At 35.5% G+C, this 144,179-nt stretch overlaps 1 protein-coding gene across 1 annotated transcript; it reads left to right on the top strand.

The window, feature by feature from the left end:
* Positions 1 to 69,653: 69,653 nt before the first annotated feature.
* Positions 69,654 to 124,335, top strand: XPO1 (exportin 1). The gene is made up of 25 exons (XM_074206866.1): positions 69,654 to 69,977; positions 72,865 to 72,996; positions 79,423 to 79,524; positions 83,167 to 83,239; positions 100,310 to 100,371; positions 101,038 to 101,082; positions 101,559 to 101,740; positions 102,745 to 102,793; positions 102,886 to 103,005; positions 103,706 to 103,834; positions 104,476 to 104,634; positions 106,761 to 106,958; positions 108,051 to 108,189; positions 108,729 to 108,910; positions 110,210 to 110,366; positions 110,478 to 110,641; positions 110,762 to 110,896; positions 112,613 to 112,796; positions 115,738 to 115,844; positions 117,679 to 117,873; positions 119,579 to 119,747; positions 120,824 to 120,958; positions 121,052 to 121,211; positions 121,295 to 121,391; positions 123,285 to 124,335. Exons 2-25 carry the CDS (start codon positions 72,871 to 72,873, stop codon positions 123,429 to 123,431), a joined length of 3,216 nt encoding a protein of 1,071 aa, XP_074062967.1. The 5' UTR covers positions 69,654 to 69,977; positions 72,865 to 72,870; the 3' UTR covers positions 123,432 to 124,335.
* The last annotated feature ends 19,844 nt before the right edge of the window (positions 124,336 to 144,179 follow it).

Raw genomic sequence — 144,179 nt, 5'->3', positions numbered from 1 at the left:
CCTTCCCCACACACATATACACACACACACACACACACACACACATACATACACATCACTTATTGAACATTTACCAGCATGTCCCTACATCTAAGTTATAACTGGAGGGCCGGTATGGGAGAGTGCACAAAGGGCTGGACTTGAGTCTATAAGATTTGGATTCAGATCCTACCTTTGACTTTAGCTAGCTATGTGACCATGCATAAATCATATCACTTCTATGAACCTCAGGCAACTCTCTGAGACTATCAATTAGTGATGGGTTTGGAGCAATGAGTGGATGAAGTTCCCACAGTGATAAAAATCACCTGCTTGCTGAGATCTTAAGTTTTAAATATAGAGAATACTGGAATACTGGGTCAGTGCCAAAGACCTAAAAAACAAGCAATCAGTGCAAACCTTCACAGGTTAATTCAGGAGCCAGATTCAGCCAGATTCAGCCAAGCCAGATGTTTGTCACACAGCAGTCTCAAGATGAGTCCTGCTGATTAAATACTAGATCCGGTGTTATAGGGCAGCTAGATGGTGTTTGGAGCAGTGGATAGAGTGGATAGAGCACTGCCTCTGGAGTCAAATCCAGCCTCAGACACTAGCTACTTACTGTGTGACCTTGGGCAAGTCACTTAACCCTGCCTAGCATCCAGGGCCATCTCCAGTTGTTCTGATTCATATCTGGCCACTGGACCCATATCTGGCCACTGGAGGAGAAAGTAAGGCTGATGACTTAGCACAGCTTCCCCTCACTCAAATCCAATTCATTCTTTTGTCATGGCATCACCTCCCTGAAGTCAGTTGTCTTCGAGAACAAAGGACAAACATCATCATCTGATCGACATCAGATCAATGTATCCTACTTTGGTTGTTCCTTGACATACAGCATTTCCATACTGAGTTATTTGTTTAGTAAAGGGATTATTAAGATAAAGACTTGGGAGAATCTGATCTATTGCAGTGAATCACCAACCTTTTGTCTAGAAACAAATGTGAAAAACAATGATGGTGCTTATTCCAGTTTAAAACACTTTTCCACAACTGAATGGATCAATTATTTCCCTTAAACTTGCCTTAGAGTTCCATCAATAGATAATGAAATTAGATGAATTAAAATAAACTCTGCCACCATCAATCAATTATGCTTTTGTGACATAAACCATTCTCCCAGAAGCTAAAGATGCCTTTTTGTGCTTTTTGTTCCTTTTTTCCCCAGGAGGTGACTAATGGGTTTTTTGGTTTTTGAGGGTTTCTTTTTTAAACTGATAGCTGAATTCCTTAAATCATAGCTCTAATCTGTTGATCAGCTTCTTGATCTAGTGTAGTGGAAGACCTTAACTGTTAGAATTGGAGGACCTGGGTTTAAGATTCAACTCTTCCACTCAATACTTGTGTGATCTAAAGTGACACATAACATTTCTAAACCTCTTTCTTCTAGGAATACCGAGCTCTTTTCAAGATTCATCTCAGTTGCCACCTCCTACATGGGTCTTTTTTCTGATCCCCTCTATGCCCAACAAATGCTTAGTGCTCTCCCCACCCTCAAAATTACTTTGTGTATATTGTATATTTGAGAGGCATCTTGGAGAGGGGTCAGAGAGCAGTCCTCGGTCCTGCCTCTGACTCATACTGTATGTGTGATCTTGGATTGGACCAGTTATTCATCTCATTGATTGTCAGACAACTCTTTTAAAACAGTAAGCTGCAGGGCGGCTAGGTGGCACAGTGGATAAAGCACCGGCCCTGGAGTCAGGAGTACCTGGGTTCAGATCTGGTCTCAGACACTTAATAATTACCTAGCTGTGTGGCCTTGGGCAAGCCACTTAACCCCATTTGCCTTACAAAAACCTAGAAAAAAAAAACAGTAAGCTGCAATGCCCTACATTAGATACAGGTAGTTTACACACCCAGGAGCTGCTTATATAAATGAAAATCACAGAACCAGGCCACATTATGCATTTACTTACCTGTGTACATGTTTGTTCCTTCCCCTTCCACTGTCCCCACCAGCAAATAAATATAAACCCCTTGAGGATAGGAGCTATTTAATTTTTGTCTTTGTTTCTAGAATGTGATAGAGGATAGTGATAAGGACTGGACCCATGAGTTCATGGGTATAGGGATCTCCTAAGTGAGGCAATTTCCTCTTCTAATGCAAGTCAGCACCTTCTCTGGAAATTTTTAGACATTGAAGTCTTAGAGCACTGAAAGGTTAAGGAATTGCCCAGGGTCCCAGAATTAATTGTCCAAGGCAGAACTTAAACCCAGTTCTTCCTGGTTCAAGGCTCCCAGCTCTCTATCTACTATACCATACTGTTTCCCTTGACATTTAACTAATTGAATGAATCTGTAAAATGAGGAGTTTGAAGTAGATGACCTCTATAGCTCTAATTGATAATCCTAGCTAAAATAAATCTTCTTAGAGCCAAGAAGAATTCAAAGCAAACAGTAGCTTCTGGAGTACTGGAATATCCAGATTCTTGGGAAACTAGTAGAATGTACCATATTTCCCCATGTATAAGACATTCCCATGTATAAGGCATCTTAATTTTGGGATCCAAAATTTGAAAAAAATGTATTACATAAAGTTATTGGACTCAAGTTTTATTCATCATTAAATTCAAGGACCTTCTGCTCATGATTTTCAGGCATCTTTTGGGCAAGTCTGGTGTGTGGACACATGCTTAGTCCATTCTGAAGCACCAATTGTGTTGAAATCAGTCACTTCTTTTTCATCACAATTCTTCTGGCCTCCTCCTGAACCATTTCTGTGCACACAGGAATTCCAATGGCCCCTTGCTCTTCCATCCACCAATTCCATTCCCTCTCGAGCCATTTGCTGACTTGCCTTTCATGGCCTTCTTCTGCTGCCACATTTTCAGTAGAGATTCTTCTTCCTTAGCCAGTCTTGAATTGTTTGCTCAGATGAAGAAGGATCAAACTGACATTCAGTAGCACGATTTCCATCACTTTTGCAAACTGAATCACTTTGAACTTGAATTCAGCACCTTAGGAAAATCTTTTCTGAGCCATTTCTGGGCACAACATGACAAAATCTAACCTAAGATACAGGTAACAAATGGGAAATGAGCGCAAAGATAACAAACACAAAAAGAGGAGGAAATGCAAGTAAAAAAAAATCCACAATGATCACAAAAACAACTGTGAAAAAGTGGGAAATGCAAGTTAAAAAATCTATAACCACTGTATAAGATGCTCTCAGTTTTTAGATTCCAATTTTTTTTTAAAAAGAGTTCATCTTATACATGGGGAAATATGGTAAGCTCTTTGAAAGCAGGCAAAGACTGGTATTCATTTTGTCTTTGTATACCTAATATCTTCTATCTCCTAGACACTTTTTTTTATTTTAGGTTTTTGCAAGGCAAATGGGGTTAAGCGGCTTGCCCAAGGCCACACAGCTAGGTATTATTAAGTGCCTGAGGCCGGATCTGAACTCAGGTACTCCTGACTCCAGGGCCCGTGCTCTATCCACTGCGCCGCCTAGCCACCCCTCCTAGACACTTATTAAATACTTGTTAAATTATATTAAATCTTATTGAAACAAACTCATATCAAGGGGGATTTTAGTTGTGCAGTCAGCAGACAATTTTTCATAAACTATAAAAGTATACTTATATACTATTATACAACACTAAATAAAAGGTAGATCTGACAATTAACTTCATGTGATCAGAGAAAATAAAGGTAGATGTCTTCATAAAACAAATAAGCCAGAAAATTATCATAATTTCTTTTCACTTGTGCCTTTATCCAAACCATATTTACGATCTAGTTAATCATAAAGAAATAATCTAAATATAATTGCAACCATATATATAACTCTACTTCTAACCATCTGGATTAGTTTTCAGCTCTTTTTTTTTGTTTTGTTTATTTCTTTCAATGTCTAAAAACACAAGTCCAAAAAGATCATTGTCCCAATTTGTTATAAAGCCTGAGGGCTAGGTCTTATGTAGGATGTGTTTTCCAGGTAGGTCAATATCTGTTTTCTTTGCCTCCAGAATATGATGGAGAGACTAAAGTTCAGTTAGCAAAAGTGACACTATAGTCAGAGGTATCAGTGGAGCATCCACAAATTATTACCATTGCTACCAGTAAGGGCATCCTGTTATGTTTCAACCACATTATCACTTGTTCCAACAACTGTTCCCCTAGTATTCTAGATACTTGAACCAGTCACTCTAGGGAGATGTAGTGAGTGTCTGTGTATGTATGTTATGTGTATGACAGAGTGAGAGAATTATTTGTAGGTTCTACAACCTTATCATAGAAATTTGATACTAAAAATTTTTTCCCATTTGACTGCTTTCCTTCTTATTCCTAGATGCATTAATTTTATTTGTTGTATAAGTTTTTCATTTTCATGTAATCAAATTATCTATTTTGCCTTTTGTGATTGTCACTGTCCTTCAGTTAAAAATATATCTCCCATGTATAGCTGTGAGAGGTATAGGATTTGCTTCTCTTCTAATTTTTTTTTTTTAGGTTTTCTTTTGCAAGGCAAATGGGTTAAGTGGCTTGCCCAAGGCCACACAGCTAGGTAATTATTAAGTGTCTGAGACCGGATTTGAACCCAGGTACTCCTGACTCCAGGGCCGGTGCTTTATCCACTATGCCACCTAGCTGCCCCTTCCCATAATACATTCTAAATGAATGTGACCTTAATATTAAAAAGCATATTATTTTAAAAAATTAGAAGAGCGGGGCGGCTAGGTGGCGTAGTGGATAAAGCACCGGCCCTGGAGTCAGGAGTACCTGGGTTCAGATCCGGTCTCAGACACTTAATAATTACCTAGCTGTGTGGCCTTGGGCAAGCCACTTAACCCATTTGCCTTGCAAAAAAAAAAAACTAAAAAAAAAAAAGAATGTATTATGGAATGTGGTATAAGAATTAGTAGCCTAAGACCAATTTTTGCCATGCTACTTTCCAGTTTTCTGAGTTTTTATCAAATCGAAAATTCTTTCCTAAGCAATTTATGTTTTATTGTTTATGAAACACTGGGTTACTGAATTCCATTGTTTCAGATTTTATCTTGTTTAAGTTGTTCCATTGACCTAGCAGTTTTTTAATGGATACCAGATTGTTATTTTTTGTTTGTTTGTTTTTTTAGGATATTTTTTGCAAGGCAGTGGGGTTAAGTGGCTTGCCCAAGGCCACACAGCTAGGTAATTATTAAGTGTCTGAGGTCGGATTTGAACTCAGGTACTCCTGACTCCAGGGCCGGTGCTCCACTGTGCCACCTAGCCACCCCTAATGCCAAATTGTTTTAATGAGTGCTACTTTGTAATATAGTATGAAATCTAGTAGTATTAGTCTCCCTTTTTCATTTCTCTTGATATTCTTTTATTTTTCCAAATGAATTTTGTTATAATTTTATCAATTCAATAAAGTATCCCATTGATAATTGCTATGTCATGAAAAGTATAAATTGACATTGGTAATATTGTTTTCATTATACCAAAAGAATACTCTAAGTTATTCTTTGTTTCTTTGAAGAGAACTTCATTATTGAATATATGTCTTTTATATGCTTTCATTAATTGATAAACAATTACTTTATATACTTTGTAGTTATTTCTAGTATTATTTTTTGGATTTTGTTATTATTATGCAGAAATGCTATTGACTTTGAGGATTAGTTTTGTAGATTTCAACTTTGTTGAAGCTATTAATTGTATCAATGAAGTGTATTTCCTCATTCCCAAAATTTTCGAAGTAAGCCATTTATTATACCAACAAATAGAAATGATTTTATCTACTCTATATATCTTTATGCCTTTAATATCTTTTTCTTCTCTTAATGATATTGCTAGCATTTCTAGCCCTATAACAAATAATAATAGGGGAAGTGGGTATCATTTATTCCTGTTTTTTGGAAATGTTCTAATGTATCTCTAGATATGAGCTTGCTTTTGGTTTTAGATACTTTTAATTATATTTTTTTTAAAAATATCATTCTATACTTTGTAGGACTTTTAGGACAAATGAGTATTGTTCTTTGTCAAAGATTTTTGGGTTTTTTTCCCACATTTGTTGAGATAATCATGTGGTTTGGAATGATTTTATTTTTTTTTTGAAAGGCAATGGGGTTAAGTACCTTGCTCAAGGCCACACAGCTAAGTAATTATTAAGTGTCTGAGGTTGGATTTGAACTCAGGTACTCCTGACTCCAGGGCCGGTGCTCTATCCACGGCACCACCTAGCCACCCCCTGTTTTTATTTTTAATATGATTATGTTGATTGTTTTTGTAACATTGACCCATCCTAGTGTCACTGGTATAAACTTAACTTGGTCATAATCAATGATTTCTTAAATGAATTGTTGTAGTCTATTTGACAGAATTTGATTGTAAAATTTTGCTTCAATATTTATTAATGACATTGATCTATATAATTGGCTTTCTGTGATTTAGCATTCCTAGATTTAGGAATCAAGTCTATATTTGTTCCATAAAAGGAAACTGATAAGATACTTTCTCAATTTTTGACAGTAATTTGTGATATATTGGTTCTTATTTTTTGATAAAATTTTGTGAATCCATTCAGTCCTTTTTCTGCCCCTTCAGTAGTTCCTTTACAGTTAGTTCTATTCTTTTTTGTGGTTGAATTGTTTTAAAAATGCTATTTTCTTTGATTTGTGTTTTTTATGTTTTTGAAGGTATGACTATTTCTTTTGTGTTGTCAGTTTTGTTAGCATGTAATACTATATAATAAGTTCTGTTTATTCTCTTTATTTCCTCTGGTTTTCTCATGATTTTTACTTTGTTCATTGGCTATTAACTTGATTTTTCTGCTCTATTCTTTTTAATCAAATTGTTAAAAAATTTATCAATTTTATTATTATTCTCAAAGAACTAGCTGCTAGTTTAATTTATCCTTTATTCAGCCTCTATGTTTTCCATTTTGTCTATTTCTCCTCTAATTTTTGATATCTCCTGTTTTATGATTATTAGGTTTGCTTAATTGTTGACTTTTAAATTTTTAGATACTTACTCTAAAATATTTATTAATCCTTTCTTTTACTATTTTTAATATATTTATGTTTATGGACATATGATTTTTCCACTGAAGACTACTTTTAGCTACATTTCAGTAATTTTGGAATATTGTTTCATCATTAATTTATTTTATATAATTATTGTTTTTATCATTTATTCTATTTGATTTATTCTAACTTATTCTAGAGCAATAATTATTTAATATTTCATTGTTAAGGATATTTGTTTTTTGTTTATGGTTCCTGAAATGAGTGTTTTTATTATGTTATTATCTATAATGGATACATTTCTTATTTCTTTCTTTTTATATTTTGTTTGCTAGATTTCTAGTCAACTTTTTTTAAAAGTTGCATGTGGTGCTAAGAAATACATACATTATTTAATAGTACTTTTTAATACATGCCAGAAGTCTTTTAGCTCTTTTTTTTCCTAGCAATTTGTTCCGTTCTGTAGTTTCCCTTTTGTTTCTATTATGTGTGTGCGTGTACATACATATACATACATACATATGGGCAACTAGATGGTACAATGGATAGAGCACTGGCCTTGGAGTCAAGAGGATTGGAGTTTGAATCTGGCCTCAGATACTTGATATTCACTAACTGTGTGATCTTGGACAAGTCACTTAACTCTGATTGCCTCACATCCAGTCTCCAGTCATCCTGGCCACAGGACCCAGATGGTTCTGGAGGAGAAAGTGAGACTGGTAACTCAGCACCGCATCCCCTCAGTTAAATCAAATTCATGTGTTTGTCATGGCATCACTTCACTGATATCATGACCTTCTTCAAGAATGAAGGACAAACCTTACATAAACACACATATATACATATATAGATATAGATATGTGTGTGTGTATGTGTGTGTGTGTGTGTGTGTGTGTGTGTGTGTAAAACTGAGAGAGGGGCACTGAGATTTCTTACCACTATTATTTTACTATGCCTCCTTGTCATTTATGAATTTTTTGCTATGATTCCTTTTCAGCATAATGTAGTTTCCTTCTTTATGACTTTTATGCTTTTAACCTTTGTTCTCACTTTATCTGAAAACATGATTGCAACATCTGATTTAAGGAATTCACCTGATGTGTAATATTTTTCCACCCTTCATTTTCATTCTGTTTATGTCTTTTTCTTTTTCTCATTTTGTTGCTATTGTTCATTCTTCATACTCAAAGAACAAAGTATGTTCATTCTAACATACTTATGTTAGGTCGGTGTATTTGACTGTGACTGATCAGTCCAATATGAGCTCAGAAGGTTGTATCTGAGGTCAGACACAAAGAGTCTGTTTGAACATTTGGGATAGAAAAATCTCTAGATTTGTGTATTTCACGTTTCCTTTGCACCACTGCTCATAGAGCATAGCACCTTCTTTGATGCTGGAGTACCATGCTGGGTGTCTCCTATGTTTCACAATCAATACTACAGTTCTTCAAAGAGACCTTGAGAGTATCTTTGTATCACTTCTTCTGACCTGCATGTGTGTGTTTGCTTTGGAGAGTTTTCTATTCTCTGTCTACATTTGGTCCATCAAAGTTGTGCTCTTTGCAGTAGAGTTTGAATGCTTTGCTAGTTTGGTTCAAGAGAGACTCTCAGTGTCTGTTACCTTATTTCCTCAGGCAATCTTCATAATCTTCCTAAGATAATTCAAATAGAAGTGATTCAATTTTCTGATATGGCACTGGTAAACTATCAAGATTTTATAATCATACAGCAATGAAATAAGCAAATGGCTCTGTACTTCAGTTTGATAGGCAGTCCAATAGTTCTTTCCTCCCATACTTTCTTTTGTAGCCTTCTAAGCACTGAGGTATCTTTGGCAATGTATGCATCAACCTCATCATCTGGGTAGATATCCGTGGAAAGTACAGTAGAGCCTTGAATTTAATTTGTTCCACGATTCTGTTCACCATATAACTTGTTCATATTGTAAAGCAAATTTTCCCATAGGAAATAATGTAAAGTCAGATGATCAGTACCACTTCCCAAAAAATATTCCCATAAAATAATTATTTATAATTTTAAGTAATTTCTTGTCCCTTAATGCACCCAAAATACAAATAGCAATGATTATTACACAATATAAACTGAAAATAAAACAAATTAATCTGTACTTTACCTTTGAGAAGAGTCATGGCTGGCATGAGGGAGATGAGAGGGAAGAGGAAGAAGGGTTATTGCTTGGAAGGAGAAACTCCTTCCATTGGGAACATCAGGAATTTCAACATCAGAAGTATTCTTTCTTATGCTACTTTTACTAAAAGTAAGGCTAACACTATCACCTTAACTTATTTTTCATTTTTTGACTCACTGATTATTTTTTCCTTATGTTTGCTTCTGAGTGAATCGGAGAGGGAGGCTTGAAACAAGTTGATCAATTAGGAGGTTATACGACAGTCCAGGTAAGAGGAATGAAGGCATGAGCAAAGGGGATGATTGTGATCAATGAGAAGGGACTTTCCATGGAGATAGTATTGAAGTAGACATGGACAATGTGGGTGGAGTGAGCTTCCTTTGACATATGAAAGCAAAAAACAAAACAAAACATTGCCCTAGTTGAATGTCATTCCTTTGCAAGCCATTCAAATCCAAATATGATATTCATATTGTGAATTTTTGTTTGTTCTGTAAGACATATTTGGTGAAAAATTTTTCCTCATCCAATGAAGCATGCATAAACCAGGTTCCTTGTAAACCCAGGTTATGCTGCCAAGGTAATTGAATTTATCCACAGAATTCAAAATTTCTCTATTTACTGTGACCACTGGTACCATGTACAGATGTTGTGGTGCTACGGTGGAGAACCTCTGCTTTCTTGGTGTTGATTGTCAGGTCAAAATTAGCAGAAACTTCAGAGATGATCCATACTCTGAGCATCTCAGTTTCAGAAATTGCAATGAACACACAATCATCTGTGAACAAAAAGTTCCACATCCAACTCTCTTCTCTACTTTAGTCTTGATTTGTAGCCTTTTCAAGTTGAATAATTTACCATCAGTGCAATAACTGACTTTGTTGCAGTTTTCATTTTTTTTGAAGGTGTCTGACAGCATTGCTGAAAATATCTTGCTAAAAAGTTGGAGAACAAACACACATTCCTGCTTCACTCCAAGGGAAAGCAGGGTGACTGGGAAAGCATGAAATATATAGTCCTTTATCCAGGTTTCAAGCTAGTGTGCCATGATGAAACTGGCAGACAATACTGATAAACTTCTCCAAGCAACCATGACAAATTTTGTCATGATCTTTCATAATCCTTCATGACTGACAGCACTAAAGTCCTTCTTCAGGTTGATGAACATTAGGTATAGACCTCTGTTCTGCTCCTGATATTTCTCCTGAAGTTGTTGAGCAGCAAATACTACACCAACCATTCTTGGCCCTTTCTAAAGCCACGCTGGCTCAGATAGATGCCTATCTTTCAGTTGAAAGATCATTTAATTAAAGATGTTCCTTGCAAGAATTTTGCCAGCAAAGATTAAGAGAAAACTACCTTCCTCCCTCCCCAAGATTGTCATAGGACCAACCTGTTTCCTTTTCCTTTTTAGAGATTGACAATAGAGGCATTCTTAATCTCCTGGGGAATAATCTCCTCTATTCATATAACCTGGAAGATTTCAGTCAGCTAAGGGACCCTTGTCTTTTTAAGTCTGTTGAGATGGAAGTGCTTTACCATATGAGAAGAGCCTAATGACATTCAATACCTCTTCCTCAGTTGTAAGTTTGGCTAGAGAGAGATTGACTTCAACCTGAGGAATATGGTCAGTGACTTCAGCATTGATTGATGACCATCTGTTGAGAACATGAAGGAAGTGTTCAGCTCATCTCTCCAAGACCATGTCTTTATCACTGATCAGTGTGACACCATCAATGCTGAATAGTTGAGATGTACCTAAAGTCTTTAATCCATAAATACTTTTCTGGCATTGTTGAAGCTCTTTGGATTGTTGCTTTCAATGTAAAACTACATCACATGCACATTCTTATGGAACCAAGAATTCTGAATCTCTCTAAGCTTCTCTTGCACTTTACTTCTGATGGAGTTAAATACAGCCTTCTTAGAGATGGTTGTATTATTGTTCTACTGAGGATTTTTGTTTAGTGGCTTTTAAATTTTCCACTCATTTTTGTCAAATCAATCCTTGATGTTTGTGAGTGTTCTGGTTCAGACGAGTAAAGGCAGGGCTGTACACCAAGTCTCCCAAAGCTGCCACTCTTCTTCTGCTCCACTGTTGCTAACTCTCCTGACTCAACTTTACTTCTAAGTCAGCAACAAATTATTCATGCATGAAGGAGCTCTCTCCTCTGTTGATGCTGAGTCTTCTGATAGTTGTCTTGCCTTGGGGCCACTGCTTTTGTTGAACAGGAATGTTTAACTTGGAGGGGATAAGTCTATGATTGGTTTACCACTCTGCCACACATCGCCTTAGTCATTCTCATATCCTGCCTATGTCTTTTCCTTATAATAACATATTCTACATTCATGGCATATGGTTGTGTTTAGGTAAACAAAAGACAGTGTTGGTGATGAGAAGGTTGTGAGAAGCATGTTTTCAGTACTAAGTGACTGCTGCTGATTTCTGCTCTGATCCTCCTAAGGATTCCTTGTCATGTCTGATAGTTTGTACCTACTCAAGCATTAAAGATACCTAGAATTACAAACTTGTTTTCTTTTGACATCTAGATGATGAGCATCAATAGTTCTTCATAAATTTTTCTTAAACTCATCAGAGTTCATTTTGGAGGGAATATATACACTAATGATGTGGCACTTTCCTGCAAGTGGAAGTTGCATTATCATAAGTCTGTCACTTACATACAGGTAAAAGCTTGCTGACTAGATTAGATCTGATTCTAAAACCTATGCTAGCTTATTAGTGCTTCTCATTACAGCAGCCACTCCAGAAAATTGTGTACCCAGCTCTGATTTTTGTAAGCTGACCGTTTACCAGACTTGTTTCACTCAGAGCTGCTGTTTGGATGTTATACCTGCTGAGTTCTCTTCAACAAGATCTGTTCATTTCTCAAATCTGCTGAATTTCATGTCCATGATTTTTTTTTGCATTCCACATACCAATGATAAGTGAAATAATCTTTGAAAAAAATTTCATACTCCCTTTGTGTTTGACTATAAGCTATTGTTGGGTGAAGCAGAAAATTTTTAGCCCCTCCTCATCTCAAGTGAGCAGTGCAGCACTTTAAAAAAAAAACTGCTCAGGAACCCAGAGGGCTTCTATATTGCACTGCTGCTTCAGTTCAGTGAAAAGATAACCCTATGACCTGAGCTACCTAAGTATAGGATTGTGACTATAACTCTAAGTGTATCCATACCTGTTTCTTTGTCACTCATTCACTGCCACAGGACTTCAAGGTAGGTAAAATAGTAAAATGGTAATATAGTAATAAAATAGTTAATGAAGGATGATATCTTCACTCATTAATTGGATTTAAGTGAGGCAGAGTTGCACAAAGTTGTCAATCTCACTATCTCTTTCAGAGTCATTGAAGTACAATGGCAAGATAAAAGTCAGAATGACTGGTGATGGCCAGGAGTGCAGTGGATCACCTTGGTATCTTTGATATCTGATCAAGTTCTAAGTGCTTCATAGTCCCTGCTTCCACCTCCTTCATGGCCATTGAAACCAAGTGTTCTTATCCATTAATACACATATTTAGATAGTTCTCTATCTCACTATCAGTTACCCTAAACCTGGTTTAGTCCATCTGCTAAAACATTTTGCTGGAGTGCGGCCACCATGCATGCTACAGCTTCTCAGAGTCACAGATGAGAATTGGGTGATAGGTGGACCCCAAAGGTAGATGAGGTATTGGAAAACCCTCATGCCAGAAGTGCTCTTCCTCCCTGAACATCCCATACATACCTTTTATTGCCACAGAGAGCATTTCTAGAACTATTTTATATAATATTGCTGACAATGAATATCCTTGTTTTACCCTTGATTTTATTAGAAAGAACTCTAGTATTTCTTCCTTATGAATATTGGAAATTTGGGGTTTTTAACAGTGCTGTCTTCTATATTAGAATTCTATTTATTTCTATGTTTTCTAGTCTTTTTTAAAAAAACACAAATGAGTACTGTATCCTCACCAAAAGTTTCTTTAATCTATTGATAAAACTATGTGTTTTAATTATTTTTATTAATAATGTCTATTGTGCTTATAGTTTTCTTAATGTTGAATCATCCATGAATTCCTAGTATAAATCTAGTCTGGTTGTAATGAATAACTTTAAAATATGTTGCTCTAACCTCTTTACTAAATTTTTTGTATCTATTTTCCTTAGAGGAATTGGTCTATAGATTTCTTTCTCTGTTTATTTGCTTCAAAGAAGGGATTCAATGAGAGGCATTATTTATATTTGCAAACAGTTTTTCTTTGAAATTTTTATTTTTTTAATTTATTTTTATTAAAGATATTATTTGAGTTTTACAATTTTCCCTCCATCTTACTTCCCTCCCCCACCCCACCCCCACAGAAAGCAATCTGTCAGTCTTTACTTTGTTTCCATGTTGTACCTTGATACAAATTGAGTGTGATGAGAGAGAAATCATATCCTTAAAGAAGAGACAAGAAGTCTAAGAGGTAATAAGATCAGACAATAAGATATCTGTATTTTTTTCTAAATTAAAAGGAATAGTCCTTGAACTTTGTTCAAACCCCACATCTCCTTATCTGGATACAAATGGCACTTTCCATCACAGACAGCCCCAAATTGTTCCTGATTGTTGCACTGATGGAATGAGTAAGTCCATCAAGTTTGATCATCATCCCCATGTTGCTGTTAGGGTATACAGTGTTTTTCTGGTTCTGCTCATCTCACTCAGCATCAGTTCATGCAAATCCCTCCAGGCTTCCCTGAATTCCCATCCCTCCTGGTTTCTAATAGAACAATAGTGTTCCATGACATACATATACGACAGTTTGCTAAGCCATTCCCCAACTGAAGGACATTTATTGATTTCTAATTCTTTGCCACCACAAACAGGGCTGCTATAAATATTTTTGTACAAGTGATGTTTTTACCCTTTTTCATCATCTCTTCAGGATATAGACCCAGTAGTGGTATTGCTGGGTCAAAGGGTATGCACATTTTGGTTGCCCTTTGGGCGTAGTTCCAAATAGCTCTCCAGAAAGGTTGGATGAGTTCATAGCTCCACCAACAGCGTAATAGTGTCCCAGATTTCCCACAACCCTTCCGACAATGATCATTATCCTTTCTGGTCATATTGGCCAATCTGAGAGGTGTGAGGTGGTACCTCAGAGAAGCTTTGATGTGCATTTCTCTAATAATTAATGATTTAGAGCAATTTTTCATATGGCTATGGATTGCTTTGATCTCATCTGTAAATCTCCTTTGCATATCCTTTGACCATTTGTCAATTGGGGAATGGCTTTTTGTTTTAAAAATATGACTCAGTTCTCTGTATATTTTAGAAATGAGTCCTTTGTCAGAATCATTAGTTGTAAAGATTGTTTCCCAATTTACTACATTTCTTTTGATCTTTTGATCTTGGTTACAGTGGTTTTATCTGTGCAAAAGATAATTTTTTAATTTAATGTAATCAAAATCATCTAATTAGTTTTTGGTGATGTTCTCCAACTCTTCCTTAGTCATAAACTGCCCCCTTTCCATAGATCTGACAGGTAAACTAATCCTTGATCTTCTAATTTGCTTATAGTATTGTTTTTTATGTCTAAGTCCTGTAACCATTTGGATCTTATCTTGGTAAAGGGTGTGAGGTGTTGGTCTAATCTAAATTTCTTCCATACTAACTTGCAGTTATCCCAGCAGTTTTTATCAAAGAGGAAGTTTTTATCCCAATAGCTGGACTCTTTGGGTTTAATCAAACTGCAGCTTACTATAATCATCTCCTTCTTTTACACCTAGTCTATTCCACTGGTCCACCACTCTATTTCTTAGCCAATACCAAACAGTTTTGATGACTGATGCTTTATAATATAATTAGATCACGTAGGGCTAAGCCACCTTCTTTTGCACTTTTTTTCATTAAGCTCCTGGCAATTCTTGACTTTTTATTTCTCCATATGAATTTACTTACAATTTTTTCTAACTCGCTAAAGTAATTTTTTGGAATTTTGATTGGTAGGGCACACTAAACAGTTTAGTTTTGGTAGAATTGTCATTTTTATTATATTAGCTCTACCTATCCATGAGCAGTTGATATTTGCCCAGTTATTTAAATCTGATTTAATTTGTGTGAGAAGTGTTTTATAATTGTTTTCAAAAAGGTTCTGAGTCTGTCTTGGCAAATAGACTCCCAAGTATTTTATATTGTCTGAAGTTACTTTGAATGGGATTTCTCTTTCTAGCTCTTCCTGCTGTATTTTGCTAGACATATATAGAAAAGTTGAGGATTTATGAGGGTTTATTTTATAACCTGCAACTTTGCAAAAATTGCTAATTGTTTCCAGTAGTTTTTTGGATGATTTCTTGGGATTCTCTAGGTAGACCATCTGTCATCTGCAAAGAGTGAGAGTTTTGTCTCTTCCTTCCCAATTCTAATTCCTTCAATTTCTTTTTCTTCTCCAATTGCTGAAGCCAACATTTCCAATACAATATTGAATAGTAGTGGTGATAATGGGCACCCTTGTTTAACCCCTGATCTTATTGGGAATGCCTCTAGCCTCTCCCCATTGAATATAATTCTTGTTGATGGTTTCAGATAGATACTGCTAATTATTCTACAGAACAGTCCATTTATCCCTACACTCTCTAGTGTTTTTAGTAGGAATGGATGCTGTATTTTGTCAAAAGCTTTTGCAGCATCTATTGATATGATCATATAATTTCTGATAGGTTTGTTGTTGATATAATTGAGTATTGTTTGAAATTTTTAATAGAATTTATCTATCCTTCTGGATTTGGGTTTTATAACTTTTGGAAATTTGTGGCTGGATACTTTCTTTTTCTAATATTAAGCTTTTAAATTTCTATTTGTCTAGGCATTTTATAATTTTTTGTAAATATAGCATTTGTATTATGAGTATTGCTTTGGAGATACTTAAAACAGATGCTATCCCAGAGTTCACCAGTTGGTGATGTATTTGAACTTTGATTTCTGAGATTGTGAAGAAGCAAAGTTAAAAAAAGCAGCTGTTCTTCCTGTTACCCTACAGATAAGGCAAGAAGGTCAAACAAGGTGCCTCAGCCTCTGGATACCAGCTCTTTTGCCCCTTCCTCTGTGCTTTGGTATGCAATAAGCCTCTGATATGAATGATCAAATGTTACTTTTCCTCCTCAAGAACTGATGGATCTACACTGGTGAGATTATAGGTGGTTAGAGAGAATTGCATTTCCCCTCACTTGCCTATTAAAGAGAAACTGGTTCACTGTTGTAGCTCCTTTAATCTGAAGCATAATTTCCTTTGGGAAAAAAAGTTGATCTCAAGGGAATAAGCTGATTCTACTTCTGCAGTTATCACTGCATACCACTGGTTCCTTTTATTCAAATGGACTATTATTCTCCCATTGCTCACTGTTATTTCCTTACTATTGTTTCTTTCCCCACTATATAAATAGATGGCAATATACACATATAACAGATAGTTATATGTGTGTGTGTGTACAATCATCTATATGAACATATAGATATATAAAGAAAATCTGGGGACTTCTAATCCTTTTTATGTGATTAATATTTTGATATGTGTAGAGATTTTTGGAGAAGGTTTGAATCTGTATAAAGGAAATAGCACCCCTGCTTCAACCTGAAATGCTGGGAAGAAGATAATTATTACATTCACACTGAGACAGTAACCCTAAGACAGTACAGAAGAATAAATAAACAGAAGAATCTATATATAATCAGAGAGAGATTGACAACACAAATAAAAATAATTTAGTAGAGATAAGTCCTTCAGGAAAAATGGAACTCAACATCTGGGAAAAGGTAATTTGTAGTGCCAGACTTACATGTAGGTCTTTTTCCATTAAATCCAACATGAGGGCTCTTACTCCCCTAGAAAAATAATGTACTATGACATAACTCCCTTATAATCTTTACTTAAGTATTCATCTGTTTACCCTTTTTAGCATGTTATTGGGCAAAATAACTTCAAATAATTTTTATTTCTACTTTCATGATTTTGTTATTTTTATTTTTAAATTTTGTTTTGATTTTCTTTTTTGATCAAATTGATTACTATTTTGTCAGTTTCATGAATCTTTTTTAAAAATTCCCAATTTTTTTATTTACTAATATCATACTTTTTTTAACTTTCATTTTTAGTTATCTTTTTTGTTCATCAAAATGCCAATTTTTGTGTTTGACGTTTTTTCCTTTGTTAGTCTTCTTAGTTAAATGGTTAATTCATTGATCTCATTTCTTCCTTTATTGATAAATAAATTTAGAGAAATAAATATTTCCTAAAGAACTACTTTGGCTACATCTCACAAAATTTTGGCATGTTGTCTTTATTGTTTTCTTTTACAAAAATCACATACTGTTTCTGAGATTTGTTCTTTGAACCATTAATTCTTTCAAATTATATTATTTTATCTCCATTTAATTATGAAATTAGTATTGAAGAAGGTTTTTAATAAAACCTCTGTTTTTCTACATTTAATTTTATGAAGTTTTTATACCTTAGCACAAGGTTAATTTTTGCAAAGGTGTTCAGAAAAGTTGAGATATGTTGTAATTTCAATTCAGTAATCAACAGATATCTATCATATCTATGTTTTCCAACTTTCAGTCAAATTCTTAACTTTCTAATTTTGATAGATTTGTCTAATTCTGAAAAAGTTACTATAAAGTCCCCCAATGTGTGTTGCTTTGTTGTCCATTTACTTCTTTAGCTCAATAAACTTTTTCTTTAAGTTCTTAGATACTGTCAATTAATTACATATATATTTTGTATCATGATTATTTCATTACCTATGGAGCTGGTAGGAGCATTCAAGTGAAGCTAATTTTTCCTTCAAAGGTATTGAAACCAATCATGACTTGATTGGTTCAGAGCACTAAAGATTCAAGTTGTTACCAAAACTACCTGACTGCCTAAGTGCATGAGCAATTTTAGACACTTACTGATACTTACCAGAGCATGATGATCATCTCAGGGAAGAGAGCTTTGCTTAGCTAAAGCAATTCTGGTTATCTTCAATGCTTATCTTTGTGGAATGTCTTTCTACTTTGTCTAAGTAAATATCCTTTTGTAAGTATTGAATGGCCTACCAGCATCTCATTTTGGACTATTATGGAACCTAAAAAAACTGGATTATCCCAAAATGATTGGCATAGTAGTGCAGGATTAAAACAAAATGATGTCATCAAAGTGGAAGATTGGTAGTACAAAAGATAGTGAGCCTAGATCGACCTTTGTACTTTTAGTGAAGCCTTTAGAGATGGTGGTTATTTCCTCTGAGATGCCTCACTACCCTCTAGGAGTTTAGAGGATATGTTACCTAAGGCTATTTAACAAGGAGAAACTGATATGAATATGCTCTGTATTCTTAAGAACTGTACCTTGAAAATTGTGGTCTTTTAAGTCAATTGTTTTTTGGACTTTTCAGAGAATTTAAGCTTCTTCCAAATTTCCCCTCCAGGTATATTTCTACATGACTAACTTCACCTTCAGAACAATGAGGAATTTAAGTTTGGGGGATTTAAAATTATTTTCTCATTAGGTCATGACACATACTAAAGAATAAAACTCATTCTCCTCTGGCCTGGACTAGATACTCTCTTGGGGTCATTATTACCTAACTGAATCAGAAGAGTCCTACTAAAAAAAGATTTTCCCCAGATTTAAGGAAATTATATGTAATGTGAGTCAAGTTAATTTCCTATGATCAGGCAAGGGTGTTGCATTAGTTAAAAGACTTTCTACTCTCTCTCTCCTGAATTCTGAAGCAGAGATATAGGCACCAGCAGCAGTGGCAAGAGTGGGCATTGGAGATGGCATTGACAGTGGCGAAAGGTAGGCCCTTTTATAACTCATTGCTTACTATTATCTGGAATAGACTGGACCTTTCACATCTCCCCCAATGTAACACCTGGTGGTCATTGTACAATCCTTCTCAGGAAGGGCTTGAAAGATCAAGAAGTGACATTTTGGGAAGCAGCTTGATATCTGGCAAGAAGGGAGAGATGAAAGTATCTGCCCAGACCTCACAGAAGGACATTTATCTAACCTAGATCTCTTGTTTTATAATCCTCCAATGAAGCTCCTAGGGAATGAGAGGTCCTGGCTGGTAGACCAGAGATCAATAAGTGATTGGTAATACAGGGAAATTCTCCCTGGTTTGTAATGAGGATGTGTAAATATACAAGAAAAAGTATTTATCATCTTTGTCATATCTTTAATGTTTCCTAGTGTTTCTCCAACTTATTATCTTTTTTACATTGAGAGACCCAAGTGAGAACTACAAAGGTTGGGCATTACCCATCAAAAAGACCTGATCACTTAGACTTTACCTTTACAAGGACTTTTCCTTCAGGAATGGTTACATTTTTGTTTATTTGTTTTATTTTGACTATGTTTCCATTTTAGTTTTTCTTTTTTCCTTTAGTGATACCTAAAACATGCTCCTAAAGTAGTGCTGACCAATGATAGACCTCAAGTCTAGATCTTAAGACTAGATCTTCCCACCGAGAAGTATAGTAGGAAAAAAGGCCTACCCCCTTATCTATATGAAAGTTATGCTTTTTTTTCTTCAAAGGTATTAAAATAATTTTTTAGACTTAATTGACTTAGGAGACTAAGCAGAAGCTCCAACAACATCATTTCCTGGTCACTAAGTACAAAACATCCAGATACTGTCTTATGCTTGTGGACATTTTCCTCATCATTATTAGTTTATTAAATAGAAAAAAAATCTGGGAGGTAGTAACTGGTAGGCATAGATTGAAGTCTTTAGCTCTTAGTGCCCTAGACAGTAATATTTTAATGAATCTGTATCAATGGAATTTCCAAACAATCAATAAACATTTATTTAGTAGCTACAATGTGCTAGATACTATACTAAGCACTGGGAGATACAAAAAGTGGCAAAGGACAGTCCCTGCCTTCAAGGAGTGCACAACTTAATTGAAAAAATATATACAAAATAAACTATATACAGGATAAATGGGAAACAATTAAAAGAGGGAAGGTACCGGAATTAAGAGAGATTGGGAAAGGATTCCTGTGAGGGTGGTATTTTAAAGAAAGTAGAGGAGGTCAATAGTTGAAGCACAGGGGCAGCTAGGTGGCTCAGTGGATAAAGCACCAGCCCTGGAGTCAGGAGTGCCTGGGTTCAAATCCAGTCTCAGACACTTAATAATTACCTAGCTGTATGGCCTTGGGCAAGCCATTTAACCCCATTTGCCTTGCAAAAAAAAAAAAATAGTTGAAGCACAATGAAAGTTTCCCACATTGATAAAAATAGGTCTGGACACATTCTGTGTGTCAAATGTAGAATTTTTGTTTCCACAAACTCAGTTTGCTTAATATCTTCAATGTTTCATTATTTCACAGTCGTGATTCTGCGTGCTCCCTCCCTCGCACAGATCTCAGCCCCACTGTCCTTGGAAGATAATCTTTATAAGCTGCTGTGACTGAAAAAATAAGTCACCCTGTGACCACCTGGTGATGAAGTTCTGTGAACTGAGCTTGGCTGATCCTTCAGCATCAGGTCCACAGAACTCATCCTCAAATTCTTGAGCACAGTGGGCCCACAGGAGCTGGTACTTCTGAGAAGACAAGAACTCAGAGTGGAGACTACCAACTTATATAATAACCTCGGACTTTTTTCCCATTTATTGTTGGAGAATAAAAATAAAATGAACACAACAGATCAGTATAGAAATAGACTTTCCTTTGACAAGGTTCTAGGGTGCTCATTCAAAGTCAAAGAAAATTGCAGCAACATTTCTTTCCTGAATAAGTGGTATTTCAGGTATCCCAAAGAAAGGTCTCCACTGCTATATAGAGCAAATGAGACTGATAATTCAGACCAAAATACATGTCATGCCTTTTTGTCTCTTTATTTCTTATCTTTCATAACAGCTAGAACTAGAAGAGACCCTGAAAATCATCTGGTCTAATAGTGTCTCTTTCTCTGTCCTTGTCTCTGTCTCTGTCTCTCTCTCCCTCTCCCTCTCTCTCTCTCTCTCCATCTCATTCTCTCCCCAGTTAAGGAAACTAGGCCCAGGAATGTTTCATAAGATTTGGAGCTGGAAAGTATTTTTGAGATTAGCTAGAATAATCTGTGGGTTTCAGATTACTGGAGAGCCAAGGAGTTATTTTAAAAGTTTTACCAATATATATATGTGTACCAAGAATTATCATTTTGTTCTTTGTTTAGTTCCACAAAATATGCAACATGATAATAAATAATGTCTTGTTCATGTATAGAGGTATGACCTTTTCAAGGTTCAATGGTAATGTTCTTCCAGGATCTAAAATAATTTGTGTATCATTACATATATTTTGGACTGACTTAAATGAACTAGACCCAGAATTGAAAAAGAGTAAAAAAATATAGGCCAGTTAGCCTTTGGTTTTTCTCCTATCTTTTTAATAGTTATATTCTTATAGAATGCATAATTAAGTTCTGGAGAATGGAAAGGAACTGTGGCATAGTAGACAGATGTTGATAACTGTAAGGAGTAAGAATAAATATGTTAACTTAGGATGAGCAACTCACTTTTTTAACTATTTTGTGGCTAAGTTGTTATGTAAGCTGTTTTTCTATAATAAAATTAAGCTCTTGTATAGTTTGGCAATGATGTGCATAGCCTCCAAATCAGTAGTCCCTTAAATTTGGTAAACAACTACTAATGATGTGTTACCCCCCCAAATAAAATTGATAAATAACTGATAGATATTTGCTAATGATGTCAGCTTTCCTTTCATCATAAGCTTAAATAACCAATCACTAATCAGAACTTAGATGTAACTTGTAAACACCCTTAGCAGGGACCATAAGAATCCACAGGAAGCCCCAGCTATCTATCAGCCTGCTCTTGGGTTCTGACTAGGACAGACTTCCAAGCATCAAGACCAATGCTGATTGACAAACTTGCCAGAATGCCATCTCAGAGGGAGTCACATGGTCTACAGTTGAGCAGAGAGGTAAATTTGTCATAAATCCTAATTATCAGACACTTACCAAAGTTTTTATGAATCATGTTGGTGGTTTGATCCTAGAGGATATGATGTTTATATTACTGAATATTCAATAAAATTTGATTGCTAGCATTGATGAATATATGTCTTTTTAACATACAATAAGCCTTAATAAGCATATAGAATGGTAAATCAGTTTGATGCATGTGCTGTGTTTCACTGTGTGACCTTGAATAAGTTACTTAATCTCTGTATCTCAAATAACTCACTAGACCTTATCTACTGAATTATAGGTGGGTTGCAGTCTATATTAGTGGAAGGAGTTCCAAAATCAGAAATTTCCCACGCTGAAGGAATCACAGATTCTTGTCATTTTCAGATATTCTTCTGATAATTCTATTGCATGGTCTCTGAAGAATTAAAGTTATGGGTCAGTCAATGGGCTAAGTATAGATACATGGTAGATTCCCCTAAAATGGTAACTTTGATATTCAACTAGTACTCTAGTGCCTTGCTTTCCCATGATTTATGAAAGTCTTTAGCATAACTGATAGGACATTTTCTTTAATGGAATGTCTGATCCAGTTCTCCTGCTCCATCCTGAATTGCCCCTGTCTCATCCTAAGTTGGGGACTTCTCCCTTCTTTGATTAGACAAGTTGGAGGTAGCTTTTCAGATCCCACTTTCTGATAGTCAAAAGCATAAAAATCCCAGTTCAGGACTCCATTGCGGGGGGTGGTTAGGCTATTTAGTCAGACCTCCATTCATGCCTGTGTAATCAGAAAGCTTAGAGAAATATCAATAAATGTGTAGGTTAATATAATTCTCTTTTGTTCTTTCCTAAGGTCAAATTCTGGAGGTTAACATTTTCCCTTAGAACAAACTCTGAAAGTTAACACATTTAATTTAATTATTACTCAGTCATATGACTCTTCTTCATCACACATATAGCAGAACACAAAGGAGGGCTTTATATGACACCATGAATCTTCATTTTCTACCACTTGCTATTAAAAAAAAGTATATAATAGACACATTTCTTTCAAAACTGTCCTATTTGTCTGTACTTCTTTCTGATTTTTTTCCTGTTTGCTTCTGAGAATTTTTAAAAAATGTTACCATTGCCCTCTCTTTTTCGGCAGCACTCTTGCCAATTTTCTCTTCCTCACCCTTAAATATCAAAAGAAAAAAGGAAAACACTTGTGACAAATCAACTTTGTCAATCAAATCAAAATGAATCTAAGGATGACATTTCTAGAAATATATATCTCTTTCTATTACCTTGCTGTCAATCCAATTTTTATTTTTTTATTTTATTTTATTTTATTTTAGGCAATGGGGTTAAGTGACTTGTCCATGGTCACACAGCTAGGCAATTATTAAGTGTCTGAGGCTGGATTTGAACTCAGGTCCTCTTGACTTCAAGGCTGGTACTCTATCCACTGTGCCACCTACTGCCCCCAATCCAATTTTTAAAAGTAGTTATTTTATCTGAGAAATACTCTTCAAAACATTATAAAAAGATAATAGCAGGAAAGGGGAATGAACTGTTTCTATCTGAACATCATAAAAACATAAGAACAAGATGATAATTCAAAGTAAGAAAAATAGTCCATGAAGAAATTAACATACACAAATTGCAAATATATGAGAGGAAAAGTGAATGAGAATGAATGGATAAACAAAAAATCCTGATGAGAACTTTGGCTGGAGGACTGAAAAAGTATTACTTTGATTGATAGGCATTAATTCATTTGAATATAATTAGTATCTATGCAAGTTTAATTGGTTGTATCTGTTGAATGCATGAACTGACATGAGTTATCATTGTCTGACCCCAGACTTGCAAATTTGCTTGAGGGCAGTTGATATCAATTAAAAAGAGGGCTATTAAAAACCAGTTGAAGAAAGAAACTCCCACTTTCTATTTTATAAAAATAAACTTCACTTGACTTTCCCTGTTGTTGCCACTCCCTAGCCTCCTCCAGCCTGCTCTATGAGTTTTCTCAGGAGAAATGTATTTAACCCTATTCCCTTCTTGTGTGCTCCAGGTCTCTGGGGCTGTGGGCAGGTCTTGGATCATGATCCCCTTGCCTTCATCAAAGATACTAGTTTTTGCTACTTTGGTAGGGTTCTTTATTTCAAGATGACATATCCATTAGTTTTTAGTTAAGTTTTTAATGTATCAGAGTGCTTTAACCAGTTGGTCTAGTACAAGCATAATGTGTTTTGATAATACTATCCCGACATAAACTAGAGCATATTGTTCCTGATTTATGTACTTTATTAGAGAGCCTTTTTGATTAGCTCCTGAGCCAGAAGTTGAAGTACATTCAAAAGGCCAAAGCTAGCCTTATATTTTCCTATTTCTTGCCAATTTCTTTTCAAGTGAGGAGGCAATAACTAAGTCATCTGTGAAGGAAGAGGCTTAAGGTTTTTATTTTCTCTTCAGAGCTATTCCAATGCTCCTGGCCTTGATCATGTGGCTTGAGAGTTAGTTCTGACTATTTTGTTTCTATTCTTTTTCTGGTAAAGGAGATTAGATATGGCTTCAACCTCTTGAGCTTCAAAACTTCAGGAGAGTAAGATACATTCCATGCCAGGATTTGTCAAGAATCAGATTAACAACCCCCTCCCTCACCCAGTCCATCTGCCATGCTACATTTGGATGTGAACTCAACTCAGTAGAGTGAATGTTGGAAAACTATTTTAAGTTTGAACTCACTCTCCCCACAGATGGAGGTAGAATAGAGGAGCATGTAGAGCACCCTCTCTCCTGGTGATACTTCATCTCTGAAGAAAGGAGGGAGGGTATATTTCATCCTGAAAGGTTCAAATGAGATAATATATATAAAGGTCTTAACATAGTGCCTGGCTCATGGCATCCTTTTTGTTTTTATTGATGCAGAATGGCAAAAATGATTGAGATACAGAGAGAGATTTCTCCATGGTCTACTGAGAGCTGCTAAAGTCATGAACTACATGAAAAGCAATACTGTATAGGTAGCCAGAGAAGCTATGGAGGTAAATACTGACATCTGGGGATAAACACCCTGGTATATCCAAAGATTGATAAAGCAAGGCTTCTTAGAGGTAGTTTGATCATTATAGGTAGCTTAATTTTATTTTTTAAAATTATATGCCATGTTATATAGCAATTCTCTACATTTACTTTCCCAAAATAACTACATGTCCCCTTCAAGTTTCTAAGAGTAATTCCAGTGCTGTTGGTTCGACTCCCAATCCAGTGTGTTGTCCCCATAGTCAGCTGCTAGTAATTCATGTTTAGTTTCTTTAACTTTTTGTTCTTTGGACTTAATCACGTCCGACGCTTCATGATCCCATGGACCATACCTGAATTGTTATCCATGAGGTTTTCTTGGCAAAGATACTGAAGTGGTTTGTCATTTCCTTCTGTCAATTAAGGCAAACAGAGGTTAAATGACTTGTCAGGGGTCACACAGTAAGTATCAGATTTTAACTCAAGTTTTTCTGACTCCCCAATGCTTCATCCATTGAGCCACCTACTGCCCAATTAGCTTTTATAAAGGGATATTTACTGGGAAGATACAGAAAGAGCCTCCAGTGAGTCCAGAGGCTGAGAAGAAGACCCTATTAACTTCCCCATTGTCTTTCAACTGACTAATTCTATCTGGGGCTGTTAGGTATGGTTATTTAAATCATCCCCCAGCTATTTCCTGAAATAGTAACTATGGAAGAAAGGAAGAATCATTTACATTGTAAGTTTTACTGTGCTGAGGAAAGAAAGATTTTGGTTCTTTCTACAGTAACAAGATCATCTTTTAGTAACATGTAAGCCAACAAGAATCATAAATCGAAATCTGATTTGTGCATTGTCATATTTCTTTTTCATATGTCATATTTCTTTTAAGTTGCTTAACTTAAAAACTCTACCAAATCAAAAATTCAACAAAACAATAAATCAAGCAAATAGGCTGTTACAAATCAGAAAATGAAAAAAGTAAACTTTATCTTTTCCTGAAACTTGTACTTCATTCTATTTTCACAATTTCAATTAGTAATTCATTCATCCAATTTGGCTCCTCTCTTCTCCAATTTATTATCAATGTCCTTCCTAAAATTGAGTCTATAATTGAATTCAGTATTCCAGATATTGTCCAAACAGGGAAAAGTGCAGAGGTACTCTCACTTTCTTTTTCCTGAATATTATGCCTTTTTTAAAGAGGTAGTTAGGTGATGCAGTGGATAGAGTACTAAACCTTAAGTAAGGAGAATCTGAGTTCAAATATGGCATCAGACACTAGCTGTGTGACCCTAGACAAGCCACTTAATCTTCATTTGCCTGAATCCACTGAAGAAGGAAATGGCAAACTATTCCATTATCTTTGTCAGGAAAACCCCATGGGCAGTATGGTTCCCTGGAATCATGAAGAGTTGGGGATGACTGAAAAATAGCTTTGCATATTTTAAAGTGACCCTGGATCACATTAGGTTTTTTTTGACTGTCATATCACACTGTTGATGTTTCTTGATCTTGAGGTCCAGTGAAACCTCCAGATCTTTTTTTTTCTTATCAAATGGTTATTTAACCATGCATCACTCCCATCTTGTACTTGTGAATGCCTGACACAAAAACCCATTTTTTTTAATGACATTGTTCCTTAGTGGTACTACATTGCTGGTTCTTGTCCTTCATTATCAAAGAAGATCAAAACAACATCACTATGTTAGAAGTTATATTGTGTCTGGGACTATGGCTGATCACACCAGTCTGAGCTGGGAAGTCTTATCCACAGGTCAGGCACAAATGTGAACATCATCTGGAGTGTGTTCTCTAAACTTATGCATCTCTTTTGAGCTACCTTGATTAGACCAGCACCCACCATGCCATGATGGGCGGTCCTGTACCAATATCTCCCATGTTGAATGATCAATTCCAAAGTTCTTAAGAGAATATTGCTTTTTCTGACCCTCTGTGAGAACTTACCCTGTGTGAGTTTTCCATAAAATAGTTCAAGAAAGGACTTAAGTATCTGGTATCTTACCCTGCCAGATGGTTTTCAGAATCCTCCTAAGACAATTCAAATGGAAACAATTCAGTTTCCTGGCATGATACTGGTAGAAAGTAAAGGTTTCCCAGGCTTACAGCAATGAGATCAGTACAATGGCTCTGTGACCTTTAGTTTGGTAGTCAAATACTTCTACACTCCTACACTTTCTTTCAGAGTCTCCCAAATACTGATCTAGCTCTGTCAACACGTGTCAACCTTATTATCATTATCAACCTCCTTGGAAAGTAAGTATATTGCCAAGGTAAATGAACTTATCCATAGTATTCAAAACTTCTACATATACTGTAATTGGGCAGTTAAGTGGTGCAGTGGATAGAGCACTGACTTTGGAATCAGAAGGACCTGAGTTCAAATCCTTAAGACACTTGACACTAGCTGTGGGACCTTGGGCAAGTCACGTAACCCTAATTTCCTCAAATCCAGGGCCACTGGATCTAGACGACTCCAGAGGAGAAAGTGAGACTGGTGACTTAACACAGCACCCCCCCTCACTCAAATCCAATTAATTTGCTTATCATAGTATCACCTCTCTGATGTCATGATCTTCTTTGAAAATGAAGAACAAACATCGTCATTTGCTGTAATTGATAGTTTCACATATGGATGGTGTGGTGCTGGCTGATGAAACTCCTCTGTTTTCTTAATTGTTAAATGAGCACAAACAGAACCCATACTTTGTTTCATCTCAGTTTCAGAGGCTACATTGAGTGCACAATCATCAGCAAAAAGATCATGTACCAAAACTCACTCCATTTTTGTCTTTGCTTATTGCCTTTTCAAAGAAATACCAAAATTTTGAGTGATGCAAAAGTAATAGAAAGATATTGTGGAGTCTATAAGTAGCCTGTGACATATTACAACAACAATACATACATACATATATATATATATATGTATATATATGTGTGTGTGTGTGTGTGTGTGTGTGTGTGTGTGTGTGCGTGTGTGTAATATCAAGTTGTGATTTTGGATAGGGTGGTTATACTAAAAAATTTAAATAGATATGAAAAGTAACTGTTTAGGTACAGAAAAGAGATAATGTGTGAAACAACTGAATATATAACAATTAGGGTATATAATATCTCAGTTACAGTAGACTATAACAGCATGCATAATAATAATAATGTTGCTAAGATCACCTTTCAGGATGATTCCTCAAAAGTGAGAATTAACATATTACCAAATATAGACTCTTATAAACCCATTAGAAAATAAATGATACACTCAGGTCATAATATTTATACAGTATTCCAAGGATCTCTGATTTCTATCAGTGAGAGCATTCTTCTCCCAATATACACTATATACAATCCTTCTATAACTTTAGTAATTTTTCAGTTGTGTTCAACTCTTTTTGACCCCATTTGGGATTTTCTTGGCAAAGATACTGGAGTGTTTTGCTATTTCCTTCTCTAGCTCACTTTCCAAATGAGGAAACTGAAGCAACCTGCTAGATTTACCCAGGGTCACACAGCAAGTAAATATCTGATAATGGGTTTGAAATCAGGAAAATAAGTCTTCTACACTCCAGGCCTGGCTCCATCTACTGTGCCACCTGGCTGTCCCCATCTATAATTTATCAGATGGCTATTGAGAGCATAAAAGGTCAAAAAGTTTATCATAGATCATGAGCTATAATAATATATCCCCCCAAAAAACCCTAGGAAATAGTCCAGATATTCTGTGATTTGACAAAACAAACAATACAATTTAATGCAGATGAATTTATTGATAAATATGTCCTGTCTACTAGAGACCACCAAAAGATATAAAAGAGTTCTGGCAGAGAAATTAAAGCAAATAGGAAAACTAAATAACAGAAGCAAAATACAATGTTTAATCTAGGTGCCAATTTTAGGAAGGACATTCATAAACTTGATCATATCTAAAGGTAGCCAGTCAGCATTATGTGAGAATTGGAGAACACTCTATCTTAGAACTGGAAGAACAGGGGTTATTTTGACTGGAATAATATTCCACAGTCTACTTAGAGATTTGGTGGGAAGGGAAAATGACAGCTGTCATGTGGAAGAGGGATTATATTTGTTCCGCTTAATACCAAAGGAGTCAACAAGCAATGGGTATTATCTTCAGGGAAACAGATTTGGGCTTGATGTAAAGAAAATTGAGATGACCCTGATTGTGAGGCAATCATGGTTAAGTAACTTTCCCAGGATCACACAGTTAGCAAGTGTCAAATGTCTGAGAATTTGAACTCAGGTCCTCCTGACTCCAGGGCCAGGGCTCTATCCACTGTGCTACCTAGCTGCCCTTGTTAAATTTAAGGGAATTAGGAACTGACCAAAGGATCAACAACACCTCTAGCTGGGAAAGGAAAGGGAAGGGAAGGGAAAGAAAAGGAATAAGCATTTAAAATACTTAGATCCAGAAAGTGTGCTAAATGCTTTACAAATATTATCTCTTTTGATAATATCTAGCTCATATTAAGGCAAGACACGCTCTGTAGAGAAGCACTGAGGTAGGAAATGGCTGTGAGGAGTATGACACTGTAAGTTATCAAGATAGTCAGTTTGGAAGAACTATGCTCTTGAGATGAAATGTTTCCTTTTTTTCTAGGAAAGGGGATTTCTCTCTTATCCCTTCTCTATCTCAAAATCAAACATATCATCTCAAAACAAGAGCCAATTGCCCAGTAGGAGATAAAGTACTCAGTAGGGACTAGACTCAGTCGGTCAAGGCACAAGATAGCAACATTTTTGTGAGTCAAGACAGAGGTAGCTATTCATTAGAAGTTGAGACATTGAAAGGAACAATCCAGAGAGTCCTTAGTGACCTTGGTCCAATGTCAGCAAAAATAGTAACACCAGAGTGAGCATCATGAGAACATCCCAGAGAAGAAAAGACCAAGGCCCTGTGGTGACAAAGGTATGGATCACTTTGGTCATATATGTTCCTTATGTGTTCATATCTCTATTGGTGTATTATATATGTATATCCATCTTCTCACTGATACTATGGTAAAGTATGCTTACTACCCTGGGCTCATGAGGAAGGTAGATGTTTTCTGGCTATTTTTCTTATGATACTATCTCAGTAAATGCCTTAGCTATGAGTTAATTTGTGTCTTCTGATTATCAAGGGTAAATGAACTGTTTAAGTCCTTGAGCTATAGTCTTAGAGGGATAGATTCACAAATTAATTTGAACTTTAGGTGACCCTTTTCCCCCAGGGACCTAATAAGTGTGGGTTGGGGGAGTATACTAGAGCAAATGCTACAAGTCACTTCCCATAAGCATTTATTAACCTCTTATTATAGGTAAAATTACTATAGGTAAAATATTGCATTCTAAAATGGTATATCAGGAAGAGTAGTAAAAAACATTACCCAATGTACCTGGAGCACCCTCACCTACAAATACACACAGTGTCAGCAGGAAGAGTAGGTATATATTTACATTACACAAATAAAGAGATGAACATATGGTCAAAGCCACTTGCATCCCTGGTATTGGAGATTACCAATATATTTTTTGTACTAAGAGGGACCTCATGTTGCTCCCCTTGGGAATAGCCTATCATTCTCCTCCTGTACATCCTGGCCCTGCTTCTCTTTGCAGCTCAATTTGACTCTGCTGTTAGACTCTGGGTCCAATCTGTTAGGCATAGGCTGTCCTACAGGGTAAACCCTACTGTGAGGAATTGTTGCTAGTTAAGTCTGGAAGATATATGAAAGAAAGAAGAATAGGCATTCTCTCTTAAAAGTTAGATTCTTTTTAGTGACTCTCTTCTAAGCTACTAGAGAGGTCTCCCTAGAAAGAGTACAGCAGCAGAACAGATTAGTCTGTTTTAAAAGGGTACCACTAAGTATGTTCAGTCAGCCAACAGCTATCCATCTTCTAGTTTTATTAAATTGATGGAGAAACTTAACACCTCCTAAAGGAACATATAAAGTATATAAATACTTCTGTGCAATTCCCTTACATATCCTGAATGGGTCACTCAATATGTCATACCTTATATTGCAGAATGATTTACTCAGAATCCAAAAGTGTGATCTCCTTTTAAAGTTCATATTTAGCTACACAAAGCCTGAAAGGAACAAATCTTAGCATCCCATTGTTTTGGCTACCTGCCCATTACTTTCCCCAATCTTTTCAAGTTGAGGTGGTATCATATGGCCCTTGATTGGGAAATTTTCTGATGATGTTCCTTCTAGACTCTTTTCTAAGACTCATACTTTTTATAAAATAAGATTAGATTAAAATCACTTGCCTAATAGTAATATACAGAGTTCAAGAACTTAAAGTTATATTTCTTTTTTGTTGGAGAAGATTTTGAATTCATCTCTAGCAAATATTCCATAGATTGGATTTGTGAATATTCATACTTGTCTTATTGGACTTTCAGGTACAAAGCAAATAGCATTCCAAAATGTAAGGCTACAAAGATGTGTAAATTTGAATGAATGAGGTTCCTAAAGACTATGATCAAGATTTTTAAATATCTTATTAAAATATACTTCTCTTCTAGAGGGAGACCTGTAAACACCATCTAACATGAATCCCAAGTGTTGGAATCTCTTTCTAAAGCATGTAACTCACTAAGAATGACCAGACATTTATAGAATGACAAAATTATGTTTTACCTCCGAGATGTAGTTACTTGTGATTATATCAAATTTGAATTTAATTTTTCATTTTTTAAACCAAAAATCACCATGCTTGATTGAAGTCCCATCCCACTGACAACACAGTTGGCTTGAGAAAATGTTTGAAACCATTTACAATAAATACAAAAAGGGTCTGACCTGTACCTTACTTATCTTCAAGTTACCACCCTGTATCTCCCCTCCCTTTCACAGTCAAACTTCTAGGAAACATTGTCTTCACTTATTGTTTCATTTCCATTCCTTCTCATTCACTTCTCAGTCTCTTGCAATATGACTTCTGACCTACACTGAAACCAGATTCCCTAAGATTACTTCTAATTGTCAAATCCAAAGGCCTGTTTTTAATTTTTATCCTTGATCTCACCAGCATTTGACACTATTGTCTACCCTTTCCTCTTAGACAAGAGGCAGGATGGCACTAAGCAAAAAGAACCAGCCTCAGAACAAGAAAGACTCAGGCTCAGTTTCAACCTGTTACACAATAGGGATTTAGTGACACTGGGAAAATCACCTATTCCCTCAATTTTTTTTTAGTTCAGAGGTATATGACCCTGGGTTCTCTAGTATAGCCAGAAACAGATTAAAATGTAAGTGGGAAGGGGCAGCTAGGTGGTGCAGTGGATAGAGCACTGGCCCTGGAGTCAAGAGTACCTGAGTTTAAATCTGGCCTCAGACATTTAATAATAATTACCTAGCTGTGTGACCTTGGGCAAATCACTTAACCCCATTGCCTTGCAAAAAAAAAAAAAACAAACAAAAAAATAAGTGGGAAAGGTATGATAAAATAAAAATGCAATAGAATACAGATAATGTGAATAGGTAGTTTTCTAAATCAATATGCAGTGGTGAGATCCTTATGTAAGTTTTTAGTGGCCCCCATTTCTATTTATCCTGAATTGGTAGGAGGGAGTTTCTTCACCTGGGAATTCTCTTTACCAGTGAAACCTTTGGTCCAAACCCTCTCTGTGATATTCTCCCTTGTCTGGTTTTTCACACTGCCTTCTTTTGATTCTCTCCTGAGCTATTTGGCCACATTTGGCTGCTCTACCCCAGCATCCTGTGTTGGTTCATTATCGATGCCATACCACCCCCTCCAGTTTTGAATTCCTCAAAACTCTGTCCTGGGTCAGTTTCTCCTCCTTTCCTATATAATATCACCAGTTCCCCTGAGTTCAGTGATCATTTCCATGCTGATGATTCCCAAATCTATATATCCAGCAACCTTCTCCCTCTGATTCTACCATCACATCAATAGTTTATTAGATATTTCCAAATGTATGTCCTGTAGGCATCTCAAATCCAACACATCCGAAACCAAATTCATTATTTCCCCCCAAAAAACCTATCCCTTTTCCAAGTTGAGGATACCACTACCTTTCTAATGTTGAGGCTTATAGACTCAGTCATCCTTAACTTCTCATCCTCCCTCACCCCCTATAGCCAATTTTATGCCCTTGAGGAAACACCATTCTCCTAGTCTTCTAGGCTCATAACTTTGGTGTCATCCTCAAGTCTCTCTCACCCCCATCTCCAGTCTATTTCTCAAGCCTGTTTATTTCACCTTTGCAGCATCTTTTGAATATTCTCTCCTTTTTTTAAGGTCCTTGCAAGGCAATGGGGTTAAGTGACTTGCTCAAGGCCACACAGCTAGGTAATTATTAAGTGTCTAAAGCCATATTTGAACTCAGGTACTACTGACTCCAGGGCTGGTGCTCTATCTACTGCACCACCTAGCCGCCCCCGAATATTCTCTCCTTTGATACTGCTACCACCTTGAACCAAGTCCTCATCACCTCACAAATGGATTATTGCAATAAACTACTAGTTGGTGTCACTGCCATGAGTTGCTTTACTTTCTGGTTTCATCTTCCACTCAATTGTCATATTGAAATTCTAAAGCATAGAACTGACCTACTCAATGAACTCCAGTGACTATCTCCTCTATGGGTAAGTATAAATCCTCTTTTTAACATTCAGAGTTCTTCATAACCTAGTTCCCTCCTACCTTTCCTTCTTTTTTCATCTTACTCTCCTAAACACACTCTCTAATCCAGTGGTACAGAGTTCTAGGAACACTCACAGTCACTGGGATCATCAGCCTGAATGAAGATTCAGCAGCAGTAATAGTAATTGTCCTTAACTGAAGATCATGTCATCAAATGAAGGCTTGATTTGTACATGTTTATTATAGGGAGAGAAATGTTGTTGTGCAAAGACATTCTCTCTGCCTTTTCCACAACTGTTTCATCCCATGACCTGATTTGATAGAAATGGGACTTCTGGTGATGATGTGGATGTGTGAGAGTCCTTGGCCTTTTTAATTTGGTTCTCCCCCATATTAGTGAGGCACCAAGGGCTGTAACAACTTTAATGTGCAAAGACATCCAAACACATCTCTCAATGGTCTAATCTATTTACTATTTACTCTCAGGACTTTAAACTAGACCCCCTTTATCCAAAGACTTTGGTTTCTCAGAAGCTGCCTGGTGGGTCGTGGAAATAAGACAGGGAGATTAATAGTGGCATCATTTACTGATGAACTAAGTATCTGATTGTGTATCTCGTCTTCCAACCTCTGATTTTTGTTCTCAAATAATGAAAACATTCTTGGTAAATGCTTTTGTTCTGACCCATCTTGCACTAGTCCAAGAATTTCACCTTTCGAAGCACAATAGGAATCTCCCCACCACCCCAACCCCAAGTCATCCCTTTTAATCATGACCTGAGTTCCAGAAACCAACAAAGTAGAACAGGATCCTGTTTTATTATTCATAGTTGAGGTATCCAAGACATTCTGGCATGCTTCAAACACTAATTTTTTCATGGTAAAGGCTTCAGACCCTGAGAGACATAGCTAAGAAGATCCAGGGGACCCCACTCTCCATAGGCAGGGGTTGGCATAGGTGCCCTTGAGGCAGACTGACAGCTCAATCCCAAGATCCTATGAGGAACTTTTTAACTGTCCCAACTTTAATAAACCCTATCAGAGGTGAAATTTCATCCATTGCTGGCACCAAACTTGTCCTCCAATGTATCTTCCTTAAAGGACTCAAGGTATATTTATTCCAATGAAAGGGCCACAAAAGAGTCTTATCTTATTATTTCCTGTCACTACCCACCTTGACTCTTTCCCCTGTGCCCTTTCCTCTATGACAAAAGCTTGCCCCTCTGTCCCCTTAGGGCCCAGCTTAGGGCTGTGCCAGGCTCCAAAGGGCAGTCCTTGGCTTCTAAGACACCTAGCTTCTCTAGTAGGTCCGTCCCCTCCTTTCCCCCTCTGAGGTATGAGGGGAAGCCAATGAGGGGGTGGGTGTGGGCCGCCTCTCTGGGGTTCCTAGCCCCTGTCTCTGAAGCCCTGTTCCCTTCTTCTTTGTCAAATACCCCCACGTAGGCCTCTTCATGGTTTGTCTCACCCCCCACCCTCTTCGTGGGATTCCAATCGAGCAAGTCTCCATGGATGTTGCTTCTGGGTGGTGGTGTTCTGGTTTGTCAAGGTATGACAATGTCAAGTGGTGGAGGGTGGAGGTGGGACAGCATTCTTTTCCCTCATCCCAATTGGGGAGAGGGTGAGGGGGGCTTGCTCAGAATGCTGGTCCCACTCACCCACCCACCCACCCACCCACCCAAGTGGAGGGCTTAAATGCCAGGATAAGGAGTTTGATTTTTGTTAGGCAATGTGAAAATCCTGAAGGTTCTTTAAAAAGAAAGTTTTTAATTGATAATTTGTTTCTTATATCAACATCAGTATATTCTTACTTTTCCTCCCAGAGAGCCACACCATATGTCAAATAGTATTTTTTGAAGAGGAGGAAAAAAAAAGTCGGCATAACTGATTAATACATTGAAAAAAGTTCAAAAACACATGAAATATATTACACCTTTGGACTTCCCCCTTTCACCAAGGAGTAAGTTGTGGGGTGTCCTCATATTTCTTCATTTGAATTTTATTTAATTTATAATTCATTTTATTTATAATTTTGTTATATCGCTTTTTATTTTTGTTTCATTCTTTTTTATTTTCAGTGTTGGGGTTACCGTTTATATTGTAAGCTCTGCTTGCTTGACTCTGCCTCTGTTAATATAGATCTTTCCATTCTTTGGCTTCCCCTCATGCCTCAGAGGGGGAAAGGAGGGGATGGATATACTAGAGAACCTAGCTGTCTTAGAGGCCAAAGACTACCCTTTGGAGCCTGGCACAGCCCTAAGCTTGTGTAATCAAGAGGTTAATTTCCAAGACCTTACTAAAAATAATGTGACTATGATTAACTATAGAAATGTCATTTTGATAAGGTATTGAAATATAAAAGTCACTAAATATGACTGTCACTGAAACAAGATGTCACTGAAATCTAACCTTTTATTATTATTTCTTTGGTATTTTAAAAAAATAAACAAATAAAATTTCAATAATATATTAAATAATTCACTACATATAACCAGCTACAAAGATGATTACTGGCTCCTATTAATGACTTATTAGTCAGTTGAGATGTGATCTTGTCTACTATATATCATGACTTTCTGTTGGCTAGTTTACAATTTCTGGAATTATGATCTTACTATTTCGTCAACTGAAAAGATTTTCAAAGGGAAAACTAGCACAGTGTAAAGTACAAAACTTGCTGTGTGAAAACTCAGAATTTTGTTTCTAACATTTATGACTAAATAATAATCTTTCCTAAAAGCAGAATTTTGTATACTATACTATTTAGATACCTTTGAACATGACTTCCATATCTTAGTGTTAGTTCTGAATTAGAAGAGTGACCTGAATTCTACACACTTTCCTCTTTACCCAAAAACTGAGAGACAAGATCTTAGGGACATTTAATTTAAAATGAATCTCTTCTCCCCAATGCTTAATATTAAAGAATAGAAACCCAGATTTTATTCTTTTAATGATGTGATAGCTTATATTACCCAATCCTACTATGAACAAGGGATGTCTACATCAATTTTCATGCAAATCCAACTTGCATTTTGTTTTTTTAAAAATTTTAAAAACTTATTTAATGTCTTTCGATTTTTAGAAAGATTTTACTTATTTTGAGTTTTACAATCTTTCCCCTAATCTTATTTCCTTCCCCCATCCCCCACAGAAGGCAGTCTGTTATTCTTTACATTGTTTTCATGGTATACATTGATCTAAGTTGAATGTGATAAGAAAGAAATCATATCCTTAAGGGAAAAAAATAAAGTATAAGAGATAGCAAAATTACATAATAAGTTATTGAGTTTTTTTTAATTAAAGGTAATAGTCTTTGGTCTTTGTTCAAACTCCACAATTCTTTCTCTGGATACAGGTGGTTTTCTCTATCGCAGATAGCCCAAATTGTCCCTGATTGTTGCACTGATGGAATGAGAAAATCCATCAAGGTTGATAATTGTCCCCAAGTTGCTGTTAGTGTATACAATGTTTTTATGATTTGGTTCATCTCGCTCAACATCAGTTCATGTAAATCCCTCCAGGCTTCCCTGAATTCCCATTCCTCCTGGTTTCTAATAGAACAATAGTGTTTCATGACATATACCACAGTTTGTTAAGCCATTCTCCAATTGAAGGACATTTACTTAATTTCCAATTCTTTGCCACCACAAACGGGCTGCCATGAATATTTTTGTACAAGTGATGATTTTACCCTTTTTCATAATGTCTCCAGGGTATATACCCAGTAGTGGTATTGCTGGATCAAAGGGAATGCACATTTTTGTTGCCCTTTGGGCGTAATTCCAAATTACTCTCCAGAAAGGTTAGATGAGTTCACAGCTCCATGGACAATGTATTTGTATGATTTCCCACATCCCTTCCAACATTGATCATTGTCCTTTCTGGTCATATTGGCCAGTCTGACAGGTGTAAGGTGGTATCTCAGAGAAGCTTTAATTTGCATTTCTCTAATAAGTAATGATTTATGGATTTATGACTATGAATTGCTTTAATTTCCTCATCTGTAATTTGCCTTTGTATATCTTTTGACCATTTGTCAATTGGGGAATGGCTTTTTTTTTTAAATTTGACTCAGTTCTCTATATATTTTAGAAATGAATCCTTTGTCAGAAATATTAGTTATAAAAATTGTTTCCCAATTTACTACATTTCTTTTGATCTTGGTTACAGTGGTTTTTGTCTGTGCAAAAGCTTTTTAATTTAATGTAAATAGAATTATCTAGTTTTTTTTTTAATGATGTTCTCAATTTCTTCCTTGGTCATAAACTGCTTTCCTTTCCATAGATCTAACAGGTAAACTACTCCTTGATCTTCTATTTTTCTTATAATATTGTTTTTTATGTCTAAATCCTGTATCCATTTTGATCTTATCTTGGTATAGGGTGTGAGGTGTTGGTCTAATCTAAGTTTTTTCCATACTAGCTTCCAATTTTCCCAATAGGTTTTATCAAAGAAAGATTTTTTATCACAATAGCTGTACTCTTTGAGTTTATCAAACAGCAGGTTATAATCATTTCCTGCTATTGCACCTAGTCTATTCCACTGATCCACCACTCTATTTCTCAGTCAATACCAGGCAGTTTTTTTAATTTATTTTTTATTCTCATTTTGTACAAATGTTTTTTTTACATTAATAAAATATTCTTGTTTACAAGTAAACAAAATACCCCTCTTCCCCCATGAATATAGATAGACTTGCTTGGGTGAAAAAAGTAAAGGGGAGAGAAAAAAATTAAAATTAAAAAAAAAATACTAGTAATAATTGTAGGTATGGCCAGGTGGCGCAATGGACAAAGCACCAGCCCTGGAGCCACGAGCACCCAAGCCCATATCCAGCACCGTAAACCCAACAATCACCCAGCCGTGTGACATGCATGTCACATGACATGTGACAAGCTCCCCGATCCCCACTGCCCTGCAAAAACCAAAAAGAAGGGGGAAAAAAGACCCAAAATAAAATAAAATAGTAATAATAGTAGGGGGTGGCTGGGTGGCAGACAGAGCATTGGCCCCCGAGCCTGGAGCACCCGGGTCCAAATCCGGCCCCAGACATCCAAAGATCACCCTGCTATGTGGCCCTAGGCAGGCCATCCAGCCCCACTTGCCCTGCACCCTCCCTCAAATAATAATAACAAAAAATGTGCTTGAGTCTTTGTTCCAACACCAACAACTTTGTCATGGGTAGATCTCATTCTTTATGATAAGTCCATCACAAAAATTACTTCCATATTTTTCCACTGTTGCCATTGCTGATCGCTACTCCCTCCTTTCTTATTTCTCCACTACCATGTACTCTATTTTCTCTCTCCTTTCACTCTGACTTTGCTGTAGGGTCGTCGACTGGCTCAGCAGACAGATCCCTGGCCCTGGGGCCAAGAAGCCCTGAGTCCCCATACCACCCCTTAGGCCCAGCATCCACCTGGCCCCATGGTCCCGGACAGGCCATCCAATCCCAGTCCCTTGCAAGAAGTAAAAAAGAAAATGTGTTATATCTGACTGCTCTCCCCCCATGGTCCATCCTTTCCTCCATCACTCACATCCCCACCCCTTCCCCCTGCTCCCCCCTCCTTCTTACTCCAGATGTCTATACCCCATTGAGTATATATGCTGTTTCCTCTCCTAGCCACCTCTGATGAGAGCAAAGATTCCCTCATTCCCCCTTGCCTCTCCCCTTCCATATCATTGCAATAGCTCATTGTAATAAAAAAAAATCTTATGTGAAATATCTTGGACTATTCCCCCTCTCCTTTTTCTTTCTCCCATTCCATTTCCCTTTTTTTCTATTGACTCCATTTTTACACCATATTTTATTTTTGAATTCAGCTTTCTCCTGTGCTTCAACTATAAAAGCTCTCTCTACCTGCTCTATTAACTGAGAAGGTTCATATGAGTATTATCAGTGCCATTTTTCTATGCAGGAATACATGCAGTTCATCCTCATTAAGTCCCTCATATTTCCCCCCTCTCCTCCAATCTCCATGCTTCACCTGAGTCCTGTATCTGAGGATCAAACCTTCTGTTCAGCTCTGGCCATTCCAAAAGGAACCTTTGAAATTCCCCTGGTTCATTGAAAGTCCATCTTTTTCCCTGGAAGAGGACATTCAGCCTTGCTGGGTAGTTCATTCTTGGCTGCATTCTAAGCTCTCTTGCCTTCCGGTACATTGTATTCCAAGCTCTATGAGCTTCCAATGTAGCTGCTGCTAAGTCCTGTGTGATCCTGACTGCAGCTCCATGATATTTGAACTGTATCCTTCTGGCTGCTTGTAATATTTTCTCTTTGACTTGGGAGTTCTGGAACTTGGCTATAATATTCCTAGGGGTTGGTTTTTTGGCATCTCTTTCTCTGGGGGGATTGGTGGATTCTCTCCATTTCTATTTTGCCCTCTGCTTCTAGAATATCAGGGCAATTTTCCTGTAGTAATTCTTTGAAAATGATGTCAAGGCTCTTTTCCTGATCATGACTTTCAGGTATTCCAATAATTTTCAAATTATCTTTCCTAAGTCTGTTTTCCATATCAGTTGTTTTTTCAATGAGATATTTCACATTTTCTTCTAATTTTTCATTTTTTTGGTTTTGAAGTATTGATTCCTGATTTCTGGTAAATTCATCAATCTCCCTGAATTCTATTCTTTGTCTAAAGGATTTGTTCTCCTCAGAGAGTTTTCTTATCTCTTTTTTCATCTGGCCAATTTTACTTTTTAAAGCATTCTTCTCCTCAATCACTTTTTGAACTGTTTTATCCATTTGAACTAAGCTGGTTTTTAGCATACTATTTTCTTCAGCATTTTTTTGGATTTTCTTGACTAAGCTGCTGACTTCATTTTCATGTTTTTTCCTGCATCTCTCTCCTTTCTTTTCCCAGTTTTTCTTCCAATTCCCTCATTTGATTTTCAAAGTCTTTTTTGAGCTCTGTCATAGCCTGAGCCCAATTTCTGTTTTTCTTGGAGTCTTTAGATGCAGGAGCTTGTGCTTCCTCATCTTCAGACTGAGTATTTTGATCCTTCTTGGGCTCATTTGCAAAATATTTCTCAATAGTCTTCCTTTTGTTTCTCTGCTTGCTCATTTTCCCAGCCTGGGCCAGGTTTCGGGTGATTCCTGAGCTTTTGGGACAATCCCACAAGGGTCTCAGTGTGTGAGGCTCTGTCCTCCCCCCTGGTCTGTGAATGACCATAAGCGCCCCCCTCTCCCACGGGGCTGAGTTGGGGGCGGGCCCTGCTGTTCTATGGGGGGGCCTAGAGTGTAATCAGGATCTGAATGTGGTCACAGCCCCAGAGTCCTGTTCCTGGGGCTGAGGACAGAGCTCAGCAGTCTCTCTTTACTCCCCTCCCTCAGCTCAATGGGCTCATGCCCTGGGGGCTCCTGCTTACCAGCTCTGCCTGCTTCTGTTTCCTGGTCTGGGCTAAAGACCAAGCTGTTGGCTGTGTGCCCTGAGGGCTGGGCTCCATGTGCTCGCTCTGGCAGAGGTCCCCCGCTGTTCCCCCACTTTGTGCCCGGTGCTCCCAGGGGTGCAGCTCAGGAGACTCCCCTGCTGCTGTAAGCCACAGCTCCCAGCGCCCTGGGGCTGCCTCCGGGAGGCTGAAGTTCTTTTGTTCTGGCGGGCCACCCCTCTGGCGGGCGCCTCTCCGACCTGGGGAGCAGAGCCTTTCTGCTCTTTTCTAGGTTACCTTGAGTAGGAGAACTGCCTCACTGGGTCCCTTTGTGGGTTCTGTCTCTCAAAAGTTTAGTTAGAGTCCTTAGCTGATGAATTTTATCAGAAAGCTCCTAAGACTCGATCCCTTCTTGTTGCCATCTTGGCTCTGCCCCAATACCAGACAGTTTTGATGACTGATGCTTTATAATATAATTTATACATTATTTATAATATTTATATATTTTATATATGTAATTGAATATAATTTCAGATCTAAGGCTAAGCAATGTCTTTTGCTTTTACATCACATTAATGACTGAATAGACTGATTCCCTTACTCTCCTGATTAGCTACTCTTCATAATAAAGATTTTTAAAAGGGAAAAAAACAGCTCAGCAAAATCAACCAGCACATTTTTTCTGATATTGCCATATCTTCTTCTGCAATATAGGGAGGAAGAAGCATTTTAGTCTTCACTAGGACCAGCTGAATCTATATGATTGAAGCATTGTTTCATTTTATTATTTCTATTAAATTGTTATAGTTATTGTGTAACTTCTTTTCCTGCTTTTTGCTTACTTCATTCTGCATCAGTTCATATAAGTCTTCCCATGTTTTTCTGAATTCTTCATTTCTTATGGCACAGCAGTATTCCATTTCATTTATGTACCACAACTTATTTTGCTATTCTCCAGGAATAAGTATCTACTTTGTTTTCAGTTCTTTGTTACCATAGAAGTAATGCTATGAATATTTTGACATATATGAGACTTTTCTGTATTTGACTTCCTTGTGATACAATCTTAGCAAGAGGATTTTTGAGCCTAGGTATATCAATTTTCCTTACATAATTTTAAATTATATATTTTCATAATGATTGTACCAGTTCACACTTTCATCTACAGTGTATTCATGAAACTGTATCTTCATGGGACCTCCAACATTTATTTTCATCTTTTGTCATCTTTGTCAAACTTGGTGGATCTGAGCTGAATTATTTTTCTGAAAAGAGAACTTGTTATGGGTAGGATGTCATCAAAATAGAAGCATTGAATAAATGTAACTTATTAACCTCTGATTCATTCATTCATCCAACACATATTTACCACTTATTTGATATAAGGCATTTTAAATACCAAAAACTCCCCAACATATGTAACCCTGGATCAGGATTTGACCCTTCTTACTCATATTCATGGACTACAAACAGAATTTTATTGGCTACTGAGGTCATAAACTATGTATGTGAAGCTTTCTGGGATTGTTCAAAAAGAATTGGAGAAGGAAAAACATTGGAAAGAGTAGAAAAAGACAGAGTCTGATATGCACATACATCCTCCATTATAGGAACACATACAAAGATACTGGTAAACAGAGTACTCTAGTTCTTTCATTTAGATAGACTAAAACAGATACCTGATGGTGTGGCTGGTAAAGTGTGTGAGAATGATGAAGTACTGTGGTGTTAAAATAACCTGATTCAGTGACACAACCACTCAGAGACATTCTTCCTTCTATGAACCATGAAGGAAGCTTCTATTTTAACTGCACCCTCTCTGGTGTCTGAGCAAGAAAAAGTCATTTCCTGATCTTGCAGTCAGAGGTGTTTAGCTTTAGCTGCTATATTTCTATTGAAATGTGCGAGCTGTCCCTTCCTGCTTTCCCTTCCTTTCTTGAACTTTCTCTCCATATATATATATATATATATATATATATATATATATATATATACACACACACATATATATAGACATTTATATATATATATATATATATATAGCCATCAAATATAACATTTTTAGGTTAATAAAAGAAATTAGCATGTTAACTTTTGTGTTACATGGTGCCAGAAGTTGGTCAATAAAAAACTAAGTCTGGATAATGAAAGTAGAATCATCCAAGGCCTATTGTGGATGCAAGCCTTGGGTTGAGAAGCATATGAAAAATGACCTCTCCCCTGGAATTCATAATCCTAATAGAGCTACAGCACTATAACATAAAGTGGAGGCAGAGTAGATGCATGATTTTATTGTTCACAAATGATTGTGCATTCACTGCAGCCTCTGAGGCTGAGATGCAACAGAGTATGGATTCTCTGCAGCTTGTGCTAATTTTGGTCTAACAATTAACACCAAGAAAACAGTGTGTGTCCACCAGCCAGTACATTACCATTCATGTATAGAACCATTGGTTAGAGGTGTCTAAATTTGCAGAGATCTAGGGAATCTATCCCAAATGTTCACCTGGATTATTTGTACCCCACTTGTAAAGCATACTGAGTTCATATTGGTCTGATCAGCCACAATCAGACACACTGTACCTTTATCCTGATAAAATGATGTCATTTTGGTCCTCTTCAAGCATGAAGGACAATAATCAATCATTGCTACAAGAGATTTTTAAGCCAGTCCAAGGTGATAACCAGAAGAACAAAAGGAGACAGACATAGAGAAAGGCACAGAGACAATCAGAGAGATAAGGACAGAGAGAAATATATAACCTGAAACCATCATTCCCCTCGACTTGTGCTGTTATTGAACTAGAAGTCCAGGAGGGAGGGAGAAAGGAAAGAAGCTCATAATATGGACTGCTTCAGGTCTTTAAGCAATTTTTATTCTTGTTGGGGAGTCAAAATAGAAGGTCAGGATATGAAAATTTCCATGTGAATGATGAAGATGATAAAGTGTTATAGAAGTTTAGAGAATGGAGATATCATTTGCATGACTAGGCAATATTGTTGTGGTCCTGAAGAGGGGAAAGTTTACACTTATTTTTCTCCTGATATCACAGCAACATTAAGAGAACAAAATCTGTTCCCCATCTTCATATTTCCCTGTTCTTACTGAACATACTAAGGAGGAGGACATCATGAGAAGTTTGAACATTTTCTCTGTCCTTAGGACAATACTTAGTATAACCTGACTTTTGAGTCCTACCCAAAGAGGCATGGCTGTGGAAGCAAGGAGGATCCAAAGAACTTCTTGAAGACCTGGAGAGTGGGTTTCCCCTACTCTTTAGAGTTAAAGGAACCTGTGGGAAGAAGGAAAAACCACAAGGAGGAGGATAACCAGAGCCATAACTAGAGACTGCTGAGAGGAGACAGTGTGATCAAAATGATGGTCCAGATGATGGGGACAATTATTGCATGATCTTTATAGGTTGCATGAATTTTGCATTGCTGAGCAAATATGAACCAAGAGAAGAGACAGTGACACCTATCTTACCACCACCACCCCCTGTCTCCACACCAAGAAAAATCAAGCTTCCTTGGTGCTAGCTAATCTCTCCACTTTCTGCTCCTTATTATCCAATTTGGTTATTTGAAAAGAAAAGTTAGAGATTTGAAAACACTATTCTCTTCTAAATGTTGACCTTTATTTTGTTGTGCCTTTAAAACATATTTTTTGAATAACCTATTGGTCAACAAAACTATAAGCTGTTTGATGAGTTTTACTTCATTTGTTGATATATAGTTAAGAGAGAGAAGGCAAGTTTACCTCTTGGATATGAGATTTTTTATTTATCTGGAGCTGGATTGAGGGCTTGAGCCAAGAGAAGCAAAATAGAAGGAATGGTATTAGACATTTATAAGCATCATAGCAATAACCAGGAATAATTATGGGTATATATAACTAGACCTGACTTTTCTCTTTTTTGGGAAAAGAATCACAAACTCACAAAGTCTTCAGGGAAGAAGTCAGATAGGTTTATTCAGTTTGTCATATTTTGCATATTTCTCCTGGCACATTAGTTAGACTAACATTTACAAGGAAGGGTATATAGGAATTCCTCATGTGGATTGGAGCCTAGCATAGAGGACTCCTAATGAGAAAAAGTGATTGGCAAAATGAAATACCTAATCAACCCAGCAACAGTACCAGAACCAATCCCATTCAGGAGCTCCCCCAGGTGTTTAGATTATTAAATACAAACTTGAGAATGATGTCTCTTAAAAGTCTTATAATTCCAGATAATAATTTCTTCTAGAGCTAGCTTTAAGTAATCATAAGAATTCCATTGTAGTCATTTTTCTAATTATATAGAATGTACAACCTAAAAATGTACAAAATGGCTTAAATCCCTATAGATTTTATACATGCATGTTGTGCTTTCTTAGCTAGAAGTATTCCCTAAAATTGTATTTTTATATGCTGAAGGTTAAAGTGATGTGATAATTTTGAAAATTATTTTTTTCTTCTTGGTTGGTTGGTTCTTATCCTTTGCTATCAAAGACCACCAAAATGACATCACTACGTTAAACACAAGTTACAGATAGTCTGAGGCTGATCCAACTGGTTGGTTTGTCCTTTGTTATCAAAGAAAATCAAAAAGACAACACCTTGAGACAAATTACAGTACATCCAACTGTGGCTGATTAGACCAATATGAGCTCGAAATGCACTACCACAGGTTGGGTACAAATAGTCTAGGTGAGCACCTAAACATACATATCTCACCCTTTTCTTTATTTCAATTCTGACTTCCTCATGAAAGTGCAGCACCTTCTCTGATGAGGGTACACAATGCTGGGCGGTCCTGTGCCAGTGTCTCCCATGCTGTTTAATCAATTCTAAAGTATGTAAGAGAATCTTTCAGAATATCCCAGATATTGCTTTCTCTGACCTCTTTGTGAGCACTTTCCCTGTGTAAGTTCTCCATAAAATAGTCTCTTTGGCAAGTCTATGCCTGGCATTCTAACAATGAAGTCAATCCATCATGCTTGTGCTCTCTATAGGATTATCTGAATGCTTGGCAGTTTAGATCAAAAAAGGACCTCAATATCTGGAATCTTTTCCGACCAGATGATCTTCAGAATCTTCCTAAGACAATTTAAATGGAAGCTCCTCTATTTCCTAAAATGATGCTTGGTAGAATGTAAAGGTCTCTCAGGTATAAAGCAACAGCTCTGTAGACCTTCAGTTTGGTAGTCAGTCTAAATACTTCTCTCCCACACTTTCTTTCTGAGCCTCCCAAATACTAAGCTAGTTCTTGCAATGTATGTGTCAGTCTCATTGTCAATGGGTACCTTCCTGGAAAGGACACTGCCAAGTGAACTTATCCACAACTCCATTTGTTGTAACTGATGTTTCCACATATGGATGGTGTGATCCTGGCTGATGGAGCACCTATATTTTCTGTTCAGTGTTAGGCCAAAGTTATCACAAGCAGCAGAGAATCCATCCATATTTTGTTGTATCACAGTTTCAGAGGCTGCATTGAAGACACAATCATCTGCAAACAGAAAATCATGCACCAGCACTCCCTCCACTTTGGTTTTGGCTTGTAGTCTTTTCAGTTTGAAGAGATTACCATTAGTGTAGTAGCTGACTTTGAGGCCATGCTCATCCTCAGTGAAGGCATTTGATAACAAGGCTGAAAATATCATGCTAAAAAGTATGAGAGCAAGGACACATCCTTGTTTCACTCCATTGGTGACTGGGAAATCTCAAGAGCATCATCCACTATCCAGAATGTGGACAAGCACCCCGTCATGAAACTGACATATCTAAAATCTTTTTTTCTCACTATAAACTTAACAACCATCAACCAAGAAAAATATGCCAATATATGAGGAACAACAAAATGAGGGTTGTTTATGAGACTATGGACTCTGCTTCATAGTTGTTTTATTAGAGCATATTAAATATAACAAAATTATCCTATTTGTGCTCTCTTTGGATATTTGGGGGGAGTTTATTTTGTGTATTTTGTTAATTTTGTTGATGTTCTTTTCCTTTTTTTGTCTCTACTAGTGGCTTTGATTTCTAATTTTGAATGGGATTTTGAAAACAGTATATAATGGAAGATCAATAGATATTTGTGGAATGAATGAATAACAGCAACTTTACATATAAATCACTCTACAGTTAGGAAGCATTTTTCTGACAACAATCCTATGATATAAGTAATGCAAGTATTTTTCCCACCTTTGTCCCTCATTTTCCAAATTAGGAAAAAAAGTCTTCAAAGTTAAGAAACCTGATTTATCACACATTTCATAGTAGCAGAGCCAGGACTTGAACTCAGCTAATCTGATTTTTGACTTAACTAATTTTTTGCTATACCTCATTGTCTACAAATAAATGACTTGATTGAATGAATGCAAAATTATATTCCAGCAGGCTGTTTGTTTAAGTGATTACATAAAGCCAGATGAAAATATTGAATTTTTTATAATTGCTTTTAAGAATCAAGAATTTTAATAAATTTCCTTTTCAAGAATTTTAATATGTATTTAAATGTAAAACCTTGTAGACTACATATATGTCAGACTTATACAACATATGAATATATATGTATATCCACTAGACCTAAAGCCTTCTAGATGATACATAAGGTTCACTAATACATATATTATGAAAATTTTCTTTGAGAAAAAATAGGAAACCTTCCAATGACATATTTAGTACTAAACAACATCACAAGAAATGAAATTAATTCTATTTTTTACAGATTGGAAATAACTGATTACTGGTATAGTAATCATTTCCAATTTGATTTCTATATAGAGTCTCATTACCAACTTTTTAAAGCAAAAATTAAATCTATATAAAATAAGAAGTAAAAAATATGTGTGTGTGTCATTGAAACAACTCTGACATAAACATTTATTGATGGTAAAAATGAGAAATAGATTTTTAAAAAGATATTAACATAAACTATTATCACACAGTATAAAAATGACACTAAAGGAAGCAAAGATGGAAAGAGCTGCTGTATTAGATGAAGTAAATAAACACAGAGGAGGATCATTGCTAGAAGCAACAAGTGATACATCCTGAAAAGCATGTAGTATCAAATGCTTTGAAAAAAAAATCTCAGTTCTTTTGTTTAATAAATAAAAGGACTCAGAGAAATTAATTACTACCAGCTCATATGCTTATTTTGCCCTTTTGGTAAGGAGAATTTAAAACAAAATGATCTACCCCAGTATCAAGAGCATCCTAGCTGAAGTTACAAGAAAGAGTAGGTTTTCATAAAATGATATTTGTCAGAGGAACATTACTTGCACCCATTTGGTCTAGGCTAATTTTTTTCTTAAGAGCTACTGAAATTGTTTTTAAGATTTAATTGATCTAGAAGGCTATGGCTCACCTAATTGACATATCTTTCTGGAGGCATAATCACAGAATTCAGCCCATGAGAAGTCAGCAGCTCCTCTCTCAGTACTGACACATTATTGATTGGCATAGCAGACTATATAGCATATTCCTAATTGAATCAATGCTGTATCCTTCAATATTCTTTCCAAGTTATGGATAAGTAAGCTTCCTTTTGTTGACTTGCAGAGATTATCTACAAGTTCATTCTGATCCTGAACCACCAGACCATCAGGAGTTATTCCTGTGCTATAGCAATATGAAAAAATAGACAACATCTTTATAGTCACATAACTGGAAGATGTAGAGAATACAGGATCCTATTATTCTTATTGTTATTTTCTCCTAAAATTCATTTGACTTGGTAAAGTAAAACACTGTCTTAAAGACTCTCTTCCAACAAGAAGACATTCATAAGTCAAATTCACTTAAGATTTCTTGAAAGTTATAACAATAAAAACCACTTTTCTTGACAATCTAATTATTAATATCAAGCAAGGCAAAAAATAGGGAGACATATACTTATCAGAATTGGCTGCTATTTTCATGAAGGATGTCCAGTACAAAATTCAGTTTGGAAGAGAGTATAGTATACTATACTCCAGATAGTATAATTCAGTAGTTGATTTTGTTTATAGATATTATTTCAAGACCTGTTATACCTCTTAAATGAGATCCACAATCTCTCAAAAAAGGAACCAAAAAAAAACCTCTAATGGATAAAAAAAATTATGATATGTAGTTGAAGGGACAAATCATAACATTGTTCTATCAGATCAGATATTTGCAAGGACAAAGACAGACACTTTTTATGAACAATGAACTAGGTCCAGAATTCAATAGGCAGAGGATAGACTGGGTTATAGTTTGCAAATTGCATAGTGTTTTTAATTAACTCCAAACGACTCCCTGAAACAGGGTTCTATAATTTTAATTACAAAATTTTTAAATAAGCTATTATATGTCTATCATAAATAATATAGTCTCTAAAGAATTAAAGTTGAGGGATGCCCAAAAAACAGTGTATATAGCGAGGTATTGGGGAGATAGCCAAGTGTAATGTTATATACAAATGAATGCAATGCTATTGTACAATAAAAAATTTTGAATATAAGCCTTGGACATTTACTAGCTATAGATTCTTACAAAGTCACTTAACCTTTCAGTCTGTTTCTTCATTTGTAAAATGGGAATAATAGCATCTACTTCACAGAGTTTCTGTGAAGATAAATTGAGATAACATGTAAAGTACTTTGCAAACCTTAAGGCACATATTAAAAACTAGTTAATAGCATTATTATTATATTTCTAACCATAAAAACCTTTCAGATAATCAAACATTCTTCTCTATGATGCTATGACTACAATCAACCAACTTATTCTATCAAGGAAGTAGTATTGTCACCTGTTATTTTATTCACTTAAACAGTTCTGTATGTTTCTTTAATGATCTTTATTCATACCAATGCAGGTATGAGTGCTTCTGAAGACAGTCCAGGTTTAGATCTCATTAACTTGAGTGACAAATTATGCAAATATGTACAATTCATTTTTCAAATTCGTTGATGTTATACCACAATAATTTCTTGACATAACCCTTTTTAATCCTCTTTTATAACAATGAAAACAGTTCAATTAAACTAATTGGCACAACAAACCACATCTAACAGTATCTATAACATTGTACACTATAGAGAGGAGGATAGTATTTTATCATCAGTACTCTTGGATCATTATTGTCCAATACAGTTAATTGCCTACCTTTCAGTGTGTTTTTGTTTATGTTATTATAATCATATAATTATACTTTTATTCTCTTAGTTCTGTATCTTTCACTCCATATCAGTTCATATTAAATCTTTCCAAATTTTTCTTACTTATATTCAAATTACTTATGGTATACTACATTATAATCATTTGTATACTACATTACACTTAGCTATCTCCCCAATACCTGGCTATATACCTGCCAAATTAATCATGAGATAATGATTACAAAATACTTAGTGCAATGTTATGTACACAGCACTATAAAAATGTTAGCTAACATCATCACCATCACCATTATCACTACTATCATCACATTACCACATCATCATCATCATCATCATCATTATTCTTAAGCTTAAAAAGGTCCCTCATATCTTTAAGATGATAAACTCTTTTGTTTGATATTTAAGGTCCTTCAAAATTTGATTCCAGTTAAACTTGCCAGGTTTGGTGCATATTGCTTTCTTTCTCTGGAGTTTCAACCAAACAGGCCAACTTGATGTTTCATCACACAAGTGGTACATGCAACAGAATCAGATTAAAATATAATTGGGAAATATTTAACAAAATAAAAAAATACAATAGAACATATACAATATTGATATGTGGTTTCCCAAGTCAATATACAGTCAACAGGAACCTGTGATTTAGTGGTCCTCAGTGTTATGAGTTGGATACTACTGCTGTACCATATATATAAAATGTACCATATATATATGTATATACATATATACATATATATATATATATATAAAACATTCCTTCTCCCCTCTCTACAGCTTTACGCACAAAGCTGAAAAATTTAAATCCCACCAACTTTGCATATTATATTAACTCATCCTATAGTTAGGTGGAAAACTAGAAAAGTTGGTTTTTGATATAAATCTAAATAAACCAGTGTTTCCTCCTCAAATCCAAACTGCTGGGGACTGACAACTGTGCCTATGACTTTATTCAGCAACCTTCAACACAAAGAACACAGAGATGAAGCACTTTTCTTTATGCCTGAAATGCATTCCTCTTCATCTCCTCCTCTTGATTTTTCATATTCCCTTCCTTCAACCTTACTTCTCTGAGTTAGGAAAATACTGGCCTTCACTGAATTACAAAATCTGAGGTTTAGAAGAGAGCTTAGAGAGGATCTAGTTCAATCTTTTCATTTAATAGATGAGAAAACAGTGACTCAGAGAGGTAAAATAATGTCTCCAAGGTCATGATGACAGGAAGGGTTAGAACTATAATTCAAATACTAACTTCTGTTAATACAGAATTCTTTCTACTCTTAACATCCTCACAAAGATGCAGCTTCTGCCTAGGTTTTGTGTCATACAAATAAATGAAGTTATCTGTGACCTTTTGCTTCTATCTAGTATCCACACAAAGTCAATTATTATTACTTTTTCTGTCTCATGCATGGTACAACATGTGACTTTTGCTATGGCTATACCAACCAGTCTCTAATTGCATACTACCAGTCATTTCAATAGCTGCAGGTGTTTTCCAGGTGTTATAGTGACATTATGTTGCTTCATTTTGTGGTTCAATAAAACCAATCCTGTGCTCATATGCCCTCTGTCAATTCATTGTAAAGTGTTATTTAGGTATTCTCTAGAGAGAGAAAGAAAAAGTGTTATTTTCTGTCATAAACACAATATGGCCAGAAAATCCTCTATAGCAGCATTACTGATGAGGCTGAAAATGATATACCAGACAAACTATTTTCAGTATTGTCAGAGACTTCTCAGAAGCAAGTTTTAGACCATGCATGAAATAGTAAAAAAATATTTTTAAAATGGCCCACGCTTTTTATCTGGACCTAAAAATGAGGTTAAAAATTTTCATAGTGGATTAAAAGCATTCAAAATAATTTTTCAAAGAGAATGTTTCTAATAGACTGGCTCCCTAAAGGAAAAGTAGGAAGTACACTTATCTAATTGTTAAGGAAAAATTTCCTTTTTCTGAATCCATATAGTCATAGAATTTGAATATACATTGTGTTCTGGGTACTTAGTTCCAGTGCAATTGAATCAACATAATAACCACCTCAAGTTTATAATAAATTTCAGTAATTTCAAAATTATAAATTTGTAGTTGATGATTTAAAGTGTTTGATATTCACTAAAGCTCTCCATCTTGACATAGAAGCAGCCCTAGGATTCCAAAGCTTACCTCAGTAGAATATAAGTTTCATTTGGAAGAAAGGAACAAAAGTGTGCCTATTGTATGAGGAGCAATCCATCACAGTCCACCTCTCAACAGTTCTCATGCATCCAATTATCAACTCTATGTAGAAGATGCCCAAATCTATATATTTAGCCTAGTTCTGCTCTTGAGCTACAATCATGCATCTCCTTCTGCTTCTTTTATGACCTCAAACTATTTTCCCCCTATAAAGCATCCTTCACTTAGAGGCCATGATGTTACTTCTCTACAGCATAGATCTAAGCTCCAAAAACTCACTGATACCTCTAGAGTCAAATATAAAGTCCTCAACTGGTTATTTAAATCCCTTCATAGCCTCTGCCTCTCTGGTCTTTCTAGTCTTCTTACACTTCTTATTCACACATTCTACAATCCAGCTACATGGTCTACAGTTATTGAAGTATAATGCTATTTCCTATTGACTTTATGTTCTTGAGCAAATCATTTTTCTACTCTGTATACTGTTTTCCTCATCTGTAAATTGAAAGAGTTGGATTAGTGAGTATTGCTTTGATATTTGACACTAGGATCTGGTGACTAGACCATGAGGAATTTGCTTGTTTCTGTTCAGTTAGAGATAGTCAACAATGCTGAAAGAATTAGAAGTGTAAGGTTGAAAATGGATTCTAATAGTTAACTCTTATTATTCCCCCCAATGAAAGGGTATCAAGTGTGGGTGAGTTGAGAACAGCAATATATAAAAAAACTGGTAAATCTATAGACTTGTGAAAACTATCTAAAACAACACAAAGAATGAACAATGGGTGTCTGAAAATGTTATAACAAGATGCTTCACTTTGAAAAAATAATTTTACTAAATATCTAATAAATACCATCAAAAAATAAAATCATGCACAAAATCAGAAAATACAAACCATAATTTACTAAAAAAGGATGTATATATTTATACATATATATTTTTTATTTAATAAAACATGGAAATTTATTGTCATTTAATGTTCAATTGATGTTTGCTTTTGCTATTAAAAATATCTTATTGATGCCTTTTGTTTTTACATCATAATCATTTCTGAAAATACCTATTTTCTCTTGCCTTTTTCCCCACCAAAAACCAGAACTGAATATTTCCTTAATAATAAAGAAAACTAGTCAATTTCAAATATTTTATTGTGACAAAATTATATATATATATATATATATATATTAACAAAATAATATTTTAGACTTGTGATAGAAAATATCATCCACATCCAGAGAAAGACTATGGAGTCTGAATGTAGACCAAGGCATACTATTCTCACTTTTTAAAATCTATTTATTTATTTATTTGATTGTTTATTTATTTATTTGTTTATTTGTTTTTAGGGTTTTTTTGCAAGGCAATGGGGTTAAGTGGCTTGCCCAAGGCCACACAGCTAGGTAATTATTAAGTGTCTGAGACCAAATTTGAAACCAGGTACTCCTGACTCCAGGGCCGGTGCTTTATCCACTGCACCACCTAGCCGCCCCTAAAATTTATTTTTTAGATAGCTAGGTGGCACAGTGGGTGGAACACAAACCTCAAGGATCTGAGTTGAAATTCAGCCTTGGACACAACAGCTGTGTCACCTTGGTCAAAAAACTTAACCCCATTGCCTTGCAAAAACTAAGAAAAATAAATAAAATTTTTTCATTCATACATTTCTATGAATAATTATTGTTGAAGGAAATGAGTTATCTGTGTATGTTCATATCCTATGGTAGAAGTATGAATGATCAAGGATTGTAAACAAAGTCCTTTCTCTCAAGTGATAAGGGAATGGATCAAGAGACTCATTTTGGGGGTCTTTTTGAAAGGAATTAACATATGTACATTCTAGAAGAGTTACTCAATGCACAAAATAGTAGGATATCAGGTATAAGTCAATTATTTATTTCTTCCACCACACACACACACACACACACACACACACACACACACACACACATAAAAAAGACTTGTGCACAATGACAAATATAATTTGAATCAGTAACCTATCACAATGGCTCATAAGAGCTCATTAAAAAGATACACAACACAGATTAAAAGCACTCAAAAGAACTATTAGAAGCCCATAAAAAGATATAGAAACATGTTACCACCTTTATAATATTCACTCAGGAAGATTTGTAGAACTGATGAACAGGTTTTATTTTTATATCAGTTGGCACTATCTGAACAGCAACTCAAGGTCCACATATTGGGTTAGGTTTGTGTTTTTCAGGATTATGTTGTCAAAATTCATCCCTTCCTCTAAGAATTAGTTGAGTTGTAGGATGCACCACCCACAACCATTCAACCCAGACACCAGAATGTTTGGAGAAGGAAATGAAAATCTTTCTCTTTCTGGAAAGTTCAAGACAGAGTTGTTGCAGTCCCAAGTGCTTTATATACATCCTTAATTCACAACCAAATTGTCTAACATTTTAACATTTTATTTTAAAAGAGAACATTTTTTAAAGAAATGAATCCTTATCATAAACACATTGATAGCCATTAAGCCATAAACTTTCTTCATTTGTATTAAGGAAAATTCCTAATTTCTTTCACCTTGTTTCATCAAAAAAAATCCTAGATACTCCCATGAAATTTGCTACATCTGCCTAATTTGATAGTTTCAGTTTTCCTATGAATACTTCAGGGTCCAAGGTAGTATGAAAGTCCTTTCCTCTATTCACAGCATATCTGCGAGAGGACACTAATTCACTTGCTGCTTCTACTTCTATCCAGTCTTGAGGGAGAAACTGCTTTCGAATGCTACTCTATAGTTAAGTGTCCAGCTAGCCCTATCACCTTTTCTTGTACATCCATTCATGGCAAACCAGAAAAAGAGAAAAGCAGGCCATAGATTCCCTGAGTTTTCATCAAACCCCATGATGTGCTCTTTCCAATGAGGTTTCCTTGGTAACAACACTTCTGTTACTGACTCCTTCCCTCACCCTATCCGATATATCTATTGAGTAGAATTTCTTTGCCAGTCTATGTATGATTTAAGCATTTGTAACCTGCCACATACCTCTTAAATAATGTGCTTATTTTCTAAAAGTCTATGCCTTCCCTGCCCCCAATCCAAGCAGAACAATTAAATTTGCACTCAAAATGAAACAATTTTTAAACAAAGTTAAATATGATTTCTCATAACATTAAGAAATAGTGTTTTTCTGAATAAATACAATTGGGTCTTCTCCAGTCCTCTAAGAACAGAAAAGCTGAAAGTGACTTGTAGATAGCTGTTGGTCCCAGTATCAATGGACAGTGTGTGCTGCAGCAATCTTCCTCATGTGATTGAAAGATAGTACCCAGGATAGTGTATTTGCTTTGGGGGAAATTGTTATCAAATTACTGAAAACAGACTGGAGGGAACTGAAGGAAGAGTTTCCAGGTTACTTTTAAGGATATACTAATTGATCTTTGAGAAACCAAGCACTTTAATAAAATGGCAGAATTATACTCCAAAATGTATAGTCTTCCATCCTTGATTCCTCAAGGGCTACTGTGGGGTGATCTTCAGACTGAGGTATTGATTTAGAAAAATGACTGAATTTATTGTCACTCAACTTGAACTCTTAAGAAGCAAAAATCTTATAAAATTTTATGCACTAACAGTTAAACATATTATGTTATGCCATATATGATCTATATAGAGGTCCCCTTAAATATACATTTAATGAGCCAGCTCAATGGTGTAGTATACTTAAGTATAAGTTAGGAATTATAGATTTTATTTAGTTCTGGATCTGCCACTAACTTTATGGTCTTATAAAATCATCCTTCTCTCTTTGGACCTCAAATTTCTCATCTATAAAATAAAGGAATAAAATTAAGTGTAAAGTCCCTTCCTTCTCTGAAACTTTTTAATAACATTTGTGGCTGGGGTAAATAAGATTTATCACATTTACTCATCATGTAAACAATTTTTGGAATGAAGCATTCACTAGAAGAATATTTATCCCTGTGTTAACAAACATGCAAAGAGTTAAGCTGGTGGTAAGGAATTCTAGGAAAGATGACAGAGAAGTTCAAAGGGAGCCAGGCTCCCTGAAAAAAGAAAAAAAAAAGGAAAATTAGTTGTTGAAAACACACAAACAAGAAAAACAAAAATTTTTGAATGAGCAAAGGAAATAAAAGTGTCAGTTTAATAAAAAAAAAATTACAAAGCATCTGAGTCACCTAAAATACCATTAGTGTGATGGGAAAAGAAATCTAAGGAATTCTGAGAAATGTCCTTGAACAAATGAATGACACATTTAAAAAACCAAGTTTTTATTCTTTTCCATATTAGGCATGTTGCAAAAGAAAACACAAAACAATAAAAATAAAGTTTAAAAAAGTAAACACTTCAATCCGCACTTAAGAGTTTATCAGTTCTTTCTCTGGAGGCAGATAACATTTTTCTCCATGAAGAACAAATTTTTTCAAAAGAGCCTGAATTAAGTAAATCATAGCAGGAGAAAATGGCTAGAATTACAAGCTGCTAAAAAAATTTAAACAAAAGATCTAGAAGAAAGAATAAAGGTCATTACCAATATGGAGAAAACCACAGGAAAATATATGGAAGAAACCAGTAACAAACATACAGCAGAAAAACAAAATTTCACATAGCACAGAAACAGAAATACAAATTCATAAAATTATTGTATTATCCATGCAACTAAAGACGTGCATATTAAACTAACAGATCTAAAGAGATATTTGTGCAAAAAGTCCACAATTTTCTAAAGTTAGTGTTTTGTAACATGGAACACATTTTGCCATTGTAACAATGTTATCCTCAGGCCAGCCAACAAAGAGTTCTATTTAACCTGGAGGATATCACTGTAGAATGATGCCACACATTCTAAGCATTCTGTGTCACAATGTTCCTATGGGAAAATGAATTTGGAGTTCCAACTTGGGACACCAAAATGTTGAGTTTGCTTTTGGAAAACCTAGTAGGAAAAAACTAAGAACAGATTGGATGGAACAGAAGAATCACAGGCTTTTTAAAAAAATCCACTTAAAGACTATGAAAAGAAAGATGCCTACAAGTGCTAATAAGGTCTTTTAGGCACACAAAAGACTCAATTAGATTAATCTAAATTTCAGAGGAAATTCCAGGATATCCTGGAAATTTTATCATGTAATAATATGCATCAAAATATGCATATCTATACATCTAAACTATAAGCTCTCTGAAGTCTAGAAGTGGGGGCTCTGGTATAAAACATAGGGATAAGAAAGTCCCTCCTTTCTTCCATTACTAACACTGCTACCTCTGATCTCGTGTAGACTGCTCCAGAAATCTAGTACAGGACCTAGGTTTTGTGAGGGAGGAGGAAAAAGAAATCTTTTTTCCTGGAGTTACAGGGCCATACTGGAAAGGGAAGGAAAAGTTTCTGTATCTAGGGGCCAACTGACTAGGATGGATGTTCAAAATGCTGGTTAGAGACTTTCAAATTGTGAGACTAGAGATTCAACAAATTATATAAAATACTGTGGCATTTTTAAACAATTTCTAAACAAAGTAGAACCAATTACTGGATGAAATGGATAACATTTGTAATGATTTGCAGTTCTCTGGGTAAGAAGGGGTCATTGGCAAATCTCTGGGGAAAACTTCAAGGATGACAAGGTAGTTCTTTTAGTTTCTGAAGTAAAGTTTGAAGGAACTTAAAAAGTAACAGGTGTATCACATTAGAAAATTAAAATCTCTATTTAAGATCCCACCTATCTTTTTACCTTAGCACAGGCTTCTTTTTTTTCCTCCCAGCTCAAGTCCTTGGAGCTAAAAGAAAATTTTGTTCTTTCCAAATCTGCCCCCCGCTCCACTCCTCCAATATCTTTTCTCTCAGAGTGTATGTTTTCCTCTTTCATTTTTCACTTCTTTAACTACCTCCTCCTAGTGTTTGTGTGTCTCTTTACTGAAATCCCATTTTAATTCTGGTGTACTCAATAAATATTTATGTACAAATCAGTCTTGAAATGGTTTAAATGCCATCCAGCCAGATGGACAAAAGAACCCTTTGAGGTCTTTTTTACTAATGCATTTGTGATGCTAATTTGTTCATTTCAGAGTGGGATTCTTCCAGACTTGAAATAAATTTTTAAGCTGCTCCTGAGAAACAAGAACTACAAAATACTTAAGTCAGTACAAAATTTCATTTCATTTATCTAATACAAATTTGTCACACCCTTAATATAAACCCATGCCACATATATTATCTCATGAATTATGAAAAAATTTTAATCTTGAAATTATATATATTGATTTTTTAAATAACTTTGCAGGTCTTAGTTTTCATAAAATATTACAGTCAACGTTTTGAGTGTTTAAAAAATTTTAATGGACTAACATTTTATAAATGAACAATTTATTTTCTTAGCTTCCATATTTCTTCAAACATCAAGAGAGAGATAATTTTTTTAACAGATGTCTGTGCCTTAAACCTGAGTCTGAAACAGCAAAAAAATCAAGTACGGTATGTCAGGATTAACAGTAAGAATTAGTATTCATATTTTGTAGTACTTTACAATTTATTCAATACTCTCTACACAACTTTATGAGTTTGATAATGTAGTGTTTTTATCCCCATTTAAATATAAGGAAACTGGAGGCAGCTAGGTGGCACAGTGGATATCGAACCAGGCCTGGAGTCAGGAGGACCTGAGTTCAAATTTGACCTCAAACACTTAATAATTACCTCCTTGTGTGACCTTGAGCAAGCCACTTAACCCCATTGCCTTGCAAAAAAAAAAAAAAAGAAAGAAAGAAAACCAAACTAAATATAAGGAAATTGACACTTAAAAGAAGTGATAGGACTTGCCCAAGTGGGTCTCACATCATACTTTGTTTCACAGATGTCATGGAATATCTAGTATACTCTGTATGAAATACTGAATTCAGGTTTGTGCTTTAGCCCTCTCTTAAACTGTAAACTCCATGTGAGAAGGGCCATGTTTTATGTACATTTTTATCTCATTGTGTTTACTATAGTCCTTTGAAAAGGTAGGAGTTTAATAAATGTTTGTTGAATAAAGAGAGGAATTAGGGATTCAAATATAAATAAAGCATCCAAGACAAAATTGTATATAAAATTGTATATCTTCTATCTGTAAATCCAGTATTTAAAAAATGGATATTAATTATCCTTAGAACTATTATTTCATTATTTGCAATTATATAACCTGGATTGCCTTTCTTCCTCCTACCATGACCCCAGTCTCTAGCCTTGAAAAATTGTACCCTTTTCCAATGTTTATAATAGTTATGTATTATACAAAATAGATCAGTCATTTTGAGATCTTTATGTGAATTACAAATTTTTAAAGCATATTGAAAGCTAAACAAAACAGAGTAAGAGCTATGGCTTTTCCAGGCAGTGTACCTGGAAGTAGACATGCTTCCTAGACAAAGCAAGTCCCAGAAGGAGCAACTGATGACCCTTCCTGAGAGTATATGGGCTGGCTTATAGAATGTGCTATCATATGCACATGGACAGTGAGGAAAAAGAAATGGTAGCTGTGATTATACCACATATAGAACATACTGTACCTTCTTGTTTAAAGACATTAAGGTTATGATCTTCAATGTCCTCATTGGGGTTAGCCTTTGGAATATCTATGCATCAACACTTTCTAGCTCTAGAACTTTCAGAATATCACAGGTACCTAAACAGACCCATGCCCAAGGAAGTTTCCAAGAACTTAAAGCTATGGAAATCTGGAAATATTAATCCTGCTGCCATTTGCCCTGTCCACCAAGAGAAACATTGAAAACTTTTATAGAACCACCTCTCCCACTTCCTGTGTGGCAACCTGCTTATATCTGATTTTTCATTTACTGGGGAAATTTATGGTAAAATACTGCACTTATGATTGTAGCACTGCTTATGAGATTGATAGAGCTGAAAAAGATTCATCAGGTGGTTTTGCCTTGTTGGGGAGAAGGTGGTTTATAACTGGGAAAGAATTCTGAACTCTGATAATATGGCTAACACTTTTGGATATTACCAGGTTTGAACTAATCTGATCTACCCTGTATCTTTAACTGTGAAATTAATGTTAACAGGCTTTATCTAGACATAGGAGTAATCAGTGAGCTTAACTGTGACAAGTCATTTGCTTGGCTCATAGCCCTTAAATGAAGAATCTGAGATATAACTGACTAATCTACCAATGCCCTGAAAAGTTTGCAATTCTGGTCTGTCTGTGGAGTTGCCCTTTATTTATGATGTAACACCTGTTACATGTTATTTTATATGAATAATTAGTTATCTGTCACACTGATACTTTTGTGACCTTTGCTCATTCATGCAAGATAGTTATCATCACCAATCCCTAGGCTTTTTCCAGACTAAATTGTCTAGACCCTTAACATAATGCACGATCAATTAGTTTAATCTATCAACAAACATTTGTTAAGTGCTTATTGTGCCAAGTACTATGCTAGGAGTTCAAAGACAAAGTGATCTTCAGGCTCTTTACCATCCTGGTTAAGATTTTATTAAATGCCTTGCCAAAAATCTAGAAATTTTATGTACATGGAATTACCTTTAATCAATGGACTGATACCAATTACTCAAATTGATGTTACTTTTAAGGTAGCTAAGTGTTGTAATGAATATAGTGATGAACTTAGAGGCAAGATTTGAATTCCAATCCTATTATGTAACTCTGGGCAAGACATTCAACCTCTATCAGCTTCAGTTTTTACATATGTAAATTATGAAAAATAAAAGCACCTACCATACAACATTGTTGGGAGACTCAAACAAGATAATCAGATTGCTTTGCAAATCTTAAAATGATATATAAATCTTAGCTATTATTTGTTTCAAATGAATGAAATCTTCATAGCCTTAAAAGACCTAGGCAAATTATCCTATAAATGAAATGAAAGAAATGAGATGGAGGCATTTGAAGAATGATGGGCTCCTGAGACTTCACATCAAGTTGGAAACCTTTACTTAGACTCACCTGAATCTATTGTAGAACTCATGGAACACTGCTTTCCAATAAGGTCACTACAGAACATTGTTTTCCTTAATGAGCCTTCCATCATTAATCATAAGAAAGGCTTTTACTACAACTAGAAATATAAAATTAAATCCCTAATATATAGGAAGAAATAAAAATAGAACTATGCCAATTCTTTGTTGCTTCTCAGTATATATATATATTACTTTTCAAATATTATATATATTAAATAATAAATGTCCAATAGAGAATTATTAGAAAATTATCAAAACTACTCATCAAAAATAATTTCTTTTATTAACTTCATTTTTAGCAGAAATGTCACAACACTAATTCAGAGGGAAAAAAATGAAAAAAGTTATTTCCTCAATATATCATTGTTATAACCAAGTCAGCCCTCATTACATAGTAGATGTTACTTTCTATTTACTGTTATTTACTCTTTTTATGATATGGAAAGCTTCCTGGTAAGGTAAGCTTAATTTTAGATGGGATAAGAAAAGAAATATTTTTTATAGAATCCTAAGTCTATGATTTAGAAGGGAGTTCATAGGTCAGCTAAACCAAGCCATATTTGAATAGTAATTCCCTCTATACCTCTGATGAGTAGTCAGGTCATCAGTCTCTGGTTGTATTTACTCTTGAAAATGATCTCAAAATATTATGCAAGTACTCTAGTCAATTCTGGGTGCCAGCAATCATGGAACAACTTCCCTAAAGTTGGCTGTGAAAATTCCCCTAGGCAATGTTGTCAGGTAAGCTATTACTATTCTCTTCATTCCTTCTAAAAAGTTATCCCACAGGACACCAAGAAATACTTTGATTTCCTTCCAGAGTAGTACAGTATTGACTACCACTTTGAAGGGAATGTATTATATTCCTGTTTCATGACTGGTATAAATTTAATTCTGATCTAAGCAAAAATTATGCAAAGCACACACATCATTACTTTCTTCCTCCATATTTCTCTAAGGAGTTAAAAGTATCTTTTCAAAATACAATAGCTAAACATGTTCTAAAGGAAACATTGATATTCAAAAAGCATTTACAAGGGAATTTATCTTGGGGTAAATTTGAAGGGTCTTTATAATATACATTTTGAAAAGATACAGAAAAAAATAAGATTATCTAAAATTCAAAAATTTCCAATAAATTTTAAGTGAATTTCCTTAGAAATAGAAAAATTAATGTTGCACATTTTTTTCTAGATATCTTTTATATGCATAGAAAATCTATTCATTATACTACATCTGACAACTTTATAGTAGACAAAACACTGTGGGAAATACTTTATTGTTGTGGAATGGAACATTGTGTTGCAAAAATAGTAAGTTATCAATCAATATATAAGGAGAAACTTGGCATGGGCCTGATCTAACCCATAAGAACTCAGTAAATTGTTCACACTTAAGTAATGCATTAACTCTTTGGCCTCTAGGGTACTTTTAATAAACTATAGTACTCAAATAAGTTATTTAACGATTATTATCCAGTTTGTATGTATCTAGCTCTTTCATTTCTTATTATTTCTAGTTTTGAGTTGTTTGTTTATTTGCATGGGGGATATATGTGAATATATGTTTGTCATACATTGCTGTTAAGGTAGAAGGGATAGAGTTGGAGGAAGTCACACCAAATCAGATATTTTTCCTTTTTATTAATAACTACTGTAAAAGTTTGATAAGGAGGGGCGGCTGGGTGGCGTAGTGGATAAAGCACCAGCCTTGGAGTCAGAAGTACCTTGGGTTCAAATCCAGTCTCAGACACTTAATAATTACCTAGCTGTGTGGCCTTAACCTCATTTGCCTTGCAAATACCTTAAAAAAAAAAAAAAAAAGTTTGATAAGGGAAGCTAATGCCTAACATAAAATTTTGATTTGGATTTATTTGGATTTATTTATTTCTATTTTGCTTGGATTGTTGTTTTGTCCTTCATTCTCAAAGAGAACCATGACAACAGGACATGCAAGTGAATTGGATTTATGTGAGACAGGGCTATGCAAAGTTACTAGTCTCACTTTCTCCTCTGGAGGCATCTGGATCCGGCAGCAAGATATGGCTCAGATCTACTGGAGATGCCACCAGATCCTGTGGGACACTGGCTCTTTTTTAAGCTAAGATCTTTCCCAGATCTCAGTTTGACTGAGGCAATGATTAATGCTAGGTAAGAAATGAGGTAAAGAATGGCCCCTTTTACCTAGTTAAAAAAAAAAAATCAACATAGGAGGGGAAGACCCCTCAGGTTTTTCTAGCCAAAACCAAAACAAGTGCTATTTATATTCAGTCTGAACCAATAAGGGCCCAAAGAGGGACTAAATGGAGCTTGGCCTGGGATCGATTGCCCAATCAATGGAAGCCAGACTGATTTGGGTTTAAGGCATAGTTCTTAAGAAGAAATCTAGCCTGTAAACCCCAAGATATCTTGGGAGTTTTCTATAATCAAAATTTACATCCTTTTTCTAGGACAACTAAAGAGTGGTCAAAGCTCTTTCAATTACCATAAACTCTGAATTTGAAATCTGGATATACAAAGCAAATAAATTAGGAGTAATTAATTTGTATCAGATTCTTTGATTTATAAAAATTTTACCATAGGTCTCCTTTAAAGCGCAAACAACTTCTGAATGCATTTAAAATGCCAAGCAAAAAAAGTATAAATATATATATATATATATATATATATATATATATATATATATATATGTATTCTGTATATGTATGAATACAAGCCAGAACTTAAGCCTAGAGACTTAATAAGACCCTTCTCATTGGTGGAGAGATTAATGACTGACACTACATACCTGTAGAGATGTGTCAAAGGGGGGGTGGGGGAAAGAGACTTCTTTTTTGCTTCAAGAGAGAACACTCACAATTAGAGAGAGAGAGAGAGAGAGAGAATAGACATGTAGGAGAAAGTTGGCTACTTCAATATGTTCCTGACTTCCAGCATGTCTTTTCCCTAGAACCTTTGAGAAATTTCCTTTTGGGTGAGATCAAAACCTCTCTTGAGGGCGGCTAGGTGGCACAATGGATAAAGCACCAGCCCTGGAGTCAGGAGTACCTGGGTTCAAATCTGATCTCAGACACTTAATAATTACCTAGCTGTGTGGCCTTGGGCAAGCCACTTAACCCCATTTGCCTTGCAAAAACCAAAAAAAAAAAAAAAAAAAAACCCTCTCTTGATTGAGATTGCTTGTTCTCAGTGGAAGAACTAATTCACTCTGTGTATTGTCTATTATATTCTGATTTGATTTCTTTAGCCATATGTTTTAAAAAATGATTTTACTCACTATTTGTGGTGTCCTTCTATGTAACTAGCTTTTGGTGGGGCAGATCAGAAGCCTTCAAATATAATTATATTTGTATTTATATAAATTATATATATGTATATACATATAAACCCACAAAGACACACACACACACACACATACACACACACACACACACAGACATAATTCTTTAAGGAATAGTGACCTAGAAAGCAGCTTGAACCTAAGGGGAAAAAATCCTTCCCCTAAACTAGCAATATTTAAGGTTGATATTCCTTATCTAAGGAGAGCAGAATGAGCAACCAATGGCACCAATCTCCTTTTCCCTTCTAGGTAGAAATTAAAAATTCTCTTGGAAAAGGGTGGGCAAAATTCCAGATCTATCAAGTCATGCCCACCCATAAGCAGCATTTAGACAATCACTATATTAGCAATACAAACCCTATATGTAACATAAACATATGTGCATATGAGATATAGATGTGTAGTTCCACTTCTAAGTTCCCTTCCCAAATCCCTATTTACAATAAAAAGTTAGTTCTTTAGAGGACAACTAACTCCCACCCCTCTCAAGATTTTAGGAATGGCCTTAAGGAATTGAGGGATAGCTTTCTAATAGTGTCACTGACAAACCCTCATCTGATATGTTCCTCTTTATTAATCAAGACTTAATTAGCTTTTAGAAAGAAGTATTTACTAAGCAGATAAAGCAAGGAAGATTTGTCAGACATAACTCCCTCCCTTTCAAGTCTAGGGCATATTCTTCCCCTAGAACACACAAGGCCCCAAGAAGAGTGGGCTCAAGCAGCTCCTCATTTTTGGATTTTTCTTCTTTCATAAGAGTCCTCAAGAAGTTTCCCTGGGGTATATATGATTCCTTGGGCTTTGAAGGAAAGGTTTCCTTGTAGGGTCCTATAGTTGCATTTCCTCAGTGTTCATCCTTGGCTTCTGATGAAGTCACTGTACAGGCCCACTGCTGTTATTGGAAAACTGCTACCAACACAGGTGTGCAGAATTTCCAACCTTTCTAAAGTCACAAAACTTTGCTCTGATCAAGGGGAGGGAGGAAGAAAGCAGAGACTCCTTCCTACCCAAGCTCTCCCAAGTGACTTCCTCTCTGGTGCTTAAACTGCAGTTGTTAGCCTGGTCAGTTATTGGAATGCCAGATTCTGACCTTGTTTGTTGTTTTTAGTCAAGCCCCACCACAGGTAACTGATTCTCTTCAACCAGCCACAAGACATTTCCTATGAAGCATCATCTTTTTTTCATTCAATGATGCAAATATTTCACTTCTAAATTATTTAAGAACTTATTCCTATCTCTTTGATACTGTCACTCACCTGATAAAGCTATTAGGGCACAGAGCATCTTGTTCCTCACATATAATGGGATGATAGGCTTTGGAACACTATCCACAAATACAAATACACAAATATACAGATAAACACATTACTCACAAAGATATAAATGTGGGTATGTCTCTCCAAATACATATATGATCAATTTTTTCTTATTGTTCATTTATGTCTAACACTCCTGTGTACCATACAGTTCATGGGACTTTCTTGGCAAAGATACTGGAATGGTTTGCCATTTCCTTCTCCAGGGTATTATCGCAAACAGAGATAAAGTCATTTGCCTAGAGTCACAGAGCTAGTATATGGGGTTGGATTTGAACTCAGGTCTTCTTGACTCCAGGCCCAGTTCTCTATTCACTGATTCAATTCACTTGCAAGTCATAACATCACTTTCCTGATGTCATGGTCCTTTTTGAGAATGAAGAACAAACAATGATTTGTAAGTAGTGGTACCTGCCCCACTAGGGACTCATCTTCCTTTCCTTCCCTCCCTTTCCCTTCCCACTCCTCTCCCCTCACACCTTTACCTGATGGTACTCTGCCCAAAGGAATAAAATTTTTAATGTTATATCCCCTGGAGATTTGGGATTTACAGGCTAGATTTCATTTTATAAGGACATATTCCAAACACAAATCACCCCAGCTCTCAGAGATTGGCCAATAGTAGGTCCCAGTCCAAGCCTCAATTTGGCCATAGTTTGAGTCTGGATGGTTCAGAATGAGTATAAAAAGCAATTGCTTCTGTTTTGACCAGAAACCCTAGGGTCTTCCCCTTCCATACAGATTTTAGGTTTTTTTGTTTGTTTGTTTTTTTGAACAGATATAAAGATCCTTCTTTGCCTCATTTCTTACCTAATCTTAATTACTTAATGGGCATTGCCTCAGTTAAATTGAGATCTGGGTAGCTTTAAAAGTCTCCCATTGTATCTGAAATCATCTCCAGTCATCCTGATCTATTATCTTGCCACTGGACCCAGAGGGCTCCACAAGAGAAAGTGAGGCTGGTGACTTTGCACAGCCTTCCCTTACTTAAATTCAATTCACTTACAAGTCATGATATCACCTTCCTGATGCCATGGTTCTCTTTGAGAACAAAGAACAATGAGCCGTGTAGCTTCTTTCTCATACAATCAAAGGTAGTAGGAAAAATGTTTTTCTTATTAGGAGGTAAATAAAGTGAATGAAAGGACCAAACAAATGCTTTTGGTAAGAAGCATAATAGCTAGCTAACATTTATATAACATAAAGTTTACAGAGTACTTTTACAAATATCTCATTTTTCCTTGAATCCAGGAGGTAGGTGTTAATATTCATATTTTTTAATATGAGGAAAGTAAGGCTAAGAGAGAGATAAAGTGATTTGTCCACAGTCACAGAGCTGGTAAGCTTCTGCGGCTCAATTTGAACACAGATCTATCCTGACTCCCAAGTCTATTGCTCTATCTTTTTCACTGCACCACTTGGTTTTCTTAGCTAAACACCCAATATCTAAGTGTAATCTTTATGATACTGAGATTATAAATTTAGAGCCGTAAGGAAACTCAAGAGGTCAACTAATCCAATTCATTTTACAAATGAAGAAACTGAGGCCCTGAGAGGTTAAGTGACTTACCAAGGACACAGATAAAATTTAAGCCAAAACTTAAGATCTGTCCTCTGACTCCAAATCTATGTCTGGTTCCTTCTATTGCTTTCCGCTGCTATCTTGCCTTTGAGCAGGATAATGGATAAAATTAGATGCAACCAAGAGGACTTTTTTTTTGCTCCATCTATATGTTTATTTTCAAGTGAGATATAACAGTTCAACTTGGCAGAGCTCATCCAGACTCCCATGCGAGAGCCAGACGTTCTCGTCTAATTGCTTTCTGGAGTGTTAAATTGACAAGTCTTCATTGAAGAATGTTTTCCATTCAAGGTTCTGCTTTAAGGTAATTCTGGAACAATGGGGGAAAGTAACGTCTTATATGGAATGATTCATCATTATGGCCACTTAGACCTGTTTCGTTTCTATCAAGTGACAAGAGATGGATCAAATAGGGGCAGTAAAAGCAAGCAGAGTTAGTCATAGCAATTTGAAATCATTCGGGCGGTTTTTCAAAGGTTCGACCAACAAGCGAACAGCATGGATGAGGTAGCTAGGAAGTCATCCTGAAGTCGGACTCCGCAGTCCCACCTGCGGGACGATCCTCGGGGCAGGCTGGAGGCGAGGCTGGCCGGGCTGTCCAGCTCCGGCGTCTCCGCAGAAGCACCTGCCGCTGGCTGGAGGCAGGAAGGTCCGAGTTCAAGCCCCGTCTGTCCCCCGCAAGTTACTTGTCTCCTCCTGCCTCAGTTTCCTCAGCAGTAAAGGTGAGGGCGGTAAGGGCGCCGGTTCCAGCACCGGGCGGCGAAGGCGCGCGCTCGCTCTCTGCCGCCCCTCGGGGCTCCGGTGCCGGGCTCGGGGGGCCGCGCGCTGGGCGGGGAGCTCACATCCGAGCGGAGCGGCAAGGTGCGGCGGCAGGGCCCCGCTGCCCGGGGACGCCGGCGCGCACACACGCCGCAACACCACGGTTCTATCTGCTCCGCTTTCCCCATCGCCTCTTGGGGGCAGCGCGGGCTTCATGAAAAGTTTTTGGGGGAAGATGCTTTTTTTTCCCCCCATTTCCCAAACTTCCAGGAGTTCGTAGGGCCGAGGCCAGCTCCGCGGGCTCCCGCGCGTGGGGGAGGTCAGGGCACCCCGAGCGGCGGGGGCCGGGGCCGGGACACAAAGGGCTCGGCCCGGGCGGCCCCTCCCCCTTCACGAAGGCCGGGCTCCGCGGGCCGGGCCCCGCCGCAGGGCGGGGCGGGGCGGGGCGGGGCGGCGCCGCCCCGGAGCCCAGCGGCCCGCGCGCTCCCAGATCAAACTCGCGCGTCCGCCAGCGCCCCGGCCGCGCCCCGCCCGCCCCGTCACCCAAGGCGCCCGGCCAATGAGCGGGGAGGAAAATCGGGGCTCGAGGGCCCGGGGAGGGGGGTGGTGGGCGGGGCCGGCCGCTTTTGACTGGCGGGTGGTGCCGACCAATCCCCGAGAGGCTTCCCCTCGTCCTCCCGCTCCGCTCCGCTCTCCCTTCCCTTACCGCCCTCCCCACCCAGACTCCCTCTCGGCTCGGCCTCCCTCCCCTCCCCCACTCTGCGGGCAAATCGCTGCTGGAAAGAGGCGGGGGCCCGAGCGGCGGGCTCGTGTGGAGGCTCTAGGCGGGACTGACGGGCGCGCCGGCCAATGGCCGCCCGCCTGACGGCGCGGCGGTGGCCGGCTCTGACCAATGAGCCGGCGGGCTGGGGGAGGAGGCCCAGGTTCCAAACGCTCCGCGGCGCCATGGGCTGAAAACTCAACCGAGATGGAATCTCCCAGTCTGAACCGGTTTCAACCGGTTCCGAGTTTGTGGCACTAGAAGGAGGGGGAGAAGCGGCGCGGCGGCAGCAGCGGCGGCGGCGGCGGCGGCGGCAGCACCAGCCACAGCCTCGGCCGGCCCCGGCCCCAGCCCCAGCCCCGGCGGCGGCGCCCGCTCCAGCCTTCGCTGCCGCTGCCCGTGCAACCGGCCCGAGGGGGAGGGGAGCCGCCTGTGGCCGCGGAGGGACCGGAGGGCACAAAGTTTGGGGGAGCCGGGCCGGAGAGGGGCCCGCGTGGTGGGGGGGGGGAGTCGGGCTGCACCCGGCGGCGCCCCCGCCGCGGCTCCGGCTGCCGCCCGGCCCGAGGGTCGCCTCGGGGCCCCGTCTCCGGGACCTGCCCGCTCCCTCCCCGCCCCGCGGGGCGCGGATCGGCCCGCTCCGGCATCGTTATTTTCGGGGGGCGCGTGCGAGGGGGGCGGCCCTGGCCGCGCGGACCGCTCCGCAGCCTCTGCCCCCTCCGGGCTTTTAACCCCCTTTCCGAAGGTGGGCAAAGTGTGAAGCCCACCCCCGCCTCCCTCCCCTCCCCTCCCAGCCCCCGCCAGGAAGGACGAGGCAGTTGGCTCCAGCCCTGGGTAAGTGGGGGCCCGTCACGAGGCGCCTCGGGGGGCTGGGGGCGGCCCCGGGAAGAGGGGGTTCGGGCCGGGCGTGCTGCAATTGAATGGGGGGTGGGAGGGGAGGGAGGGGGAGCGGGCCCGCGCCGCCGCCGGGCCGGGAGCCTGCGCGGGGGGGGCGCGGCCCGGGGGGGGGGGGGCCCCGCTCCGGTGATTCGGGGAACGTTTCTGTAAATTATTACGAGTGGAAGTTTCCAGAAACCTGGAGTGCGGCGGCGGCGGCGGCGGGAGCGGCGGCATTGAAACGTCCGCCTCCGTCACGTGGCCCTGGCGGAGGGAGCGGGCAGCGCGGGAGGGAGGGGCTGCGGGGCGGCCGCGGCCTCCGCAAGCCCGGCCCGGCCCCGCCGAGCCCCGCCGGGGCCCGCGTGCGCGTGTGGACGTGCGTGTGCGCGCGGCTGCGGCGCGTGTGCGTGTGCGCGCGGCGTGTGCCCCCGGCGCCCCGGGCGGGAGGGCGTGCTCGGACCCGGGCCGCGGCCGTGCCTTTGCGGCTCGGGAGAAGGCAGCGGAGGTGCGGAACGGGGGCCCGACTCCCGCCTCCAGGCAAGGTGCCTCGCCTGGCAACTGGGTGTCTCTTCCGGGTTGTGCTAGCCCTTAAATTATTTTTATGGATTTTTGGGGGGGGAGAGGGAATGAAGTTAAAACAGGCTTGATTTTTGACTGCAAAGGCCCCATTTCTGCACTTTTAAGACTAGATGGATCATGGACATAGTACTGAGAGTGGCAGAATGCCATCCTTATGGGGGAAGAGTGATTCAGTTTAACTGAACCTTGAGATAGATACTACACAAAACTCAAAAAAAAAATCCTAGCCAGTAAAATTCAGCACTTAACTCCCATCAAAAAGCAATTTTATAAACTGTTTTCATTCATTGACAAATACTGAGTTAGCCCCAAGTAAGAAAAAAGTTAGCTATTTCTTTGCTAAGCATCGGGTCCTAATTAAAAACCCACTTTTGAGGCATAAATTTCTTATATTAACGAATTTATTTTCTCAGCTTAACTGATTATAGATATTACTCTTGATTTTAGAATTTGTAAAAATTACATTTGGGAAAGCAAAGACTAACTGGCACCATTGGGAGCATATGTGAGAAAGATTTCCATTTTTCTTTTTGTCAGTAGTTATTTTTGACCCAAGATTTTGTAGCTATGCTTATGACAGGTGCTGTGTTCTAAAAATATACATTGTGTAACACCTAGGTTTAAAGAATTGATGTCCTGGTTGTAAACTAGTTAATAGACTAATGTTTTAAGAGTAGTTAATTGTTTAATCTCTGTAGAAAGTCTTCTGTTTCTTAGGATAAATTGCATTTTCAATCTTAGTATTGACTTTAGGATTTTCATTTTACTTAAGGCAATATGTTTACTATGCTATTAAATTTTTTGCTTTGTATTAATAATATAAACAGTAGGTCTTGAGTGACTAGTCTAAATAAGCTCTCAAATACAAATTAAACATCACTCATCAGATGTCTTAGGCTTTTTTGCTCATCGTTTTAATATTTAGAAAATTTAACAAGAGAACAGGCTTCAAAATTTCCAGTGACAAGTACTTATATTTGGTTTTACACTTGGATATTGCTAGTATTCCTGGTGACAATTCCAGATTTCTATACCATTCCTCGATATTGAAGTTATTTTCAACTAGAAAGTATAAATGACCATTGATCAAGAATATGAATCCTATTTAGAAGTGAGTCCCCAATCCCCCAGAAAACCTACTCATACACTATTACGGGGGGGGGGGGTATAGAATGGCATCAGAGACATAAATGTTGAAAAATTGTAAACAGCCAGATAAACTATTATTTATAAAGTTGTTGAAACTAAAGTCATTATGACTTTTAATACAAAGAATTTCATCGACAATCAAGAGAACTATTTTTTTGGAGTATTTTAAAATTGCTCCTAAAGACTTTTGTCTTCTTACCTTGCAAGCCTTGATTCTTTTTTTTTTTTTTTTGAGTAAGCATGTACAAAGTTGTTCAAGTCCATTAGATATTCAAAAAGGAACTTTTTAAAAAAGCCATGGACATCTCAGTATGTTCAATTATTTAAATAACATTTTTTCTCATAGGATCATCAAGGCAGGGTAGAAAAGAACCTTAAGAGATAGGTAAAATGACTAGGCCAACATCATACACAGATGGCTAGTTGGTTTTTGAAAACAGGTCCTCTGAAAACCCTGAGCTATCCTCCACCTTCCCTTACCCATCTAACACTCTGGATCATACAGTGTTGGAGCTAGAAGGGACCTTAAAAAATTAATCTTTTTTTTTTTAAGGCGACATAGTTATTTAAGTGCCAAATGTGTATTCTGATCTTTGCTCCCTAGTTTGGTGCATAACTCCTTTTTAGTAAGCTTTTATTTTATGCCCTCATTTGAGAGAGAGAGAGGGAGGAAGGTAGGGGTGTGTGTGTGTGTCTCTCTCTCTCTCTGATCTGGTGTCTTCTAAAACATGGGTTGAAGTTAGGTAGACTAATAGTTGTTGAAGGGGTCTTACTTTGGAAATTTGCTAAAATAGTTGTACTTGAGATTTTTGCCATTTAAAGTATGAAGACTACTGCTAATGTAGTTGAAAGTACTGAACTAAAAGTAAATAGACTGTTTAAAACTTACCTCAGATGTGTATTTTTTGGGACCTTAGAAAAGTTAAGTCATTTTTACTTCAACCTCAACTCTTAATAATGTCCCATTTACCTCCCTACTATTATTTTTTTTTTCACTGAAATAATGTCTAAAGTATACTTTAGTGATAGCTTTGGTAAATGCTTAGCTAGAATATGAATAGAAATTTTTTTATCAACAATAACTTCATGGTATGATCTTTTCCCCCTCTATTTGCAGTAATCTATGCCAGCAATTATGACAATGTTAGCAGACCATGCAGCTCGTCAGCTGCTGGATTTCAGCCAAAAACTGGATATCAATCTTTTAGACAGTGTGGTGAATTGCTTATACCATGGAGAAGGAGCCCAGGTAAAGTATAAACACCATAGTATGACATGCAAATATGTGTTTGTGTGTGTGCATGTGTATACATATATAATTGCATTAAAATATTCTGTTAGGTTGAAATTGAATTAATATAATAATTTTGTAAGACCAGACAATGTGGGAAGAAGCATTCTAGTACATTATTTTAGAACTTTGATGAAGTGGGTTCTGCTGATGAACCTCTTACTTAACTCACATCATCAGCATGGTTTATCTTAGTTTAATTTTATATAATAAAGATGTATTTTATGAGTATATATGTGTGTGTATATACGTATATGTGTATATATATATACATATAAATTTGAAGGAGATCATTGGAACTTAGGATTTAAGTGAGTACTATCACTACTTCTGGAAAAGTTAATTGCTTCATGGTTTTACTTACCATCCTCTGGAGCTTTATGGGACCAAAATATCCATTTCTAGCCACAATTCCCCCTTTCTTGAAGGCAGAGGTTGTCAGTTGTTTGTATTTGCATTTACACACCAGGCATCTTTACAACACAAAGAGCATAGCAACTGCCTAAGAAATGCTTAGTCATTCATACTTTTAAAGGACTTGCACTAGGTCACATAGGTTGTGTTCTCATTCTCCTGATATTTGGACAAAAATGTTGTATTAGGAAATACACTTTTACACAAATGGGATTGAAAGTGAGAAATAAATGAAGGAACTCTGTGTACACATGTGCATATATACATATGTATATATTTCCTTTTCTAGTTGCAGAATTTAGATTTTAAGTAGTTGTGATTTTCCATAGAGAATTGTGTCCTAAAATATGTAAGCCTTGTAAATTTCTTAAATAGATGGCAGAAAGTTTTGCAAGTTTTCTCATTTGAGATTTCCTTAACAATCCTGTTAGGTATTTATAATGAATGATTTGTAATCTTAGTTGAAATCCAACCTTGGACACTTATTGGTTGTGTGGTCTTGCACTTGTTACTTAACCTCAGTTTGCTTCACTTTCCTCATCTGTAAAATGGGGATAATAATGGTATTTCCTTCCCATTAAAAGTCAGCATTTTTGCTACTTTCTAATACTTCTACAAAAGACATACATATTACACTAGTAACATGTTCTTTACAGACTTTGTTGACCAAATATACTTTATTAAAGATTTTATTTGAGTTTTAAAATTTTTCCCCCCAGTCTTACTTCCCTCCCCCCCCAGAAAGCAATCTGTCAGTCTTTACTTTGTTTCCATGTAGTACATTGATCCAAATGACCAAATATACTTTAAAGTAACCTTATTGTTTGGTTAGAAATCTGGTTATTATGAGTCCAGAGAGCAATAATTAGTCTGTGGCTAAATAGAATTGCCTACCTTGATACCTAAAAGTCTTTTCTGATTTCTAATTTAATTAAAAAGCTTAATTTTTGTTTTTGTTTTCACATATTAGCATAACCTATAAGGAAGGGCAAGTGACATATACCCATTTTATAGAAAAGAACCTATAAAGCTCTGACTGACTTAAGAATCTAAGATGGATGGTTTGTCAAAATGATTACCAAATTTGGTAGATGCAGATGTTATTTTTAACACAATTAGGATATTTAGGAATGAACCATGTGTATATTGTAATACAAATAAATTATAATCTTGAGGGGCTAACTTCATTGATATATTTCAACTTAATGCTATTAAAAATTTTGTCAGGGTGAAGAGAAACATTTTTAAGTTGTCTACTTAATGACTTTTTTAAGACTTTGCTTTGAGTTCAGATCCAAGACCCCTTAAATGGTATTATCTTTCTGTTCAGCCTTTGTTAACTTTTTAAATTAGTCTCCTCAGAAATGTGTTTTTGAAAAATTGTATGTTTAGAATTAAAGTAAGACCAAGATCACCAAACAGAAGATGCTTCTTTATACTTAACAAGGAATTTAAAGTTTCTTTGATGTTACTTTAAAATGTGTAAAAATGGTTACTTCTGGAAGAACATTTGTACTTCAAAGTGTTTTTATGAGGGGAAATTGTACTCAAATTTGTGTTTGTTCTGAGTTGCTATTCAGAAGGATCATCCAGAAAGCAATTTGTATTGGGACCTTTTTTTGGTCTAGGCCATGATAGCAACTGGAAAAGTTAATTAACTCACATATATGTATTTGGGTTGGTTACCATAGCATATAATCTTTAAAGTTCTCAGATCTGAGGTATAGTTGTGTTATGTGACACAGTTTGAAGTAAGACTGGAGAACATTTAAGCCATTGTTGACAATTCAAAAAGTTACTAAATGAAATTCTGTGTAATGAATATTCAAATAGCATTTGCTATTAATGAAATAATATAAAGCTTGTTCTTAATGTTGATTGAGTAGGAAGTGAATTGCAATTTTGAGTTGAAAGATTTTTAAAGTGCACACCTACTTCTGAAAAAAGTTGCTATTATGTTAAAAGGGCTTAAGAAAATTAAGCCTTATGGTACTTTATAAAATGGATTGTGTTTTCCCAACAATAGGCTTTTATATTACAAAGTCAGTAGCCAAAAGATAGTCCACCTACAAATTGAGTCATTCTTTTTTAGTTTTAAATAAAAAAATCAAAACTCAATGGGTTTGTGAGATTTACTTACAATTTATTTTACTTTTAATCTGTTGTTGATAATGTTTCAAAAGAGAATACCAGTGAACCTTTAGCTAAGTCTAACCTCATAAAGTTCCCTCTTTAGTGTGACCTTTAAAGTCATTATGAAATCTAACATGATGGTATGGTTTCACTAAATTTTGCCTTCATGATAATAAATGAAAAGTAGGTATAATATTTATTTAGCTTATACCTGCTTTTCCTTTATTATCATGAAGAGCCATGTGATTTTGGAGAGAAGGAAGGAAGAGGCTTTTTTAACTACTGGTAGATCATGATGTTTTGGATAGAAACCTCTTCAAATGGATATCATGAATTGGAGCAAGAGTACACAGTAGTACTATCTCAAGTTATAAGAAGTTTTTCAGGAGACCAAAAGAAACAAAAAGGCACCTTTTTAAGACCCAGGAACCAGATGTAGAATAAGTTCTGATAACTTGATCTCTCTCTTCTGTGTAAAAAAATAAACATTTTGACTAATCTGAAATCTAGAATGTTCACTATATCATAAAATTCAATAAAATCGAAATGCCTGCTTTTTAGAAAGTACTACATGAAATGATATCAAATGGCTAGGGGAAAATGGTATTTCTCTTTCAAAATTACATTCTTTTGATTATTTAGCATTAATTTAACTCAATATTTCAGCCTATTTGTAACTAAAGGAAAATTTCACCAGGAATTCTATATCTAATTCTTAAATCTTTTTTACCTGCTTTATTGATGTGATACTAGGTTTTTGTTGTATAAGAAGACTAATTAGAGGCAAAATATAGATATTAGCTGAGGGGAAAAAACTTTAAAAGAAGAAAACTTTTTCATTGAATACATTAAATCACAAGAGGATAGATTCTTACAGGTACCAGAAATGTAAAAACAAGGAGTAGTAACTTTACCCTTTTATCTTCTTGGTAATGCTTAGATAATGCTTTAGATGGTAACTTTCCTGTGGGTATGCATGTTAGTATGTCTTTCTGCTATGGTGTAACCTCACCACTATTCTAGTATGTGTACTAAGACTATCACATGTTGCACCACAGCATTCTTGGCCTCTTCTCAATGACCCTACATATGAAATATAGAAAGATGTTTTGCCTGCTTCCTGCTCCTGGGAATTATTAGCACATCCTAAGTTAAGGAGAAAATGGAAATCTTTAGGGCCAATTGACAACTTTTCCTTCATAGTCAACAATATTGACATAGAATACCGTGCTGGAGTACTATGAGATCCAAAGAAATAATAAATGGCTCTTAGAACATGGGGGAGGTAATTACTATCTAGTTCCTAACTTCATTATTATGTGATAGCTACTCAGATTCTTGTTTCTAAATGAGAATTTTTGACATCTATACAATTGTAATAGATGATGTTGATGTAGTAGATAATGGGCCAGCTTCAAAACCAGGAGGACCTGACCTGACTTTCAAGCCTAATCACATATAGATTATGTGCTTGGGCAAATCTCACTGTTACAGGCTATTCTCTAAAAATTAAATTTTAGAGGGGGTGCCAACCAACACTAGTAGAGGGAATTTCCTAAGCTGGAGCTATCTTTGTCAATGAAACCATAGATCCAATCCTTTTAAATATTTAAAAATGAAGGGGTTTTTTGGGTTGTGTGAGTTGGGGTTTTTTTTGTTTTTGTTTTTGAATCAGGTTAGTTGAAATACTGAAAATAGCAAGTTTCAAATCAGTTCAATGTAGTCACTGAAACAAATTGGGATGGGTAAATTTGCTTGCTTCTCTGCCATGTTGGGAAAAGCTGTTTTGCCATTCTGAGGGAAAAGTAATTCATCTCAAAGCTAAAATGGGCATCTGATATGTAAAAGCAAAAATGAAAATATAAATGTGAATTACATATAATATGAAGCTCTTTCTAATTAGAATTGCTTGTTGAAATTATGAAAAACCTGTTAAGTGTTTAAACTTTTTATTGCTTAGTTCTTTTAGAAGATAACATTTAATGAACATTTAATGAAACCTTGGAGGATAGAATAGTTTTAAATTCATCAGTAATTTAGAAGCTTCATTTTTCTAACAATTTTAAAAGTAGCCACCTGACCTGGCTTTACTTAGAGCTGATGTTCTAATTGTGGGTTAAACTCATAGCTGAGCTTCTTATTTGATTTTGAAAAAATCACTGCCTCATCTTTAAGATGGGAATAACAGATGCATTATTATCACAAAAGGTTGAAACACCAATTATTAAAATAAAAGATTCAGAGGAAGAAGTCATCCTAGTGGTCCTTTAGTCCAATTCTCATTTTATAGATTTGAAAACTGAAGCACCAAGTCAAAATAAAATAGTAAGGGGGGGCGGCTAGGTGGCGCAGTGGATAGAGCACCGGCCCTGGAGTCAGGAGTACCTGGGTTCAAATCCGGTCTCAGACACTTAATAATGACCTAGCTGTGTGTCCTTGGGCAAGCCACTTAACCCCATTGCCTAGCAAAAACCTAAAAAAAAAGAAATCCTAATTCTGATAATCTTTTTAAGATATGTTTACTTCAGGACCTGAATTTCAAATGAAGTTCTATTTACAAAGTCATTTTGGGACATTTATTTACCCATTATAGAGCTTGGTTTTCCAAAATGTAAAATAAAAATGCTTTATCAGATTAGCACCAAGGTTCCTTCCAGCTCTTAATAGATTACAGTAGATTCTGGGGAAATTAAGACAATGGGGGGGGGGGGGTAAAAAGGATTCTTGAAGAGTAAATTGATATCATTTAAGATGAGTATTGAAAAGTGAGCTCATTTTGACTATTGAGCATAGGTGAAGTGTGGCAGTAGGGGAAGATTTGAGGCCTTGAAAGTTAAATTGGAGCCAGATTAGAAGGAAGAGGCCCTGAATGTACAGAATGGGTCCATTGTAAGATTTGAGGTTAAAATAAAGAACTAAGTTATATTTTCACAGTTTATGTGAGTGTAATATTCTGTTATGAATGATGCATCTATATTTTAAATACAGCCTTAACATGCTTTTCTTTGCTTGGGTCCTTCTGGATGCTTAAGATCTTTTAAATAGATGATCCTCTCAGCTATAGCATTTTATTGATAAAAGTGAAATTTTCCCTTCCCTCTCCAGTATTATAACTTTTATTAATGTAGTTTCCTATGTCCCTACCTCATATATATGTGGACATAGATATAAATGTATATGTGTGCATATGCATGAATGCCCACAAAGATGCATATTTGAATTAAAAGGTGCCCTCTATATGCATTATATTAGACCCTAAGAATACAAAGGAAATAATCCCTTTACTCAAGGAACAAAAGAAAATAACTCAATCATATAGTGAGTCCTTCTGGAAAGAGTTTTGTAAGTTTGCATTTACATTTTAGATTTGCTTAAAAGAATATCACAGAGATCCTTTGTTTTAGGTTAACTTTATGAAAATTAGATGGGTTATTTGGTAAGATATCAAAGAACTAGAGTGTAAACAAGGTTTCATTTTATGGAGGTTCTAGTGATCTTGCATAATAAAAAAATTCATAGAAATATTTTAAAAATACATAAGAAGTAGCTTAGGTATTCAAACTGCAATTTAATAATAATATTTATATAACATGTCTAAGATTTGTAAAATACTTTACAAATAATTATTTGATCCTCTCAATAACCTTATCCCCATTTTATTGTTAAGGAAACTGAGACAGGCTGAAGTTAAGTGACTTGTCCAGGGTCAACACAGTATGTGCATGTGTGTTTAAAGCATTTGTTGGATCTTCTTGGGAAAAAAATAATTATGTATGTATGTTTTTTAAAAGTAAAAGCAATTTTAAGAATCTTTCCTGTTTTCTGTAATCCTTTTAGCAAAGAATGGCTCAGGAAGTCCTGACACACTTAAAGGAACATCCTGATGCATGGACAAGAGTTGATACAATTTTGGAATTTTCACAGAATATGAACACGAAAGTAAGCAAGTGGTGGTTTTAAAACTCATACATCTCCCTTTCTTCCATACATAAACTTTGAGGAAGGTATCTCATTTAGTGCACTAGCATTTGTTACTTGAAACAATTTTATCCTGTTTAATTACTAAAGTTACTTCAAATTTTTATCCACCCTAAGAGGCATAACTTTTCTTTCTGTACCCCTGGCAAATAGTCCTAATAATTAAATTATGAATGAAGTTTTGTTTTCAGGACTAGTATGCAAGGTGTGTTTTTCTCCCTTCCATCCCCATTTTTTAAGAGTTTATATGTTTATAGGTCTGACTTGTGTAAATTCTGATTATTATTCAGAGGCAAAACATAACCTAATCAAAGGAATTATTTTGGGCAAGTAATCAGTACAGGCTCTCCAAAATAAAGTTGTATGGTTAGCTTTAAACACTGACACCAAGTATCAATGTTTTTAATGGTACAGCACTCAGTTTTTATCTTCAATTTAAAATGTATAATTTAGGGCTTTGTGGGGTTTTTTTCCTTTAAAAGTTTGAACAGAAGGGCTGCTCAAAATGTGTTTTGACTGTTTAAGTTTGATGATTCACACTTTGCTTTAAAATAATTAAAAGTAATAAAATTAAATGCATGGCATTCTGTTTAATATACACAAAGCTTTCTAAAGTCCTTGTGTATATTTTTTGTGTTAAAACAGAAGCTAGCCATCCTCAGAATTTGTTTCTGAAATCAGATTGTGTTAATTAACAGTTTTTAAAATATTAAATCGTCTTTTAATCTTATAAATTTTAGGGAAAAAATACAGTTCAGAACTTCCTCAAAGTGCTAACCTTAAGTAACAGTGTTTGCCTGTTTGCTTGCCTGGTAAATTTTGCTTTTTATACTGACAGACATTACTAATGTTTAAGTTGATTTATCAACAGTATTTTTAAAAACTCAAATTTGTCTTGTGAAAAATGAGATGATTAGAGGAACAGAAAGAAAGCAACAGGTAAAGAATTCTTCAATTTACATAAATTACAAATGATTTGGTGCTAAATTTATGCACTCTGACATTTGGCTTTTTATGCAATCATTCTTTTTTTCTTTAAAGCTGTTTAACACTACCTGATATTAATCATAATGTTCCATTATGTTGATTGCTTGTAATAGGAAGAAAAGGGGTGTCTTCCTGTGCAACTGACACAGCTAGGCTTTGACGGCAGGCCTCCACAAGGTCTACCCTTTTGATTCCCTTTAACTGAATTCTGTTCATCAATTGTTTTTGTTTCTTGGGAGGTGGGAGGGGAAAGGGGATTCAATGCATAGAATGAGTAATTTAAGGGTACAGTAGAAATTTCTACCATAAGGGATCATTTCATGCATTTCTTTTTTCATTTAGTCTTTGCTGTTATCTGTCCCTCATCTTCATAACTCAGCAGTGGATTTCTACAAGTCTTTTAAGGCATTAAGGTGTGAGATAGTGTAAAGCAGAAATAAAGCTTTTTAGGAATGTCTTAAAACTTTTTAAAGTTTTTATAGTCATTCAAAACACTTTTTGAAATTCTGAACCAGATTTCCCACCTTTCCCCCAAGTTAGGGGCTTCTTTATGCCTTAAATTTCTTGAATGTAAAATTTTTATTTCCCAAGGCTGATAAATGTTGGAATGGTGGTACAAAAAAAGGTGCTTTGAACTTTCTTGGGAAGGATTAGGTTTTACCCTCAAACTGTCTATGAAGTGAAAAAAATTCAGTTCAAATTAGAGCTTCTGTTTTGTAATGGCGATGATAGAACTAGTTAAGAGGCATTTGGATAATAGAAGAAAAACTGAAAAATTGGGAACAAGGATTTGGGAAGATGAAAGAATAGATAATGAAGAGAAAGATAGGGGAAATGTATATAAACTTTAACATTTTAAAATAAGTGCTTACTTTGATTCATGTTCTTCACAGTGATAAAATGGTAAACCATTAGTCCAGGTTAGCCTTTCATTTCCGCTTAAATGAAAAGACTTTCTTTGGCATTTGTATATAAAAAAGTTTAAAAAAAATTATTAACCCCCCAGATTAGCTGTATGTGAGTGGTGTAGTTTTTGGGTTTTAGTTTTAAGATTGTTATGGCATTGTTCTTCTCTTCCCTCATCCCCAGCAAGTTTTCATTTTCATACATACACTGCATCATATTTGTTTATATGAATCTGTCATGCTATAATTTCATATTGGACAAAAGGTTTTTTGAATTTGTTTAGGAGACAATGCATGTTGATTCAGTCTTTGAACTTTTCAGAATTTCAGTGTTTTGATATTTATATACTTTTTTTTCTTGTTTACCTTTCCTCCATGAGATTTTGTGATAGGGATTACAACTTAGATGATAAGCTAACACATTTACTGCTGGTTATGAAAACATAAATTGCATTAATCTGTGATTGCAGAATCACTTTGGCCTCATTCTTTTAGTGTTGTCAGAAATGTTCTGCAGATGCAGAATTTGAGTGGCCAATTTTTCCTTGAAATATATGCAATGTAAAAATGAAAGAAAACAGCAAAAACATCTATCTATATATTTATTACAGTGTAGCTTGGGACAGTCTACATTGTGCTTTGGTTATGATTAATATTAATATGATCCCTTTGGTTGAAATACTAATGAATCCTATTTTACTATGTAATAACTAACCATTTTAAAGATGAGCTCTTATTCACAGCCAAAAACTTGCAATCTAAAACTTGTGTATGTGAATGGATTTACCTTTCAGATATTATTACCTATTTTCCTCCAAAACCACAACATTTTTGTTTCTTCTTGCCTGGTCATTCTAAATTGGTCATTTTTAGTATCTTAAGTAACAACTTTTTATGAACAAATACTTGACTATTTAGAGTGAATATCAGGAGGGAGAAATGGCTTGTCAAGTGGCCTGTTTTTTTTTTTTTAACTCAATGTTACTAGTCATGATTTTTATACCTAGGAATACCTGGAAGGTAAAAAAACAAAACAATTGATTGCAACATAACATTTACATGTTATTTTGACTGTGTACAAAAGTTTATCTTTAAATAAGTAGAAATAGCTACCTTAGGGGGTGGGCATTAAAATTAAGTAAACCTGTGGGTTGTCTTGCTGCTCCTTAAGTAACACACCAGTGAAATTTGTGACCACTTTCTCTAGAAAGTGCCTATGAGAATACGTCTTATGCTTTGCCAAGAGCTTATAGAAGAAGGGTAGGAAGCTTGAAATACCATCCAAGCTACTAAATTCATAAAAGTATGGTTGTGTTAAAGTACTTGGGCATATGAACAGTCATTTATGCTGTGAATTCATATCTGGCTACTACTTTCTTTTCTGCAGATAGCCCTTTTGGCTGCCAAAGGACCTTTTATTTGGTTCTTCCTCCTGGTGTGAGCATGATCAAACAGCAGGACTTTTATATATAGTATAGTAAACAGTAAAACAAGGAAAATGCATGAACAACTCAGTAATTGGGTGAATAGATTCTTGTTTTAATGTATGTATAATTAAATTTGGTAGTTTAATACCTTTTTGAAACTTTAGATATATATACATATATATATATATATATATACATGTGAATGTCTGTCTGAATGTGAATCCTGAAGTTTACTATCAGCCTTAGAACAATATGTTCACATATTTCTGTCATCCGATTTTCAGTATTATGGACTACAAATTTTGGAAAATGTGATAAAGACAAGGTGGAAAATTCTTCCAAGGAACCAATGTGAAGGTAGGAATGTACTTTAAATGATTGTAAATAAAAATGTGTCAATCTTAGGATAGAGTAAGGGACTTGAGTTTGAATCCTTCCTTCCTCAGACAATTAATACCTCTGTGACCCTGGGTAAGAACGTTTTTTTTTGTTTGTTTGTTCGTTTTTGCAAGGCAAATGGGGTTAAGTGGCTTGCCCAAAGCCACACAGCTAGGTAATTTATTAAGTGTCTGAGGCCAGATTTGAACTCAGGTACTCCTGACTCCAGGTCCAGTGCTCTATCCACTACACCACCTAGCCGCCCCAGGGCAAGACTTCTTGAAACCTTGGTATTCTTATTTATAAAAGGGGATATCCTCAAAACCAAACCAGATGTGTGTGTGTGTGTGTGTGTGTGTGTGTGTGTGTGTGTGTGTGTGTACACATACATATATATAATTTTGAAAACCCTTTTAAAACCCTATATTAATGCTAGTGACATTTTGTTTATTTAGACATTGCAGTTTTTAGATTTTTTTTCTTCTTTGAGACTGAGGTGGTCTTTGTGACAGGAGGGGAAAATACTGGTTATGACGTGGATTTTTAAAATCTTGCTCATTTCTAGCTTTTTTATATATGTATAATTTTAGCAAAAGCAGGGCAACACATTAAGCATTTGCTGTGTGGCAGGTACATTTTGCTAAACATTGGAGTTAAAAGTATAGACAAAAAGAAAGACAAGTGCTCTTCACAATCTAAGAGGGTAAGATTACGCATAGAAGGAAGCTGAAGCATTAGGGGCCATAGGGAAGGTACTTGCACATGGAAGGAAGCAAAGGCACTCCTTACCTGATATATCCCATATATTTGTGAATTTAAAAAAAATATGGCATTTTTATAGTACTATATTGGGTTTAAAAAATTTTGATACATACCTCATTTGATCAGTATAACATCTCTGAAGGGTGAAGATGGTAAATTATAAAATTATTATTTTATATCATTTTACGGATAAGGAAATTGGTTCAGAGGAATTTCCCAGTGTCACTCCATACATACTTTGATGCTCTTTGTAGACTCCTTGGGAGTGTGGTTTGTCTTATTTTTTTTTGCATGGTCTCTATTACTAAACTGTTAGGATATAGCATTAATCATTTTTTTGAGTTTTGGTTTTCTCTCTTGTGTAAAATGAGAGAAAGGAGAGTAATCTCCAAGATTCCTTCCAGCCTTAATATAGAATATTTCCCTCACCTTGTAGTTTTGTTGTTTGTGTTAAAAGAAATCATCCTTGAGCTTCCTACCATACTCATCTCAAATCTTTGCTGGTACCTAACTCCAATTTGCTGTGTTTATATAGGGTTAAAAAAAATTTTTTTTCAAGTTGTCCAACACTTAAGAGAGTTAATCTATCTCCTTGAATAAGATAGAGATAGGAATGTAAAAATTCGTTATCTTTGAAGCTGTACCCCATGTGTTTCTACCTTCATTGGAATCACCCCCCCCAATAAAAAACGAGTATTGGGTTGCGTCATCTTTATTATTGGGCCTTAAATCAAAATGATAGTCTCTTTTAGAACTTTAAAGAATCTTCTGGCTCCCTTAAAACTTATAGCTTTTATATATTAGCTTTTCATTCCATTGTCGAATATAAAAATTGTTTGAAAACAAATCAAAAAATCCTAAGCAAATTAACATTGTTATTTATCATATTTTAAAAATGTTGCTTAGTTATGTTAAAAGTAATTGTGGAAGAAAAAATAAGTAAAAAACTTGTTCTTGCACTATACTTGCAGACACTTCAAAATATGAATATTAACATAGCATTTTATTCTAACCATATATCTTTAAAATTCCTGTTTATATATGTGTACAGTTATTTCTGGAGACCAGTTAAGATACCTTTTGTGTGTGAAATAATGTTGTTTAAAGCTGGGAGTATAAATAGATATAAAAGTTTACAATATAATGGAGTGGTCAATATATACTGATAAAAGAAAGCCTTATAAGTAACAAATGAATAATTTGGACTTTAAATGCTGTGCGGATTAATATTAATAGTTGGAGAATAGCCTCTGGAAACTGAACTTGGGAAGGAGATAGACTTAAGCTTCAGTTAACTTAGGAATGGGACTGCTAGGTGGTATTGTGCATAGAGCTCCAGACATGTGACCCTGGACCAAGTTAATTAACCTTGTTAGCCTCAGTTAAAAGTGTGCTAGAGAAGGAAAGGGCAAACCACTTTGCCAAGAAAATTATAAATGAGGTCACAACACTTGCTGTCTGACACTACTGAAATAACTGAACAGCAAATATAAATGAGGGAATTAGTCAGGAGGAATGTTTTGAGGCTTCATGCCTACTTCATTTGACAATCTACAATTGATATGTTAAAGAAACCAATGTTTTCTTGCTTGGTTGGCACAAAAGATTCATTATTAAATGTGATTGCAAAGACCATCATGGTAAACATAGGCTGGAATAACAAGTTGAGAAATTCTGTAGGTATTTAATGTCACATGGAACGTTGTGTGGAACATAAGAGAATTGAAAATTTAGGTGAAATGCAGGTTGTGATAAAGTGGTGTGAAGGGGACATTACATAAATATCTTTCATTAAAAATAAAATACTCATGAGATAAAGGTGTTATATGAGTTCAAAAGTTGATTAATTTAGGGAGGAGAAAATTAACTGGAAGAACCCTGGCAGTTTCTTGTGACCTGAGTTCTAATTTTACCATTGTCTTTTAAGCTCTCAAGTTTCTTGCATTCTTGTCTAGAGAGTCAGAAGCAAAGCAAAGAGAGGAATGGAAGCTCAGGGAAGGGTTTAGGACCTTGTGGAGTAGAGAAGTCTTTTCAAGTTGAAGGCCCCTTGGGTGGTAGCATCTTTCAGGGTGTGAAGTCTGCTGTGGAGTTTGTTTTGTCATTGAAGGAATTTGAACTGGAGGTATTTGGGTGGGGGGAGAGTGGTGGTGCATGTGAAATAAGATTTGTGCAGAAGTCTTGGTTTACATTATTAAAGGGGGATCTATTAGGTAATAGTCCAGATAGTGGGTCTTAAGGTTATGAAATGTAGAGTAGAGGTGTCAAACGACATGTGATTTATAATATTCCCTTACTGTGACCCAAACCAGATTAAAATGTAATTTGGAAATACTTAACACAATTTAAAAATACAATAAAACAAGTTAATGTGCTGTTTTCTAAGTCAGTACTCATGCTGGGATCCTTACATAGAATTTATTGACCTTCATTTATGTTGGTTATAAGAAGTGAAGGAAGAATCAAATATAATCTTAGAGTATTTAGTATAAATTCTCTGACAAGAATATCAAAGTCAGGAAGAAAGCAGGTTTGGGAGCAAAGACAAACAGTTTGATTTTTGAAATGTGTTGAGTGACTGGAGATTTAAAAAAATCAGTCAGATAAATATTTGAGAGATGATAGTAGAAGCTATGAAAGTGGATAGAAGATAGTTAAGGGCATAATTTTGGAGAACACTAAAGAGGATGTGAGGAGCTAGAGGAGTTTTTAGATGCAAAAAAAATCAGAAGCATGTAGTCTAAAAAACTTAAGGAAAGGGAGATGTGCTTATCTATGATCTTGTAATTTAGATAGAGAAATCAAGAAGGAAGAGTACTGTTCAGGCAGCTCGGTGGTGCAGTGGATAAAGCCACCCACCTGCCCTGGAGTCAAAGAGTACCTGAGTTCAAATCCGGCCTCAGATACTTAATAATTACCTAGCTGTGTGGCCTTGGGCAAACCACTTAACCCCATTTGCCTTGCAAAAAACTTAAAAAAAGAGAGAGAGTACTGTTCAAAAGATTTTGTCAAGTATCAAGAGAGAATATTGGTACTCTTTTAGAGGGTAGGTAGTATGAATAGAATGATGGAGACAGAAAAATTGGATTCTGAAGACAAGGAGAAAAGATAGCTAGATGAAATAAAAGGACAAAGGGAGGCTTTTAAAACATTGTGGAGACCTGGATATGCTGTTGTTAATATTACAATAATAATAATAATGGTTGTCCTTCACTCCCGAAGAGGACTATGGTTTTGGGGTTTTTTGTTTGTTTTTTGCAAGCCCAATGGGGTTAAGTGGCTTGCCCAAGGCCACACAGCTAGGTAATTATTAAGTGTCTGAGGCCGGATTTGAACCCAGGTACTCGTGACTCCAGGGCCAGTACTCTGTCCACTGTGCCACCTAGACTCCCCCAAGTGGATGTGTTGATCTTAGATAAGAAAACATGTTCATTTAGGAAGGGAGGTAGAAAAGGTAAGGGGAAAAATAATAACTGCATAGTCAAAGATCCAGAGGATTAAGCATTAGTAAGCCAAATAGAATACTTTCGCATCTGAGAGAGGAAAGGAGAATTGTCAGTAATGGGAGGGCTATTGAGAAGAAAGGAGTATGAGGAGACTCAGTTTTCAATAAAGACTGATTCATCTGCTGAGTTGAGTATGGCATCATGTGTGTATAGTGTAGTTGAGGAGCAGTTGCAGTATTTTGGAAGAGTTCAATGATCAGGAAGAACTATGCATTAGTTCAAGTTGTTGATTATCATAAATTTTCAGAGCACAAGATAAAGTTGATTTTTCTGACATCCATTGATGTTGATTAACTTGGAACCTAGAGCAGAGGTCTTAACTATTAAAGTAACATGGAATCAAATTTGGATCTGGGGTCATGCAGGCAGAAAGGGAAGCTAAATTAGGAAACTGGAGAAGTAGTGATTGTGAAAGAAGCAAAGAATGAAGGGGGTAGGAGAGAGGATCAGAGAATCAGAATCTTGAAGATTTCACAGGTGTTGAAATGATTGCTCTGAAATGTGGCCATTCTGGCTGAAGTTGGAGGTGAAGGAGGAGGTAATTGGATTTAGGAAGTTAGATGTATAGAGATAAGGTGGATAAAGATTACCTAGTGTTAAGTCACTGAGGTGACCTTGAAAAGCCAACATCATTTTGATTTCAATTTTTAAAATTGATATGCTTACTTTATGATGGGCAATAATAGAGAATTTGATATTGAAAATTAAAATAATTTTTTCCCCAAAGCTTTCTGTATGCAGTATCTGTCTTTGAAAAGCTGACCTTTTTGCATTCCCTCTCTACAAGCAATGTCTAGAATAGTTTGTATCATTAGAAGGAGTGCATGTAATACATTTCGTGCCTAATTCAGTGGGTATAAAACAAGGAGAATAAGGGTCAGAACATTCTCTAAACACTATAGGCTTTCTCTAAAAAAGTTTAGAAAATTATTTCGTATAGTCCTACTTTTTAACAAAGGGACTATATTCTGGTGTAATATTTCATAAAATTGTTCCAGAGGTACAAATAAAGGGATTTAGGAATTCAGGAGACTCCTCTTAGTTTACCACATTGTATAGCATTAAAGCAGAAGACGACCTTGGAAATCCTTTAGTGATTTGCTCAGTCCTTGTATGAGTTGGCAGAGCCCGGGTTCTGACAAAGGTCTTCTGATTCTAAATCAAGGACTTTATCCATATGTCACATTGTTGTGTACATATGCAAACTATGACCACACTTTTTGATTTCAAGGTCCTTATAATTTAGAGAGCATTTCTTAAAATCTTTGGGAATCAATTTGATAAAGTAGTTAGAAAGCTGACCTCAGAGTCAGGGAGACAGCCAGTGCAAGGTCCTGCCTTTGACATACCTGAGATAGGTCCAGCCTTGGACACTAGCTGGACAAGTCACTTAACTCCTCCCTGCCTCGGTTTCCTCATTCCATAAAATAGGAGTAGTGACATCACCTTTGTCACAGGGCTGTTGTGGGAGTCAACTGAGGCTATAATTGTAAAGCATTTAGCACAGTGGCTGGGTTATAGTAAACTATAAATGTGATCTAATATTCTATCAGTGCCAAGCTTCGAAGACAGAAAATACTGTGCTTTTTGTGAAGAGCAGTTTGATAGGCTCTCAGCTAATTTATAAAGCTGGAAAGGTAGCTTGGGGCCAGGGTTTCATCCTACCCAAAGAGGCAGTACAGAAAGCAATAGAATTAGGTTAAAGAAATGACATGAGTTAGGTCTGTGATTAAAGAAAATCATTTTGGCAGCAGAGCAGAAGATAAGATTGAAGTAAAGTCTTGTAATAGAGGAGCCCTTTAGGTCATTATAGTAGTCCAGGTGAAAGACAATGAAGACCTGAATTAAAGTAGTGACAAGATATTGATGCAAAAAAAATTATGGTGATATAGGAAATAAGATTTGCCTTCTTAAATTGATTAAGTGGAGTGAAGGGTAAAGGATAACACCAAAGTTTTGCAAACCTCAGTGACTATAAGGTTGGCGATGTTTTGCCCCCCAACAGGGAAGCTGTGGAAAGGAGATGCTTTTTTTCAAGGCAATGGGGCTAAGTGGCTTGCCCAAGGCCACACAGCTTGGAAGTCATTAAGTGTCTGAGGCCAGATTTGAACTCAGGTACTCCTGACTCCAGGGCCAGTGCTCTTATCTAGCACCACCTACCCGCCCCCTTGGAGATGCTTTTTAATGAATAGAAGTGTATGGAAAGCATGACAGTCCTTGTTTTCAATGAGTTTATTTTCTAACAGGCTAGACATGTCAAAAAAGATTTATATGCATCAAAATACATCAAAAAGTGTTTTATATGCATCAGGTACTTTGCTAAGGGCTGGGAATAAAAAGAAAGATTAAAAACAGAAAGGCAATACCTACAAAATATCAAAGTCTAAATGAAAATTTTAGAAGGAGAGAACTAGAAGGGAAGGAACCAGAAAGTTATAGTAGGTGGAACTTGAACTCAAGTTTTGAAAGAAATTAAGATACAGATAAAGAGAGAGAACATTCCAGGCTTGGAGGACTGGAATGTTTGAGAAACAGCAAGAAGTGTTACTGTGCTATTAGAATATTCATTATATATAAATAGGGAAAGTTAGAAAGGATTTAAAAAGCCAAACAAGAATTTAATCTTGGAGATTTAATAGGGACCTGTTGAAATTGATTGGGGGATGGGAGAGGAACCTGTATATTGTAAATTAGGGAAACGACTTGGTCAGCTAAGGTGAGAAAGTATTGGAAAGGTGTGGGGGGGGGCAGAGACAGACCAACCCCAAAGTCTTTTGCATTAGTCCAGCAATGAGGAATTGAAGACTTGTACCAGACTGGGGGCTGAATATGAAAAAGGTAGAAAGGCTTAACAGATTAGATAATGTGCTAATGAGGATTTAAGGATGGTAGAGGTAGGGTAGTAAATTAGATCCCTAGAGAAGAAGTAATGATCTGGGGAATGCAACAATAGAACATCTCCCTTCTAGAGGCATTATTAATAGTGGTTTGATTGTGTAGAAAATGCTCTTAAGGAAACATGAAGATAAAACTAAGAAGGCATAGTCCCCATGGACCGCAGATTTCAGTGGCTTAGCTCCTAGAGAGCAGAGAGGTAAAGAAACCTTCTGAACATATTTTGTTCCTCTTGGGTGTTTCCATTTGAAATGTTACCTTACACACATGATAATGTGGAACTGAATTTAAGGTGATAGTCTGTGCTTGGGTCATCCAGTAGAAACCCAGTAAAACCCATGGGAGTTGATGCTGAGTCACCAAGAGAGTGTTGAAAAATTTGGATGTTGAAGGAAAAAATCTTCAAATATACTCAGTTTGATGCTATTTGTTCTCAGAGGACCATGACCTACAAGACAATTGGATTTAGGTGAAGGAGAGGCCATGCAAAGTCACCAGCTTCACTTGATCCTCTAGAGCCTTTTGAGTGGCAAGAACAGTAACCTTGACCTTTTTTAAGTTATGATCTTTTCCCAGGTTTCAGTTGCTCAAGGCAATGACTCCTTTTACCTAATCCAAAAAAGCAAATTCAATCTGGGAAAGGAAATCCCTTAATGTTTCTGGTCAAAACAGAAAAAATGCTATTTACATTCACTTCACAATTTCAAAGGTGTTTGTATGTAATAGATGATGAGCCTACAAGAAAGAATAAGAAGGGGAAAAAACTAGTAGGAGGAGACCTAGGAGAGAGTAGACAAATGAAAACACAGATAGGAGAGTATCTACCATCAGAAAATAAAAGTGTCAAATGCAGCAGAGTGATTTAAGGGTGAGAACTAAAGAAGACCATCAAATTTGGCCTAAGTATAGAAGAGTCTTGGACAGGTTTGAAAGCAGCAAAGAAGATACCAGTAGATATGATGATGATATTAATGATGATATTTTGTCCTTTGTTCTGGAAAAAAAGACTGTGAGATCAGTGTGGTGAGGTCATGACTAGCACATGAACTGTATTTAATGAGGGGGAGGGGGGCTTCTAAGTCACTAGCTTCACTTTCTCCTCCAGAGCCATCTGGGTTCAGTTCAGATATGAATCAGAACAACTGGAGGTGATCCAGGATGTGAGGCAGGGTTTTAAGTATCTTGTTCAGGGTCACACAGCTAGTAAATGTCAAGTGTCTAAGGTCACATTTGAACTCAGGACCTCTTAACTCCAAGGCCAGTGTTCTATCCACTGTGCCATCTAGCTGGAGAAACTGAAAATAAATGAAAAGGGATGAAATTATTGATGCAATATGATGGAAAAGATGTGAGGATTGGGATCAAGAGTGACCCCTGTGGTTGACAATGGCAGCTTTGCAATATCTCTACATAAATCCGGGATAAAAAGGAGAAAAGGGGAAGTGATCTCAATGGGAATTCAGTGAATGATCTGTTTTCTATGTAAAGTAAGGAATAGAAGTCCACAGGCAAGAGGGTGGTGGAGGAAGGGAATGGTTGTGAGAAGAGGATTTGGTAAGTAGCCTCTCAGGAATGGAATAAGGAATCATTTTGAAGGGATTAAAAGAATTATTTTGTAAAATCTTGTTTACATGACTTTGAAAAAAAGTTTTGATGTCTTTTGACCTTCAGGTATGATACTCTATTGTATTCTTTTGTGTATGATGCTGTTCTGTAATCTGTTTTATGTGTTTATGTTACAAGTAATGGTGTCTTTTATTGACGCTAAGAATTTGAGTTAAGATTTGTTTGTATACTTGAGTGAACAGAATATAATTAAAAGCAGAGATTTTGTCTTGATTTTATGTATCCCCCTTTGCACAGAGCCTTACACTATGTACATATATATGTTCTTGAGCCTTATACTGTTGCCAGTATACATGTTTGAATTTAATTAAGTTCATTTTATAAAATCAAGCAGGGTCCAATATAATCATGACAACAATTCACTGAATATTCATTGTACCCTGTTGTTGGGGTGGGGCTTGAGGATTGATATCCAGTTAAATATCAAAGAAATAATTCTGACTTGTAATTGTTTATCAGTGACTGATGCTTTTGAGAATTTCATAGACATTGATATAGAATGTTTTCCTATATTTTTGGAGAACAATTTCAGCATATAATGAAAGGATAATCATATAACTTTGAAATATTTGTAAGATATCCTAGACATAATAAGCCTAGTTTTTGAATATAGATTATTGTTATATTTTAATAACTTAGACATGGTGTTTGAGTGCATACCTCAAATAAATAATTTTTTAAATCTGAAATGTCATTAAGGGTTATGGTGTGTGAGGAGGTTTTTTAAATTTGGGATTCATTTAACTTTTGTAAGAATGCTGTATGTTTTTCTTTCTAAGACTGTCTAATACCGTAAATTGAGGAAATGTTCATATGGGCCAGGATGTCATAGGGATTAAGGGTTAAACTTGGGAGCATGCTCTGAATATTACTCTTAATTGTCATTCTATTGTGTGTAGACTCTGGGCACTTACTATAGATTACATAAGAAGAGATGTTCACAAAAACAAACCATTCAGGTGCAGTTTGCTTCCTAGTTATCACCTTATGGTGGTGGGGGGGGTTACAACAAAATGTGGATTTGCCTTATGTCAGGGGAAAGAGGTATTGTCAGAAAAGATTTAATTTAACTGTTATGTAGAGTAAAGTAGGATTATAGCTGCTATGAAGTCCTTCATGAACAAAGAAGTTAAGGTTAAGTGTGTTAGTGATGAAGACAAACCCCACTATTGGCTACTTCAATGGTGAGGACATTGGATCTACTAATAAGAGGCTTAGGTTGTAGCAATAGTTTGTTGTGAAATCTTGAGCCAAAGGTGGCGCAGTGGATAGAGCACCAACCCTGGAGTCAGGAGTACCTGAGTTCAAATTTGGCCTCAGACACTTAAGAATTACCTAGCTGTGTAGCAAGCCACTTAAGCTCCTATTTGCTTTGCAAAAAACCTTAAAAAAAAAAAAATCTTGAGCCAAGTTAATATTTCCAGAGTAAATCTCTCACGGAAAATATGGAAAAATGAAATGAGCTACTATATGAGTTCTGAAAAGTTACAAATATCTACATGGATAGGTTATAATAAGTTATAACTGAAACATTTATAAATATCGATATTGGTGAACCTTACTGTTTTGCTCAGGGGTGGGTGGGTTTTTTGAAAGGCAAATGGGGTTAAGTGACTTGGCCTAGGCCGCACAGCTAGGTAATTCTTAAGTGTCTGAGACCAGATTTGAACTCAGGTACTCCTGACTCCAGGACCCCTGCTCTATCCACTGCACCACCTAGCCGCCCTTGTATATACTTTCAATACAGGGTTTGAATTAAGGTCAGATCTATGAGGCTTTATTAGGTTTGTAAACTACTTAATTTCTCTTAAAGTTTTCAGTTGTTAAATCCAATTCACTGTGCATGGGCCATTTTATATATTTTAAAATCTAACACTGGTTGGTTTTCCATTAGGTGACATTTTTGACAGGACTCCTATCTCCTCTGTAATTGCTATAGAAAGGTAACTGGAGAAGTTTAATTTTCAAGTAACCCTGTAGAACTTGACTTTAGAAAGAAAAATATCCAAATCAACAGGAAAGAATTGATGGACTGGTGTGTCGAGAAATATAAAAGTTCAGACTTTATTTTTATGGTATGAGATCATGCCAGCAAGAGATAATATCAATTTATGTAATGTAGAATTGATCTTTGGGTCAGGTAGACTATACTTGTTGATAAATTTATTTTCTCTATTAAGTTTTTTGGCTGGGCTCATTGGTAGTAAAATCAAGGTGATATCTGCATGGACCAGGTAATGTCTTAAATATTTATTTGTTGAACTTAGGCCTTAAGAGAAAGATAGGTAAAAAATCAGGTTGAGAAAAATGTGTCAGCAGTCTATATTTTAAAATCTTATTTTAATATTTCATTTTTTTCAGTTACCAAACAATTTTTATTTTTATTTCAAATTCTCACTTCCAAATTCTCTTCCTCCCTGCCCCCATTGAGAGAACACCAGTGTGACATGAAATATACATAGAGTCTTGCAAAACATATTTCCAGTGTAAGTCATTCTGTGAAAGAAAACATTCCCTCAAGATCCAAGAAAAATGGGGGGGGTAATTTAGAAATGCATTCAAAACTCTACTAGTTCTTTTTCTGGATTATTGTATTGCTAAAAATTGTTAGGTTATTAGAGTAGATCCACATGCAGTGTTGCTGTTATTTGGTTCTGCATCAGTTTGTGTTAGGTCTGTTTTTCTGAGAGCATCCTGGCCATCATTTCTTAGAGCAAATAGTATACCATCATAATCACAGACAGCAACTTGTTCGACCATTCCTCAATTGATGAAATTACCTCAATTTCCTGCCACAACAAAAATTGCTGCTATAAATATTTTTTGGACATACAGACTTTTCCTTTATGTTTTTTATCTCTTTGGGCTATAGACCTAATAGTCATTGCTTGGTCAAAGAATGTATGGTTTTATATAGCCTTTTGGGCATAGGTCCAAATTGCTCTCCAGAATGGTTGAATCAGTACACGACTTGATTGTAACATTTGTCATTTTCCTTTTATGTCATATTACCCAATCTGATAGGTATGAGGTTATAGTAGCTCAGAGTTGTTTTAATTTGCGTTTTTCTCATCAAAAGTGGTTTAGAAGATTTTTTTTTTGAGATAGCTTTGGTTTCTTTGTCTGAAAACTGCCTTTGACTGTCAATTGAGGAATTCCTGTTATTTTTATAAATTTGACTTTTTTTGTTTGAGAAAGTCTTTTTTTTCACAGTAATGATTACCAACTATTTATGTACCCTCCATCTTATTTTCTCTCTATTTTTCCTATTATCTCCTTTTACCTTTTCCATTTCCAAAATTGGTTATTTCTGAATTCTATCTCCCCCAAGTTGCCTTCTCCTTCTTTACTCCCCACTCTATCTACAAAAACTGAGTAGGTGTATTATTTCCTCTTTATTCTAATTCTTAAGTTTAATGCTTCCCTCATTTTCCCCTCTACTATATAAAATCTTTTTCAGACTTCTTTTATGTCAAATAATTTATTCCATTCTACCCTTTTCCCACGGCACTTTCTTATCCCTTAATTTAAAAATTTTTATTATTATTTATTATCATTAGATCATCATATAATCACATTCAATTCACACTTGGCTTTCTATGTATAATTCCTAACTGCCCTAATAATGAGAAAGTTTTTAGGAGTTAAAAATATCATATTCTCATGTAGTAATAAAATAGTTCAAGCTTGTCAAATCCCTTCTGATTTCTTTCCTATTTAACCTTTTTTATGTTTCTTTTGCATCTTGAATTTGAAAGTCTTATTTTCTATTCAGCTCTAGTCTTTTCATCAGGAAAGTTTAAAAGTCTTACTTCATTGAATGTCCATTTTCGCCCTGAAAGATTATATTCAGTTTTCTTTAGTTGTAATCCTCCCTCTTTTGCTCTCTGGAATATCATGTTCCAAGTCCTCCAGTTCTTTTATGCAGAAGCTGCTATCCTCACAGTGGCTCCATTAAACTTGAATGGTTTCTTTTTTGTTGCTTGCAGTACTTTCTCCTTGAATTTGACTATAATGTGGAATTAAAGAGATCTCATCAAGAGGTGATCTGTGGATTCTTTTAATTCAGAATATTAGCACAGTTTTTCTTGATAATTACTTGAAAGATGATGCCTGGACTTTTTTTTTTTAACCATGGCTTTTAGGTAGTTGAATAAGTATCTCTTCTGCATCTGTTTTTCCAGGTCAGTTGTTTATCCAATGAAGTATTTCCCATTTTCTTTCTTTTGATTTAAGATTTTTGAGTTCCACATTTTTCTGCCTCACCCTTCCATGTATGATCATATTTAACTTATTTACATATCTCATGTTGTGAAAGGAGAATCAGAACTAAAGGCGGGGGGAAACATGAGAAAAAAATATAAAGGAATGTTTCAAAAAGTGAAAATGGAATGCATTGGTCTGCATTCAGACTCTTTTTCTCTGGATATGGATGTCATTTTCCATCTTTAGAATTGTCCTTGATTATTGAATTTTTGAAAACAGCTTAGCTCTTCATAGCTGATCATCACATAGTATTCCTGTTAATGTGAACAGTATTCTCCTGAGTTTACTCTCTTCACTTAACATCAGTTCATGCAATCTTGATTTTCACAGTTCTTTTTGAGCTCATCTATGACCTGAGACCATTTCATATTTTTCTTGGAAGTTTTGGATATAGGAGCTTTAACTTGTTATCTTCCAAGTGTGTATTTTCGTAACCATAGTAACTTTCTATGATAAATTTTTCTGTTTGCTCATTTTCCCAGCTTATTATTTAACTTTTAATTTAACTCTGTCAAAGTAGAGCTGTTGCAAGCGTCTGAGGTTTTATGCAGCTGTTTTCAGAGATTCTTCTAGGGACCCATAAGTTTTCAGTTTGTTCCAAGGTGGTATGATCAAACTACTCTTTTTCTCTCTTCCCCCCCCCCCCCCCCCCGAAATGGTAAGGAGATTACCCATTCCTTATGTCCACAAGCTCTGTTATTGCTAGAGCTCCTTCTCACCCTGGAACTGGCAGAAATGGGACACAGATCCAAGTATGGACAAAACAACAGAGTCCTGCCTCAGTCCTAGCAAACAGACCCCTATAATCGCCTCCTGACCAGTTGTTCAACTCCCTTACCATCTTTGGGTGGAGAACTTGGGAAGTTGCCACTGTTAATTCATGGTTCTCAAGGCCTGCTTCTGATTTGTGGGGCTGGGGCTGTACTGGCACAAAAGTATTAGAAGCAAAGTGACTTTTGTATGAACTATTCAAACCATATTATAGTATGTATATTGAATAGTATGTATACTTAATTGGCATTATTGATATAGTAATTTAATTTTTTAAAAAAGTTGATTGTATTTGGTTTAAATACTATATAAGATAGGGTTACCCCTTTAAAAAAATTGTACATTATAGATTCTTTATAAGTGATTTTAACTGAACCCAGTCATCTATATTCATTTCATTATCACTCCTAAAAATTACTGGAAATTGTTTACTGTGTGTTGTGCTATTTTGTTTAGCTTAAATCCTTTCCTGAATTATGGGTACTAACATTAAAGTAAAGGACCTGTTTCCTCCTCTTGAAAATGTTTTAGTAAAACATCACTATTTTTTGGGAAGAAAAGTCCATATGATTGTGATTCAGTTACACAAAATAATATGAAAATCAGTTTTATTTACACATTTTCCAGTAGTGGAAAAATGCAAGTTAAATTTAGACAATTTTAATTTCTAATTGGTGTGTTCTTAAGACCATACAAAGTAGTTTGTAGTTTTTTCAGTAAATTATATTCTATTGTATATTATTGTAAATAGAATGAAGTCCTAAGGAGAATTAACTAAACGTACATAAATGTTGATAGCATCATTGTGAATGAATATTCTCTGATGGTGAATATTTGGAATCCTTTATAATAGTCTCCCCTTTGTGACTTGTCATCTCTTTATTTCTCCTTTTGTCATCAACTTAGTAGTTGAAATTATGTGAAGATCATTAAAATGAAAGCCTTTGTTAAAAAGAAGCCTAATGTTATTAAAAGTACTATGGAATTTTACAAAACAAGCCTACTCTAATTCTATTCATTTCATTTCTCTGTTCGTGTTCCATCTTTGACAACTTTACAATATTATATACCAATGAAACATTTCTGTTCCATATTATAATATGAGGAAAAACAGGCATTTTTTTAATCTAATAGGTTTTTCTCGTGTGTTTGTGACTGAATACTTTTTTTGGAGTTCACTGGACTTACATTAAGGTTACACAGACTAGTAAGTATCAAGTATCTGAGGCCTCATTTGAACTCCTGTCCTCCTGACTGTAGACAGAGTTGCTCTATCCACTGAATAACCTAACTTGCCCCATTGACCAAATACTTTAAAGTTGACTATCTTAATTAGAAAGCACAATTAAATACATTATTTTAGTGAACTTCTATAGCTAAGTTAAGAATCCTAACTTTTTTTTTTAATGCCTTGGGGACCTCAGAATAATGGTTTTAAACACATAAATTATATAGGAATTACAGAAGAAAATAGTGTTAGTGAAATAAAAATAGCCTAGATTGAACCTCTGCCCTGGAGTACACACTGGACATGAAAATAACAAATACTTGCGTAAACCTCTCCTCATTTATGATTCATTTGATAATGAAAGAACAAAGTTCTGTTAATTCCTTTGAGGTGTCAAAGTTTGCATTTTGCCTTACCGTGAAATACTTAGAATTTCATATACTCTTATGCCTATCAGTCAGCTGTTACTAAAAATGGTATCCGCTCTGGAATGTGATTTTTGAAAGACTTTCCTATTTACCTTTCATACCTAGGAATTTTTTTATAGTGTGTTTAGGTTATTTTAAGACATGTACAACTGCTGCAAAGGAGGCATATAGATAGCATTTATTATTTTCTTGATTGCTTTTTTGAGGTAATAGTACTATATTCTTATGTTTTGTTTTTTTATTTTTGTTCTAACATGTTAATAATTTGTTTCCTGAATCTGTGTATATGTGGCATGGTGGGGGGGGGCTATTAATGACACTTTTCTTTGTACAACTCTTGATTCCGAGTATAATATTGAGATGAGAGGCTTCTTCTATATGATAAACCTTTGATTTAGTTTTATACTTATGAACAACGTTTTTCAACTTTTTTCCTGCTGTCTTCTCCAGTATAGTAAATTCCCTGAATTAAAAAGCAAATGTTGATTTAATTTGGAAGTTCTTAACATTTATCATTGTGGAGTTTTACTTCCTTATCCTCAGCTTTATTTTTGTAGCATTTGATCTTGCAGATGCCTATCATGCGTACTGCAAAACAAAATGACCAAATATATATCCTACAATATGTTCCTTATTGCTCTTGAGTCATTAATAAAGAACAGTGCCTTCATTTCCCTCACGTAGGAGCTGTATGTAATTCTTGAATTAGTGCAACTCCATTTGATCTTCCAGTTTCATTTATCACAAAAACTATTAAGGTTTATTTCAGTTCTTTTAACTTAAATAATATTGGTCACTGAATAAGGATCTTATTTCAAATACTAGCAAAGCTGTCATTACTAATAGGTAAAATCTAAAAAGTGTAATTTGAAATTTTCAGCCCCCTTTTTGTCATTATAATGGCAAATTTTTGATGGAAGTTTCAAAGGACAGAGGATCATTTTCTTTTTCTTTTTTTGTGAATTTCTGTAGCCAACAAATTCATGCATGATGATGAATGTCCCCTCACTTAGTGGGGTTCTTGGAAACTAAACACAAGCGCCATAGTCAAAAGCTTTTTCATCACAGCAGACTGGAATAGTCTTGAAGGATCCAGTCACTTGCATGACATTATCAAGCATCAGAGGTGGACTTCATAAAAGATACTGTTAATTACAGGTGGAAAAAAATCTAAGTTTCCATGGAAAGTACTACTTTATCATTCTGGTTGAACAACCAAGTGAGCAAGTCATTTAATCTCAGTTTGCTCATTTGAAAAAGAAAGAACTCTTAACTCAGGTTTGCTTCATCAGCACCGTTTAGCTAGCTTGTTATTAGTATGAGTAAATCTATTCAGGGTAGATAAATTTTTTTTGTTATGTTGCATTTAGAACTAAAACATACAAATAAACTATCTTTTTAAAATTATAGATAATATTGGGCCATCTTATGTTTTTATTATTTTTCCTCAAGAAAATGTTATCTATATATTATTTCAATATAATGTGCTATTTTGGCATAGCAGTTTATTAACGCAAATGAAAAGGAGAAAGAAGCCTGTCATTATTAAAGTAAAATTTTGTTTTTGCAGGTATCAAAAAATACGTTGTTGGCCTTATCATAAAGACTTCATCTGACCCAACATGTGTAGAGGTGAGATTTCTCTTCAGCATGACAAAAGGCTGATTTCAGTCAAATAAGTACTAACTTTTTAAAAAATACTTTTATTTGTTTTTCCAACTACATGCAGTAGCAGTTTTTTAACCAATTTATTTTTTTTGCAAGGTTGTGAGTTTTAGATTTTTTTTCCCTTTCCCTCCCCGTGACAGGAAGCAATCCAATATAGGCTCTGTATTTATAACCATCTAAATAATTGATCATAAGAGGAGAAATTCAAATTGAAGAAAGGAAATATTGGAAAGAAAAAAGATAATAAGCTTTGGTCTAAATTTAAACTCCACAGTTCCTTCTCTGAGCAACTATCTCTTGAGTCAGAGAACCTGGATTCAATCCCATCTCTAATCCTTACAACTCTTTTTTTTTTCCTTCTTCAGTCTCAGCTTTACAATTAGCAAGAGGGGGTGAGGGAGGCATGGTTAATTGTATTAGATGGACTTAGATGTTTCTCCCCAGGTCTGAGTCTATGTTCCTATTTAAACTAGAGCTAAGTATAGGAACATTCTCTAGACTTTCCCATCCTCTTTGCCCTCTATGATCTACCTTAAGATAACAACAGTATGAAGGAAATCTGTCAAATTCACTGATTAGAACCTAAATACACCCTAACCTCGCCCTTTTTACCTTTGTTTCTTTCTCTAGAAAGAAAAGGTGTATATTGGAAAACTGAATATGATTCTTGTTCAGGTAAGCTTCTACTTTGTTGTAATATAGAAATAATATTTCAAAAAGTCTTAAATCTTGGTTGGTTAAATTGATACTTCTTCACCAGGGCATGAAAATATAGAAATATTTAGAGATTCTAGAAGTTCTCAGAAAATATTTTGGAGATTTGGCACCAGATTTCAGTCATTTCTGGAGAGACTAGAGACCAGAATGGAGTTCAGAACCTTGTGGAAGCAATTCTTTGAGGACTTTGGCTTTTTATTTCCTAATACCTTTTACTTTGATAGGTTTGTTCAATGAAAGATAATCGTGATTCCTTATCCTCCCTACTTTTAAGAAATGTGACTTGTGACTCTCCTTTAGGCAGAGAATTATGAATGGATAGTAGTGACAGACTTTTCTAATCTTGTTTGATGTTCTCAGGCAGTACATGCCTAATTTTTATTGGAAGAAGGAAAAAAAACAACCTGAAATAATTTTGTATCTTGTTTATTTAGATCTTAAAACAGGAGTGGCCTAAACACTGGCCAACTTTTATCAGTGATATCGTAGGAGCAAGTAGGACCAGTGAAAGTCTTTGCCAGAATAATATGGTGATACTTAAACTATTGAGTGAGGAAGTATTTGATTTCTCCAGTGGGCAGATCACGCAAGTGAAAGCAAAACATTTGAAAGACAGGTGAGTATTCTTTTAAAATTTCATAATTTCATAACAATCCTATAAAAGTTATTACTCTTCAAAATAGTATTAACATACTTTGAAAAAGAGCAAATTTTAAGCATTGACTTTTTAAATGAAGGGAACTTGAATTTTTTGGTAATGAGATAAAATAGAAGCCTAGCCTCATGCATATTGATGAAACAAATGAGCTTGGAATCAATCTAAAGCAAATTGAAAAGTTTGATCTTTTGTCTCCATATGGCTAGTTTTTTTTTCATTGTATTCTTTATATTTGCTCAATTTTTACTCGTTGCAAATAGGAAAAAAAATACCAAGTTACTTTTTAGGTATAATTTGTAGGCATATCCCTAGATAATAAATTATTAGCTATAATTTCTCCTCCATGAATCTTTACAACTTAAGGGAAATAGCAAAAAGAAAAAAAAGAAATTCTCTTTGCTAATATAAGCATGTTTCTTGGGGAAACTTGACTTTTTAATTTTTCAAGATGAATGTCTTTACTGTTTTACATAGGATTATAAAGTCATACTGGGGGGAAATAGGTATATGTTTTTCATTTGGACACTAGGGAAGATTTTAATACTCTGTATTTGATTAAAGGATTAAAACTTGGAAGTTTTTAGGATAGAATCAGATGATAAAATTAAACTAGACATGAAACATATTAATTTGATATTTAATAGCCCATAGGAGCATTGTATATAGCACTTTTAGGAGTCAAGATTTATGGAAATGTTGCTCTACTACTTTTAAAACTGGAAGTGATTGTTAACACACAAACTTAATTTTATTTGATTTTTAATTGTTTTATGACCAAAGGTAATGTGCAAGGCCAAGGCCCGGGTGTTAATCTTAGGATGGTTTATAAAGTAGAATTTTAAATTTTTCTTCTTACATTCATATTTTTATATTTCGAAAAGAATTTTTAAAAGTTAAAAGAAATTGCTACTTGTATATTAATAAGATGTTATATTTATTCTAAATATTTTTATAACTTATAGCATGTGCAACGAATTCTCACAGATATTTCAGCTGTGTCAGTTTGTGATGGTGAGTGACTTTATTTTCAGTTTTTAAAAATTAAAACTGCTTATCTTAAGAGACAATTAACTGTAGATTTCCTTTTTTTTTTTTTTTTTAAGGAAAATTCCCAAAATGCTCCACTTGTCCATGCTACTTTGGAAACATTGCTAAGATTTCTAAACTGGATTCCACTGGGTTATATATTTGAAACCAAACTAATCAGCACATTAATATATAAGGTATACTTGATATTTTTCCCTCCTAATCATTCCTTCCACTTCACTACTAGTAAATTTACGTTAATGTGATGTTCCTATTAATGTATGCCTGGATGCTAGATAAGAGTAAGATTGCATATGTATAGGATCTGTAATCCATCTATTTGTTTCCTTGTTTCTTGGTTATTCCACTTTTCCATTGTTTTTATCAACTGTGGGGATCAGTCAAATTAATACCTCTGATCTAGAAAGTAAAAAAAGGATTGTTTAGGCTGCTTACTGCTTAGTTTCTGGATGATTGTTTTTATAGTAATATTTAATTGTGTTGTTCCATAATAATAATAATAAATATTTCTATAACACATAATATGGGCCAGGCATTATGCTGTAGAGCTTTACAGTTATCTCATTTGATCCTTAGAATAACACTGGAGAGTAGGTGCTAAATAAATGTTAGTAAGATATAGTTTGGATAATTTTGTTTTATATTATCTAACACTTAGAGAGTTGAGTTTATAAAAGTGAGTATATAATAGTTTTAAGAATTGAAGTTCCAAAACTCATTTACTGGATGATTAATAGTAATATGTAGCAATTCATTTCTCTTTTATCTATTTCCCTATCACTTTTATTCATGCCCCTATCTTGGTGAGATTCTACTTATAACACATTTTTATGGAACCATTATTAATGTTTCCTTTTTTCCCCCTTCATTTAATAGTTTCTAAATGTTCCAATGTTTCGAAATGTCTCTCTGAAGTGCCTCACTGAGATTGCTGGTGTGAGTGTAAGCCAATACGAGGAGCAATTTGTAACACTATTTACATTGACAATGATGCAGCTAAAACAGGTAACTTGTAATTCTTCATTAGAATGATTTAATTTTGATCGGACAATATTGTTGAAGGCAAATCAGTGAAATTATAATTTGCAATTGTCATGGGGGATAACAGTTCGCTGACAATATGAGTTATTCATTGAAAGAGAAGCCTAGAAAGTTATGGTCCAGAATTAATATTTTCAAAATGTACATCTTTATCTTATGAATTCAACAACAAATATAGGCCAGATGATTCTCTGTTACATCCAGTCCTTGTTACTCAATCAGAAGTTTGGGGTTCTAGGCATAGAAACAACATAGAAATTTTCTAGTTCCTCAGTTTATACTCAGCAGATCTTGATTGATGTCCAAGTTTTACTTAATATATTAAATAGCAATTTAATGTGTACTTGAGTGAAAGGAAAAATTATTTTTGAGCAACAGAATGGAGTTCAATGTGGGTATGTATAATGGAGATTGGCTTTGAATTGTAACCAAAATTTTGGTGCCTACAAGGTAGATAAAAGTGGAAAAACTCACAAGTCTTGAAGAGTTGGAAGTCTACTATCCCTTGGAATAACTAGTTTCTGAAATTTTAGTTAAGAATAGATAAAAGGAGTGCTTTTATTTTCCTTGCTAAATTTATAATTTACTATTATCTTTAATTTCAGATGTTACCTTTAAATACCAATATTCGACTTGCTTATTCCAATGGAAAAGATGATGAACAAAATTTCATCCAGAATCTCAGTTTGTTTCTCTGTACATTTCTTAAAGAACATGGTCAGCTTATAGAAAAGCGATTAAATCTCAGGGAAACGTTGATGGAGGTAAAAAAAAAATTTATTGTTTTCAAACAAAAACATTAATCTAAAGACAACAACTATATAATAATATTGAACACTAACAAATGGATAAAAGCATAATTTTTATTTCTCACTCATTTTTATCTTAACAAAGACTTCAAATATATATATTTCTGTTCCAAATACATTTTTGTCCATAGTGAGTTCCATAAAGGAAATAAATGTAATCGCAATTCTATGCATTTCTGATGTTGCTTAATATATGCTGTCATTTTCTTTTCTGTGTAATAATGTTTTTATTATAACATGTCAGTGTAAACTCCAAGGTTTGATCCCAGCAATTATGGTGTGAATTCTGAATATAATAGAAGTGGATTGTTCAGCAAAGTTCTCCCCTCTCCTACAGCTCATAATTTCCTCTCTTCTAATATGGCTCTAATCTCTATCGCTTCAATAACTGGAGCAAACCTTGGTGATCAGATTTGTATTAAAGAATTATCTGTATTTGAGTATTTTTTAAATTTTCTTAGATAATGGAGAAACATTCTTGTTAAAACTGGAAAAAAAAGATTTCCTAATGAAACTATATAAAGTAATCAGTCAAGCAAAGGAAATTGGCCATGTGTAAAAAGCATGCCTTATTTTGTGTCTTTTATTCATATATATATATATATATATATATATATATATATATATAAATATATATATAATCATGCTGCTGAGAGACATAAGCTTCACCACCTATCCTCTGAACTTGTGTTTCTTCATTCTGAAGTCTTTCCATGTTGTTTTCCACGAATTATTATTGTCAGTGTATAAATTATTCTTTTGGCTTTTTCCACTTGCTCTACATCAATTCATTAGTTTTAAGCAATAATTGAAGAATTGAGTACAAAACAAATACTATAAAGAGAGGAGGGGAAAGCAGAAAAAATAATTTTAGCCTATTGGCTACAAAGATTTGTAGACTATTAATAGAAATAGAGGAATCAAGAAAAGAAACAGACTTAATTAGAATGGGAAACAAAGGGCACCCAAGGAGAGATATCTAGCATAAGTTACTATCCTGCCTTTCTGCATTTGAGGGAGAGAATTTAGAGTGGAGTGTTCTTATAAATGTGATCATTGCAATTATGTAAATAGGGATCTCTAAGGGAAAGAACAGTGAGCATTTGAAGGCAGAGCAAAGTCTTAAGGCAATTATCTGTATTTTGGAATGTACGAAAGGAAAGAATTAAAACAAAAATAGAGAGGTGTTACAGGGTGAGAAGATAGTTGATGCCTGAAAGTCAGGAGTAGGGTTGGGAAGGGAATAAAGGGTTGCCATCTTGATCCTCAATAGAAGACTCTGGGGAAGGTTTGATGGTAACATTAAAGGGATAGTCCAGAGTAAGAAGGTTGATTAAGTATGGTAGAGAGCTATGGAAAATCCAGAAGAGAAAAGGTCATAGGAAAAAGTTTGCCCGTTGTGGCCAAATGAAAGAGGGGACCCAGAAATATTGAGCTATATAGGAAGTTGAGTATGGCAGATTTGCCTGGGTTCTTCCTATTAACAATTTTTTTGAATGTTTCTTGTCCAGTGAGTTGGGGGAGAGTATGGCCTCAAGGAATGAATTTTTCTTTTCTTTCTCCCCCCCCCCTTCCTGCAGACCATTGAGTAAAGGAATCAAGCAGGAAGGATTAGTGGAAGCAAAGCCATTTAATTTATTTTCACACTACAATGTTTTCATTGACTTACATAAGAAGAAATTTTAGGTATAGGGAGGACAAGGCTGCCTATGGAAAACATTGGTCTCTTGTAATGAAGAAAGAAAACATTTATAGAATGATAAAGTCATGTAGTCATTTGGAACCCTGTGAAGCAAATTAGTCCAGAGTCAAAACCAGGACTTGCTTTGTGCAAGGTTAATTGTTTGTGGGATGTAACAAAAAAGTGAAGAAAATTTGGTGCTTCAAAGAGCAAATGAGGGTTTTCAGAAAATATCCAATTATGCCCAAGATGTGATATGCAAAGATAACAATACCAAAAGCTTTAGTAGGTATATTTCATAAAAGTATACCAGGTGATATGGGGGAGTTTATTGTATAAAGGTGAATTTGACTTAAGAGGTCAGTTTTCTTCCTAACATTAGGTACCTTGCTTTATATAGGCTCTTCACTATATGCTATTGGTATCTGAAGTAGAGGAAACTGAAATCTTTAAGATTTGTCTTGAGTATTGGAACCATTTGGCTGCTGAACTATACAGAGAAAGTCCGTTTTCAACATCTGCCTCTCCAATGCTTTCTGGAAGTCAACATTTTGATGTTCCTCCCAGGAGACAACTTTATCTCCCTGTATTATCCAAGGTAATGGATATGCCCAGAAATGGCTATAACATATATTGTTTTCAAAAGTCCTCCCATCCTTCTTTCCAGAAAATTAGTTGGATGAATCTGTGATATTTGATACCTAAAGAGTAGTAGAAAATAATTTCTTACCTGGACCCTCCCTATTTCTTGACTAGGGTCATCTCTTTTTCTAGTCATCAATTATTTTTGTTGGCATAACTTAAAAATCTTGCAAGAAACCATTGCATGTCTCTCTGTTATGTCTTGAATAATCTCAGATTTTCAAAGATTTTGGGTATTTCAAAATTCATAATTGTAGAGCAACACTGCAACTATTTCATTGGGTTTATGGGGATTCAGAAACGTCTGAGTTTGAACCCTGCCTGAGACATCATTTAATCCCCCTCTGACTCCATTCTGTCAGCTATAAAATAGGAATGAGAATAGTATCTGTTGTTGTGGGTTTCAAAATGGGATATTTTACGAAAGTGCTTTGGAAACCTTTTTAAGTGCTATATATAAAAACTAGCTAACTTTGGGGAACTATTTGTGGCCATTGGTAACATTGTACACCGTACATACCCTATCTAAGATTGTTCACTGCCATGGGTAGGGGAAGGAAGAGGGTTGGAAAATGTGGAATTAATAAGCTTCCAGAAGGATGAATGTAGAAAACTACCTTTGGCTGTATTTGAAAAAAAAAATTTCCCAAAAGAGAAAGTTTTGTACAGTTTCACCACATGAGACTTGACTGTCCCTCCTAATCAGTTCTAGGTCCAACTGATTTATGTGCTGTGGCTGTCTCAAATATTATCTTCATATATTACTCATTAAAATGGTTATATCAGTCACATTTTACCTTTTTTTGCCATATAGATTGTTAGCATGCTTTGATTTGCTCTCAGGAGGAGGCCCATGTTTTGATGTGAAATAGAAAAATCTCTAAAGGAAGGTAGCCAGCTTAGTAGGTAGATCCTCTTTAGTGGAATATAGGAGAATTGCATAGGGATAATATGGGTGGGGTACATTCAACAATGGAGGAGGCATCAACAAATCTATTAAGATAATAAAGACCTAATAATATTTTCCACCTTGATATATCCTAAATAGGTACGTTTATTGATGGTGAGTCGAATGGCTAAACCTGAAGAAGTGCTGGTTGTCGAAAATGATCAGGGAGAAGTTGTCCGAGAATTTATGAAGGATACAGACTCCATTAATTTGTATAAGAATATGAGGGAAACACTGGGTAAGTCGATAGTAATGACTTTAAATTTGAATGGGGTACACACTGGACAGAGGCTCCTGAACTATAGTTCTCAAAACCCAAATTTACAAGTTTACCTTTAGAACATATAATAGTCAACTCACGTAGGCCCCCCCCTTGAGTACCCAGTCAGCCAATGTCAGTCATTGAGTCAGGAAAGGATACCAAGCCATTTTAATAAACTCTGCATGTAATACTAGTGTTTGAAAGGTAATTATGACAACTGTAATATATTAGTTTTGTAAAATCAAGCTTCTAAAACATAAAGCATTTAGTTGGTGATAAGGTGGCAGTGAATGTTTTCCGTGTGTGTGTAAATGGAGGTGTCAGTGTTACTGCCTGTTGTCTTGTAGTTTCACCTAGCTAGTTATCTATGTAAGTGGCAAATTAAGGCAATCAACAAGTGAAGGTGTCATTGAGATGTGTTCTAAAATGAGATATTTGTCAGGTGCTCAGCACAATGTCTGGTACTTAGTAGGTATTGGAGAAATACTTAATTCACTTCTGCTTCCCCTTTTCAGTTTACCTTACACATCTGGATTATGCAGATACTGAAAGAATAATGACTGAAAAACTTCACAATCAGGTGAATGGAACAGAATGGTCTTGGAAAAATTTGAACACTCTTTGTTGGGCAATAGGCTCAATTAGTGGAGCAATGCATGAAGAGGATGAAAAAAGGTTTCTTGTGACAGTCATAAAGGTATGTGGATTTTTCATCTCTGTCTTTGTTATGCTTTTAATATTTATGTGGGAGATGTGCCAGACCCTGAGTCAAAAAGCCTGGAATTGAATGCAGGCTTAAAGATACTTATGTGATCCTAACCAAATGATTTAACCATAGCTTGCCCTCTATACTTTACTAATCTTTAAAAAGATTTATAATTTACTATGGATATAAGTAAATGTAAGAAGTAGTGATAGAGGGGGTTGCTAGGTGGCACAGTAGATAGAGCACTGGCCCTGGAATCAGGAGTACCTGAGTTCAAATCCAGCTACAGACATTTAATAATTACCTAGCTGTGTGGCCTTGGGCAAGCCACTTAACCTCATTTGCCTTGCTAAATGAATGAAGTAATGAAAAAAGAAGTAGTGATAGACTGCTATAATTTATCACATCTTTGAAACCATTATTTTTTGTTGAAACACTACAAAGTTCCAGTTGCCATCACTCCTGAAGTTTTCTGGGGTCTGTAAACAGATTTTATATTTCAATATTTTTTCTTTCTTTTATGTAAGCCTACCTATATCATTTTATACATTTCAAAAATATTCTTAGAATGAGGTCCATAGTCTATCTGCCAAGGTTAAACAAGTGGTACAAAAATGGTGAAGAACACTTCTAAATTCAGATTTTTCCTGTTATGTATAGAAACTCTTCACTTTAACACAATCACTCCTTTGCTTAACTGATATGCCATATGGAATTTTGTTCATGTTCTCCAACTACCTGTAACATAGAAGTAGTTCGTAATCTCCAGTTAGCAACAGCAATTCCTAATGATCTCGTATACTTGAAACTGGTTGACACATAACCATGACTAAGAACATTGGCAAGAGCACTTTGCCATTCTGCTTGTTGACCAGAAGATAAAAATGTCCGTGTACATATGCATGCATATGTACACATTTGCTTTTCCTTTTCTTGATGATACAGATTTTAGTGTATTAAATGAATTACTGTGAGGAATCTCTCTAAAGCTGTAGGTAATTTATTCCCAGAAAAACAGATACTTGCCTTTCTACTCTGATTGAAATAAAGCTTGTCTAGTTGGCTCAACATTTTCTTAAAGTTTTTTTTGGGTTTTGTTTTTTGTTTTTTGTTTTTTACAAGGCATTGGAGTTAAGTGGCTTGCCCAAGGCCACACAGCTAGGTAATTGTTAAGTGTCTGAGGCCGGGTTTGAACTCAGGTACTCCTAACTCCAGGGTCGGTGCTCCGGCCGCTTCGCTGCCTAGCCGCCCCTTCAACATTTTCTTAATGAGTTTTTCTTTAAATTGCAGGATCTTTTGGGATTATGTGAACAGAAAAGAGGCAAAGATAATAAAGCTATTATTGCATCAAATATCATGTACATAGTAGGTCAATATCCAAGGTTTTTGAGAGCTCATTGGAAATTTTTGAAGACCGTGGTTAACAAGTTATTTGAATTCATGCATGGTAAGTTATTTGGGGCTTCCCCCCCCCATTTTAACTTTTCAAGTAGTGGGTATGTGTGAGAGAGAGAAAGAGAGAATATAAAATGTGCTTCAATGCTTTTTCTTTGTTTAGAAACTCATGATGGTGTCCAGGATATGGCTTGTGATACCTTCATAAAAATAGCACAAAAATGCCGCAGGCATTTTGTTCAGGTTCAGGTTGGAGAAGTAATGCCATTTATTGATGAGATTTTGAACAACATTAACACTATCATTTGTGATCTTCAGCCTCAGCAGGTATGTTTGATGACTGGTCTGCAATTTTTTGAAGTATCTTACTATTGTTAATGGGATAATATAAAGCTCATTGATATGAAATTTTCAAATTGGTTGAGTGTAATTTGTTTTCCTTAATAGGTTCATACATTTTATGAAGCTGTTGGATACATGATTGGTGCACAAACTGACCAAACAGTTCAAGAACATTTGATAGAAAAATATATGCTACTTCCTAATCAAGTGTGGGACAGCATAATTCAGCAAGCCACAAAAGTAAGTGTTCTTTATTATTGTTTTCTTGGTAAATCTTAGAAGTCAATCAAAAGAGAATAGACATAGCTTTTCTTAAATAGGTGTAGACCACAATATACTGTGAGGTTATTCAAGTTGTATGATCACAGCTGTGATTCATGTCATAATAAACCATCTATTTAATTATGAGAAAAAAATTCAACCTCAACCTAAATGAAGATGTTTGTGTATAAATATATAAGAATTTTTAAAATTTCATTATAGTTAAAATTAGAAAGCAGTAGGTTTGGGGGGGGTGGCATTCTGTGAGGCATTGTCCTATAGTCTCCCTTGTAAAGTCCAAATAAAAGGGTTTTCTCTTTTGAAGATGACTTGAGGTTCTCTAAAATACTATTAGAGTCATTATTTATTTGCAATGACACCTGAAGAATAGAAATATCCTTAGTGAAATCTACAGTAGTTCAAAGTAGTTGTTCTAATATCCATGTTAGAAAGAAAATACAATTGAAAAATATATTTTCTAGATAATAACATGTGCTAAGATGGTTAGGAAAGTTACAAGCATTTAACTTTGAAGAAACTAGGGATTGCTGAGAGACTGGAAATCAGGGATGAGTTCAGTTCTTGGCATAGGGGTCAACCTGTGTAAGAAAAGCATGGAGATGGAATGTCTTGTTAGAAATAAATCCAAATTGGATTTCTCTTTGCATTTTTAAAGCTGCGTGACATTATGGGGGGGGTGTATATATATGTATGTATGTAACATGTTTCATGTGCAAGAAGTAGTTTTTTAGAGGACACGTTTTAAATGCAAATGCCTACCAAGAAATTTGACCATTGTGGCAAGAATCAAAGTGAATGAATATCCCAAATAGTGATTTGGTAACTGCTTTAGTTTAAAAAATGGGGGGGCTTCTTACATTATAAAACTCTTAATTTACCTAATATATAACTTTTTCCAAATTGGGGTCCCAATGGTCTGAACATGACTAAACAAACAACAGTGGCTAAATGAACAAGATTGAAATGAGATTACAGTAAATAAATGATAGAAGTACTCACAGCAAATCATTAAACCTCAGAATATTACGTTCAGCACCTAGGATCCAAAGAATAAATGTTGATACTGAAAAATTATTTTTAATCGTATTCAAAAGCATGTAATATATGATTAAGTGTAAGATCAAGGTAAAATTAGCTTGAGGGTATGTGTCAAATTTTACATTCGGGCCATAAAATAAACTCTTCATTTATATATTACTATTTTCATTCTGTGAATCTCAGCTATTAGTTATTAGCTGGTTTAACTGCCCCATAACTGGAAAACTATTATGCTCTTCCCTCTTTTCTTTTGTAGATACATTATTCTTTATCCTACTTCCACCAGTTTAATACATCGAGTTGCAAAAATTTACATTTTAAAATGACAAACCAATCCTATGTCCTAGATGATTTGAATTGGAATTTAAATTGTTAAGTCTCCTTTTCAAATTGTCATTATTTAGTATATTGTATTATCTGGGCATAATTAATGGAGAGAATCCTTTTGCCCTAATTTTAAAAAAATGAGATACAGATGATGAAAATGTCTGGTATAAATTACTAGTAGAAATTTATATAAAGAGATAAATCCCCTGTATATTTTGTCTTTGTATATACCATGTTTTACTGTAAACTTCTGGTTTCCAACGTCAAATTGCTTAATTTTGACCACATGGAATAATTTGTTTCTTACAGAATGTGGATATACTTAAGGATCCTGAAACAGTTAAGCAGCTTGGAAGTATTTTAAAAACTAATGTAAGAGCATGTAAAGCTGTTGGTCACCCCTTTGTAATTCAACTTGGACGGATTTATTTAGATATGCTTAATGTGTACAAGTGCCTCAGTGAAAATATTTCTGCAGCAATCCAGGCCAATGGTAAGTGCTACTAAATTCTTTTTTATAGCAATAAATAGAAAATCTTTGTAGTGTATATTATCTTTGTACACTTTGGCTCATATTAATCCAATTGTTTTATTTCAAAGAACAGCAATGTTTGAAAAATTAGGACAATATAGTAATGTCTAATATATATATATATATATATATATATTTTTTTTTAATTTAAGACAGTAGGGTTAAGTGACTTGCCAAGGTCACACAGGCAATTTCATATATATATATATATATGTATTTTTTTTTTCAAGGCAATGGGGTTAAGTGACTTGCCCAAGGCCATATGTAATTAATAAGTGTCTGAGGCCAGATTTGAACTCAGGTACTCCTGACTCCAGAGCAGGTACTCTATCTAATGCGCCACCTAGCTATCCCAATCTCCATTGTATATTAACATATGATAGGAATTGTGAGCTGGCCTGGTTTTATATAGAGAAAATAATCTATCTTAGTTTTTTGTCATAGAGAGAAAAACATTTTTTTGATTATTATGAGTATAAAAGACACACCTGAAACCACCTGGTATCTAATATCTTAAGTGTCCTGAACACATAGGCATAGCAAAGGTATAGAATAAAGGGGCTTTTGAAATTGCTGAGATTCCAAGGCTCTGGCCTCTGGGTCATCAAGGACTGACGTTCCTGTTGTCTGTTCATCGTGCCATCTGCTGTAGACTGTATAGTAATATTCCTAGGAAAACACCTACTTAATGTTCATTTATTGTATATTTCCTAGAATAAAGTAGTATATTTCATCTAAGAAAGGAGTGTACAAAAGACATTCAGTCTCCAAAATTAAATTAGCAAACCTGTGTAGGAGATATAGCACATTTTATTTATTAAGCATAAGCTCTCATGGGTGGTGCTTTCTTGTTTGGCTGATTTTTTGTTTGGTTGTTTTTATTACATTGTCTTCCTCTTTTTTTTCCCAAACTAGAAAAGACCACTGTTTAATACATTTTTAAATACAAGTAAAAATACACTCTATACTTAAATTTATCCATTTTCTCTCTTGAAGTAGATAGCATCTAACATCATATAGGTCCTTTGAAGTTGATTTCAGTATAATACTCAAAAGGACTTTCCACAAATGTTCTCTTGGTTGTGCTCATTTCATTCTTCATTATTTCATGCAAATCTTCACATGTTTTTTAGAACATTGATTTTAGAAAAAATCAGCCTCTCATCATTTCTTACTTCACAGCAATATTTCGTCACATTTATATATCACAAATTATTTAGCCGTTCTCTATATGAATTGAGTCCTTTATCTAAGAAACTTTAATTCCCCCCAATTTTTTTCTTTCATTCTTCTCTGCTATATTAGCTTTATTTTTACAGAACCCATTTAAATTAATAAAGTCACTTCATTTTACACTTTACAATGCTTTATCTCATTTACTCAAATTCTCCTATCTAGAAGTCTTTTAATTTGTTGCATGTTCTAATTTTTTTATCCTATCTTCCTTTTTATCTAGGTCATGTATCCATTTTGATCTTATTTTGGATAAATGGTGTAAGATCATATTCTTATTACCCAATTTGTGCCAGATTGTTATCCAGTTTTCCCAAACAGTTTTTACCAAATAATAAATTCTTATCCTACGAACTTACTTTGCATTTGTTATGCACAAATCATTTACTACTGGGTAGTATGTCCACTTTATTCCACTGGTTTACTTTTCCATTTCTTAGCACCAGACAATTTTGATTAATACCTCATAATATAGTTTAAGATATACTCAGCCTCCTTTACATTTTTTTCTACTAATTCCTTTGGTGTTCTTGACCTTTTGTTCTTCTAAATGTGTTATTTATGGTAGCTCAATAAGATAATGTTTTGGTAATTTCATTGGGGCTCATAAAACAATTATTTCTCTGCCACCATGACCTAGAAGGTGCAAAACCTTCAGTGAGCAGCTCTGAAGAATCATGTGAAATGTGCCGTCTTCCAAATGCTAGACTGTTGAGAAACTAAAACAATATTACCTCTTTATTCCCCGCAAATGTAAGAATAGCTACCTGGTTTATATTCTGAATGAATTAGCAGGAAATTTCTTGATGGAATTCTGCATTAATAAATTACGAGGCAAAAAAGCAAAATCCATTTCTGCTTGCCACTGATGTTGCAAGAGATCTAGATACTCTGCCTATGATGTTGTAGTCAACTTGACATCCTCACCCATTCCAAAGATTGCATCCATTGAGTGGGTTGTGTTACCCCTCATGGAGTGCTCTACCAGCAAACAGAATTGGGAAGAAACTGCCTTCCTTGCTCAGAAAGAAGAGGTCATGCTGCTGACAGGTATGGCAGAAGCCACATGGAAATGAGGGAGCAAGGGAGAAAACATTCAAGAGAATACAGAATAAAAAATGAACAGAAATTTTGATAGGGTTGTAAAGAGGAAAAATGAAGAAAAGGAAGGGTCATTGGCCACATTCATAAAAATTGTTTTTGATAAATTTTTGAAAAAAGACTTGATTGAGAAATGAAATATAGCAATAGTACTCTTCAAACTGAAGCTTTTCAAGCCTGAGCCACAACTCAGGTTAACTGCATATATGCTAATTTACTAATATTTTATTACAGAGTATTTTTTCTTGTTTACCTCATTGTCCATTTTGATTCCTTTGGTTCCTTTTTCTTTTTAGTTTAAATGAAATAGCTGCTTCTTCATTGCAGGTTTTTAGAGATATCAACAAGTCTCATTTGTATTATTCTTGGTCAGGCTTTGGTATACTTTGGAAATACAGCCATGGATAAATAATGAATTTTTAAAATAAGAACTCTTTGCTAGCAAATAACTAGATCTTTTCAGCCCTTAAAAATATGGGTCTATATTCTCATAAGGGTTTTTTTTTTTAAGATAACTACCATTTTTGAAATTTATAAAATTTTTATCACATCCAATTTTTTTTAATAGGTGAAATGGTTACAAAACAACCTTTGATTAGAAGTATGCGAACAGTAAAAAGGGAAACTTTAAAATTAATATCTGGTTGGGTGAGCCGGTCTAATGATCCACAAATGGTAAGTAGGAAATTTATTTTTGTTGAGTTTTTTGATTCTCCTTTGAAAGGGATCTATAACATATTAAAAGGTGTTCTCTAAAGGTTAAATTCTTCACATATTCTAATTGTAATTCTAAAAGAATCAGAAGACTCCATAACGTTAGAGAATTAGTTTTCCTAAATAAATGAGTAAAAATCCTTTTTGGTGAGTGTGTGTAAGAGAGAGATTCATTCTATACCTCTGTTCTATCACCTCTCTGATAAAAGGTAAGAAGCAAACATTAATCCCTCTGGTGTTCTGCTTGGTTTAAGTCTTTTAAAAATTGTGTTCTTTACGTTATTTGTTATCCTCCCACATCCCCAAAAAAGGTTATTTCCTCCCTCCAGTTTGGATATTAGGTTGAACTTTTTAAGTTATTTTATCTATATTTGATTTGAAGCCTGGGAGAGTACTTCTTTATCAAGCATAATATGTAAAGGATTACGGTAAGAAAAGATGAACAATTTTAATTTCATAAGATTGAAAAGCTCTTAGGCTCAAACAAATCAGTATAGCTAAAATTTGAAGAGAAATTATATAAGAGAAGTTATGTTACTAAGCAAGTTTTCTAACTTGAAATGAAATTACGAAACTAAAAGAAGCAAAGTGATTTACATTTGTCTCATATCCATTAGAAGGAAGGGAAGACATTAATGGAGAGATTTTTTTTTTTCAGGAAAGACATTATTTCTAAACCATTTGGTTTCCTTTAAAAAAAAAAAGCTGCTGTTCCAAGTGCAGGATGAGAAAGGTTTTTAGAAAGGAGATGAGAAACAAGAACCCATACTACAGTAGGTCATCAGGGTTGAAGTGTACCTTTAGAGATTCAGAAAGAGAGATGACAACAGGAAATTTACTGTAGTGAAATATTTCAAAGGAAGAGAAAGGGAGAGAGTGTGGGCTTTACTTTTTGAGATTCCAAATGGCAATACTAGGATTGAGAAGTAATTTAAAAAGCAGATTTTTTTTTCTCAGCAAAAGAAACTAAAGTATCAAATTATTGTGTGTGTGTGTGTGTGTGTGTGATAATTGTTATGAAGTCATGTCTTACACTTCTGTGATTCCATTTGGGGTTTTCTTGACAATGTGCTAGAGTGATTTGCCTTTCCCTTGAGCTCATTTTACAAATGAGGAAACTGAGGCAAACAGTGTCAAGTGACATATACCCAGGATCATGTAACTACTTAGTGTCCAAGATAAAAATTTGAATTTAGGTCTTTCTCACTGTAGTCCCAATATTCTTATCCCACAGCACCTCCAAATGCCTTGTACATATAATAGAAAACCGCTACATAGATATTAATTTGGAAACATTTAAATTGTTTTGACTCTTTTGATTCCCAAAGTAAACTATATGTGGTCTTAATTGAGAGCCAGCACTTTATAAATGAATCATGCAATTTGCTATTTCATTTTTTTCCCTATAATTTCTTTAAATTTTATATGATTAGCGTGAAACTTCTCTTAACAATACTCCCTTAGATTTTTGTCCCCTAGCCTGTAGTCCATAAATACACTATTAAGAAGTAGATTTATACTATAATCAATTTAACAAAATAATTATCATTATCATTACATAATTTCTTTACGGTTCTGTAGGTTAGAAAATGTAAAAAAAGTTATCATAGTTGAGATGGGAGACCTTTAAAAGATTCCTCAGTTTTTTCCTTATTAAACTATTTTTTGTTTAAAATATTTGTCATATGTAAACAATGATGTAATTCATTAAAATAAGTGAATGATGAAAGAAATTCCTAGTTTCAGATTTATAGGTTAAAATGTTAATTTTCTTGGGTTTTTTTTTTTTTTACAGGTGGCAGAAAATTTTGTTCCTCCTTTGTTGGATGCAGTTCTGATTGATTACCAGAGAAATGTTCCAGCTGCTAGAGAACCAGAAGTACTTAGTACAATGGCCATCATTGTCAACAAATTAGGGGGGCATATAACGGCTGAAATACCTCAGATATTTGATGCTGTTTTTGAATGCACATTAAATATGATAAACAAGGTATACTACTTTTGTGGATCTTGATATTGGCATAATATATTACAAATAGCTTTAACTTTGGTCCTTTGGTCCTTTTTCAAAAGGAATCAATTTTTTTAAAAATCTAACAATATCTTTATTTCTAAGTGTGGCATAATTGCTTGCACAATTCTGCAAACAAAACATACTAAGCAGAATGAACATTAATCTTTATTCATTTAAATCCTTGCATCCACATAATCCAAATAGAAGTTCTTAATGCTGATTTTTAATAATTAATTTTTTCAATGCTTTTATTTCCCAATAAATCCTTTCCTTGTAATAGTGCAGTTAGGTAAAACAAATTAATAATTCTTTGAAAAAGTCAAATTGTTGCACTGACTTGAACTTTCATGGTTTTTAGTGTTATTTATCCATTTTATGATTGTAATCCTTCTGAATGCCTGATCTGATTATTCTGAATAGCATAATATTTCAGTCACAGATACTAGCAATTACTCCATTTATTTTTTTATACTTTGAAATTTTACTCCTTACTTAAAAGGGCTATTATGAATATTTGAGTAGAATTATTGGTGTTTCTTACATACTCTCCTTTTAGACCTAGAGAGAATTTGACTTAGACTTTCTGTGGTTCTTCTCTAAATCATATTTCTCTAGTATTGCCAAAACATAGGGTTGTGTGCCAGCCTCAGAAAATACCATATTTTTGCTTCTTGGTTTTCTTTTCTTCATATTTCTAATATTATCAGATTTGGAACATAATTCCAAATTGTTTTTCAGTTCAATTGTACTAATTTTCTGCTCTTAACAAGTCAACAGCCAACCATTTGTATCAGTGACCTACAGACCTTCAGTTGTTGAGTACTACTACTTGTCATATTTGTCAGTTACTCAGTGTGAGCTAAAATTCTAGTACAGATTCTGGTTTTTCTTTCTCATATTTTCATATGGTCTTTGATAGCTTAGTGTTTACTAATAACTTATTCCCAAGATAAGTTGAGTGGTATGAGTGTGGAGTTGACACAATTAAGAAATATCATGGTTGTATTACGCTAGTGACAATGAGTGTAGTACTCTCCATATAGGCATAGATGATATCTAAGAATCTCTTGTCATGGTTGCCTTATCTTCTTTCCAAAGAAGTTTGACAAGAGAATGGTACAAGAAAAAGCAACTGCTTTGGTTTTGTTTCTAACCTTTACTAAGCTTTTTATACTTTAAACTTATCTGCCAAGGATCCTTTGGAGACCAGTGTTAATTCAAATGTCCTGACAAATCATGGGTGCCAGCGTTTTCATTTGATTCTTATTTAACTAAAACACAAACATAGAAAATTTAATGTGTTTGCCAAAACAGTGTAGAAGACTTAGCTTCTATTTTTATAAATAAAATATATTTATTGATACAGAAATACTTCAAAATGGATGTTTTCATGTCTAAATGGAGATTGATTTATGATTAACAAATGACAGCAGCTTTTCAGTTACCCACTGTCACCTCAGAGTTTGGCCTTAAAAAATTGACCCCAGAACTGTTTATGTATAAAAATTCTGTAAAGGTGATAGACAATTAAATAATGCTTAATTTTTATTAGTAGGACAGGAATGAGTGATTGCATGATTATGGAACTAGGGTCAGTAGGTCTCACAGGTTTTTTTGCTCTTTGCAATCTTAAGGAAATAGAACAATGTTAACTTCTTTTTTCCCTGCCCTCCATCTGTAGGACTTTGAAGAGTATCCTGAACACAGAACAAACTTTTTCTTACTACTTCAGGCTGTAAATTCTCATTGTTTCCCAGCATTCCTGGCCATTCCACCTGCACAATTTAAACTAGTTTTGGATTCCATTATCTGGGCTTTCAAGCATACTATGAGGAATGTTGCAGATACAGGTAAAGAATATAGAAAAATCTTAATTCAAATGGTTTTCCTTGAGATATTTATTCATAAACTACAAGATTAATAGGAATCTGTATCTTAATTTTACTCCAAATTTGATTTTCAAATAGAGTATGCCTGGTGTCTTGATGTATGCAGAAAGAATATTTTTTATTTCTAGAATCTCAAAAAAATTAACTTGATAGTAATGGATTAGAGCTGCTTTGTTGAATTGTTTTCACTTTGAAGAACAGATAACAAGGAGCAGCTAGGTGAAGCAGTCTTGAAATCAGGAGGACCTGAGCTATGTAACCCTGGGCAAATCACTTAACCCCATTGCCTTGCAAAGACAAAAAAAGAACTGATAACAGTCTGATCTTTACATCTCTTGACTTTCTTCCATTCTATAAGCATATAATGTAGGGAATTGAGTTAAAGTTGTGAAATGAAGTTAAAAATATAATTTTAAAAATTCTGTACTTAACCATCATACCACTACCACACCCATTCCATAAATGCAGCAGAACACAGAGGATTCTGTCTGAAAGTATGCAATCGCTTTCTTAATGGTTATATAAGTTAAGGGGTTTCTTTCTCTTTTAATAAATCCCAAATCTTTTTGCACTAATTTTCTTTTCTACCTTCTGAACATTTTTTTTCACATTTCTTGAATGTATAAATGTCTGAGTTTACAGATAATTATGTATAAAAGATAGTAAAATAAAATTGCTCCATAGGATTTATAATATAGTAGAGTAGTTAAATATGTTCACAGTTGAATCACTTAATTAGTTACATTTAAATATTTCTGTGCTTTAGTTTGTCATTCAGGTTGAAATGACTCAAGGTAAATTTTATATGAAGAATTTTTTTATAAGAAAGCATATGGAAAAATTCCAATGAAGTCATGTTAAATTATCTACTATTTTTACTTTTATTGCTTTGCTAAAGCAGGAGTAATGGGCAAATAGAATAAATTGCATATGTACTAGTTTACCACTTCAGTATAAGTGATTTGATAAGCTAAAAGATGTTTTATCAGTATTGTATCTTCATTAATATAAAAACTGATTGTTTTGTTCTGTTTTAGGCCTACAAATTCTCTTTACGCTCTTGCAAAATGTTGCACAAGAAGAAGCTGCTGCTCAGAGTTTCTATCAGACCTATTTCTGTGATATCCTTCAGCACATCTTTTCAGTTGTAACAGACACCTCACATACTGCTGGTAAGAACATAAAAAGGTCAAGTTCTGAATTTTACAGTAAATACATAAAGTTTTAGCCTACGAGAATACTAATGATTTTCATATTATCCTCAGGTTTAACGATGCATGCTTCAATTCTTGCATACATGTTTAATTTAGTAGAAGAAGGAAAAATAAGTACACCTTTAAATCCTGGGAGTCCAGTTAACAACCAAATGTTTATTCAGGAGTATGTGGCTAATCTTCTCAAATCTGCTTTCCCTCACCTGCAGGAGTAAGTACATAATCTTTAAAATTTGCCTTTTGAACACAATCTGTAGACATGTTGATGATTTCATCACTTCTTTTACTTTTCAGTGCGCAAGTTAAACTGTTTGTAACAGGACTCTTCAGTTTAAATCAGGATATCCCTGCTTTCAAGGAACATCTTAGGGATTTCCTGGTACAGATAAAGGTATGTTATTCAGATTTTCTTACAATACTAACTTAATTACTGTGGAGTGTAGCAGAATGCAGATAACATTGTACCTTCAAACGATTGTTTTATTTCAATAGAAAATTAATAATAATTAAGATTTGGGGAGTCCTGTGAAGGGAATTTTACTAAATTAGGATTGTACTAAAAATGGAATTTAAAGGAAAGAAATAAGGGATAGGCCTTTGGATATATTGGGAAGATTTTTATAAGATGGGACAAGATTTAAATTAAAAAGGTAGTAGTGATAATGTGATGAGGGAACCCAGATGTCCTTAGACTGCCATGGGAATGAGACATCTTTCATTGTCCCTACTCTCCTCAACCCCAACAAATTAACTTTCAAAAATTTTGTATTTGATTTATATGGAATTTATCTGTTTTTTAATGTTATAATGAATTCACTATTTACATTGTGACAGGCCACAAACTGAGCTATATATAATAGTTAAAACATGATCTTAAAAGGTCACTTTTGACCAGTGATTATTAGTTGAATATTTATTTAAATAATCTTATGCTTTCTCTGTCATTCATAAATGACCAATATACAGTTTAATAGATTGCCTATTCTGCTTTTTTGAGTGCACTAAGACCTTAAATTGAACTGTTCATAGGGTAATCTTAGGATTACTCATGTGAGGTTAGCACAGTTCCTTACCTTCTGTTGGAACTTTGAGCCACCAGAATGAAAATGAATGTCATTTAAAAGGCGACCAGGGATCCTGATCTGACACCATCCAAGAAACTGAATCACAAAGGTTGCATGTAACCCCCTCCTGAGGCATATCAGGAAGAAAGCTACCCAACAAAGAGTGAAGCAAGGCCTTCATCAGAGATCAAAAAGTTGTCCAATGAGCTGTCACAAATTGAGAACACACAGGAAAGCCAAGTTCTAAGATTAAATTTACTTGAAATCTTAACTAAATTGTATTCCAACAAGTGACCTGAGATACTCCCAAATTTTGTTGAACACCAGATTAAAATATTTGGGGAAATATTTAACAAAGCAAAAATATAAGACATAAGTAATGTGGCTAAGTTTTTTTGCTGTCTCCAGGTATCTTTATATATATGATTTCATTGTTCCCACTCCCTTGTCATTTGGGGGTTAATCATTGAAGTACCAATAATTTGACCCTTGAGGTAACTAAGAACACTTAAGAAAAAATTGTAGAGTTAATTGTAGGTAGATGGTAAAGTGTTCAACCTGGAGCCTGAGGAATCGAGTCTGAATCCTGCCACAAACATTTAAAGCTCTGTGACCTTTGGCAAGTGACTTGCCAGGCCTCCTCTGTTTCTTCATCTGTAAAATGGGAATAAAAAGGAAACCTAGAATTTTAATTAAGGATCAAGTGAAATAATTCACATGAATGCTGTATGATTTGTGTTTTGTCTATTAATCTCTTATAGTGCAAAAACAATAGTCTTGGAGTATGAGAATTCAGATTTTTGCTGTGCACTAAGCACTGTTACCCTGGGAAGGTGCTTAAGTTATAATACTGGGCAAGACATACAGGATATATAGATATAAAGCTTAAGCTTTTATTTGCTTAGTGTTTACTGTTTAATAACTGCAATGAAGCTCTGTATGACCTAGTTCACTGAGAGAAAAATGTATTAAATGGCAACCTCTATTTCTAAGAAATAAATTCTTTGCTTAGATACCTTAATATAGTTTGCTTTCAGTTCCTCATCCCTTGTGATTATTGTGCCTTAGGAAATGTTAATTTTAATAATGGTTTTATTCTGGAAAAAACTTTTAATGGTCAAGTTATTTAAATTTGTTGCTTTTTATTTTAAAAATCTTATTTTTAAAAAACTGCTGCGAATGTTGCGTGAAATAAGCATTTTAAATGACCCTTTTTACAGGAATTTGCAGGTGAAGATACATCTGACCTGTTTTTAGAAGAAAGAGAAACAGCCCTTCGACAGGCTCAGGAAGAGAAACACAAACTTCAGATGTCTGTCCCTGGCATCCTTAATCCACATGAAATTCCTGAAGAAATGTGCGATTAAAAATCAAAACAAGTTATGCTGTTTTTTTTTCTGTACAGCTGCTTTGTTGTGGTAGAAGAAAACAGCATTTGGATATTTGTTGACCAAAATGATGCCAATTTGTAAATTAAAATGTCACCTAGTGGCCCTTTTTCTTATGTGTTTTTTGTATAAGAAATTTTCTGTGAAATACCCTTCCAATGTTTAAGCTTTTGTTTTGGTCATCTTTATTTAGATTTGCATGAAGTTGAGAATTAAGGCATTTTAAAAAAAAAACAATATTACTTCATGCCCATTTTGTGGCTGGGATGGGGGGAAAAAGAAATTGAATTTGAAAAAAAATATATACTTGTAAATTCTATTGCAAAATTATACAATTTTTTTCCTGTAACAATACCAATTTTTAATTAGGGAGCATTTTCTTTCTAGCCTATATTTCAGTCTAGAAGAAAAAGTAATGAGTAAAACAATTGCGTTGTTAAAGGATTATTATAGTGCTGCATTATCTTGGAGGTAGCACCACTTGGACTGAATTGGATGGCTAGACTACATGTATTACAAGTCTGTATGGCAAGTTTGCAGCAAGATCATGTGCATATCATCCCATTGTAAAGCAACTTCAAAGAGTATGGGAACACAGTTAGTTATTTTTACACAGTTCTTTTTGTTTGTGTGTGTGTGCTGTCGCTTTGTCGACAACAGCTTTTTGTTTTCCTCAATGAGGAGTGTTGCTCATTTGTGAGCCTTCATTAACTCGAAGTGAAATGGTTAAAAATATTTATCCTGTTAGAATAGGCTGCATCTTTTTAACAACTCATTAAAAAACTCTGGCTTTTGAGATGACTTATACTAATTTACATTGTTTACCATGCTGTAGTGCTTTAAGAACACTACTTAAAAGCAAAATAAACTTGGTTTACATTTATTTTTCCTTTATTGACTCAAAATTATTGATGTATTATTGAAAAGTGGTCATCTTTGTGTTGAGTCAAAACTTAAGAAAGTTTGGAAACTGGGACAAAAACAGTTGTATGATGGACAGGAAATGTAGCTTTTAAATTGGTCTATGTAATTACAGAAACATTCATACATATATATGTATGTGTGTACGTGTGTGTGTGTGTACGTGTGTGTGTACGTGTGTATCTCTCTCCCCAGATTATCAACCTATTTCAAAACACAAAGTTTGTGGGTGTGCCCTTGTATAAACCTTTCTCCTTTTTTTCTTTCAAATGAAGGTGAAAGAATAGAACATTTTGTCAACCAAAATGAAATAGAATTTCAGGAAAACTAGTTGCCTTTTTAAATGCATTCATTGCTATTTAAATTCATTCCATTTAGTTTCCTTTTAATATCTAAGGATTAATTTCAACTGAATTCTATGATTTCACTAAAGAAAGATGTAGGTAGAAATACTTGTTTTTGAGTTTGGCACACACAAGTGGGTCTACAATTAGAAGGATCAGGACTTAGAAAGAAAGTTGTAAAGGGAGTACATAAAAAAGGGCATGGTATGGTCCTGAGTTTCTAATCTGATAGAAATATTAAAAAGCCTAAAAAAATAAGCAGCCCACCTTCTTTGGGTGGTCAGCAGAAAGGGCATCTGTCAGAATTTGTTTTCTAGTGACCCGTGTTTTAACTTCAACCAAAAAGTTGTTGTAGTGTAATGTTTATATGCTACATCTTTAATATACTTTAAAGCTTTTTTGTAAGACAAATCACTTCATGATAATGAATGTAATTTTAAAGTTGTATTATATAACTATTTAAATAGAAAATTATTTAATGCCTTGTTAAAGCTGTCACAATTTCTAAGTTGTAGCTGTAGTAAATCTCTATGGAAAGCCTCAAAAATGGAGTTTATTACATCTGGTCATAGTTCTGTGGCTGTATGTGGTGGTTGAAATACTTCAAGTTATTAACACCGTAATCTAAACAATAAATGTTCATTCACTCAATTTTTTTCCATATGGACAGGTAGACAATGTTCAGCCATTTTATTTTGAAATACAGTTGGCATTTCCCATGCTAGATTAATTACCCTGGGGCAAAAACAAAGCAAAAACCAGAAAGAAAAATGAAGTTTCCAATTATTGTCCTAGTAGTCTATTTCATCTATGAGAAATTTAGATGTTTAATTATCTTTCCAAATCCCTTTGTTTTTCCATCAAGAAGTTTGATATCCTTTTAAAGATTGTCATGAATGTACTCATGAGCACTGGATATCTACTTTTGCTCTCTATTAGACATATCTTTACACATTTCTTAAGGGGAAAGCACTAAATCTGTTGGTAAAGGGTACTGTCTGGTAAAGAAACTCCCTCTACCAATGCAGGGCAGCACCTTTGCTGTTAAGTCAAATCTCATTAGAGATCTTTAACCTTTTTTGTGAAGTTTTGGCAACTGGTAAAGCCTTTAAAATTCTTAAGAATGTTTTTAAATGCATAAAATACTTAGGATTACAAAGCAAAACAAATAGAATTATGGTTGTCAAAATATAAACAAGTTCACCAATCCCTGGATTGATTAACAGACTTGCCCTAGGTCACAAAGTATATGTCAAAGGGAGGACTTGAATCCAAGTCTTCCTGGCTCTGAAGCCAGGTCTTTTTCACTATATCATATTGCTTCTCTTCATTTCTTACTGCACAAGAATTCATTAGTTCATGCAGTTTTTGGCTTTAACTTTTTTCCAGTTCTTGTGCTATAAAAGAGTGCTGCTAATGAAAATTTTGGTACGGGCTTGTGGCTGTCTTGAGGGTCGTCCCCATAGTGAAACTTGGTATGAATCCAAACTAATAATTAACAGTTGTACCACTTTTGTTTCTCCAATAGTACATCAATCAGTGTGCTGCCTGTCTTTCCATTTAGGATGAGCTTTTGAACTCTTTATGTGTCTCATCTAGGAGGCTCTGCGATGTTGGGGGGAGGGGGGTTGAAAACTACGTGATGTAATTACAAAAAGGAGCATCTGAAGGGTCTGATTCTATCCTTTGCTATGGGTTTTGTGCTAATCTTCATGGTGGTGAAATTGCCATTGGTGAGGTTATGTCTTGTTTTATCCCTCTCGATGTTAATAATGATTAGCCTTTGTCCGTGTTTTCATCTATTGAATCATATTCAGTAGGCTGTATTGTGCTCCATTGTATGCTAATTTTAATACCTACAAAACTTGTTTTGCTGGTTTTAAAAAGTGACACTTATACAAAAAAGTTCTTTAAAAGTTTTTCAAAAATTATTCTTGATTAGGGGTGTTATTCTAGAAATGCTCAAGGGAGAAGAGTAATGAACTTAAGTATATCAACACTTTATTGTGCAAATGTGAATAAAAATATATAAGCAAGCATGGTGGGTACTCAGGCTAATAATTTGGTTTTGATTATCACAGGATAATAATTTGTTTCTGATTATCACCGGATAAGATAGTTCAGACTTTGAAATACCAAATGGAATCTATGTTTGTGATTATATTAGTAGAAAGTCTTTCATTTCCACAAGTATTTGGAAGCAATGTCTACATTGATAGCTAACACATAAATCATCGCTATTCTCCACTCACTATTCTAAACTAACATTGTCATATTTTTGCAAAAGCACTTAAAGTCAAGAAGCACTTTGATAGAATAAAAACCACTAGTATAATTAATGGCATTATTAAGAACATTTAACATTGAGGAAAAAATGCCTAATTAATGGGTCTATGCTAATTTGATAATTTATTAAATGGAGGATTTCTTTTTATTTTGCAAGGCAATGGGGTTAAGTGACTTGCCCAAGTCAGCTAGTGTCTGAGGCTGGATTTGCAGCTTGGGTCTCCTGACTCCAGGGCCAGTGTCCTATCCACTGCATCACCTACCTGCCCCAGGACTCAGTTTTTAATACTTTTCTTTTTGTATGAGCAAAAGCAGAATGGCTAGAACTTAGAAATAATGTTAGAATGGCATCTGAAAAATAATAAATCCATATTATATGAGATGTCTGCTATAATTGTCAAATTAAGACCTATACCTTAACACACTTTATAATGAGCTACTAGTTAAACAATTGGTCTAGCCATACTTAGAGGTAACATTCTATAGTTGGATGGGGACTATTCAAAAGAACTGTTCAAATAAGATAGAATACTCCTATTTTCTGGAGGTAGAAGTAAAACATTTTTCATTAGCTCTGGATATAAATTAATGTTTTTAAACTTAGAAAGGTTATGTTCATCAGTAAGTTAGTGCTACCTCTTGTTTCATGGGGTTTTAAGAAAGTAATTTTTTCCAGGCAATTGATTCTTAGGCAGAAATATTCTGAATATAAAGTATCTTGTTTGAATAATGATTTTCATCCAGGAAACCCTACAGCAAATACATCCACATCCACATCTGTTTTCCCCTTACTATTCCCCCAGTACCCAGACACCACGAGTTATGAGTGCCTAAATAAGGTCAGCACCCCTGAAGCTCTTGGCCCAGATGAGAGAGGAGCTAGCCAAACAGAACAATAATCTCCTCACTTTACAAGATTCTAAAATTTTGCAGTGAATTGAATTGTCCAAGAGCCTGCTAGCATTTTACCAGTACCTGTGATCTAAAACTCACTTACCTGAAAACAACCCAAAATAAGGATTTGGATAAAAATCAATGAAAGCTTCCCTAGTTCTATCAGAAGCAGAGAGGGCAAAATGTCACCACCATAAAGACACCTAAAATAATTGCCCCAAATCCAGAATTTTTAGACAAACTGCCAAGTAATTAAAGAAATTCAAATACCAAGGTATAACATATACACATAACAGTTGGGCAGCTGCACTTTAAAGGATGAGAGTTTGAACATGTTTTAACAGGCAGAAGATAAAATGATTCAAGAATAACACAAAACAGTGTACCAAAACAGCAGATGGAAAATGGACCTTTACTGAAAGAATTTCTAAGCATTATTGATTTATAAAAAAAAATAGACCAGAACTAACTAAAATCTTTAAAATGGAAATATAAGAGTTTTTGGAAGGGATTATATACATTGAGGACATTTTCCCATTCTAATTCGGGTGGGGGGGTATTCCCACAGAACACTAAGACAAAGTCAGTGAAATAAGACACCAGGATGTTAAGGTTGTTTTAATGAAATTAAGAAGAAAAAAATTGTATTAGGAATTAAAGAGGAAGGGGATTAGAACTTAAAGGAAAAAAACTAAACAAATTTGGATGAAAGAGTGAAAAATCAATAATATAAAAATAACTTATCAAGTCTGACCTCAGATATTTACCAGCTAAGCAACTTAACTCTGGCTGCTTCAATTTCCTCATCCATAAAATGAACTAGAGAAGGAAATGGCAAACCACTCCAGTATCTTTGCCATGAAAATCCAAATATGATTGAAGTGACTGAACAAAACAAAATTAGCAGTTTGCCAAGGTCTATAGTCAATATAAAAAAAATCATTTAAAAACATTGTTAAAGAAAGGATTAAAAATTTAAAGGTGTCATTCTAAAGAATTAGTGGGTCAAAACATAGGAGCAACATGATTTAATCAAATTTGTGACAGACAACATACAAAAACTTGGAGATAAAATTAGTTCCTGGCTGAAAATTTATGTATATAAACATCAGTAAGACAAAAGATCAATGAATTGGGCATGCAACAGAAAACACTTGAAAACTAAGGCATCAAAAAACAAAATACTAATAAAACTGATTCTGAAAATTGGAAATTAATAAAAATCAAAAAGTGAAAATAGCATTGAATTGATATAACTAAATGTTTTTAAATTTTTAATAAATAGGGTTTTTTAAGATATAGGAAAACCCCAAATTACCATTTTTATAATAGAAAATATAACAAATGAACTCTATTTTGCTCAATCATATGCTAACAAAATGAACCAGATGGAATAAATTAATATTTACAAAGAAGAAAATAGCCAGATGAACATAAAAAATAGTCTAATCCAATTCCCCCCCCAAAAAAAAACTGGGTAAGCCATAAATTCCCAAAGAAAAAGCTCCCTAAGAGTAAATGGCTTTACAAGTAAATTCTATCAATGTTCAAAGAATTAATTCTGATAAACTTTGCCAACATAGGATAGGATAGAAAGGATCTAAATTCCATGACATCAATATGGCTTTATTACCTAATCAGAGAGAAACCAAGTAGAGAAAGAAAACAAAATATTACTAATATAAAAATATCAAAAAATTAGGACAAAGAAGACGAGCAATGTTTTTAAGTATAAATCATGAACAGTTAGATTTTATGTTGGTCCAACATAAAGAATACATTAAACAGAATAGACCCTAAATAACTAAAAATCATAGATTTGGATAAACGTCTTAATAAAATATGTCTAATCCCAAAGGATTGCTTAGATATAAAAACAAAAAAGTTATGGAATAGGAAAAAATTCATGATCAAGCAAAGGAGAGGATCAAAGATAAAATAGATAACTGAAAAGGTTTTCACAATTTAATATGGTTAAAATTAGGTGGTTAGCTTTTTTCAGCAAGTTTTTCTGATATACAAGAAATAATTTGTTGTTCAGCCATGACTGATTCTTCATAACCCCTGCTTTAGGTTTTCTTGGCAAAGATGCTATAATGGCTTGTGATTTACTTCTCCAGCTCATTCTACAGCTGAGAAAAAAACTGAGGCAAACTGAAAGCTTTGATCAGGAACACATACCAAGTATGTGTTGTCTTAAGGCCAGATTTGAACTCAGGAAGATAGCTTCCTAACTCCAAGCCTGACACTATCCACTGTGCCATAAGAAATATGGTGTTTCAAAAGTCTTAGTGGAGTTTGAAACTATTGAAGCTTTAAAATACACTAAAATATCCATATATTTAAAAAAGACTAATTCTATAAGAACAAGAGCTTTTCCCCAATGGTCAAAGAAGATTTTTAAATTAATTTTTAACATTAAAAAACAATTTTGAATTCTAATTGCCTTTCAATTACTTCCTCACCCATTGAGAAGGCATACATAGGAAGTTAAGGAAAACATTTCAAACAATAGTTCTTAAAGAGATTCATAGAAGGAGGAAGAATACTTGTGAAATTATGGTGATTTTAAAAAAATATAAAAATAATGATAACAAATGATTGACCTTTGGGCTACACTATCAGGAGAAATTGGGAACATTCCACTCAACCACTAAAAGAACCATACAGATTGAACTGCCATTATTATCTGAATGTTCTTAAAGATTAATATATGGTTTCAGCCATGTAGCTATCCATGAATCTGTATAGCTCTGTTATACATCTATCATACCATGTATCTATCTCTCCATGTATTTATCCACCAATTGATCCATCTATCCATCCATCTTATGTATCTATATATCTATCCATCCATCTATCATCTATCCCATGAATCTTTTCATCTTTTTTTTTTTTTTTTAGGTTTTTGCAAGGCAAATGGGGTTAAGTGGCTTGCCCAAGGCCACACAGCTAGGTAATTATTAAGTGTCTGAGACCGGATTTGAACCCAGGTACTCCTGACTCCAAGGCTGGTGCTTTATCCACTACACCACCTAGCCGCCCTTCATCTGTTTCTCTTGCACTTAATAGATACCCCCCCCCAATGAGTTTCTACATAAAAAAATAGAAGATAATTGTATATGAAGTGGTAGACTTCTAAAATTATACCCTGCTTTATAGAAACTGAAGGGGTACTCATTAGGGAATAGCTGAACAAGTTGTGGTATATGATTATGATGAAATAGTATTTTGTGGGAAAAAATAGTGAAGGAGATGGTTTCTGAAAAACTAGGAAGACTAGGCTCCCCCTGCAACTGGAATGACACATGTAAGGTTCTGTATTCAAAGGTAGCAAGATTGGGAGCTCCCTTGAGAAAGAATTAAGGTAGTCCAAAAGCACCAGGTTGGGACCAAATGATTCAACTTAAAAGCAGAGTCTGGCTCTGGTGCAAAGCCCCAATTCAGGAACTAAAGTGAAGGAAGAGAATACCAGTCAGTATCAAAAATTATTGAAAATTTAGAGATAACTAAAAAAATATATAACTGCAAAAAATGACTCAGAAACTCAAAACTCCAATAATATTTCTTACAAGAACTACATGAATACTAAAAGAAATGAGCAAGAGATTTAAAAATGAAAAACTTTTGAGGAAAGAACTGGAAAACAAATTGATAGAAGAAAAAGTGAAAATGGTAAACCTTAAGTAAGAAATAGACCTCCAACATCCCAATCAGAGGGAGAAAGAAGCTGCAGAACTATGAGCTTCCAGCATGAAGATTGTGAGAAATTGGGGGGGGGGGGAGTCCAGATTACAACTGTCACAATAGTATGCTTATAAAAGTAAAAAACACATATTTGAACTATATTAGCTCATGAGAAAAAAAAGTCAACCTAAAAGATGTCTTTCATGAATACAACTTTCTTAAACAGGATTCCTTTATAGCTACAACTAAAAGTAAAACTTTTTTCCTAGTGCCAATGAACATAGCATAGTGTTCAATAAATCCAATATCCAAACTATTAGTATTTAACAAAAACAGCTTAGAAAATTGAAATTTAGATTTAGACAAATATCCCTTATGCCATAATAAACTAAATGATCTAGATACAAAAAGACATACAAATAGAGAAACAGGAACTATAAATTTCACAACTAAAAGGGGAAAATTCTTGACAGCATAAGAGGACTGGAAGAGATGAAGTGAATAATTTTGTTTACATAAAACTGATAAGGTTTTGCCCAAATGAAATCAGTGCTATTAATATCAGAAGGAAAATAGTTAATTGGGGAAAATCTTTGTAGCAAATTTCTCTGATAAAATTTGATATCCAAGATAAATAAGAATATATAAGAATAAAGATAATTTCCCAGTAGATAAATAGTGATTGAATATGATCAAGCAATGCTCAAAAAGAAGAAATACAAAGCATTAACAATCACGTAAAAATGTTCCAAATAACTCATAAGTTATATGCAAATTAAAACAACTCTGAGGGAATACCTCATGACCAGCTTATTGCCAGATGGGTTTCCTTCTACTTAAACACTTCTCCACTCTGGGAAGCAGTATAAAATGATTTATAATTCTCTTTATTGTCAACTCTGAGTCCCTGGCTAAAACTAGTCTTTCTACAAAAAACAAAAAATCTTTTATCAGAACAAAAAACAAAAAATCTTTATCGGAACTGGGAATATATGCCCCTCAATGCTTCCTAATGCTAGAGTCAAATTGCAGAGTGTTGGACTATGACTGATCAAACCAATAAGAGCTCGGAATGCTCTGCCACAGGTCGGGTACAAATAGTCCCTTGTGAACACCTGGGGTGAGTTCTCTAAATTTCCACTAAACTAAACATCTCACGTTTCCTCCGGGCTGCTTCAATTCTGCCTTGCTCACAGAACACAACACCCACTCTGATGAGGGCATGCCATGCTGGGCAGTCCTGTGTCTCCCATGCTGCACAATCAATTTCAAAGTTCTTGAGAGACATTGAGAATATCATTGTTTTGCTTTTTTTTTAATCTCCCTTCATCCTCTCTCCCCTCCCCACGCCCCCCCCCCCCCAACCCCATAAGCACTTACCCTGTGCTGGTTCTCCAAAAAACAGTACACCTTCACAGTCACTGCCAGGTGGTCGAAGCTTGAACCTGCTTACAAAGACAAAAACAATGTTCAATATTCAAAGCAGAGAAAGTTAAGAAACCTTACCCCCTTATTATCTCTATAACCGCCCCCCGCCCAAGAAGGCTTCAGGCTCCAGGCTCCATTGATGGAACTTACTGGGAAGAAGCAGATTCAAATATGAGATTGCTACTTTAGGATGCGGTTCTGCAGTGTGTCAGCCACACATTCTATCCAGACAATTATAACTTCCCTTCTCTAGTTCCATTTTTCTGCTTCTTATTACAGATTAGGTTCTTTTTAGATACATACATACCTACGTACATAGGCATATATACATTTAGTTTTATATATATGTATACATATATGCATTTTAGACTGTAATACCTTTAATCAGATAAATTTGCTGAACAGATTTTTTCCTCAGTTTCCTTTCTAATTTTAACATTAGTTTTGTTTATAATCTATTCCATTTTGAGCAGCTAACAATTTTTAAAATGTTTTCCTGATATCAATCAAGGCTAAATTCGTCTCTTTTCAATATCCACCCATTTCTACAGCATGATAATCTTATCAGAAAAAGAAGTATGACTTTTCTAGTATGAAGATGGAGCCAGGTTGGTTCTTTGAGATCATTGTTTTATTTCCTTTTCTAGATGTTCACTATTTTCTTTAATAATATGCTCCAGAATTTTGCCAGAGGTCAAAATCAAACTCATTGGCCTATAGTTTGCAGGATCCTTTCCCTTCCTTTTTTGCAGTTCTGGACATTTGTCATTCTCCAAGTCTGAAGAATGGGGAAAAATCTGCCTGGGAGGTCATTGACTCATCAATCACATTTGCCATTTCTTTTATTATCCCAGTGTAGTTTATCTGAACCTGGAGAATTTGATTTATCATAGTAGGTAAGGTATTCCTTATCTTGAGCATTAATTTTCTATTAACTTTTTTGTTCTTTCTTATCTAGGTCAAGGATCATTCTCCGTGGCAGAGAAAGGAAGCAAAATATGAACTGAGCAGTTACATCTTCTTCAATTTTTATTATCACAGTATACATACTGAGCTGTTATGCCCCTTCTGATTTTTCTTCTCCTCAACAAAGATGAGAAGGAAAAAAAAACCTTTTTTTGTTGTCTACAATTTTCCTCCAAAAATCCCCCTTCATTCTAAATTTTAGTAGTTCTGACACTAGTCTTATAGGATTATGCCATGTTTTTTATCCATACTTTTTTGCCTGCTTTTGGTTCTACCCTTATGCAGATTGTCTCTTTTTAAAAATCTAAGTTTAACAACATAGTGTTAGCTAGTTTCACGGCTTTATGTCAAGATTCCTTGAGTTTGTTACAACATAAATGGAATATAGTAATTTAAATATAATAGGTATCTTTATCCAATACATAAAGTGAGTAAATTATGTGGGACACTTTGTGAAAACTACAAAATGTCCCTGCACTGTGATAGGTGGCCAAAGGGAAAAATGTTCATCATAATCATAGTCAATAATCATAATCAAATAACAGAATCATAGAAATGTAGAACTGGAAAGGGCTCTAAGACATCAATTGGCATCATGCCCAAAAGCCTCTGAAATGTTTCTGGTTTCTACTTATTTGTCTAAAAAGCAAACTTGTGATGGATTTATACTATAAGATGATGACAGAATAATTATCTCCTCCAGTACAAATCCACCATAGAAACATAACAAACAAAAATATGACAGCAATTAAGGGGCAAAAATAAATTTCAGCAATTATAACTTAAAATTTTTCTCATGAAGATATAAAATACAATAAAATAGGAGGTGCTTATAAATGGTTGTTGAAATGTGATGAACTGAAGCATAGAACTAGAGAGGAAATTTCCTAGCTCTGAGACCTAGGATAAATCATTAGCTTATGTTTGCCTTAGTGTTCTCAACTGTTAAAATGGGAATGATGAATGAACCTGCCTTGTGGAGTGAGAGCATATTTGTAAAGTCCTTAGCACAAACCTGGTACATCATAGATGCTATAAAAATGTTCCATTCCTCTTGTTAGAGAGGAATGAGTCATGTCAGGTTTCTGAAGAAAATAACATTGGCAGAAATGGAAGAATCTTCAGGGAAAGTAACAACTCTGATATGATAGAATGGATGTCTTATCTTAAAAGGATAACAAAAGAGTCAGATCTCAAAATGTATTAAAGTGATGATCATCAAAACTATCTGTTACTGGATAGGAAATAAAGTGGTGGATCAGTGGAAAAGATTAGGTCCATGAGACCCAGTAGTAAATGACCATTAATAATCTAATGTTTGGGACAAGAACTCACTATTTGACAAAAAAAAAAAAACAGGAAAACTGGAAAATAGTATGGTAAAAACTAGGCATACACTAATATCTTATACTATAAACCAAGGTAAGGTCAAAATGGGTACACTGTTTAAACAAAAAGGATTGTGTAGCTTATAAGCATTTAAGAGGGCAAGGAATGGTTTACCTGTCAGATCTATGGAGAAGGGAAGAATTTATGACCAAATAAGAGAGAAAGCATTCCTAGATATAAAATGGATAATTTTGATTATATTAAATTAAGATGTTTTTGCATAAACAAACCAATGCAACCAAGATTAGAAGAAAAGCAGAAAGCTGGGAAATAATTTTTACAGCAAGTGTTTCTGATAAAGGCCTCATTAATCAAATATATAGAGAACTGAGTCAAATTTATAAGAATATAACACATATGAACAGTTTCAAGATAATTCAAAGCTATCTAAAGTCATATGAATAAATGCTCTAAATCACTATTAGAGAAATGCAAATTAAAACAACTGAGCTACAACCTCATACCTATCAGATTGACTAACATGACAGAAGACGACAATGAAAAATGTTGGTGGTATGAAGAAAAATTAGGACAATGATGCACTATTGAAGTTGTGAACTAATCCAATTCAATCTGGAGAGCAATTTAGAACAATTTGTAGCCCAAAGGCTATAAAACTGTGTATACCCTTAAATACAACAATATTACTGTTAGGTCTATATCCCAAAGGGATTTTTTTCTTTAAAAATGAAAAAGAACATATTTGTACAAAGATATTTATAACAGGTCTTTTTAGCAGTGGCAAAGAATTAGAAATTGAAGGGATGCTCATGAGCTGGGGAATGGTTGAACAAGTTGTGGTAAGTAAATATAAAAAGTACTATAAGAAATGACAAGCAGCATGATTTTTAAGAAATCTTGAAAGACTTTCTTTTTTTGTGGGTTTTTTTTTTTCCTTCTGGTCTCTGTCTTACCATTTCAGGTAGGGGATAGGTGAAGGAAGGGAAGGAGAAAAATTCAAAACTCAAAATCTTTTTTAAATATTAAAAATAATCTTTCCCTGTAATAGCAAAAAAAAAATAAATTTTTTAAAGTTATGACAAAAGTAAAAAAGTGGCCCCAAAATGCAAGACAAGATAATAGCAAAAGACTAATTTTTATCTAGCCCTTGGTCAAAGAATGGGCCTTGCCTCAGACAAACTGAGACTTTGGAAAGATCTTAACTTAGGAAGGCCAAAGTCATTCCACTGCTTCCTAGGCAACTAACTCTTGTCTTTTCACTAGTTTATCGATGACTTTGGAGAAAAGAGTGGGTGACAACTTTGTACAGCTCTGTCTCACTCAAATCCATTTCATGAACAAGTTAACTTTACCCTCATGATGTCATCCATATTCAAATTCCCACCTGTGTCTTGTCTATATATATATATATATATATATATATATATATATATATATATATATGCTCCTTCTAACTGCCCCTCGTAATTGAGAAAATTCTTATGAGTTATCAGTATCATCTTCCCATTCAGGAATATAAGCAGTTCAACATCATTAAGTCCCTTATGATTTACCTTTCCTGTTTACCTTTTTTTATGCTTCATTTGAGTCTTGTATTTGAAAATCAAATTTTCTATTCAGCTCTGGTAGTTTCATCAGAAAAATCTGAAAGTTCCCTATTTCATTGAATATTCATCTTTTTCCCTGAAAAGAGAGTATGTTCAATTTTTCTGGGTAGTGGATTCTAGATTGTAACCTAAGCTCTTTTACCTCCCAGAATATCATATTCCAAGTCCTAGGAGCCCTCAATATAGAAGCTGCTAAATCTTGTATTATCCTGACTTCAGCTTCATAATATTTGAATGTTTCTTTGTGGCTTCTTGCAATATTTTCTCCTTGACTTGGGAATTCTGAAATTTGGCTATAATATCCCTGGCAGTTTTCATTTTGGAATATCTTTTAGGAGGTGATTGGTGAATTCTTTCACTTTCTATTTTGCCCTCTGCTTCTAGGATATCTGGGTAGTTTTCCTGGATAATTTCATGGTTGTGGCTTTCAGGTAGTCCAATAATTTTTATTTTTTGGCAAGACAATGGGGTTAAATGACTTGCCCAAGGTCACATAACTAAGAATTAAGTGTCTGAGGTCACATTTGAACTCAGGTCCTCCTGACTCTAGGTGCTGGTGCTCTAATCAACTGTGCCACCTAACTGCTCCCCAATACATTTTAAATTCTGGATCTGTTTTCAGGTCAGTTGTTTTTTTCAATGAGATATTTTCACATGCTCTTCTAGTTTTTTCAATCTTTTGGTTTTGTTTAATTGGTTTTTTTATTTCTCACTAAGTCATCAGTTTCCCTTAGCTCCATTCTACATTTTAAGGAATTATTTTCTTCAGAGGGCTTTTGTATCTCCTTTTCCAACTGGCCAATTCTGCTTTTTTAAGGCATTCTTCTCCTCGTTGGCTTTTTGGGATTGCCTTTTTTTCCATTTGACCCAAACTGGCAGATGTTATTCTCCAGTATTTTTTGGTAATTCCCTCACCAAGCTGCTCTCTTGGTTTTCATGATTTTTTTCTGCATGGCTCTCATTTCCTTTCTCAATTTTTCCTCTACCTCCCTTATTGATTTTCAAAATCTTTTTTGAGCTCTTCCATAGTCTGAGACCTCCTATTTTTCTTGGCGACTTTGGATTCAGAAGACTTTATCTTCTTCTGAATATATATATTTTGATCTTCCATGGGACCAAAGTTATTGTCTATGGTCAGATTTCTTTCCTCCTGTTGTTTGCTCATTTCCCCAGCCTGTGACTCGATTTTAACTCTTTGTTAAGGTGTTCCTCGCTTTTGAGGATTTTTGCAGCTATTTTCAGGGATCCTCCCCAGGGAACTGCAAGCTCTCGATTCCTCCCAGGTCTTATGGGAGGCTCTGAATGTTCTGCCTGTGCTCTGGTCTGTGGACAACCCCAAACCCTCCCCTCTGCCCTGGAACCAGGAGGAGGGTCCCTGCTCCGCTGGGGCAAGCTCTGTGGTGCTTCTGTTCCTTTTGAGTATGGGTGAAGCCACACAGTCCTACCTCAGGGGTAGCAAAGAGACCTCTGCCATCTCCCCGACCCTCCTACCTTTCATGGGCTGAGTGCTCCGGAAGCAGCTGCTGGGTGGATCCCTGCTGAGTGGCTCCCTCGGCCTGCTCCTGGTCTCCTGGGGCGGGGTCTGCGCTGAGGCCCGGCTGGACTACCCTCGCCCTGTTGCGGCAGAGTTTTCCTGCTGACCTTCCCCATTGTCCTTGGCAATTCCTGGGCTGAGAAGTCTGGAAACCGCCAGTGCTGGCACGGGCTGTTGCAGGATGGCTGGAGCCGGTTCGCCGCGGCGCAGCCCCGGCTGCGCTGCGGACCCTTTATAGCCGGCCGCGACAGACCCTTCCCGCGGATCTTCTAAGATGCCTTGGAAATTGTTTCACTGGGTCTTTTTGGAGGGTTCTGTCACTCTAGCATTTGGTTAGAATCATTATTTAAAGATATTTGCAGTGGTTTGGAGGAGCGTTCGAGGAAGTCCCTGCATTTATTCCGCCATCTTGGCTCCACCCCCCTTCTGTTTTATGGATTTTTTTTTTTACCAAGCACTTCCACAGTTAAGATTATCGTGAATTTCCCTCCCTTCTGTTCGCATGCACTTTTTCATCTCTTTTCTTCCCAACCCCTTTTAATAAAGGAGGATGGGGAGAGATGACTGTGGTCTCTTCTTGATGCTTCCGCTCCCCTGTTCCTCTTCTCTTTCCCTTGCTTAAAACTCAATAGCAAATGTCTCACCCTTTATTCTTTTCCTTTTAAACCCATTTTAGGTAGCAACTGCCTGAGGTTAGAGTTTACTTTGCTTATGACGAATCCCTCCCTGATTCTATCCTTCTTCTCTCCTCTTTCCTCCATTCTGTTCTCTTTTCTCTGTGGAGTAAAATATACTCCTGCACACACTGCGTTTGTATATCCTGCTCTGAGTTTCAAATGCTGCTCACTCCCCCATCCCTTTCCTCTGTATATATAGGCTTCTATTTGTGTACCTTGACTATGTGAATTTAATCTTGATTTCTCTCTTTTTCTGTTTTAGTATATTAATCTTCCCCTGGCCTTTCTTCTTCTTTTAAGATTATCAAAAGGATTCCCAGGTTCCCTGTACTATTTAACTCCCTTTGTGACTCCTAATGATATTAAGGTTTTAAATCTAAGGAGTCATTTCTATCATTTCTCTCATTAGAATGTAAACATCTTTTAGTTTCTTCTGATCATTCCCTCTTGTTCCTATTTAGCTGTTTTTACAATTGTATCCTACTCTTTCTGATCCCATTTGAGGTTTTTTTGGACAAAGATACCAGAATAGTTTGCCATTTCCTTCTCCAGTTCATTTTACAGATGAGGAAACCTAGACAAATAAGTTGAGATCAGTGACTTTTTTAGGGTTACAGAGCTACTAAGTAACCAATGCCAGATTTGAACTCATGTTGATGGGTGCTCTATTACCTTTTTTAATTTCTTTTAACTGTTGTGTCAGTTTATTATTTCAGAGTTGGGTTTTTTCCCCTCTAATTTTCACTTAGCTGTATTTTTTTTTAATCAGAACTGCTTAAAAACCCTCTTTTCATTAAAATTCCCTTTTCCTTCTAATAAAATTATAATCAATGAATAGAGCACCAGCCCTGGAGTCAGGAGTACCAAAAAGGTAAAATAAAAGTCTACAATTCTCTTATAAAAAAAAATTATAATCTGTTTCTCTGGATAAGTTATTCTTTGTTGTAAGCTTATATCTTTCTGACGATTATATTTTTTTTGGGCAGCTAGGTGATAATGCAGTGGATAGAGCACCAGTCTTGGAGTCAGGAGGATGGGAGTTTGAATCTGGCCTCAGATACTTGATGCTTACTTGCTGTGTGACATTGGACAAGTCATCTAACCTTGATTGCCTCAAAACCAGGGCCATCTCCAATCATCCTGATTCATATCTGGTCACCGGACTCAGATGGCTCTGGAGAAGAAAATGATGCTGGTGACTTAGCACAGCATCCCCTCACTCAAATCTGATTTATGTGCTGGTCATGGCATCAGCTCCCTGATGTTGTGTTCTTCAAAAATGAAGAAGAAACATTACTATTTGTTTTAATCAGCAAAAAAAGTCTACCTTTCCCCTCCCCCCTACTCCCACCCTCAATTGAGAAACAAAAGAAAAATAAAACCCATTACAAATATATATATATTCTGGGGCAGCTAGGTGGTACAGTGGATAAAGCACCAGCCCTAGAGTCAGGAGTACCTGGGTTCAAATCCAGTCTCAGACACTTAATAATGACCTAGCTGTATGCCCTTGGGCAAGCCACTTAACCCCATTTGCCTTGCAAAAAAACCCTAAAATATATATATATACAAATTATATATAGTCATTTAAAACAAATGTCCTCATTGACTACATCCAAAAAATAAAACAAAACAAAACTTGATGTATTCTTTACTCTTAGATACCTTTCTATATCAAGAGGTTTCATCATTAGAACTCTGGAATCCTGGTAAGTCATTATGCTGAGAAAAATTCTTAATTTTTTTCAATGTTGTTTGGGCTCTACCATATTACTATCACTTTATCAATTGTTCTCTTGGCTCTATTCACTTCATTGTGCATCAGTTCATATGCATTTTCTAAGTTTCTCTGAAATCCTGAGAGAAATTGATATTAATTTCTGTACCTTTTAATTAAGAATGAATTGTAATATTCTCTTCTCTGCTAGCTAAGAAAGGAGCCCCTCACTGTCTAAAGAATATCGGAAACAGGGCAGCTAGGTTGGCACAATGGATAGAGCACTGACCCTGGAGTCAGGAGGATCTGAGTTCAAATCTGACCTCAGACACTTAATAATTACCCAGCTGTGTGGCCTTGGGCAAGTCACTTAACTTCACTGCCTTGCAAAAAAAAAAAAAGAATATCAGAAACATTCCAGCTCTTCTGTGGGCATTTTGCTCAAGGCATTTGGGCAGGATTCCAACCAATTAGAAGATGTAATTTCTATTGAACAGTTAAACAGGAAGAGGTATATGCCAGCAAAGACAGACATACACAGAGAAGTAGAAAACAAGCAACTCTTACTCTGCCCCTGAAACTCCAATTCCCTCCCTCAGGTCCTCCTTGGCTGGGGATTAGGTAATTCCCAATTTTGAAGTGTACCTCTTATATATTACTCCTTGATATGTCCCTCCCACCCTATCATGCCTCTACATACATCACATGTTATTATAATGAGCCTTAAATTCCCCCTGGGGTGGAGAAGTTAGTATGTATAAGCTTATTAAGCATACTCAGAATAATGAACCCAAATAAACCCAAGTCACCCTACTTCTACATTAATCTTTTTGACTTATACATCCATCTACTTGTCTACTTGGTATTGTTCAATCAAGTAGTTAAATGGATTTACTACCTTCCTTTGCATTTTACTGGGTCTTTTTTCCTTTTATAGAAACACAAAATATTTTATTTCAATCCCTCTTTTTCTTTTTAATACAAATTGTGTTTCCATGCTTGATTTTTCTGTTTTAATCATTCAGGGACCTCTATTTTTCCACAGTTAAATCTTGTTACTAGGTTTCACCCTATCATTTCTACTTCAAACCCACAGGTCTGATTCATTTCCCAGTCTGATCAAAAGGCAGCAGTTCCCTTTGATTAAATAACCCATACGAATATACACTAAACAGAAAAGATAATAACATAAACTTTTTTTTTGTGTTTTTAGGTTTTTGCAAGGCAAACAGGGTTAAGTGTCTTGCCCAAGGCCACACAGCTAGGTCATTATTAAGTGTCTGAGACCAGATTTGAACCCAGGTACTCCTGACTCCAGGGCCGGTGCTTTATCCACTGTGCCACCTAGCTGCCCCTAACATAAACTTCTGATGTAATTTTTCTTTCTTCTGGAGACATCTGATGTTCTTCTGTATCTCCAGAGTCTGTTCCAGAAATCCTCTTCAATTGAAATTACCTGTAGAGGTCTTCCTTTCTGGTAAAAGAATCTCTTAACACAACATTTTAATCAAATCCAAACCCATATTTTCATCAGAATAAAACTCTGGAACTTCTTAGATCATTACAATTCATATTTTAACTTGCCTATACACAGAAAATTCAGCTACAAATAAAAATTAATCTAGTTTTGTTACTGACATTATCTTATTCCTTTTAATCATTTCCCCATTTGGAGGAAATAAATTTCCTATGGATTCCACTACAAAAGTGAAATCACTAAAGACTGCCAAATTAACCTAAACTTTTAACTCTCTCCCCCTCCTTATTAGGCACCTTAATTTCCTTATTTCCTTATTCCCCATCTTTCCTGTTTTGTCAGAACGTCCTGGGGTCTTGTGTCTTTTCCCTGCTGCTCCTCTATTTGGAATCAGCAAAACCACAGGTCCAGCCTCCTTCCCGGGCTCTGAGCACTCTTCAGTCACTCGCCCACTCAGATTTTTCACTAACAAGGCTATTTTATAAATTCAATTTATCTTACCTCTCCCTATGCATAGACGTATGCAGCAAGGCCACAGTCAGTCTTCCTCATGGCTAATTCATTCACTCCTTTTCCTCTTTGGGCCTGAAGTCGGATGGGAGGGCACTCACCCACTGTCCTCAGACCATAGAACTTGGTTCTTTGAGGGGACCCATTCTCTCCTCTGAAGCTGGAGATTCAAAATGAGACCTCAGTTAGAAATAGATTTTTTTTTTTTTAGAAATAGATCTTAGAAGAATAACAAAGACTATAGGGTGAATGAAATAACTTTAAAATTTAATACATTCCTGCAGGAAGAGGCGTATGGCCGCAAAGACAGACATACACACAGAGAAGCAGAAAACAAGCAACTTTCATCTCTGCCCCTGAAACTCCAATTCCCTCCCTAGACCCTCATTGGCTGGGGATTAAGTAATTCCCAATTTTGAGGCCCACTTCTTGTACGTGACTCCTTCATATGTCCCCCAAATCTTGGACATGCCTCTACATACATCACATGTAATTATAATGAACCTTAAGCTCTTCCTGGAGTGGAGACATTAATATGTATAAATTGTTAAGCATGCTCAGAACAATGAGCCCAAGCAAACCCAAGTCACCCTACTTCTTTATTAACCTTCTTGACTTAACTTGGTATTGTTCAATCAAGATTTGCTACTTTCCTTTGTATTTTACTAATTGAATTCTTCCTTTAATGGAAACAAACATTTCATTTCTTTCATAAAGAAAACTCAAAACTTATGACCAGGCCACATTCTCAGTTGATCTCCTACCCCCTTCAATGGGCTTTTAGTTACCTCCTCATTCAATGTCCACCAATTAGGGTTGAGTTTCATTTATCAGGAGTTTCCTGTCAGGACGTGCATACTTTATTTAAGGTGTTTCAGAGTCTCCCTTGGGGTCTTTGATTACTGAATCACTGATCATTAATTTATTGATTATTGACTAGTCTATTTAATAAATTAATTTTATTACCTCAAATTCTGTCTCAGAATTTTTTCCTTGATACAACTTGCACCACAAAGGGAATTTTGAGGAAGAAAGACTTATCTAACTTAAAGTCTCCTGGAAAACATTTGTCCTTTATGAGCATTCACTAGTGAAATTTTCTCACTTGGGAAGAGGGTCTTTCCTAGGAACTTGTAGGCCAAGATTTTGACTCTCACCTTGACCTAAAACTCCACACTTCTGACGCCAAACCCCACTCTTCTATGGGGTAGAATAATCTGTGTTCTCTGTCTGTTTTCTATTTGCTGAAGATTTCTTTTGATAATTGGCTATTCACCCCACCCCCAATTCCCTAATTCCCTCATTGAGCCCTACCAGAACAACGAAAGC

The sequence above is a fragment of the Macrotis lagotis genome, chromosome 1, assembly GCF_037893015.1.
Source record: "Macrotis lagotis isolate mMagLag1 chromosome 1, bilby.v1.9.chrom.fasta, whole genome shotgun sequence".
Classification (NCBI taxonomy): Eukaryota; Metazoa; Chordata; class Mammalia; order Peramelemorphia; family Peramelidae; genus Macrotis; species Macrotis lagotis.
The sequence above is the reverse complement of the archived record's forward strand: the minus strand, read 5'-3'. Positions and strand labels throughout refer to the sequence as shown.

Coding starts and splice junctions, on each gene's coding strand:
- XPO1 (XM_074206866.1), top strand. CDS start 72,871: ATGCCAGCAATTATGACAATGTTAGCAGACCATGCAGCTCGTCAGCTG. Junction 103,006..103,705: donor TCAGCACATTAATATATAAG/GTATACTTGATA, acceptor TTCATTTAATAG/TTTCTAAATGTTCCAATGTT. Junction 121,212..121,294: donor GCTTTCCCTCACCTGCAGGA/GTAAGTACATAA, acceptor TTTACTTTTCAG/TGCGCAAGTTAAACTGTTTG.